The 144179-nt window shown below is 37.9% G+C and overlaps 5 long non-coding RNA genes across 8 annotated transcripts; 3 read left to right on the forward strand and 2 right to left on the reverse strand.

The window, feature by feature from the left end:
- Window positions 1-6982: 6982 nt before the first annotated feature.
- Window positions 6983-16681, reverse strand: LOC121075453. The gene is made up of 4 exons (XR_005822975.1): window positions 16442-16681; window positions 13877-13939; window positions 8119-8221; window positions 6983-7266 (listed from the first exon to the last, which is right to left on the reverse strand). It is a non-coding gene; the product is annotated as an uncharacterized LOC121075453 (long non-coding RNA).
- Window positions 16682-23442: 6761 nt separating this feature from the next.
- LOC121070487 lies at window positions 23443-81407 on the forward strand. Of its 2 annotated transcripts, XR_005820113.1 has the most exons (5): window positions 23443-23904; window positions 79885-80034; window positions 80120-80221; window positions 80585-80704; window positions 81377-81407. It is a non-coding gene; the product is annotated as an uncharacterized LOC121070487 (long non-coding RNA). The 2 variants fall into 2 exon arrangements; XR_005820116.1 differs by lacking the exon at window positions 80585-80704.
- On the reverse strand, window positions 36478-40427 carry LOC121070497. The gene is made up of 3 exons (XR_005820118.1): window positions 39983-40427; window positions 39777-39859; window positions 36478-38934 (listed from the first exon to the last, which is right to left on the reverse strand). It is a non-coding gene; the product is annotated as an uncharacterized LOC121070497 (long non-coding RNA).
- Window positions 81408-82071: 664 nt separating the features above from the next.
- Window positions 82072-108321, forward strand: LOC121070484. 3 transcript variants are annotated; one of them, XR_005820109.1, is made up of 4 exons: window positions 82072-82126; window positions 84519-84661; window positions 103650-103720; window positions 107027-108321. It is a non-coding gene; the product is annotated as an uncharacterized LOC121070484 (long non-coding RNA). The 3 variants fall into 3 exon arrangements; XR_005820111.1 differs by lacking the exon at window positions 107027-108321 and adding an exon at window positions 106103-106507; XR_005820108.1 differs by lacking the exons at window positions 103650-103720; window positions 107027-108321 and having other exon boundaries at window positions 84519-86710.
- Window positions 108322-135343: 27022 nt separating this feature from the next.
- LOC121076009 lies at window positions 135344-137396 on the forward strand. The gene is made up of 3 exons (XR_005823300.1): window positions 135344-135588; window positions 136264-136371; window positions 137201-137396. It is a non-coding gene; the product is annotated as an uncharacterized LOC121076009 (long non-coding RNA).
- The last annotated feature ends 6783 nt before the right edge of the window (window positions 137397-144179 follow it).

The raw sequence follows: 144179 nt of genomic DNA on the forward strand, positions 1-144179 counted from the left end.
TAAATAAACATCAATGGTGACTAGGAGATTTTTTTTTTTTTTCTGATTATTCCTGTTTTCAGAAATCTATTAACCAAAGAGGCAGGAGAAGCCTTTTGTAAACTACTGAAGGCCAAATTCACCAAGATTGTATTTCAGGATGGAATTCAGACCAGTTGTGTGTCTTCAGTAAACCAAATGTGTAAGGACACATGCTTGCATCTAGGTACATGTTTTATCTGATCCATAATTATGGGAAAATATACGAAACCACTAAATGGTCATGTGATCATTGAGGGTCTAAGTCAGGCCACCATATATGTCACTTCTCTTTGGGGTGATATTGCCAGACCCCCATCAAGTAAAGGCAAATGATATGGATCCTGACATCATCTGTTAGGTTGGGAACAAACTGCAGTCAGATGTTCACCTAACTGTATACTATTAAATAATCCCAGATATAAGATAAGTATGGTAGGTGAAAAGTCAGTGAGTCAGTGAATTCAGTCTGCTTCCTGGCCTAACATGTCTGTTGGAGGCATAAGCATATTTTGTGAATTTAGGACCAGACCTAATGAAGGATTTAAGCACCCAAAATTTGAGTTGGGTGACTAAATCCTTATGCAGTCCCAAACAATGACTTTGGATACCCCAGTTCCATTGCTCTGTAATCACAATGGTGCACAGTTGACAGATACATAGCTTTCCCTCAGCGTTGACTTAGATGAGAAGTTTAAAACGTCTGGGCATGACACTCTGCCATCTGCATATCTAGATGGATATGCCTTGGCAAGCATTCCCTTAGCACATACAAGCACACCCCAATTGGGACAAGAAGACAACAATTCTAATTGTTCCTACTATCTTCTCAAATGTAGTTCCTAGCCTCATTTTATTACTGTGGAATTGCTGGAATATTCGTAACAAATTGAGACACTTCTTTTTTGGAGTACAAAAGCACACGAGGGAAAGATTGTAACCATTGTACTACCTGCAGCCCCCTGTAAAAGGGAGTGGGTTTAGCTTGAAAGACATCTAGGAAGAAATACAGAGATTATTGGTCTGATTCTGATAAAATGAAATTATAGAGAAAAAAAAAAAAATCATTCTTCCCCTCTAGGTCCTTTACCATCTTTGTAGCCCTCCTCTGGACACTCTCCAATAGTTTCACATCCTTTTTGTACTGTGGTGCCCAAAACTGCACACAGTACTTGAGATGGGGCCGCACCAGCGCAGAGTAGAGCGGGACAATCACTTCCCTCCTTGACCGACTAGCAATGCCGTGTTTGATGCACCCCAGGATACAATTGGCTTTCCTGGCTGCCAGAGCACACTGCTGGCTCATATTCAGTTTGCTATCAACCAAAACCCCCAGATCCCTCTCTGGGGGGGCTGCTCTCCAGCTTCTCATCCCCCTGTCTGTACATATAGCCAGGGTTGCCCCTTCCCAGGTGCAGGACCTGGCACTTGTTCTTGTTAAACTTCATGCAGTTGGTGACTGCCCAGCTCTTTTTTAATCTTCATGTTCCACTTGTGTGCACTCTTTTGGGTCTTTCACATATGAGGCCTTGAATGTTGAATGCCGGGAAAGAAAGCAAACCTTTTTTTTTTACTTGATACAAACACTTGGTAGTCAAAAGTCACTGACAGCAATGAGCTTTTGATTCAGCTCTAGACACTACCTCTTCTCTGGCATATTTTCCATAGCACATGAAGCTTTTGGAAAGTGGTTAAGAGCAAACTTTAATGGAGAAAACCATGCTTGTTTCTCTCTTCTACAGTTATTCCTAAATCCCATTTTTGAAATACATTCTGCTTATTTTCAGCAATTCCCCCTACTAAGAGATTCAAATGGCTTGGCAGCTGCTCTGTGTACAGTACATTTCAAGAAGGAAGGGGACAGAAGCACAGGCATGTTTCCAAGAAAACAGATAAACTGCTTTGGTGTCACTGACTTAGAAAGTGGGTTAGTCATTCTCTAATCAGGTATCCCTGATTATTTTTACTTGTCCAAAAGAACATACATGTATGGCTAACCCACTTCTTAAAGTATAATTCAGTAGGTCTTACTCTCCTCTAGGAGTACAACAAAGAATTTAGAATAGGTTTGGGAGTTTACTATTTAAATGATTCAAAGTATTCCCCTGTTTTACAGCATGGTGTAAAGCTAATTTAGGGATTACTGTTATGTTGTTTCTCTTTCTTTAGATACACTATTTATCTATACATTTAAACCTTTATAACCTTTATCCCAGTGGAGAAAAGGCAGGCAGATTAGATTATAGTGAACTAACTTTTTTTTTACTGTACCAAGCAGAAAAAGCAGGATTAATTGGATGACAGATTAAGAGCAAGTTAGCAAGGTTGTGGCATGAAGATGGTAACTGGAAATTAAAAATTTGTTGGATTTATATATGATTAAAAAAATAATATTATATAATCAGAACAAAAGATGACAGGTTTACAAGATCATGATATGAAATGTGTATAGCTGTGTCTTACATAGAAAAGGAGGAACACAAATTGCAATATTTGATGGTACTGAGGAAAAAAAAAAAGTAGTATCCCCTTTTCAGTAATGATTTCAGTAATAACTGAACGTGCTCAGGACTTACTTAATGAAACCAAATAATTTCTTTGTCCAAAGAAACACAAGGAAGTAAACAAATAAATAAAAAATAAAGAATAACAAAATTTGATAAGATTTACTGTAATAATATCACATGCTTACTAAGCTAAGGTGTGTGTAATGATTCTATTTAACTTCACTTTTTCTCTCTCTTCCTCCCACTTCTGATGGAGATTGATTGGCACAAGCTTAAACTGAGAAATTAATTACTCAGGGAATTACAACACTGGGTCTTGAAGTCATCTCGCTTGCATTATTTTTATATTGTAACTGCGTCAACTTCAGTGAAGATATTTCTGTTTTACACCAGTGCAATGCAGTTGACATTTTGGTTAAGGAATCTCCCCATGTGAAAGGTGTATATTGAAATTTTAAATGCTTTAATCATCCTTGTTGAATAAACGTTGCTGCAATGAGGAAAATAGTATTACTGTTTGAGAATGCAAAAAGAAAGTCTAGTAAATTTGAAGAATAGACACAAGTAAAGGAAACCACTAGCAAACTTCCAATCAAATGAATAAAATAAGGCTTCTACTTCTTTCCTATGTCTAAGAGGTAGTTCACCCAGAATTAGTACGTGTTAAGCTCTACAGAAAGCTATGGCAGATAAGTCACTGAATGTGGAACATGAGTTATTACTCTGGAAAGTGTTAATGGATACCATAACATACCAAAACAGAGCTGTTAGAAACCAGTGGATATGTTAAATAAATGCCAAAGAATCAATAGCTGTATTCACACTGTCCTGCAAAAGTGCCTTAAGCTCGTCCCTCAAAGAAAAAAGCTCTTCCCTCATTCCTGAACATCCTGTGCTTTCTTTAACCACAGCAGTGAATGTTACAGTATGCCAAGTGATAAACTTATGAAGGACTGTAGGATTTTCTGCTTTGGTGAGCACTCTAAAAGATCCTAAGCTTGTGAGAGCCTTTGGTGAAAACATCCTTGCATCTGCTGCTGCAACATGAAACACCACATCCCTGTGCCACCCTGAAGAGTATTGTTCTGTAGGTTGGCCAACAAGCACAGGCTTTTGCAAGCTCCAACCCAGATAAACCAGTGGCCTCAGGAGAGTGCAGCCTTCCTGCACAGAGTTCAGTAGCAGCGGCACACTCCCCTTTCTGTCCAGTACCCAACACCAAAATTTTTGGAAAAAATATCTCACAACCACAATCTTGTTTTGTTTTGTTTTTTATTTCTGTTGCAATAACAGGATGATAGTGTCATAGCAGTCACCTTGTACCAGAACAAGCCTCTTTGCTTGCCTTGGCAGGATTGTTCACTTGACAGAGGCATCTAGCACCAATGAGCAGCACATTTGTCTACCTAGAAATTTAGTAGAAACCTTCCAGGGTATTCATCTAGCAATATTCTTAGGGATCTAAATGTCTCACTGATCTCTTCAAAGGAGAAGTGCTTACATCAGTTAAAGAGAAGAGCACTTGTGATTTTTTTTTATTATTATTATTATTTTTATTATTTATTTTTTTTTGTATGGCCTATTTATAAGGGGAAGGAGGAAAGTGAGGTGAATCACTTTACCAGGATGTAGAGCACACTTCTGAATCTCCAGTTATCTAAGGGGAGGTCACTGAAACAGTGCATTCCTAGAATTGCTCTTGGCCCTGGATTTTATCCATTTTTCTCCTTGTTTTGGTCCTGAGGTGAGTTATATGGAATGGCCTCCAGCACTACACACCCACCTTGGGTATGGAAGATGGTCTGGAAGGTCAAAATACGTCTGCTGAGCATCTTCTCATCTGTGCGGTTGACATGTGCCACTTGGAGGACAAAAGTGACTTCAGAAAAGAATGACAACTAAGCCATTGATTTTCAAAAATACAAGGCCTTACACCTGCATGCCATATTCTTACTCTAACAAATCAGTGAAAGAGGATCAAGAAATGCAGGCCCTACAAAGGTCCCTGCAGAAGGACACCTGGAACACAATCAGGATGAATGGGTACAGCTGCAATGTAGACATGTAATAACAAAACAGCATGAGAAGAAATATCAATGTATTCTTATCAGTAGTCCTTTAAGAAACAGCACTCCACCAAACAGCTTGTTGAACTTGATAAATCTATAAATCTATAAAAGATTTATCTTTTGTCTTTATCTTATAAAGATAAATCTATATGAAGGGAAGGATTTCACAGTTTGACGAGCTAGTTTCTTGGGTACTTTGAAATATGGAAATGAAAAGTGACCACCTCCTGGGGTCAACCTAACAGTGCATTTGGTCCTTCTGCATCAGCTGTAAGCACTCCTGGTAGATCACTTTGATCAATAGTAATGTGATAATAGGTGAAGGCTCCAATTTTTCTGTCCTTTGGCAAGGAAAACAAAGAAACAATTAAGGGAGAAGATGAGAGGGAAGAAAAAAAAACTCATCTTTGATTCACATTTATTTTAAAGTGCTTATTTTTGGACTAATAAGTATAAGGAAACAGTACCTGATGAAAGAAAACTACTCAACTCTTATGATTCTCTGTCCCTGAATGTGATCCATGAATGAAGATTGTGAATTCATGCAAGGTCTCATTAAAGCTCTATTAAGGAGATATTGGAGAGGTATAGCTGTTCAGGTTAGTGGATTATAAATGTAGCTATACTTATAATAATCTAAAACTAAAGTCATGTGTTTATTACTGTAATCTCTTATGCAAGTAGCAATGCCTGTGAGTAAAATCATAGTTTTACCAGCTTCTGGTTTCTTAGAAATACTTTATCTGTATATGATGAGCTTACTCTGTAAGGGAAAATACTGGTATGATTTTATGGCAACCAAGAAACAGTGCCTAATGCAAAAGTTGTTAGCAAAAGGACATAACTCTACATTCACTCGAAATGCCTGCTTTTGAGATACTCTGAAATTCTGTTTACTTCATTTAAAAACCTGGCACTATGTAGATTAAAGTCAGACATTGTACCTACTACTGTATTTACTTATTTACATTTCAAATTACAGAAATTTCAGCTCCTCTTGCATAATGGAGATATTAGCTGTTGATAAATGTCCTGATTAAGAGGGATTTTGATTTGTCTCTAAGTCAGCATTATTTTTTATGTTCCTTAAGGAATAGCAAATTTCATCTATATCTGCAAGTAGCAAAAAAATTTCTGAAGATAGTGGTTATTTTTAGCAGTAGTTAAATAGCTTGTGGCTTTGTTCACATTTTCTGCAAATTCTTACTGAGAGGCTTTGTTAAGCTAGAGAAAAAAAAAATATATAGCACTGTACCAGGAAATTTGTTTGAAGACTATTTTCAAATGGCTATTTGAACCTGTCGCGTATTTATGCTTTAAGAGCACATAACCCAATTTTCTTTTCTTTAACAGGTAACCTTTGTTTCTTTTTGATAAAGACATTGTGAAAGAGCTTTTGCTATTCTCCTCTAAAGGCTTTCATTCTCTGCTATTGTTAAACCATAAAAATATCTGTAATTTCATGTAAGTTCTGTGGAAAGATTCATTAATAAAGTTTTTGCCTACATTCACATTTGACTGATTAAAATTGAAAGGTAGAGAATAAAGGATGACATTATATCTTCATATACACTGTTTTCCAAGTATTTATGTGTATAAAGGTGTTAAAAAGAAACCATCACACAAGATATTTTTCATTGATACAAATAAAAATTATGCATACCTGTCTTAGATTAACTGACTTTTTTTTTTTTTTTTTTCCAGGGGGAAGGGGCTGGTTATGTTGTTTATTTATTTAGTTAGTTGAAACTCTAGAAAAAGACATATTCAGAAAGAAAACAGTTTTTTCATTATAGAAAAGTTAAGCACTGCTCATATTCCCTGCCTTCCATAAACCTATTTTGTTAATATGAAACAAGAGAATGGGTCCCTTTTTTCATATAATTTTTCAGGCCTCTTCTATGCATTGTAAAGAAAGAAAAAAATTAGACCCCCTTATCTTCAGTCTCTTTGTAGACAGCCTTTACAAATTTAAACTAGATTTAACATTTTTGCACTGTATTTCACAGTATTTTGTTATAGTGATTTACTTTCTTAATAATTTCAAATAAAGTGTGGAACATGGATTATCTTTATCACTTATTTCATGCACGTCCTCCTGGAGAAGAGGAGGCTGAGGGGGGACCTCATCGCAGTCTACAACTTCCTCATCACGGGGAGTGGAGAGGCAGGTGGCCTATTCTTCGTCATCACCAGTGACAGGACCCACAGGAACGGTGTTAAGCTGAGGCAGGGGAAGTTTAGGCTGGACATCAGGAAGAGGTTCTTCACCGAGAGGGTGGTTGCACACTGGAACAGGCTCCCCAGTGAAGTAGTCACTGCACCAAGCCTGTCTGAATTTAAGAAGCGATTGGACTATGCACTTAGTCACATGGTCTAAACTTTTGGGTAGACCTGTGCGGTGCCAGGAGTTAGACTTGATGATCTTTACGGGTCCCTTCCAACTCGGGATATTCTATGATTCTAATGATGGTTTTATGGTGCGTGTAAAATGGTAAACTGATTTTCACAACCACAAGCTAGATTGCATCTCTTGGGTATGAGAGACGGTAACAGGCAACCTGAGCTTCACTGTCCCCTGTGAATTTGAAGAAGCAAGTCTTCCCTGGGAGATAAATACAGTCATAAAGGGAAGCCTGTTGAATCAGTCCATCCAGTTTACATCAACTGCTCTGCAAGAGGGTATCAGTGAAAGAAGTTTTGAAATCAGTTCATAATATATATAAAAAGAAATTAGCAGGACCAGGTGATATTTGCCTAAGGGGTCCAAAAAAAACAAACTGCTGAACTATACATTTCATGGGTTCTTTAACCATGATCTACAGTAATGCCATCCACTGTCAGAGGGGAGGGAACAAATATAACATCAACTGGGGTAAACAAACAAAAACCAGCACTTCAAATAGGAATAAAAAGATCACAAGCCAGTGACTGTGGCTTTCAGTTCAGGCCTATTAGTAGAAACTCTATTAAAGAATAGCTTTAGTAATTGAATACATAAATGCAATATAATTGAGAAGATTTATTACTTGAAAAGCAAATTAATGCCTCCCAAATCTAAGTTTTTTGAAGGAGTCAGCAATTATTTGGAGAAGGTTTTCCTTCTAACATTGTATTCTTGGATTTCCAAAAGCTCTAATGATGGTCTCTAAAGAAACTAAGCTGTCATGTGGGGAAGTAGGAAGTCTTTTAAAAATCAGTACATGGTTGAAGAATATGTAGCAAATTATAAGAATAAATGGTAATTCACAAGAAAAAGAGTGGATTGTCAGGGGAGTCACATATGAAACTGTCTTAGGGACAGTTCCATATTCCTAAACATTCTGAAAAACAAACCAAACAATGAGATGAAAAAGCATGTAAACAATACAAAATAAACCTCAGTGGTTAAAACTAAAATTGTCCACAGTGGTCCGCAAAAGCATATTGTAATGCTGAGTAGCAGAGTGATAAAATGGAAAATAAAATTTGTTGCCAATAATATGCATAATGCATATAGCAAAAACAACCCCAACAATACTTACAAATGATGAACTGTGAATGAGCTTCCATCACTGAAGGAAAAGATGTCTATGAAACACATTCATGAAATGCAGCCTCTGTAAGACTCATGGCAAAGTTTGCACCCTGTGGAAAATCTCTCTCTGCGTTTTTCTTTCCTTATCCTCTTTCCTAAACTATCCTGATAACAGGTGACAGAGAAAAGATACAAGGCTGAACCTGTTCACTCACACTTACAGAGAAGGAACAGTATGCCGAGAAGTATACAGAGAAGGAACCACTTGCCGAGGCGACCGGCTCCGGGGCAGACGCGTGCTGCAGCGGAGCGCGGGATCGGGACAGGCAGGGCTATTTTTCGGGCATCGAGCCTACGTGAGGGAGCCGCCAGGCACCGGCAGCCCTCGTGAGGGAGGCTGACGAGGCGTAGGCGGAGCCAGCAGCGTCAGCGACAGCTCCTCCCCCCGGCCGTTCAAAGGCAGCCCTTAGGGAGCGCGAGCGACCAGGAGCGCGGCGAACAGGGCGGGCAAACAGGGCGTGACGCGGCAGCTAGCGAGGCAGGGCGGGCAGGAAGGGCGGAGCGCTCACACCCGCCCATAGGGACACCTCCTCTAAGGGCGCTCTCCCGTCAGCTGGGCTACAATGATCTCCACCAGGCACGGTGCTTTCTCTAGGAAGTCAGTACACACCCAGACCGACTGCCCGTCCAAACATGCAGCAGTTCAGGTCTCCGGATGCGGGGAGTGTCTGAGCCTCTTGCTGCCATCGGCGGGAGGCAGGGGGACTGCTTGCGTGAGGTGCGAGCAGGTGGACGACCTGGTCCGCATGGTGGCGGAACTCAAGGAGGAGGTGCAGAGGTTGAGGGATATCAGGGAGTGCGAGCGGGAGATAGACTGGTGGAGTGACTCCCTGCAGGACCGGAGGGAGAGGGACCAGGGTGAGATGCCCCAAAGGGGGGTGGACCCCCTGCCCTGTTGCCATCGGGCAGAGGGAGGGGACCTGCGAGTTGAGGAGGAATGGAGACAGGTCCCTTCTCGACCTCGCAGGAGATGCCCTCCCCTTCCGGCGCTGCCTTCCCAGGTGCCCTTGAACAATAGGTTTGAGGCCCTGGAGCTTGAGAGACCGGTGGGTGAGGACGAGGTAGGAAGCCTACCCAGGAGGATGCCTGAGGTGAAGAAGTTGGCTCCACACCTCAGGACTGCCTCCACCAAGAAAGAGAGAAGGGTGATTGTTGTGGGCGACTCCCTCCTCAGGGGAACGGAGGGCCCTATTTGTCGGCCTGACCCCACGCATAGGGAAGTCTGCTGCCTCCCTGGGGCCAGGGTCAGAGACGTTACCAGGAAGCTTCCAAACCTGGTTCGCCCCTCTGACTATTACCCGCTTTTGATAGTCCAGGCTGGCAGTGATGATCTTGAAAAGAGAAGCCTGAAGGCTATCAAACAGGACTATAGGGGGCTGGGACGATTGGTGGAGGGAGCGGGAGTGCAGGTGGTGTTTTCGTCTATCCCTACGGGGGAAGGGAGAGGCACGGAGAGGACATGGAAAGCTCACGTGGTTAATAGGTGGCTCAGAGGCTGGTGCCAGCACAGAAATTTTGGTTTTTTTCACCATGGGGAGCTTTACTCGGCACCTGGCCTGATGGCCCCAGACGGGTCCCTATCTCCAAGGGGAAAACGGATCCTAGGCCAGGAGCTGGCGGGGCTCATAGAGAGAGCTTTAAACTAGGCAAGAAGGGGGACGGGGCTCAAAGAAGGCTTGTTGGAGCTGTGCCGGGGGAAACAATGGCTAGGCTGGGGAAGAAGGCGATGGCCCAGCTGAAGTGCATCTACACTAATGCATGCAGCATGGGTAACAAACAGGAGGAGCTGGAAGCCATCGTGCAGCAGGAGGGCTACGACTTGGTTGCCATCACGGAGACGTGGTGGGACCGCTCCCACGACTGGAGTGCTGCAATGCCTGGCTATCGGCTCTTCAGGAGGGACAGGCAGCACAGAAGGGGTGGTGGCGTGGCTCTCTACATTAGAGAATCTTTTGATGTTGTGGAACTCCAGGCTGGGAATGATAAGGTTGAATCCCTGTGGGTTAGGATCCGCGGGAAGGCCGGCAAGGCTAGCGTCCTGGTCGGGGTCTGTTATAGACCGCCGAACCAGGATGAGGAGACGGATGAGGAGTTTTATAGGCAACTGACAGAAGCTGCAAAATCGTCGGCGCTTGTCCTCGTGGGGGACTTCAACTTCCCGGATATATCCTGGAAACACAACACGGCACAGAGAAAGCAGTCTAGGAGGTTTCTGGAGAGTGTGGGAGATAGCTTCCTGATGCAGCTGGTCAGTGAACCTACCAGGGGTGGTGCCCCACTAGACCTTCTCTTCACAAACAGAGAAGGACTGGTGGGAGATGTGGTGGTCGGAAACCATCTTGGACAGAGTGACCACGAAATGGTAGAGTTCTCTATTGTTGGCGAGGCCAGGAAGGGGACCAGTAAAACTGCTGTATTGGACTTCTGGAGGGCTGACTTTGAGCTGCTCAGGACGCTGGTTGGCCGAGTCCCTTGGGAGGCGGTTCTGAAGGGCAGAGGAGTCCAGGAAGGCTGGGCGCTCCTCAAGAAGGAAATCTTAACGGCACAGGAGCGGTCCGTCCCCACGTGCCCAAAGACGAGTCGGCGTGGAAGAAGACCGGCCTGGCTCAACAGAGAGTTGCGGCTTGTGCTTAGCAGGAAAAAGAGGGTTTATAATCTTTGGAAAAAAGGGCAGGCCACTGAGGAGGACTACAAGGATGTAGCGAGGCTGTGCAGGGAGAAAATTAGAAAGGCCAAAGCTCATCTGGAGCTCAACCTGGCTACTGCCATTAAAGACAACAAAAAATCCTTTTACAAATATATCAATGCGAAACGGAGGACTAAGGAGAATCTCCATCCTTTACTGGATGCGAGGGGAAACCTGGTTACTAAGGATGAGGAAAAGGCTGAGGTGCTTAATGCCGCCTTTGCCTCAGTCTTTAGCGGCAATACCGGTTGTTCTCTGGATACCCAGTGCCCTGAGCTGGCGGAAGGGGATGGGGAGCAGGATGTGGCCTTCGCTATTCATGAGGAAATGGTTGGCGACCTGCTAAGGAGCTTGGATGTGCGCAAGTCGATGGGGCCCGATGGGATGCACCCGAGGGTACTGAAAGAACTGGCAGAGGAGCTGGCCGAGCCGCTTTCCATCATTTATCGGCAGTCCTGGCTATCGGGGGAGGTCCCAGTTGACTGGCGGCTAGCCAATGTGACACCCATCTATAAGAAGGGCCGGAGGGCAGACCCGGGGAACTATAGGCCTGTCAGTTTGACCTCAGTGCCAGGAAAGCTCATGGAGCAGATTATCTTGAGGGTCATCACGCGGCACTTGCAGGGCAAGCAGGCGATCAGGCCCAGTCAGCATGGGTTTATGAAAGGCAGGTCCTGCTTGACGAACCTGATCTCCTTCTATGACAAAGTGACGCGCTTGGTGGATGAGGGAAGGGCTGTGGATGTGGTTTACCTTGACCTCAGTAAGGCTTTTGACACCGTTCCCCACAACATTCTCCTCAAGAAACTGGCTGCGCGGGGCTTGGACTGGCGTACGCTTCGCTGGGTTAGAAACTGGCTGGATAGCCGGGCCCAGAGAGTTGTGGTGAATGGAGTCAAATCTGGTTGGAGGCTGGTCACAAGTGGTGTCCCCCAGGGCTCGGTACTGGGGCCGGTCCTCTTTAATATCTTTATCGATGATCTGGACGAGGGCGTCCAGTGCACCCTCAGTAAGTTTGCAGATGACACCAAGCTAAGTGCGTGTGTCGATCTGCCCGAGGGAAGGAAGGCTCTGCAGGAGGATCTGGATAGGCTGGACCGATGGGCTGAGGTCAACTGTATGAAGTTCAACAAGGCCAAGTGCCGGGTCTTGCACCTGGGGTGCAGCAACCCCAAGCAGAGTTACAGGCTGGGAGATGAGTGGTTGGAAAGCTGCCTGGCCGAGAAGGACCTGGGAGTATTGGTTGATAGTCGGCTGAATATGAGCCAGCAGTGTGCTCAGGTGGCCAAGAAGGCCAACAGCATCCTGGCCTGTATAAGAAGCAGTGTGGCCAGCAGGTCTAGGGAAGTGATTGTCCCCCTGTACTCGGCTCTGGTGAGGCCGCACCTCGAGTACTGTGTTCAGTTTTGGGCCCCTCGCTACAGGAAGGACATGGACGTGCTCGAGCGAGTCCAGAGAAGGGCGACCAAGCTGGTGAGGGGTCTGGAGAACAAGTCTTACGAGGAGCGGCTGAGGGAGCTGGGCTTGTTCAGCCTGGAGAAGAGGAGGCTCAGGGGCGACCTTATCGCTCTCTACAGTTACCTTAAAGGAGGCTGTAGTGAGGTGGGGATTGGTCTGTTCTCCCACGTGCCTGGTGACAGGACGAGGGGGAATGGGCGAAAGTTGCGACAGGGGAGTTTTAGGTTGGATGTTAGGAAGTACTTCTTTACCGAAAGGGTTATTAAGCATTGGAACGGGCTGCCCAGGGAGGTGGTGGAGTCACCATCCCTGGAGGTCTTTAAAAGACGTTTAGATGTAGAGCTTAGCGATATGGTTTAGTGGAGTGCTTAGTGTTAGGTCGGAGGTTGGACTCGATGATCTTGAGGTCTCTTCCAACCTAGAAAATCTGTGTGTGTGTGTCTGTGTGTGTATGTTAATCTCCGTGTTTTAGCTCCTCTGGAGCCATCATTGCCCTAAGGGCATACATAAGAATGGAGACACTCTTCCTTCTTTGTAATAAGCATGGTAAAACAGAGCTGCCTGAATTTTCCTCTGTAAACTATACAACATTCAAGGTCAGTCCAAACCTGTAAATTCTCCCTGATAGGATTTAATGAGAATAAAATTCACCGTATTAAACATTGAGAGCATTTGGCAATATTTCTGGTGCCACAGGTCTTACATTTATGACTACTGATCTACACAGTAGATACATAAATATTCACAAGAACACCATGCAGAAAGTTCTCAGCCTTTCAGAAGGTCATACCAACAGCTAATTTAAGATCAAGTCTGGGTTTGTTGGCAATTTATTTGACTTCAGAAATGCCTTTAGAGACCTGTGATGTAACACTACACAGAGCTCTTTCTATTCTCTTCTTTTTTTCTTTTTTTTTTCTTGAATTTAACCATTTGTTGAAAGTAAGTACTGTACTTTGCTCTTGTAAGGAGGATGTCATTGTCAAGTGATAGGGGTCAGCTTTAACCATTAATACAAGTTTCAAACTCTCATTATCAAGAAATAGTTCTATAGACAGAATTATGACAGAACTGGGTTTTTAACAAAACTTGGCTATGAATTTTGCAGATTTGTTTTAGAACACATCCTAAATATAAGAAGCATGAGGCAGAATCTTTGAAGATTTGGAGAATTTTACGTGAGTGTGTTCATCTGATAGCTTTTATATCACAGTTTAAAAATCACATCAGAGCAATAGGCAGTGGAGAAAAAAAAAATCACTGTACAACAAGACCAAGATACAGGAAGGGAGAATGATGCAATGATACAGGAATTCTAACTGCAGATATTTGACGGTACCAGTAAAAATACTATCTCTTCATAATGCATCTGACTACTCACCTAAATGTTATTGGCAATGTTATATACTAATGCACCTGCTAAGACAGTATCTGCACTAATAAATGATATAAAGCAACTGGGAAGGCAGATGGTATGTCAATAGCTGCAGCCCTTACCAGTGAGTTAGAATTGATTCTTTCAGCTCCTCTGAGCTCTACAGATATTAGTCCAATGTCTTACCTGTGGCTGCAAAAAGCAATACTGTCTTCGAAAACTAGGCAGAAATGGTCTATAGATTTCTGTCTGAAAGAAGAACTTGTATTTTAGATATGATGGACATGCACAACTTTCCAGTTTAAATTTTCATTATTAAATGAGGTTATCGCCCACTGCTGACATTTAAAAGAGCAGAATTCTGAGGATTTCCACATCTGAGGATGGAATCTGGAGACGTGTGAGAACCAGATAGACATTTACCTATCTAAGAGCAGTCATTTTTATGCCTCTGATGAAAACTGGTTCCAGTGAAACCATCACTTTTGGCTTAGGGAGACTATGATTTTTCAGAGAAATAAAAAGTCCTTGGGTCCTGAGGTAGATCATCTCTCAGCAGGCACTATTTAAACTTTTTTTTTCACATGTTCATTCTCACTTTTGAAAAATGTTTATTTCTTATTTTAAACCATTTTAAAATTTGATCATACTGAGGCAAGTAAACTGTAGTTGAATAACAATGCAGAAGGGCACTTGCATGTTTACAGACACACTGATCATCTCCTTGGTGCATTAACAGATTGATCTGAAGTTGAAGGAAGAGAATATATTTTCACATACGACTTTTCATGCATGTGTCTGTAGCATTGTTCTAGTCTATGCCAGTAGATATTCTCCTGGACATCACAGGTTTTTTTTGTTTGTTTGTTTTTCCATACCTAAATCCAGATATCTCAAAGTTGTTATTTATTCTTAGTTAAACATGTAAGTAAAAGTAACCTTCCGGAATATAACGTATAATAGTAATGTTTAAGGCTTATATACCAGTCCTCTAAAAGCTGCTGCAAATGGCATTTCATACAACTGACCATTATTTCTGAGTCAGCACAGTAGAACTTTAAAAGTGTTTAAGAATAAATTACATAGCATACATTTTTTACAAACAAAATTACCTGTGGTGATGATTTCAGTGAATCAAAGGATAGTGGCTTTCTTACAAAAAAATAAGAAGTCTAAAGCTTTCTGAAGTTGGAAACAGGTATTAAAACTTATAAGGCCAAAAATATATTGCAAAAGCTCCTTTGAAAATGCTATGGAGTATCCTAAAAGTGCATGATAGAGAATTTACAGTAAAGCCTCTACAAAGTGGGTGCAACTATTTTTTACTTCAGTGGTAAGTTGTCTTTCACTTAGAGAAAAATATCAATTTTGTAATTTTATCTGTACCTTTTTAGTTGCAATATTAAATAAAATTATGTTTTGCCATCTCAATATTATTCCTATTTAACTGTTAGTTTCATCTCCTATACAAATAGTGGAACTAAGAATATAATTTATTGGTAGAAAACATGATGTGAACAAATAGGAGTACAAAAACATTATAATTCTGTTAAAAAAAATATATTTACAATTAATTCTATTTTTTTTTTGTTAATGTTATGAACCTAAATCATCCAGGCCTGAGTTCAAGACTAATTTAAAAATCTAGGGATTTTAGGTTTCTTGTAAAGCAGGACTAAAAATCTCAGAGACATGAGGTACTGAAAAATCTTTGATATAAAAAAAAAAAAAAGACAAAAAAAACAGTGGAAAACAAAAAAAATGTGGAAATGAAATAAGTTTGGCTGCATTTTTACTGTTCTAAAGAGACAATTGTTGCTGGAATACAACAGTTTCAAGAAAATGAGTGGAGAATGACACCCATCATTCAGTGTTCTCAAAAATCTGGTCTCTTAGGTCCTTGAAGTTAGAATCTTCTTTCACAGAAAAAGGTCAGAAATGCAGGTTTTCCAATTTCTGGGCAAATACCAGATATCGGACAAAAGGGAAAAAAAAGGGGGGGGGAGGGAGGGAGAGAAAAAAGAAATACCTTTTAACAATCATTTAGGAATTAAAGTGGTAATAACTGTGGTCTTTGATCTGAAATAAACCCTGCCAGTGTCTCTTGTGCAATGACAATGTCTACGGGATCTGTCCCCTGTGAAATTTAGGTGGGACAGTTTCTAGTCCCCTGGCACAGTGAAGTCTAGGGCTTTGTCCCAGATGAAGGGAAGGTTCCTACCACAGAGAAAAAGTGGCAACTAAACAGTGTCTTTGAAGAGTCCTTAATGCTCTCTGGGGTGTCACAGGACTGTAAGCTGTCCTGTGCAGGCACTGCAGCCAGTCCCTGCCTGTGCAGTAAACCCACTTCTCTGGGGGTGCCTAAAACTTACTTGCTTAATGTGGAGAAATAAATATAATAGAGCCGGAAAACGTTCCCAACCTCTGAAACATGAACATTTATACTGTCAAATCGTTAGACTAGTCTCATGTGCAATTTTTGCTTTTGCCAACTAGAGTTCTCCCATATAATTTCTAGGTACAATTCAGAAGTAAGCCTTCCCAATTTATTGTTTATAGGAGGCACCCTGAGCTGGAGAAGGAGAGAGTTTAAGAGCAGGGATAAGGACATTTCCCTTCATCCAGAAGCAGCCACTGCACAGCACGTCACTAATCCACCTGAAGCTTCCCTGTAGCAGAGGGCTCAGAGAGGAGAAGAAATGCAGAGTGGCTCTGACCAGACAGCTGCATGTCCAGAAATCCCAACCATACCTCCAGCAGGGGAGCACATCTGAGACCTTTGGTCACACAGCTGCTGGGTGGGACGCATCAAAGCTGCCAGTACCTCAAGAGGTCTTGAAATTCCAGCCATGTTCTTCAAAATTCCCCTGATCAGAGTTTCTGCTAGAAAGAGATTCTGTTAAAAATTTAGGTCTACAGCAGCCCCATTTTTTTTCAATCTACATTAATGACTTACATATTTAAGTCCACCTTTGTCCTGCTTAAACACTTCAGTCAGTATTTAGCTCTGGCCTCTTGCTGCTCTGCTTGGATGTGTTGGCTCAGCAGCATTAACAGGAGTAGAAAGCAATAAAAGTTTGTTTTTGTTTTAAACAGTGTAAGCCAATCTGCCCCAGAATACACACAGAGAGTTGCTACGCTGTTTAACAAGGTGCCATTTTTACATGGTCACTTTCTTAATAATAACTACATTATGCTGATAGATGTGCCAACTAACATAAGTTTTCTTTCTTCCAACTAAAGATCACACTGAAGATTTTCTCTGCCAGAAAATGGGATTATTTATATCTAGTAAGAACTTCTATGAACTAGTTAGTGTTGCCAAGTGCTTACTCTTTTGCTACAGATGGCTCTGTTAGGGCAGAGTTACTCTTTTTAAAGTTACTTCTATACTTGAAAATATACGTTGACAAGATAATGCAAATTAGAAATAAGCCACAAATATACTTCCAATGCTGTGGTCACCCAATTCATGTGGGAAATATAAGGGCATATTAAGACTTGCATGAGTAATTCTGCAAAAGAATTAGAGTGCTCAATTTATTAAAATAATACAGACACACACGCACAAATGAAGACTACTAATTAAGGGATCAACCTTTTTAAAACAGTGAGATCTAAGACTAATGTTAAATGACTTGCAGTTTATTAAGTATCCTTCTGCTGCTGGTACTGACTGATTCCCTGCTCAGATATTTGGAGAAAATTACATTCCTCTTTAAACTGGCAGAAAGAAACATAGAATTACCATTGACAAATGTGCTCCAACTGTAAGTAAGAGACAGCACAGATATTCAGTGTATATGCATGCACCAGATTTATCCAAATCTGTTTAATCTGGGAGGGCAGAAAAAAGAAGGGTTTGAACAGCAATTTAGAATGTGATGATAGAAGAACATACCCAGTACTAGCACTCAAATACCACTTCTCCAAGGGCAGAGGAAACTTGCATGGCTTGGGAATACCAGCATCTGTAGGTAGCCAACAGCACATAAGGCAAACATTATATCCAGCTGCTTTCAATTCCCTTGCTCAAACGACCAAAACCTCATTCATAACAGGCGAAGGCTGTAGCAGGAATCCAGGGTAAGGTGTAATCTCAGACTTCTAGTTTTGCGTGCAGCAATAAGCTTTTTATACTCTGCTCTGGTTAGCATCATGGTTGTAAGGACTAGATACTGTATTTGTCATAGTGTGTGGTGGTAAAAGGGAACAAATTAGTGATGGACATTTCTGAAAGAGAATTACTGAGGTTCAAGCCGGACGCCAGGGAAAAACTGTCCTGGGAGGGCAGCATGGCATTGGCAATCACAGAGATATCCATCCTTAAAAGGTTCTTGAAAATCTTTAGGGATTTCCAAAACTCAGCTAGACAAAGTCAAGGTTGACCTGATCTAGTTTAGACAAAAGCCCTGCATTAATTAAGCTGTTGTGACATACTTTATCTGAAGACTTTAATAACTGAATAGCTAATAAATGTAATATTTGTTTTATGCATATTTTTTTCGGAGACCCAGGAGCATAGAATAAGTCCTTAGAATAGGTCTCAGCAAATAAGTGTTTATGGGAGCTGATCTCTCTGCAAGTGAGTAACAGCAACAGTTCCCTCATGTTCTTGGCTGTTCATGGTAAGTGCTCAGCACACTGAGTACAGCCTGTAGAGACTATTAAACTGTGTTTTGAAAAACAAAAATATATTGTCTCCCTGTTGGTTTTGTTTTGTTTCAGTTTATAATCACTTTATCTATTTGACTGTTTTCTGTGGCTTGTCCAACTCAGCTGATCTTTTACACGCAGTACAGTATCATTTCCTCTTTGAATCCCTTGATCAGCTCCATTTATACTTTGACATCACATTCCAGTGGCTTATACCTACCTTTTCCTATGTTGTACTATTCATACCGATCTCTAATTTCTTCCCTTTCTTTTCAGTGCTCTTCGCAATCCCAAAGTTATTTCATTCTCTCCCTCCTACTGCATCTATCAGTTAAAAATCATCAGAGACATTTATTTTTTATTTTATGCTTCTGCCTTCTTCCTCACTCTGTTTTTATTTCACCCCTCTTTTTTTTGTTTGTTTGTTTGTTTGTTTTCCTCTCATTGTGTATGTAAATTATTTAGGGAAGGAATTACTTTGAAAAAATGGCTTGTTCTATCTGTGACTCAGGGTTAATACAGTTGCACCTATAAGGACAGGAATAAATATTAGGTGCCTCCTTATCTGTTTGTGGTTTTCACTAAAGTATGTTCCATTTCTCACCAGTATCTAGAACTTTTCCATATAACTGTGTTCCAGATATATCTCCCCTAAATATATTTTATGTAAATTTGAAATTTCATGACATTTGTGTTTGCCTTAACAACAAATGTTTAGTCTACTGTGTTCACATCTGAATGTTATATTAAAAAAAAAAAAAAAAAAAAAAAAAAAAAAAGTACTATTTGGATATTTCACTTTAATCATTGTATTTGATGTAAATGTAACTTCTCATTTCAGGCATTATGTATTTTGGTGAATGCATTGTTCTTCCATATCTTTTAGACAAATATCACACTGGTGATATTCCATGCATTTTAGAAATTATTTCAGCTTTGTTAGCACCTGTCTTTCAATTTTGTCTACTCTTGAATTTGGAGGGAGAGAAGCACACAGTACACTTAGACTGCTGTGGAGCCATGCTTAAAAAAATATAAGCATTTAAGAACAAAATCCACCTCAGTTTCAGCAGCATTCCTAAACCTGCCAACTGTTTTCTGATTGCTTGAATCACACCCAAATTCTTCAATCAGTCCTCTTTCAGCTTGAAGCTTTCCTTTTTCTAAAGGCCACCATTGTACTGAGAATAATAAACTTTCTGATCAGCTGTCAGACATCAGTTTATTGCATGGTAGAAGAAGGCTAAAGAGTCTAGTTTTTGCTTTAGGCAGTTTTATGCCTCTGGAATGATGGGTAACTCCAGCAGGTCTTTCTTCCTCTAAACTCAGGCTCGTCTCTACTGTAGGAGGCATTTTTTTTCTGGGACTTCCCAGGTATACAGTCAATATTTCTTGAACCATAAATATTATTTCTCTTGTATCTCCAATTACTTTCATCTGGATAGAGTTTCTCCACCGCTAGAGTCACCTATGTTTTGTAGATAATTTTCTGACTATTCACTCAATTTTATTAATAGAGAACTCGTTGAAGGTAAGCACAAGCTTTACTGCTCATCTAAGCAGAAGGTTTTCTCTTGAACAAAGCAAAATCTGATCTGAGGTCATGGTGCAGTATCAGAAGAACTTAACCATCTTTTCCCACTTTCCTTTCACTATGCATACCAAGGAATCCAAATCCTTTCTGCATCTTTACTAAACACTAAGTGGGAAAAAAACATTCAGAGACAGATGGGCTTCTCCATCAACGTGGACTTTTTGTCTCATCTCAGCTGCAAGCTGTTCACGCCACTTTCCAGTAAGACCATTAGACCTCTCAGCTGGCACTATTTTCACTTATCTTCTACATCCTCTACTCCTGTTCCAGTGTCTCTGGTCTATTATTTAATTTGGCAGACAAACACACTCAACTGGCCCAAATACGTTTTCTAGCCTCCCAAGCTTTGTTGGCTGCCAGAATGTGAGTATATCCCTCAGCAACGGAAATAAGAAGGACTTGCTGTGTTAATGTATCTCATTTATTAATCTGCTGAGGAAAGTTTTCTTGTTTCTTTCTGAAATAGTGAGTTGTGACTCACTGACATATTGGGACGTGTCCTAAAATAACACTCATTTCTTCTTTTAAAAATCTGACCTAAGAGATTATGGCATACGGCTTGGCAGCACTTTTAGGAAGTGGCAGCTCCCAGGAAAAAGAAGGCATTTCTAGAATACGGAAGCAAGAAGTTTATCATCAATTCCCAGAACGGAGTGTTACAACACTTTTGCTGTGCTATGAGTTTTGACTACATGGTACTTTGCAACCATACAATGGCCAAAATGTCTTTTCCTGCATTTCCTACAGGCTTCCATAGAAAGTTGGTCAAACCTGACTATCTCTTAGGTAAAGGAGAGAATTTAGTTGAAAACCTTTCACTGAAAAGTGAACTCAAACAATATCGTTTCAGTCAGGCCAAACGATAAGCGATGCTAAACTGTATCAGAACTACTTGAACTACAGAACTACAAGTTTAAGGAGATACCTAATGTAAATATTAATTTTCTTTAAAAGGTTTCAATAATTGTAAATGCTGTACTCACTACAAAATAGTAACAGATATGCATACATTAATTCATGCATGACATTTTGCACTTGTAGTGGCGCTTCATGTGGAAACTTCACACATACATATTTGCCTTATATTTTTAACATTGGGAATTATTTAAAAAATCAGTTGAGCAGACTGCTTAATGTGCAGTGATTATTAAATTGTTTATCTTTGCATACAGCTGTCTTGTGTAAAACCAATGTTTTACAAACATGGCTAAGGCAGTTTAAAAATGGCAGATTGTTATTTGAGCAGAGCTAGATATCTTTACCAAGTGCTAATAGCATGGTACCTGAATATGGAACTATATATTTATGAGACATACTTCTTTTGACTCTGAATTGTGTGTCACTAGTATCCAGCACACTGCTAAATATGTACTTAAATATTGCATAGGAGAAGAATGTATGGCAATGTCTGATAAAATCAAAGAGAAGAGAATCTCATTTAGGCTACTCTGCCCAGGCAATATAAAAATCTGTTGTGAAGTTTCTAAGGATAATAATAAGAGGTACATTGTGGTATAAAAGAATACCTCACATGGGTTTCTGGAACAAAGGAACTATCATCAACAAAGTAGCACAAATAACAAGTTGATTTGGAAGAAAAAAAAAAAATTAAAGCTACTGCTAACTTCTTAATTACCAACCATCCTTGTTACAAACCATAATTAGAGATTTTCATCAGGTCAGCAACCTATCCTCATTATCCTGATGCATTTCACTCTCCAATCTTCCCACTTTCATATATGAAGATGAAATCAATTTTCCCTTATTTAACAGCCATTTAATGTGAATATTTTCCCTACAAACTCATTTGCCACTAGATGCCACTAAAGGTCAGACAGGCTGCTGAGGAGATTGAGAGCCACCCATAGACACTGTTGTGCTAATGGTCACTCCCCTTGGTGTCCAGAAGATGCAAGTCTCTGAAGCTGAGGGAAGGCAAAAAGCAGCCACATTTCTGTTGTACTTGACTACTAAATCGATGCAGCTGACCACATCATCAAATGCCTAATAAGAAATGCCACAGTATCTGGAGTTGATTTAGTGAATTAACAAATTCCTCTAAGCTATACAAAAATGAATTAAGAGAAATGCATCAGGGAATTCTTGTGGGATCACAGCCTCTGAAGAAAACTGTTCTGCTGGGATGGAAACTAGCACAAGTAGGATGTAATTGAGATGGCAGCTAACTTCTGTAGCCTGTTTCAGGCCACAGAAGAGTAAAAATGTATGTGAAAGATGAGTATGCAAAAATTCCCATCAAAATAAGGTCATGAACAGTTACAAGGAGATGCTTTAAAGTCATGACATGGGTTCCTAACTGGGATGGTAAAAAATTCTGGCTATGAACCCAGAGAGAAATGGCAGGAGACAAGAAGGGAATTACTTTGCATGTTAGGTTTTCTTTGTTCCCCAGAGCTCTTTATATAGGTTTTCTATGTCTTCATCGCTCTTTATTTTGATGGAAATCATTTATACTGTCTTAAAACTGGATTGCACATAATACTCTTAACCCTCATGCAGAGAGTGGTTTCAAACTGCTGGCTTCATAGGACTTTATGTTCAGGAGCTATAATCTGATCAGCAAAAGTTCCTTTGAATAAGCTGTGACATTCTTCAGAAATACATGGCTAGTTCCTCCTGGTATATCTAAGGCACCACAAAGAGCTTTGTTTGGGTATGGTTATATGTCCATTCCCCAGGGACAGTTTGATCCACTCTCAGTGAAAGGAATCTTCGGTCAGTGTTTTTTTCTGTGCCCAAGTTTTCAGTTTTCCTTGACCAATGCATGAAGTATTCTTGTGGGAATTTATTTTTTTGCTGGAATTTGGGATTAAGGAAGGGCATTAATTTCATGGTCTAATCTAGCTCAAAGGCTGATACAATGAATATTAATTCTGTCAGGGATCTTTTATGTTTTCAAACTTGTGAATAACTTGGGGTGATTTGTACACGCAGGTACTAGGCAGAAATTGGAAATCTGGCAAATGTTTATCAAATATTAGAAAGTGTCACCATTTTGAACCAAGCTAAGAATGTCTGTGTTCCGTGAAATCTTCTCAACTGAGCTGACTTAATGAGAAGGGCGTTTTGAGGATGTATTATTTATGAGGTACAGAACTTTGTGTTTGCTAATGATTCTCTGTATGGACAATGAAGCACTGCAAAGCAGTATTCAGTATTACTAGCTTTTACTTTTCTTTTTGGCTCACATTTCTGCATAAAAGACTTACCATCATAAAAAATGTAGTGATTGGTGTCAGTTGTCATGCCTTGTGGGTGTTGTCTTGGCAAATAGTTTAAATATGGAGCAAACCAGCCAATTCATTTTAGCAATGTGGAAAAAGGGATTCATAGGGATATACTTTGTGTCATTTGTGTCAAGTGCAAATATGCAGGTTATTTCCTCAATTTCGTGGGTAAATGTGTAGTTGTTTTATGACATGCTTGAATAACCTCTCTGTATAACTCAGAGAAGCAACTGGTCAAATATAAATGTGTCTGTAGTTTACAGCAGTGGCAGTTAAGACTTTCTTTTATAGGCTGGCATAAGTTACAGCACTATGGCAATGCACCGCTCTCCTGTAAACTTCCTGTCTGCAAGTTGATTCATGCAGACCATGCTGCCTCCCTGCCCTTTAGGTGATGAAATTACACCCTGGAATTACTGGTCAAGCAGAGCACATGAAAACTTTGCTTTGTGGTCTGACAAGACCAGTGGTTGTGATTTCAAATGAAGAGATGGGAATGCACTTCTCAAGAAGGCACCCAAATCATCACTCACCTTTCAGCACATGTATGAAGATTTAGGTACAAGAGGTATCTGAGTAGTGGTACTAATCACACAGGCTGAAGAAAGGAAAGAAAGATTCAACACATTCAGAATTAGAAAGTGAGCTGCAGAAGAGAACATCTGCAAGAACCAAATGTTTCAAAGAAAAGCTGCCCTCTTTGCCATTTTGTAAAGGTAAGAGACACTGATAATCCAAAAGTGAACTGTATTTGTATATATTTCAGGTGAACACGGCAGTGCAATATGTGAGGAAAATACCTTGGGAAAATAAAATTAAAAAGAAGGCAACTCAGATTTAGGCACTTTGATTAAGATAAGATTTTTTTTTTCTTTTGTGTTGTTTCCTTTCTTCCTTTAAGTTTGTTGGTTTTTGTTTGTTTTTTTGTTTGTTTGTTTATTTTTTTAAGATAGCAAAATTTGTAAACTATACCTATCTCTAAAACATTCTAGTTTGGGGGGGGGGGGGGGGGGGGGGGGGGGGGAAGGAGAGACCATTTCCTTCTGTCCAAACATGACTAAAGACAAAAATTGTCTCCATGAACAGATCAGTCTTTTATTACAGTGCTTTGACACAGCACATTAAGTATAATAAAGATTATTTGGAGCTTTTACGGCATTTGACCTTGTTCCATGTTGCACAGATATCAAGAACGCACCTGTTGTTTATGTCTGTTCAACAAATTACTTGGCTGTGGCAAAGAGTAAATACAGCTAAACAAATTTCATATTCAGATTCAGCACCTAATAGATGTATTTTTCAACTTAGTGGAGGAAAAAGTGTGTATACTGCTGTTGCTTCTCCTCATGGTTCTTCTGTTAAGAGACATGAGCATGGCAACGTACAGCTAAGACAAGGATCCTGGCATGTCTAGCCAGTTTTATTAAGCATTCCTGCAAAGGCTGCCACTGCAGATCCATATGCTATCTATGTCTGTGCCATTTCCATGGTACACTGCAGTTGCATGTGATCACTATTAGGATTTCTTCAGCGGAAGAACTTGTGTTGCTTTTTGCTTTTTGATTCTCTCTGCTCCAACCAGTGACATACCACAGAGCTAAATCAGGTGGACACCCTGTTGCTGTTTGTATCTGCATTACTAATACAGCATAGTGTATGCAGTGATTTGAGGCCACATTCAAAACTTGTGCTTGCTATACAAAATCAGAGTTAGATATGAGGGGGAGACTGTCTATGCTAGCAGCATGAATAGCAGAGTGGAAAAATCTCTGCTGTGTTGCAGTCTCTGCAGATTCCCCCTCTTGGCGCATCACAGTTTTCTCAATTTGATGGGCTGACATCATCAATCAGTCAACTAAAAGTGACTTAAAGAGCACCGACTCATGGAATTATTAAATTTGTAGGGAACCTGCCAGAGCCCTCCAACACCAGATCAAGCAAAAAAGGGTTCTCACAACCTCAGAAATGTATCACTATTTCCTACATTGATCTTTTCATACACAGAGAAATAAATTTCCTACATGTAAAATAATATAAATTAGATATCAGTATCTATTACTAGACTAAGGGACGTTGTGTGCTTTTTGTTTTCCAGTATAATAGGAATTGTGTGAGGAAAGACAGTCTAACCATCTCACATATTTTCAAGAAATTGTCAAAGAAGAACATAAACTATATTCCCTGTTCACTGAGAACAAAACTAGATTATAAGAATAAACTGTTACAATGAAGATTTATATTGGACATTACAAAAAAAGCAGTATCAACTGTCTGATGGCTATTAATTAGAATAGCTTGTCCTGGGATTGTGGAATTGCTATCATCATTTGGTTTTAGTAACCAGTAAGATGGTCATCTTTCAGGAAGTGTTCAGATACAGCTGATGTTGTCTTTGGGTAGCGAGATAAACTACACGACTTGCAATGTCATGTCTAGCCTTACTTTTTATAATTCTCCACTTGACCTGGTCAGAAGCTGCAGAAGCTGGCATAACATGTCCTGTCAGAAGCTGGCACAGTATGTGTGCTAACATAGTGTATCCTATGTAGGATAGCAAGCATATATTTGGTAAGTGCTTCTGGCTCTGTATATGTCAGCTCTCATATATATTACAACATGAATTTAATATTTAATTAATTTACAGAAATGTTCCAGAGAGAGAAGAGAAACTCTAAGAGGGCAGACAAAGGTCTAACTGAAAACTTGGGGTCCTACCTACTAGCATTATTTTGTACTGGGGAAACATTGACAGAGTTGATTATTTGGAGTACCCTGACAGGAGAAGGGAGTAGGTTTTTCAGATGAGGCGTTTGTTCTGTGTGAAGAAAAGTTTCCATTGCTTCACATGTAGGAGTGGTAAGGGTTAATACGGGACAGCCATTGGCCCTTTGTCCTGTCCAGCAGCCTCCTCAGTGACCACGTTCAGTATTAGAAACAATCATACCCCCCATATCCGGAGTGGAGAACTGGAGTGAATTTTAGCTAAAGGTTCAGTTGGGATGCTGGGACTTGCTTGAGCAGCCCTCTGTAACTACAATATCACAACAGATGCTTCTACCATTTCAAAAGAGCCTTTTCAAATGATTTTGCTACAGGGGTGTGTAACCCAGCCTCAGTGTGTGATTGTCTTGATGACGCTAACAGTATCACTTTCCATACCTTGACAGAGACAGTTGTTTAAGTATGCACTTGTGCGTATTCAACAAATTAACTCTGTTTCTAATCAGGTATGTATTTAGTTATAAACAACTAGAGTAATGCAATAAAAATCATTAGATTCATATTTAATTTTTTATCCATGCTTGATCACCATCTTGTATTTCATGCCCACAAAGTAGAGACAGAAGTCTCTGTGTCAACAAAAGTTGGAGGTGTAGCAGTACCAGTGCTTCCCAGAGGGAAGAAGGTTCAGCTTCTGCTGTTAGAGACATTTGGGAAAGCAACTGACAGATATATCCCATCTTCTCCCTGCTCTGTTTTGTTATACAAAAGGCTTACCTGAGTCATAAACTTCAAATCAGTGTTCTTTAAACAACACAAAAGAACATCACAAATGCCATTCAAATGTATACTTAATCAGTGCGTACTGATCATATGTACTTTCATAACAACCAGGTTATTTGGTCATAACTGGAGAATCTAATTTTCTTATGATATATATATTTTTTTATATGTGTGTATATAGAGATACATACAAATATATATATAAACAGAAAAATAGTGTATGACAATCAATTTTTTCTAGTTATGATCAATACTTAACTATACATATAACTATATATATACATCTGTGAATTTATAAACTATATATAATATACAAACATATTAAAATATGAAAGCTGACACCTATCTCAATATCGTGTTTCTCCTAGATTGCTGTCAATTCCTAAAATTGTTCAACGGAATCAGCCTTGAAAAGGCTTCACATGAGGATGGTGAGGCCCTGGAAAAGGTTGCCCAAGAAGTTGTGTATGCCCCATCCAGGATGAGGCATCCAGAGAACTAGGTGATTTTTATTGTCCCTTCCAAGCCAAAACTTTGTATGATTCTATGATTTCATGAGACCACTCACGGCAGTATGCTCCCTGGCTTTTTGAAATACTAGTCTGTATAAAAATCTGTTCTGCTTTCTGTCCTCTCTGGGGTCCTCTACAGTGCTACAAAAATGAGCTTTACCTTCAGTCTAAATATTAGACTCTGGTGGCCTTCCATGATAGCGTAGCTGCATCAGTCGACAAAGGAAGACTGACCTATGTCATCTACCTGGACTTCAGTAAAGCCTTTGGTACAGTACCACATGACATCCTAATCTCTAAATTGGAAAGATATGGATTTGAGGGGTGGACAATCCAGTGGATAAGGAATTGGCTTGATGGCCACACCCAGAGAGTGGTGGCCAATGGCTCTATGTCCAGGTGGGAACTGGTGACAAGAGGTGTCCCTCAGGGGTCTGTCTTAGGACCAGTGCTTTTCAATATCTTCATCAATGACATAGATGATGGGATTGAGTGTACCCTCAGCCAGTTTGCAGATCACACCAAACTGAGTGGTGCAGTTGATACCAAAGAAGAAAGGGATGCCATCCAAAGGGACATGGACAGGCTGGAGAAGTGGGCCCAAGTGAACCTAATGAGGTTCAACAAGTCCAAGTGCAAGGTGCAGCACCTGGGTCAGGACAATCCCAGAGAGTACAGACTGGGAGAAGAATGCATTGAAAGCAGCCCTGCAGAGAAGGACTTGGGGGTTCTGGTGGATGAAAAGCTCGACATGAGCCAGAAGTGCACACTTGCAACCCAGAATGCCAGCTGCAGCCTGGGCTGCATCAACAGAGGAGTGGCCAGCAGGCAGGATCCCTGACCTGGAGCATAATCTGTGCATCCAGCACAAATGCTGTGTGAGAAGACACTACCAGAGTCTCTATCTCCCACATGTTCCCTTGCTATCAGTGATTGTCTCCAAGGCTCCTTATTTCCTTCTAAGGAGATTTTTGGCATTGTCTCATGCAGAAGAAAATGGGATCTGCAGGCAGGATAAGCTCGATGTGCATGCTGACTGCTTAAGAGGACAGTATGACTAGCCAAGGTGATTTTTGTCTGCCCAAATGGAGACATCTGTAATGTAAATGTATACATCTAAGCTGTTCATTCTAGACTTCCATTAAAACCAATGGAGATAAATAGGCACATCCAGAGTGCAGTTCACCTCATTTATCTCATGCTTCAGTATGTGTCCAAAATAATCAGATTAATTCATCCTATCTAATATTGTTTCTCCCTGTTGATTACAAAGGGCATCTAGGTGACTAGCATGATATAGATATCTTGTTGTTGTTGTTGTTGTTTAAAGCTGGGGAGATGACTCCTACCTCACTTCCAATCTCTAGACTAATCTGTGGGGTTCCAGCAGCCCTGGGAATGATCTGACCAAGCGTCATTTAGACATCCACTTGTTAAGAGACTCTCCTAAACACTAGGCTCAAAACACCAGACACAGAAAGGCTGGGGGGAAAAAAATCTCAAATTTTCATGTTGATACTCTTACTTCTCAAACGGTGATTTAAACTCCAAAGGGTTTGTTTTCATGTGCTGCACTTGGCCAGCCATATGGTCCCAAATAATGTTAAGTTTATCAAGCTATATCAGGGACAATGGTGGATGCTGCTTCTAACTTAATTCTGTCCTGGGTTAACAAGAAATGGGATTTGATCTGCTCATAGACCACTACTTTGTGATATAGATGCTATGTTCAAGTACTCTTCCTCTGTTACGCATCTAATATAGTAAAATGGAGCCATAAATGTTATGTAGTTTAAGTCCCATCCAGGAAAGTAAACGGGATATAAAACAGCCTTGATATGCTTAAGCTACTTGCAATGTAAATATATATGTAGTGCAAAGTGAAGGGGGCTTGGTACACTTCAGGTGAAAACCTGTACATTATTTACCTGAGGAAACAAGTATGGTCTCAAATCAGAGGCATAAGAGTTTTGTGGGAGGCTAATCAGAGGGTTTGATCCAACAAATAGAATAGAGCCATCTGGAAAAGGGACCACTGTGAAACTGGATTCAGAACATTCAGAATAGCAAGTTGGTAACGGCTTGGTAAAACAGGTAAAACTGTCAGCCTTTAAAGAAAAAGTTCTCAGACAAGTACCAAAGCCATGTAGGGAAAAAAAAAAAAAAAAAAAAAAAACCACTTATCATAATATTTTGTATTTAAATGATCTTGTTACAGAATACCAGAGAATTCTATTTTAACTCAGACAATCTGGCTATTCTTCTTTTTTTTTTTCTTTTTTCCTTTTTTTTTTTTTTTTTATCCCAATTTGATTCTTTGTAGGATTTGGGCTTTTTTCTTGTTTCCATGGTATTTATTATCCAGCCATTTGCTTTCTATTCTGAGTTGAGCACAGAATGAAAAGCTTGAGTGCTGGGACAGATTACTACTTGCTGTAAATCAGTACAGTAGTATCAACTTCAGTGAAGTCATTGCTTATTTATATCAACTGACCTTTGAAATTTTATGATGTAGAACATTATGAAGAAACCCTGGAAAAGAAGTCCATCGGATTGTTAGGCATTTTAATGTTTATTTGTATTGACTTTCAAAATAATTGGATACTGTGGGGCAAAAAATGTACTCCCAGAATTCAGTCACTTAACATATTATAAAGGAGAAGGGAAAAGTGAATGGGCTTGACAGCTCCAGGCTCTGAACAAATGCAAGAATGTGATGATGTTTTCAATTTCACAGATTTTACAGATATTTTCAACATTTTTACACCTTTTCACTGAAACGTTTAGGTCGTACCGTTTAGGTGATACAGCTCTCATCACAGGCAAGCATGCATCTTGCATCTGCACAGGCATGCACATTCAGTGATTTACACTATTGCAGTCTATATCAACGTGCTGTTTTGTGTTTGTTTTTTTGTTTGTTTGTTTTGTTTTGTTTGTTTGTTTGTTTTTTAACTTCCATCCCATCAAGAAAATAGTCTTATATAGTCTTAGAGACTGCTGCTTTGAGACATGCTTAAATGGACAACTTGCCCACCAGTGTGCTTATTTACCACTATGTGAACTGCTTCCAATTTGTGATGTTATAACATCCCTATGGCAACTGCAGCACTTGCTTACATGGGAAAGTAATTTTAGGAAAGTATTGAATTTATTTTTAGCTTCTTTTAGTGAAATCTAGCAGCTGGAAATGAAGTGAGCCAGCACCACATTACTAGCCAAGGTTTTGCAGAAGAAAGGACTACTGGTTCCAATCATACTATTTTCATTATTACTTAATTATTTCTTTACCATCTTTACCATGCAGAATATTTGAGTCCTCTCTCTACCTTTCTTTAGACATTAATATCATAGTTTATTTTCTAAGTGCTGACTAAAAATAAAATTGGAATTTAAAATTTCATGATACCACCATCATCATCATTTTTATTATGATATTTATTACTGACCTTAATTTCAAAATGCTTAATCATAGCAAAAAATGGCATGTTTGCTCTTGTTAACAATGAATAATTGTGAAAAAGATATAAGAATAGGGGGAAAAAAATCATCTTGTGAAAATAAATATCTTCAACTTGGGTCTGTCTCACAGACTTATATGGTTAGGATCAACAGCAAATAAGAAAAAATTCTCCTGCTTGCAGCCCCCCCAAAAATATGAAGCTATGCTCGCTCTTCAAGATATAACATGTTAAAGGGACAGGTGGTGAAGAAAGTTAACTATAAACTTCTCACCCCATCAAAAGCAAAAAGTGTTATTCTCAGAAATTCAGACTTTAATAATGGCGGATGAAGAGGAATTCCCATTTGGTCTTGCTGTAATCTGAGACTATACTACTATTAAAATGACCAACTTGCAAATCACATCTTCTAGTTGGTACTCTCTCCTGTCACCTGGATTCATAATGTCAAGGTAGGAGCTGAAGACATCATGCTGCAGTCAGAGGAAGGTTAGGCTCCTGCATCAGGAATCACAAGTGATGTGAGCGCTGAGATGCTTTAGCAAGTCCAAAACAAGGAATAAGGAGAACGTCTGAAATATTTTTTCACAAATGAACATGAAAAATCTCCTATGACAGCAAGTTCCAAAAGTTTGATAATTGCTGTGTAAAGAAGTACTTTCTTCTAGCAATTTTAAACTCACCTCCTACTAGTGTTATTGAGTGCCCTCTGGTTCCAGTATTGTGGTATTTAGTAAACAACATTTCTGCCTTAATCATAACCTCTGCCTTCGTGAATTTTAAACCTCAATCTGTCTGTCCTCAGCCTCCTCCACTCTGAAGTCCCAGGCTTTTACTCTCTTCTCAGAAAGTGGCATATCCATCTCTAGCCCCAACCATCATGCCTTATCACTAGCCTTTTTTTTCCCAGGTTTGCACTGTGCAGACACACATCCACACACACACACCAGGTCCCTGAATCCTGATTTTTTTTTTTTAGCATTCAGTGAACTAACTTCAAGAGGAAAGCTAAAGAACTCATGATCTAACACCCAGAACCTGGTGGTTAGAGTACTGTTTTGGAAACTGTGGGCTGAGAAAGCTTCCTAAGGGCATCCAGCTTTCTCATGAATGTTCTCATTTGAAAGCCACATTACAGCCCAATTTTCATCTTTTTCAAGGCAGACCCCAGAAAGTCTTCTCCGTGTATCTCAGTCATCTTCATCAGGAGTTGTCTGAGTTGGCTTGGCAGTAGGCAGGAGTGTTATTAAGCCATGTCCAGCAGTATATGGCGGTTTTGTGTCATTTGGATGTTAGTTTGCCTCCAGCAGTCAAGTTAAATAGGGCTTTTTTGAACCTTTCTCCTGAATTTAAGAACATTCTCCTTAAACAACACAAATGCTTTGTTGAATGCTTGCCAGAATGCTCATAACCTTGCCTATTGTGCATAAAATAACCAGAATGATTTGATATACTTGAATCCTAAGAATAAACTTCCCTAAGCCCCCTCTATGTATAGATTTAGTGTGTTTCATAATACTCACAGCTTTTCCTTGGCAGCTGTGCTCCAGAACATTTTTGGCATGAACATTTACTTCTTGGCAGTAATACAAACTTTTATTAGACTATACATATTATTTCTTTTCAATTGTTCTGGTTTACTATATAAATGTGTGTGTCCGTCCCAGTTGTCTTTCAATGGATTATAGTCATAATGCTGAACTTCTTGCATTAACAGGAGAGGAATTTCCACACACTTACTTTACTTGCATTGAGAGATCTACACGCTTATGTACTCCAAGTGCATTTGCTCGTAAAGCTTAAGACATCCTTGAGAACAGACTTTCCTTTCTCAACTAAATTAGCCCAGTAAACTTTCTCTCTCTCTGTCTTTGCCAACATTCTCTACCTTTTTCTGGAGGTGTATGTTATGGTGATAAAAAGTGGTCTGATTTCCACTAATTTATTTAGATAATCAGAAAGATGTCCTAAGGTGTCAATTTTACTGACTGTGTTGGGGAGTAGATTTGTAAATATTGGAAAATAACAAAAGCATTAATTCAGATACATAAATACATCGTGATTTTTTTTTTTATTATTTGTGTCAATATGCTGTATTGTCCAAGGGCAGATGTATTTATCTTTTTTAACACTACATATTATATTTGTTCTGTAGCAGATTGAATAAATTAGTTGTGCTTCTAATTAAAAGAGTCAAATTAAAAAGAAAAAAAAATGCAAATCAGTAGTTACTCATCTTACTGTTAAATTCTATCTGCTTATAAATCCTGTTTAGCTGACTCCGTATAATTTTCCCAGATCCCCATTTTAAAAGAAAAAAATGGTGGTTCTGTTTACCTCTTCCCAGTCTTCAGGACCACCAGCCATGTTCCATTAAATGTTGATCTTTATATGTTTTATATACCTTTATTATCCCAGATTTCTTGCATTTTATTATATTTGTTAATAGACGTTAATATCATATCAATTTTGTATACAAATTATGCATGTGTACTCTATTATAAACAGTGAATAGTGCCAAATAAATTATACTGATGATCAAATAATAAGACTTCCAGATCCAGCTATTTGTACCCCATATTTTTGCACTGATTTTTAGGTATCTAGCACAATCAACAAACTGAGATTCTTTTTTTTTTTTTTTTTTTTTGTCATGTCTAGAACTAGATTCCTTTATTTTTTTCCTTTTTGCTCAAATCTGAACCACAATAAATTTATACTAACTACTAGTTTTATTTGTCCAGTAATAGTAATTTCAGTAATTAGTAGACATTTTCAGTAATAGTAGACTTTTTTTTTTATACCTAGTTAACAACCCTATATTCAAAGCTGAATTAAAATCACCCCCTTTATGAGACAGAGTCACTTTTCAACAATCTTGAGCACCAGCCCAATAATAACAATGTGAAGCCAGTGGTAATACAGAAAAGTGGTGTTTTCAACAACGTTTAAAGAAAAGTTAATAGATGATATTATCAGAGGCAGAATTTGACTCATGACAAATTAGTCATTTTTTTTTCTTTTTTTTTTTTTAGGAATTGAAAATATTATTGCAAACAATGTTATGAAATAAGTGTGGGATCTCATAAGGGGAAAAGTCAGGGGATGAAACTACAATGGAATATATATTAGGAGGAATAATCTTAACCTTTTAAAAATAATTATGTCATCTAATTTAGCTGTGTAAATTCCTCTGATAGTCATCATAGAAAAATAATCACCTCTACAGATGATATCCTCCCATCCTGAGATATGTAAGCATCATGAATCAGGCTCTGAAATTCCCTATCTTTTTTTTCTTAACCTTAGAATTAAAAAGTAGGATGAACAGCTCAGGCTGCATGCCTAGCTTTTAGACAGCTAAAATTAGGTGGGATTAGTCTGGCCTAGTTAACAGCAGCTTGGAGCAAAGGAAAACAGAAGAGAAGGCTCAGGTGTTTTGCAGCAGGAGAAAAGATAAGTAAAGAAAGAAACTGGAGGCCATAAAAAAATACGTTAAATGAAGCAGTGTGATAAAAATACTGCTTACCACAAGGAAAAAAAAAATACAGGTTCTGTGTCAGATGAAGAAATTCAAGTGGAAATTCAAGAGCCAGAGACTGGAGAGGCCAAGATAGTTTGGACATGCTTGAAATGACGTAAGGACATAACAGGAAAATTTGAGTCATTGATATGTGTTGAAGCATGACAGTGGTAGGCTGGAGGTGGTAACAGAGTTTTGTATGCAAAGGTGGGAAGCATTGAAAGGAAAACAGTGTGTAAGGGGATGGGAGACCATCTATGAGGAGAACAGAAATTGGTTTGTTTTTAGAGAAGGGATAGAAAGCATAGAAGAGATAGGAAGGAGTGATAGGAAAACAATAGTTAGAAACTGCAGAACGAAGAGCTTTAAAAGGCTTGGAAAATGAAACTTATAGGAGGACTGAGGGTAGAAAAGAGCAAGATGTAAGATAGGAGGTGGCATGAAGTAGCTGCAGGATTTGGATAGATGGACAAGCAGACGGTTTAGATGGTCCATACAGAAGGACTGAAAAACACTGTGAGAGCACAGCCTGTGGCGTAGGTGCTAATGGACATGCTTTAGTGGGTAATTTTGGTGATAGGGGGATGGTTGGACCACATGATCTTGGAGGTCTTTTCCAACCTTGATGATTCTATGATTCTATAAATCTATAGACAGAGCCATTATGACCTTGGGCAACTGAGAAATATTGTGCTAGGGAAGAAAAGATGTCCAGACTGCAATATCAAGAGAAAAAATTAATAGTTGAAGCCATGAGATAAGAACTGCCTCCCTTTAAAGGAAAATTACTCCTGAACAATTGCTTGTCCTTCAGATGAAAACTGTGCTTTAACAAAGCTAACAAAATTTTCTCAGTTCTCAAAAAATGACCACAAATTACATTATATTTTCATTATAAAAACAATTTATATAGATTTACTTTTCAAAAATAATAATAAATAGATTGACTCATCTATTCACATATCTTTACCCTTCTAAGAGTACAGTATCAATTAATATTATTTCCTTCCCCCACCTCTCCTTTTTCTAAAGTGGTAAAATAACCATGTCTTGATAGTCATGTTTATACCCTGATTTCTGTTGTATTAAGAATGTTTTAAGATGTGCTATGACAGTTAGAAAAAAAAATGATAGGAACCTAAAATACATGGACATCAGTGATAAAGATATTACTTTTATATTTTAAAAGAGGAAATACAGCAAATGGAACATGGAGCTTTTCATTTTCCTGTTTGAATACAGTGTAGGAGTTCTGCAGCATAATAGCCAAAACAGAATCTGAGTCCTTTTTCTTTCTATCACTTGGCTAGTGGGTTATTCTATTGAATATTCATTCTGAAGATAATTGTTAGGGAGTGCATTTTTCAAAGGTACAAACTATACACTGCATGCCCTAGGTTCTATTAATACTTACAGATCCTTTATTGAGTACAAAACCAGTCTCTTTACTTTTAAAGTCTTTGCAGTTTCTGCATCTCTGTGTATGTCTGTATACAAATAAATATATATATTTATATGGTTAAAATCTGCTATCTTCAAGTTACTATGGGAAAATCAGTATCTCAGTTGATCAGGAAAATTATTGTTGTAAATAAAGTAGAATAGAAGAATCACATTTTTCCTTTGACCTTGAGTTAAGGTAGTATGGATCTAAAGCAAGAACAAGGACATTTTGAGCCATAAATTTCAAAGACTTAATTAATAATAATACAAGTAATAGGTGAATGACTGCCATCTATCATGAGCAGATCTAGTTTGCTCCCCAGATCATATCCTTTTGGAAAGCAAACAGAATCATTTTAGGTTATGAGAAATTTAGCCAGACAACTACTTGTATAACTTATTTGGCATGTGTTGTCTATGTAATTTTGTATATATTGAGATTGGATTTTCAGTACTTCTAGGCAATATGCCATTTAATTATCTATATAATAACCCTTGATACCTGGAAAGGAAATGGAAAGAGATTATTTATTTATTTATTTACTTTTCTAGCTAGTATAGTGTTTTTTCTGGGCAGTTTCCGAAGATCTGTCAGGGAAATTGCTCCTATTCAGGGGGACAGGACGTAAGGATATTTCCTCTCAAATTCAGCATGTAAGAGCTCTTAATTGACATTTCTGTCTTGTGTCAAATAAATATCTTTTTTTCCACCTAGCTAGTGGCATCTGTTTTAGCTATTTGGAGATCCAGAGTTGTGATTTCATAAATAGTGCATTTTAAGTGCATTTTACTCTTTAAATTATAATATGAAACTTCTACATGAAGACATGATACTGTCTACTTCTGAGTATTTAATAAGGACCAAATAAAAACAAATGGGTGCTGGAACTGGGAAGCACAGGTTCAGATTGTGTAGCATAAGTTACTTTATAGGTCCCTCTGACATTGATCTCTTCAAAATGTACCAAGAGCTCATTCCTGAAAAGAAAAATGTTTCTATTGTCTGGTGTCCTACTTTTTACACAGCCTAATTGAACAAAACAGACTAAAATGGAAACCAACTATTCTTAGAGAGCAGAGGGGAAGCATACTAGATTGCCACCAGGCAATGATTTTAATGACCTTTTAAAGAACTTTTAATGTCATTAATAGTGGTATGGTTGCAATTAAATATTCCACACCCAGCGTCCCCTCCCATAGACTGTCAGATTTACAGATAAGTGATGAGTTCTATTTCCTGAAAAACTAGTTATTTCTTACCTTTTATTGCTTACCTTTTATTGCTAGGACTTACATAAGAAAGACAAGGTTTAAGTTGGGTGAATTCAATGAGTTATTTACACACACACATATATATGTATATATATAAAATGAGATTTCCGTGTTTTTGGACTGACAGATTTCTGTGCTGCTCACTTTTGACCTTGTTATGTGCTTCATTCCAGAGAACCTTGAGAGATTTATTTCCATCATAGACAAGAAGGATTAATTTGAACTGTTCGTGTTGTTAAATAAACCTTTGCTGAAGTTACTCAGACATGAACATATTCTAATTCAAACGATCTTCTGTGATGGTATCAGAACATAAATTAATGAAGTAATTGCAATGGACCTTTCACCAGAATGACAACAGGTTTCACTCAATTAATATTTTAAGCTGTTTAGAATATTCCTGTCCAAGTGACATAAACCATTTGGGGTTAAAGTGCCTAGATATACGGGCTTTTTGCTCATGATGATCGTCAATAATTTGTTCATAAATACAGAAGGTTGGTATGACCAAGGTGGCATTGAGTAATCCCTACTTTAAAAATAATCTTTAATATTGACATATTTGTGAACTAACATGAAATGTCAAGGTTTCTCTTCTTAGGAGACTAAGTTAGACATCTGAGACTCTAAAAGTCATGAATTTGCTTCATCTTTATCAATCCTATTTCAACCAATTATATGAACAAAGAATTAGAGAATGGGGGTTGTGAGGACTGGAATTTTCTCTAACTTTGGAGGGCTCAGATTCAAGACACAGTCACAAGCTTTTTTGGTTGTTCACAAAAGGCTAGTGACATAAAAATGCCCAATGCAAGGTGTATTGCCTATGTCAGGACTCCACGTGCCCAAAGGAGGTCTGCAGTCTCCTTCGGCTCTGAGCGGTCAGGCTGCTGGATCATGGGTAGCACTGAGAGGGTGCCTCTGAGCAGCCCTGTGCTGGCTCCAGGGAAGAAGCCGTGTCAGGACCGGCAGCTGCCTGTTCCACAGCCCTGCCAAACAGCCAACTCTTGCCCAGCTGCTCCTGGCAGCTTAGGGATAGCTTAAAAAACAAACAAACAAACAAAACAGAACAAAACAAAAAAAAAACGCAGTCTTCAAGAAGAGCTTAGCATACAAATATATCAGTCTGACTATCTATTTATCTATAAATAAAGCCTTACCACTCAGAACTGCCTGCAGGATAAGCACTGTATAATAAGACAGTTTTTCAATACTTCTGTGGAATAGTTTCTCTTTGAAATCTGTGTATTTATTAAAATACATTTCCACATACCCTAACATATCGGCATAAATCTTTGCTAGTTTTTTTGTTGTTGTTTGGTTGGTCTTATATTATTTTTTTTCTCTTCAATGTTAGTTTTCAAATTCATGTTCATGTCTGCTGCTAGTATTCCTTTTTGTTGTGTTATTACATGCTTAATGTACTGTAATGATGGATATGCAAAAATTTATCAGCCAGTCAGCATGTAACACATAAAATACATTTAAATTCCCTTTAAAAATAAGTTCTTTTCACTAACAGAAAAACATAAAGTGCTTTCTACCAATTTATAGACTAAATTGTTAAAACAAGTTATAACAACTACATTTGTTATAATAAGGATCTCTGTGGGAAGCTAATTCAGAGAGAGAATTATGAATTATAATTTAATTTATGGAGAAACAAAAAGATATATTATGAGATGAAAAAGTGGGATGAACAAGGCTGCTCACAATTGCCATTTTAATCCAAATCCATAAACTGCGGAGTAGTGGAATTTGCTAGAGGACCTTTCTAGTTTACAAAAAATGAAACTCAATGGCTACTTTAAAACCTCATGTTCCAGAAGTAAGAACGTTAAGTAACTTTTTCAGTTGGTGTTTAGAACAAAAGACTAGTCAAACACTTAAAATGTGTATCTATGTATGTGTGATATTTATAAAATGCTTATCTAGAGACGCAATTCCAAGACAGGAACTTGTTTTCATCCCTCCTGCTGACACTCCTTTATCACTTCCACATGAAGTTTCAGTTCTGCTATTTCTCTTTATCTGCAGAAACAAAAGTAAGCTCTGTCAGGCATTGAATTCTTACTTCGTTTTTTAAAACAACATTGATTGGCAAAATCCTTTTGAACCTACCATATTACTTTTGTTGCAAAGTATTTGTTAAGCACAGAAGACCATGCTTGTTTCTGTACAGAATAAGCAGACATACACACTAAAGATAAGGAATATGTAGACTAAAAACTTTTTCTGGCTCTTAACCAGTTTCTATTCTCCTTATAATTCCATTTGTACTTACTCAAATTTCATCATGACTGCAACAGTTAGATTAAGTTATTATTTTTCAGGTCAGCCGTTCTTGAACTTCTCTTCCAAAACTTTAGCTATGTCCGTGCTTATGGATATTTTGATATTTCCCTTGCTCATTCATTAAATTAATCAGAACAAGAACTATTTGATTTTTTTTTCACTCTTTCATTTTCCCTCAATGGGAAAAACAAATAATAACACAAAGTCTGTGTTGCATCTCTTCAAGCACAGCAGCTGGCTGGAAAGGGGTGTGAAAACCAAATTTCAGGTAGCCTTCTCTCCAGCTGCAGTTTTGACCTTCCTGATTACTTTCTTTCCCCTGAAGAAGCTGTGCAATTAATTGGTTAGAAAAAGGAGGGTTGGAGGTATGGGGAGGAATGCTTGAGGGGGTATCTCTTGCATTTTTGCCTAGAAGCTGATTTTATTTCCTTCAGATTTCCATACTACTTTCTGCAGAATGTATGTTGCTTTATATTGCCCACTTTCATCAGCTTTCAGCCTCTATCTGACTTTGTCAATTCCTTCTTCTTGAGCACACATTTATTCTGCTCTTCTTTGAATGTTTCACTTACACTTACTTGTAGATTACCCTTGAGGGTTAAATCCTCTTCTCTGACCAGTCTCCCCCAAGGCCTAGAGGAACAATTTCCATGAGATAAGCCTGCCAACAATTAGGAAATCTTTATTGTTTGCAAAATTCTATATGAAAACAAGTTTCTCAGCACTATTGCTTGTACTGCTCCTTGCTTTCTGATAAACAAACTGTCACCACTTACACTCTTACCTTTTGAGGTTACAGAATTCAAAGAGTTTCTCCACTTTCCTCAGCTCAGGCTTCTATTTCTGTTCATTATCTCATTTCCTATCGTATGAGTCACCTATTTAGCCTCTTAGTACTTCTTTGTTTTCCTGTTAACCACATTCACTTGTTTTGTTGTGATTCTTGCTAGACCTCTTTCTTGCCACCATGTTTCATAGATGCTGGATAGTAACACGAAAGAGATTCATACTTCTCAAAAAAAAATGATCTCTTTATTACTTATTTACAAGGATATTCTAACTACAAGAACTCTGAGAAAACAGACTGAGGCTCCCTCCAGGTGCTTCATCTAAACGTTCTTCTACAAGTTCCTTCCAAAGTGTTACAAACTGTCTTCACTAACCTAAAAGGGTGCTTTGGAGTTTGCTATACATACATGGCTACACCAAAAGTTATTATGAGATAAGCAATTGTTTTTTTCTGCAGAGGTGGTATAGTCAGAGAAGGAAAGAGACAACAATTACTATCATAAAGCAAGGAACACGTGGTAAATTTCACCATCTGTACTCCAGTTAAGGACTGCCAAAAATGATTAAACGGTTCTAAATTATATACAGTTCTAAATTAAAAATTATTATATTAAATAACATTATAATAGTATTTAAGTATATATAAAACATTTAATATATATAAAATAAATTGTATGAATATTTTTAAGAACTTACAATCTTTATATATATATATATATAACCAAATCTGATATTTTTTTCTAATATTAGTAAATATTGCATGGCCATCTAATTAAAAATAGGCAAAACTCACTTGTATCAATTTTCTTCATGTCCTTCTCAGCTCAGTTGTAAACTTCTGACTCATTTTTACTCTAATTCACAGGAAACATAGTTCTTACAGAATTTTGGTTTTAGGTTTCTAGTATAACTTACTAGATTTTTATATAGTAAGTAAAATTAGGCTAAATATACTTTAAAAAAAAAACATTTTTAAATTTTACTTATTTGTTGAGCTAGGGGTGAATCAAGAAGTAGAAATGAATTCTAATGTTGGTATTGTCATACATTGTCTACAAAAGTCTGTATTCATTCAGTTTGAATTAAACAACGATTTTGCCTCTTGAACTTTTAGAGGACAATACTCCTCAGCTCCAATTTTGGACATTTTACCCCCTGGCAATTCTACTTCAGCCCTCCTTTTCTTTCGTGTACATTAAAGAAGCATTAATCTTCACTGCCAATGCACACAAGTGCTAGCTGGCTCACAACACAGGTGCCAAGGTCATTTAAATTATCTTCCTGAATTTGCACATAACCAGGTGGATAGCTGGTCTTTGCTTAGTAGATAAAAAGTTAAGGATCTAGGAGTAATTGCCATCTGTAGTCTTCTGCAGGCAGAAAAGAATGGAGTTCTTTCCATATTCTATACTAATGACTTTCATGACACAGCTAAGACCACTTTTAACTTCTAAATTCATAAAGCCAGAAAAGATTGTCAAATAACTGAGGCAGGCTGGTATCATATCTTGAGCCTTTACATTTGACCATGTGTGGAATCCATTGGAACCTTGTGAAGGTTAAAGAGACTTTAAAGCTTGTCACATTCAATTTCAGCATTTCTAACACAACTTTAGTTAAGAAAAAGAATTTTGCTGGGTTTTGTTTGTTTGTTGTTGTTTTATTTTTTATTTATTTATTTTTTTTTCAAGCAAGAATTCATAAACATCACTGACTTTGATCAAAAGAGGTATTTGAATCTGAAACTGTGTGAAATCAGTGACAGTTCAAAGTCAGAAACCATACAGGGTCTTCAGCCAGGGTAGTTGAATGTTTACCCTGACTTTACTGCTTTTATATCGAGATATAAGCACATACAGACTTGTGTATACAAAGAAATGGTTCCATATGCACTGGGTCTAATCAAATGTTTGTCTTCTCAGATCTCACCACCATCATCATGAATTGAATCTGATATCAAAAAGGGGCAAAATTTGGCTGAATACTTCCATGCATCAAAGAACTTTCAGTGGCTCTTTCCCTATTTAATTCTATGGCACCTAATCAGATGTAAGTTCATATTGTAATTTTCCCTCATTAGGACGCATATTCTTCTGCCCAGATAGATTTTAATGATGTACCAAAGAATTATTTCTGAAAAGTTTACCTCTGTGTCAAATTAGTTTGAAATCAGTTGACAGGTCCAAAAGTTATTAGAAGGTCAAGGACAGATGTGGCAGACATCTTATTATGAGACAGAACAAATCTTTAAAGAAACACACATTTAAAAGATAACACAGAGCATTTAGTCATTTTATTAAATTCTTGAATAAAGTTCTATTTTGATTTATAAATCAATAATGTTGGCTTACCAGTACTGAATAATTTTTCTTATTATTACTGTAATCCAAAACTAACCTAATAACACTACTGACTGAAGTATTTCAGATTCTGAGGAAGACCTATTACTAGGGTAAGTACATGGTGTTATGTCACGTTCTATACTGAAAAAATAATTAATTAGAGTGCATTTTGAGGTATGTGGTTAGATTTGATTCATTCTCTTATGTGACCTAAAATCTTAATGAAATTTAGTGCCAATAACTAATATTTCTGGACTTTATTTTTTACTGTTCTTGTGTAATGTTACAACTGATTCCTAGGATGATGTGCGAAAAATTTTAATTTTGAATCAATCATAGAAGGATAAGAAAATACAGGAAAATTGAGGTAAGACATCTCTGTTAATAAATTATTAAATTTATTGCCAGTTACAGAGAAATGTGCTGTCTTATCGATGTCAAAACAAGAACACACCTCTGAGAATTTAACATATGTAATAAAGAAACTTTGTTTTGTCAATCACTCTTGTGTTCATTAAGTTTTATTTGCCTTGAAAAAGAGCCAAACTGCATGAACCACATTATCACCAGGTATATGTATAGCTTTTATTTACTGTTGGATATTTCCTAAAGACTAAAGCATTCAGGAACAATATAAATATTTATCTATCAACAAGGGGAGAAGAACAATTGGCATGACCAGAGGTCTCTTCAGAACTGAACTCCAAAGATCTATACAAGTTTAATGTATCTAATCCTCAGATCTTAGGTGGTTTGCTAATGTTCATACAGATAAATTGCTGTCAAATTTGGGAAGTAAATTCAGATTTTCTATGTGTAAATATATTCTGTCAACCACTCTAATGCTCCTGTGGCAGACAAAAAGGAAGACCAAGAAACAAAAATAGGGAATCTAAGATAGGAAATGGAGTTTGCAGAGAACTACTTTTGCTCTCCTACATGGCTCATATCTACTCAGATGTTCATCAGTATTGTCCCTTTAACTAATAGAAGTTTAACAGTTTGACTAAAAGAGGAAACTTATCTGGAAAATACATAAAATTGTAAAGGTAGTGGATATGCTCATCTGTCTTGCAGAAGAGCTACAAGTACTTTCCCACGTTGCAGATTTATTCAGGGTCTAAACAGGCATTTGAAAGGGTAATAAATTCAATAGAAATTTAATCCATGATATTTTTTCAGGCAGACCAAGTCTTAAGCCTATGTTTATATTCTCTTGATTCCCTCTTCAGTTAGAGTTAAGGTAAGATCTCACTCATGATGACTTTATATCTTTATTTCTTTAATGAAAACTTTTTATATAATGAAAGTAGTTTTTTTTTTTTTATCTTTCATATAAGTCATCACATAGGTTTCTCAACAATATCTGAAGGCTTTCATTCCTTTTAGATGAAGCATTATAAATTTCAATTCCATTTTCCTCACTGCTGTGTTGGAAAGTGGTCTTTCTAATGGTAATAACCTTGATAAAGTAGAAGAAGGAGCTGACATTCTCATCTGTTTTATATTTCCCTCCATTTTTGTTTGGTTTTGTTTGTCTAGATAATAGCTTTCTGCCAATCCACACTTCCCAGCCAAATATATTTTTCTGCCCAGTCCCCCATTAGGGTGATTTTCAGGTAAAATGCCAAGAAAAACAGATAAAACAGAAGCACTAGGAAAACTAAATGTACTTGCATCAATTATTAAAGCCCTATAAAACAGATGATCTGATTTTTTTTTTTTACTCTTCTAAAGGCAAAAGAAACGATGGGGAAGTGGGGGATTACTGTTTTTCCATCATCTAACTGAATTTAGACTTCTTTTTAAGATGCCAATGTTGTATTAAATGCAGTGAGATGTCAAAGAGAAGAGCTTTATAACACAACCATGCTATTCTATTAACTTAATTTTAGGCAGCTAAAAATTAGACACATAATTAAACCTAGTGATCTGGGCTCCCTCAAAAGGCAATAGAAAAAAAAAAATGTCATTTGTAGAAGGCAATTTATCCCACTTGTTTTAGATACTTATTTTAGGATGAACTGAATCACCTTTGGAGACACAGTTAAGTTTCATATTTCAAGTTTTAAGAAACAGCTCAAACAGATCAAGGCCAGAATAATTACTCTGAGATCTATTCAGCTCACCCAAACCTCTGCAAACAATCCGGTATGCTTAAGGTGAACCAGTATCTGCCAGGTAGTCAGTGATGCACAACAGGGTGACAAGGCAGTCACCTTTCCAGCTGCCCTGAGTTACCTAATCCAGATTATCCCTTTTCCACATTGGATCACTTGAGGACAGCTCTCATTACTGCCCTCACTACAAGACAAGTGTCTCAGACCTGAGCTTTTGGATTCACAGCAAGAAGATATATCCACTTTGCCAGCTGCTTCCCATTGAGAGCTGCCTAGATTTCTTCTGTAACATCATTTCCTTATCAAACTATCACAGCCCAGTTAATGAGAAGATGCTTCAAATGTCTGCAATAGACACCATGGAAAAACTGAGGGCAAAAGATGAATACTACAGTAATTAGAATAGATGATGCAGATGTTAAAGTTGGTTGTCTCATTTCTTCACAGAACACAATGGCAAACTGCAGAAACTCACCAAAGTTTCCTCAGTACAGTTAGACAATTTATCTCTTTGGAGACCACACTAGAGAAATGTCTACCTGGTAATTTGACTACATATTCCATATACTATTTGATAAATACATGTATAGGTATTCCTACTGAATAATTCCATAATGATCTTTGAAAACATTACTTCTCGGTTAATAGTAACTAGCTTAGGAAAACTATTCATATAGTGTTTTTGTTTGGCTAATTTGATTTGTTTTTTGTGTTTTGTTTTTGGTTTGGGTTTGTTTGTTCGTTTTTTCATTTGTTTATTTTTGTGGGTTTTAGTTGGTTGGCTGGTTGATTAGTTTGATTTGGTTTTCCTTTAAGGAAGATGCTTGGCAACCACAAATTTCTGAATATTATAACATAAGACACTTAGTGTTCAATACCGTACATCAACAATAATAAGGTACATACTATAATTGAAGAAATGAGCCATTAGCAGAGTGAGAATTAGCCTGTGCGAATAGCAAGAGGCAATGAAATGAGGAATAGTTCTTACTGGTTTTATTAAATTGAATAGTCAAACCTTGGCATTTTGAATTCTTGTATAATTCTTTTTAAAGATAAGCTAGCAGTATTTGATTTTCATTCTTTAAATTTGCATAGTTTTCCTAGTGCCACAGTTTTATTTTGTGGTATAAAAATATGTTACAAACTCCATGGCTTTCTTATATGTGTGTTCCCAGCTCCTGTAATTTATTTGGGACCTTTCTTTCTTTAATGCTTTTTCTTAAACCTCAACTCTTGGAAATAAAACACAATTGCAGTTTATAGTTTACATTTTTTCAAAAGTACTCTTGGCTGAAAAGAATGATTTGAAAGTGTTATATGAGCCTACACAGAGCCTAAAATACCAAGAGGAAAATAAAAATTATTATGTCGATATTTTTTAATCTGGGGGGGAGGAAGGGTGATAGATGTAGCCCATGATTTCTGTGTGTCTCTGATTGTGAAAGACTGGCATTATCTGACTTATATCAGAGGAGACGTCCCAACAACTGTGGTTGATCCATTCAACTATACTGCCAATCTTTGAGATGAATCTTTTTTTGTCTCTGTCATTCAATTTCTATAGTTTTTAAAAAGCAATGTAAGATACAAAAGAGAGAATTAGTATGTCCTTGAATGTAAAGTTGTTATTTGTATGTCATGTATCAGTGCCCACCAGTTTATGCAGGGAAGAGCAATGAGAATAACCAAGGCAGCTATTTTGAGTATCGGTATGAAAGCAAACATAGATGAACTTATACAATAATAGACAAGAAAAGGTAGGATAACTACTCTCAAATATATGTAAATATATCAGAAAAGTCACAACATTTTAGTGACCTGACTTGGAATATGCTCTTTGGTTTCTTTTAATAATTATCTCACATCATCTTCAGACGACGGAAAGACACATCAAGGACAGTGTAGCATATTTTTTAAGTGCTTGATTTTAATGCTTTTTTTCTTTTTTCTTTTTTTTTTTTTTTAATAGTGCTTTTGAAAAGAACGTTCCCTTCTACAGCAGATAGGATTGCTCTATTGTCACCTTGCCAGCTGATGTAAAAACATTTCTAAAAAATACACAAAATTAGAAACTGGAGAGGAGTTGCTTGTAGATAGGTGTAGAAGAACAGAAGAAAAGGCCTTCAAGACCACAAGAAAAAAAAATATTTAAAGAATTAAAAGCAAAATGCACAAAATATATTATGAATGGGCATTCTGCTATCTTATCCAATGGCTGCAAAAGTCAATGTAATGATAAAAAGAAGTGGTGAGAAGCTTGTTAATGGGAAAGTAAATGAAAAGTCCTTATGCGCTCTGCTGCCATGATTTGCTATGGACAAGGTCATAAACTAAGCAGTTTTTCATCTGTGCTGTTTTCATCTTTAGTAACAACAACTTTTAATTTAAAAGCCAGTAACTGCTTTAAACCTGTGGGAAATGAGAACAGCTGTCTTCAGGTCATTGAACCAGGTGCCTTGGTTCACTTCAACTCACTTCGTTTTGCTGAAGAAGCTGGTGATTCTCTGTGTTCAGAGTTAGCACTTCATGGCTGCCTCTACATGAGTCACTGTTAAACCCCATCAGACCACTTATGTCCACCATTATGCCTCATTACACCATTTCTGTCCACCAATGAGTATTGTTTTACCTCTTTGCAACAGGGCACTCTGTTATGCTGCTCTTCTGGCTACTCAGTCATATGAGCCATATACTGTTAGGCAAAAAGGAAAGTTTAAGTGAATGGCAACAGATATTCTCACATATATTTTCCTTTCTCATTTTGTTTTTGGAGTACTTCCTATAAGCTATTTGCAATCTTTCTCCCATCATTTGCTGTTCATTCTCCTTGGCCCTCTACCTTTGACTTGAATATATCTAAGACTAAATAACATTTCCAAAACATCATTGTATGATCAGTCCTTTTGTTACAGAGATCCTCTTTGGCTCTGTCTTTCTGAAGTCTAACTCCAATAATGTGATTTTTTTTTTTTCCTCGCCTTTCTTTCTTTCAAAAGTACAAGCTGTCATGTTCAAATGCCTTATTGCATGATCAACTCCTATATGTTCTCTCCAGCAAGACTGTTGTCACTAAAGATTACCAAAGAATTCAGGTGGACTTAGCATTTTCTAGGGAAGAAGAAATATAAAGGATGCTATCTACCCCAACTTCTTTCTCCTCTGGGTTTAATGCACACAGGAGGTGAAAAGCCAGGAAAGGAGGTGAAAAGCCAGGAAATCTTTTACTGTTTTCTGATAGAAACAGACTTTTTGTAAATGTCATGTATTATTTCCCCAAGTTTCCAAGCTGAGACTTTTTTAGTCATGTGCAAAAATTCAGTCACTGTAAGGTTCATATGATAATCTCTCTCTCTTTTGTAGAAGAATAAAATGAAAAAAAAAAAAAAAAAAAAAGGGTATATCAACACAAGTTTGTAATTTTAAAAAGTCTCTGGATCAAATGCTTAATAGACTATACCAAGATTTTAAATATCTTTGCTATCCCAGAAAGCATGAACATATGAATGGAATGGATATACCTAACTTATTTATACCCCAATATCCAAGAAGCACTGGTGGAGGCAATACCAAATTAACAATGATATATTTGTTTTTCTACTTGCCTTTCCTGATGAGTCTTTTCTGCACAGGTGGCAATTTTGCTACAGACTGTACATTAATGTAATCACATCCAAAAAAAAGACTGACATTTTAAATAAAGAAAATCATGCTGTTGTTTTCTTTTTCATAAATATAATATTCTTGACGGAAAAAAAAATATTAATTACCAATTTAAAATCGGTTTCGACTCTGAGCCAAGATAATTATATCTAGTCCCACTTTTTTGCTGTCAGTTGTATACATTTGTTACAATAATCTTTTTTGTTTCACAAGATATTGAAGACCTAGTGTCTACTATTTTTTTTGGAGAAGAGATGAACCGTTGAGGTTTTTAAATATTTATTTGTAATGCTTATTAAAAATACCTACACTATTCTGAAGATATTATTCAAACATCAAACAAATATTTCAATTTTGCCCCCCGTTTAAGCAGAAAACTCAGAAAGAGCATTTCAGATGGCTATGTTTTGAAGTTCTGAGATCTTATGAGGGTGACATTTGTTCTAGCATTCATTTTCCACATAAGACAAAATGTCTACATAAAAATAGCTAACTTAGATGGGTAGGATTCACCACATTAATTTAAATGATCTAAAATGTCCATCCAGTCTATGTTAGTCATGTACTGTCCTCTGTGTTACATACAGAATTTGGGGCACCTGCAGAGAGAGACTGCTCTGGTCCTGGTAGGATGTGTAAGATAGGAGGCAATGGCTGTCCAGAAAAGATCAATGGCCGTGGAGGGAAATTATGATTCTCAATCTAGGAAAAAAAAATATACATATATATATATATATATATAAGTTCAGATATTAATAAAAGGCAATATCAATCTTAAAGCAATACTACTTTCATCTTCACAGCCTGCAGCTAATATCATTCATACTATGGGAGCTGCACAGACATACGACTGGATTTGTTTCCTTTTAAAACGGTATATTTCATACACATGCAAATAAATGTGTGAGGGTGCAAGTCTGCATCTAAATATCCAGTTTGAAGTAACATTTTAAAGTAGTATTTAACCACCCATTCAATTTTTTTTTGTTATAAGTAAAATAAAATGAAGTTTGATTGGATTGCAAAAATAGTCTGTAATTTCCCCATTTTCTACTCAATTGCTTTGATAATTGCTTACTTTGGGAATTTGCTAGAATAAAGGAGCTATAACTGAAGGACCTCTTCAGTGTAACAAGTGTAAGAATGACATGATGAGACTTCAAGCAAGTTGGTATAACTTACCTCTTCCTTATGCCTTAATCTGAACTATACTCTTAGTAAAGATCCTGTTCACTTGGATCTATCTACCTTTGCCCTCCCAACACACCCTCAATGTATGAGATTTTTTTAAGGTCAAATCAGCTAGAGTCAAGATGTTGTAACTCTGTCTATTATTGCATTTGATGCTCTAGCTTGTCTATAAGTATCTTAAACAATTGCTGAAGGATGGTTGAGGTTATGAGTTTGCCAGAGAAGTACCGTTAAGGGAGAGTAACTCTTCCATTTAAAAAAAAAAAAAAAAAAAAAGGTGAATCATGTGAACAAAAGGAAAACAATAGTAATCATCATCAGATATTTTCATATCAAAGTTATTGGGAAGTGTACAGACAAAATACCCACATGGCTTTGAAGATCAGAATTTCTGCTGGATTCGATAGAATTGCTTCTATTTACATTACTTTTAATTTTAGTGACTGTTGCTATTGCTTTACATATTTACAGGCTTTTGAAATGTCTGCTTTTCAGTCAGTAGTGCTTATATTGCTTATATTATATTTTTAATACAGTTTTTTATGGTCTCATTTTTAGAGGTGCTGAGCCATTAAACGGTTCCTTCTGAGTGACAGCTCTGAGTACTTGGCACTATTAAAGATTAGATTGTATGAGTAACTAAATATGTTTTTATACATCTAAGTTCTGTTGTCCATACCTGAAAATCATGACCTAGTGTTCCCACATCAGAATGGGATTTCTAATAAAAGATTCTTTCAGTCATTAGTGAATACAGGCAACTCATTACAATAATAGTTAAGAATTTGTTTTGCTTAGTGCCTTGCATCAACAGAATCTGATACACACAGAGATGTTAGCTGACAGGTTTTCAAAAGACTTTTTTTTTAGTTTTCTGGAGGGAAAAAAAAAAAAAAAAAGAGCACAAAGTCCAAAGTGCAATAATTTTCTCTTATATTTGCATCTGATACAAACCAAAACGCCTGTCATATATACAAATAAAAGACCGTGGTCCATCATTGAAATGCCACTCTTTCAAGTCATTACAGCTGCTTAATGATACATAGCATTTCTATAGAAATAAACACTAAGCAGAAGATTCACATGGTTGAAATTACAGTGAAAGTAAGTGGATCGGAAGTAATGATTCAAATGTGGATTTGTTAAAAACGGTAGAAAGAATTCTTAGAGTTTTGATTTAAATATTTTCCTCTTCATAATGTGACTGCATTTTATATCCAGTGGTGTTCTCAAACAAGAACAATTTTGTAGAAGTGTTTATCAAATTAACAATTAACATTAAAAATTAATGTTAAAATCATTTTCATCAGAATGTACTATTTTGATAAAATTAGGTGCATAAGGATGAGTCAGTTCAGATATATTCAGAAAAGAAAATAGTACAAGGGTGGGCTTATTCTTTTCCTTAATTCAAGTCAAACAAGGACTGATTTCCCATAATTTCTCACTTTTATCCTTCCTTTTCCCCCCGGTTTGCTCTGTTGTCCTGGAATATCCCATTTTCCAAAAGGACAACTTCCCTCCTTTACTGTTTCTATTGTCCAAATCCTCAGAGGGGAGAGTGGGAGTGAAATGTAGATTTTTTTTCTACTTAGGAAACAGTGCAAAGAATTAGAACTATTTTGTTCTCTTCAGGAGATTGATAGTTTACCTGGTTATTCAGTCCTCTTTCCCTCATTGTTGCTTTATTTCACATGATGTTATATTGTAGTGAAATGTAATAGAAGTAGATTCTGTTATCTAATTTATTCTGTTTTATTCTTCATTGCAATTAATATCAGAGTTCATTGCAGGTTAAGAAATTTTGAGTTTATATTGTGTTGATATAAGCTTTGTGTGAATTCATGTGAAATTCATCTCAATAAATTTTATTCATCTAAAAGTTAGACAGAGCAACAAATCTAGGTTGGTCTTGTAGGCTCTACCTGCATTTAATTGGGTATCTCCAGAGAACTATTCATCCCACCAGCTCAAAACAATTATATCGAGATGGTACAGAATGTTTCAGCTACAAAAGGATCCTGCTTTTTTAGCTTAGATTATGTTTGCATGTTTTATAAGTAAAATCTGGTGAAATGAGTCCCACACCATATCAAAGTCTTGAGTTTTTCCTACATAAGAAATGATGCAGTGTGTCACACATTAAGAATTATAAAAATGTTCAATCTAATGTGCAACAAGAAATAAAAACAAGAAAGAAAAAGAATTTTAAAATAATATTTTTAGTGTGTCACTCCTTTGTTCTGGTTCAAATAAGAGTTTAGTATATGATTTTTTTTTTGGTCTTCCCTGTGGGAAATATTTGTTTTAATTAATAGTTTTCAGAATGACAAACATATACCACAACAGGGATATTTCTCCTAGTCTACCTGAAAAGCTACCTTTCAATTTATTATTCAGTGACAATATCAAAGCCATTTTCACTGGTGTTATTTAAAATAAATTTCAGGGACCAATATGCCATTAAACTAATTAACCAATAACATGAAAAAAAAAAAAAAAAACTTCATGGGAATATATACTAGTTACTTGTGTCTTAAGGATGCATGTTTAACATTTCTAAGTGAGGCTTCAATGTTAATAGTTTTTTACCAAGTAGGGTTCATAAACAGAATCCTGCTAGCAGTGGGAAATTGTATACTGTATGGTACACTAGCCAAGAAGCAAAAGGAACAATTTATAAGGCATCATGATATTATATGAAAAAAAAAAAAAAAAAAAAGAGTATATCCAGAGTTATATTTCATACAGGTAATGGCAGTGTTCAAAGTGTGGGTGTCAGCCCTCTTGTCTCAGTTCTTATAGTGGTTTCTGCAGTTTTTCAACCTATCTTCCTATCTTCTCTCACCACTACAGCCTGACTCAGTAAACCAGTACAACAAAAAAGAGTGAAGGAAGTAAGGTAATTTGTGCTATGTCCTCATTTGGAGTCATGAAAAATATTTGTTACCTCACACTAGAGCCTAATGCATTGTTGGTCATAATCTAACTTGTTGGTCGTAATCTAACTTCTACCCTCTGGCCTTGGAACAGTAATGCTGTCTTGCCTGTCATCCTGACATTAAATATTTGACATACCTCTAAAGATACAGCCCACAGGTTTCAATACATACTAACCACAGACTCTAGAAATGGATGTTTAAATGTGAAAATAAATATAGAAGTGTGATAAAAAGTCTAAAGTGTCCTGTCATACAACCTATAAAGTGTAGAGAGAAAAAAAAATAAAAAAAAAATATAAGTAAGTAATCCACTTAATGAATTTCTCTATGAAGTGATTTCAATGAGGTAAGAGAGTAGACATGACTCTACACTTCTGCATGTGAAGTGGTTTATACAAAGTGGTCACGGTAGTAACTGAAGCAAAATGAATAAATTTTACCTTTGCTGTGCAATGACTAGATAAGCCATCAAAATATACAGCACACGCTTTGCTTTTTTTCCTATGTGGAACATAGTGGAACTTACCACTGCATACATACATACAAACATTTCACATTTGTTGGGAAATTACCACTGCATACATCAACAAGAACAACAAAATAAAATGTGCTAATAAGCTCTGTGGGGAAAGAGCCACGCAAAATAATTTCCAATCAGAAGCAAGCAAAGACCATTTTTTCCAGAACTGGAAATATCATTTATTGCCTGATTTATTCAGAATTCAGAGAGCCATGGTACTGATTTTTTTTTTTCTACAAATAGTGCTTATTTAGAGTAAAGGAAGCAAACGCTAGCTGTGAGCTATCACAGGAATGTCTTCAAAGGAAAAAAAAAATCTTGTCAAGTCTTGTCTAGGTAACAGCTGAGAATTGTACTGTTTGTTTCATATTTTTCTCTTCAAGGAAACAGTTCAAGGCCCTGCAGCATGTCCAGAGAAGGACTACGAAACTGGTGAAAGGTCTGGAACATAAGTCCTATGAGGAGTGGCTGAGGGAACTGGGGTTGTTTAGTCTGGAGAAGAGGAGGCTCAGGGAAGACCTTATTGCTCTCTACAACTACCTGAGAGGAAGGTGTGGGGAGCTGGGCATCGGCCTCTTCTCGTAGATAACTAGCGATAAGACTAGAGGGAATGGGCTGAAGTTCCACCAGAGGCGGTTTAGGTTGGAAATTAGGAGAAATTTCCTCTCAGAAAGAGCAGTCAGGCATTGGAATGGGTTACCCAGGGAGATGGTGGAGTCACCTGGGGGTTAAGTACAGAGTCCTTCAGTATGTATCTTCATATATATCAGTATATATCTTCAGGGGATACTACAGGTGTGTGTAGAGAAGCATGCACTGCAATTGTCTACATTTCACCAGGTTCAGTCTTCTGATGTAAATAAAAAAATTTCTATTTTATGGTTAGTGTATTCTGGGTATATTTTAAATACATATTTCACCTGAATAATAGATGTGGGGGAAATAAAAGAGAAAAAAAAAAAAAAGTTGAAACATGACTCATGATGATGAGGTAGGTTTAAGAGAATGCCAATTTAATGCATCTAGAACTGGTGGTGGGTGAGATAGTGGGCAGAGGAAAGAGAGAGAGAGATTTCTTTCTCTCTGCCGCCAAACATTTCAAACTAATGACCTATAGTTAGTTTTATGGTTTTACGTATTTACCCACCTGAAGCATCTGTGACTTCTGCAAGTTACTATATAGGTGCAGCAGTCCTTTTATGTGTACCAGATTGCAACTAAACCACTCAGAAACAGCAGCAGAAAATGTGCAAATGAATATGTAACGCCCGCTTAAAGCTTATGTTAACTCAACTGCTGCTTTGATGAATTAGCAATGGGTAGTATGTGCTCTGTCTTGTTAAACAGCAAGTTCTACAATACAGTTGTTTGAAAGCCCTACAAAATGAAGAAATACCTAACATGCATATTGTGCAGTAGACTATAATGTTAATAATAGAAGGAACATATTATGAAACATAAGTATCAATGAATTAAATTCTAGAGAAAAATTATACTTTCAGTAGAAGGAAGGGAGCTGTTGGGATTTTCTACAGAAAAAAAAAAAAAGCATCATTTCACAAACTTCTTTGGCACTGTAATCTGAACAGATGTGCGTTTCAGCTCTGTTTCCTTGGCCTTCTCTGAAGTTCATTTATTCCAGACAGGTAATCAACTGCTGCTAAAATAATTTTGCCCTTGAATGAGCCAAATGGATGTTTACGGATAGCAACGAGTCTATCCCATTCCCAGCTCACAGTTTAGGTCAAGGATTATAAGCACAGCAGTGTACAGCCCATACTGAACATGTGTCCAGATGATGTTGATATTCAAAGGCTGTTATCTTCCCACAAAAAAAAAAAAAAAAAAAAATCTGAAATTCACAGGAGCAAATGAGAAATGCCATGGTAACTGGGTTATTGACATTAGACACTGGATAGTTGCCTATTTCTGCACTGTTCTATAGTGCAGACAACTCACAGGTACAATCCATGCATTTTCCTGAATGAATTAGAGAAAACATGCACAACAAGAAAGTAATTCAAGATAGAAGGTAAGCCAGGCCTTTTGCTTTCTAGGCAAAGATGCTACATCAAGCTAAAGCAGCTGTGTTACCTTGGGTGACCTTCTGGTAATGCTCATTATCAGCTCTCCTGTTTCAAGCAGCAGGAAAATCTTGGTTTACTTTACTGAGGGTTGTAGTACTTCTCAGTAGAATGAGATAACCCCTTTCTTTCAGATACAAACATTAGGAATAAAAACAAAATGGATTTAAGATAAGATCCAGCTTGCAGCTCAAGTTTCCTATGGAAATTTCTGTCCCAGCAATGTGCTTGTATATGACTGCCTATATTTATGTACTACAATATTAATCCCAATTTACAGCTTTAGGAATCTGGTAACAAGATCAACCGAAAGGGAGAGCCATAGTCTATCATCTATATATGAGAACACAGTGTTCTTCTGAGCTCCATTTTTTTAAGTCCTGATTCTTGAACTAAGAATGGATGGGAATTAATCAAAATAATGAATGGGCTTTGTAAACTGAAAAATAAATAAATAAATAAATAAATAAAACACTTTATAAAAACAGTTCCAGATGTTGCAACTTTCACAGTATTTTCAAAGCTAATTAACATTTATAGTTTGAAGGCAAAAGTGACAATATTATTAGGAGAGTCATGACATGTTTCCCAGGCACTCTATCTGCACACTTTTATGAAACTGGCAAAACATACTGCTTTGGATATTTGGGCAAGAAAAAAAAAAAAAAAAAAGACATAAAAGTATATTTAGGCATTTTATCAAAGGTTTTTAAGACAGTATGAGGTTTTGGACAGCAAGGTCTGAGATTGGAGTCTGAAACTAACATACTTTGTATGTACTCATTTAAATATTGAGGTAAACACTGAGCATATATCTCTCTTTTAGCATAATCAGTTGCCTGAATATAAGGAGATGTGTCTTAACATTTTCATCTAATTTATATTATTTTATTCAAAGTGAAATCGTTTAATCAAAAGCGACCAAGACTCTCCTCCCTCCCACTCCCAGACTGCTGAAGCGTAGTGATTAGGGTAGTCCTTAGGGACATAAACAATTGCTGCTCAAGTCCCCTCAGGCAGAAGATAATTCTGCATTTTGTGGAAAAGTGTTTACTTAATAAGTAACTCAAGGAAAGTTCCATCAAATACCTTAACTACTTTATTTCTCTTTTACAGAAAACCTGACAATTAATGTATGCAAAATCAGTGGTCCTTTTCAAAATTATTGGCTTGAGTCACATCCTCAGATAGCAGTTAGAAATGAAGCCCCTCCTCATTTGCAATTAGGATTTATATATATATAATATATATATACACACATACATATATACAGTACTTAGAAATTAGGCCCCCACATAGGTTTCAGGGAAGAAAGACAAAAGGAACCTTAGCACGTATTTGGAACTGAACTTACACTGAACCCTTCATGAGCAAAAGTACTTTGGCACTTCTAATTTCCACCAGGGACTTGAGCTGGAAATGACTGTGCTCTAACAGAAAGGCTTTTCTTCTGGTATTTCCAGCTGAGATGCCAAGTGGAAATGCTGGAATCTGATAAGACAGCTTACTTTCATAGATGTTTATCCAATTTTGACCTGAACTGTAAAATTTTAGAGATCTGGCTATCTCTGTAAACTGACATTCAAGTCAGTTAGCAGAACAATCTTCATTAATTATATTCAAGCATACATTTGTTGTTTTTATAGAAAACTTCTGTCTTTTCATAGAAGCCAAAACAGCTGAAATATCACTAGTATAGGTTAATACAATGGTGAAAGAAGGTACCTGATTAGATGGTGTTAGAAAATAGTCACTGATTGGCCTTCCAATCAAAAGAAATACATTTGAAATGTTCTTAAATTGAAGTGAGAAAAAATTTTACATTCAAGCCCTGGTGTAAAATGCAGTGAAATCACTAAAAAATCTACTGTTAGATTTGGTAGTCTTTGGAACAGTCCTGTAAAGTTTGACTTCATTTATATTGCCCTTAACTCTGTTAAGTTCTTAAGAAGTATTTTAACTTAAATTGTTACAGGAAGTGAGATCTTGTCCAGTTTCTTAATGGAAAAACGCTTTTCCATTCCTCATCCTGCTCTAGCAACACCAGACTATGATAGTCTGTATAAACTGATAAACTGTGATGCCTATTCTCTGAATGCATTTCTAAAACATTTATTATTAATATGTGTTCAGTTCAAGAAAACTAATACAAACATTATAGAATCATAGATTATCCTGAGTTGGAAAGGACCAACAAGGATCATCAGGTCCAATTCCTGAATCCACACAAGAACACTCCAAAAAATCAGCTAATAATGTACCCTTAACGGCAAACTAAAAAGAAAAGCACTCTCTGACCTGGTAAAACAGCTGTGTATCATTGAAGGACTGAACCCACTAAATTATTATTGCTAACTGCTTGTGTTTGCATCAGTTTGTGAAACAGTTTCATTCCCCTGTGCTGGGGAATAAAGTATTATTTTCTTCTCTAATGGCTCCAATGGTTAAAATGAGACCTTCATATGACTATGCCTGATAATCCACAATCATGCCATGCTTTCCGCACCAGCCATTATATGGATATTTTCCAGTAAACTCTTGCTTTTAACATCCACTAAAATTATGCAATTTTTACAATCACTTGATCAGTTTATACAACACACCTGTCACAAATGTTCTGGATGAATGTATACTTTATATAAAAATTCACTCTGCAAATAGAACTATACTGATACAACTATAAATAAATACCTTCCATCAACAAAAATGAAGATTACAACTAGGCATTTTTCCTTTTAATAAAATCTTAAGTTATTATAGCTTGTATCAGAAAATCAGCACACTAGACCAAGAACGAAAGAAAATAGCAGGGCAGAAGTTCATCCATTCAGAGCTTTCAAAGTAAGGGCCACAAGCTTATGCTAATCAGGTCTTCTTATCTGTTGCCTTGTAAGAGACTGTCTCTTTCAGATGCAATGAATTAGAAAGCCAGTAATTAATGTGCAAACAGAATGGAATTTGAAGCCAGTATAGCTATTAAGCAGCAATGCAGAAAAAGACATGGAGTAGAAAATAAATCATATGCTATTCTTACTCAAGTTTCAAATGACTTTAAAACCTCCACTCAATAACTGTAACTGGTTACTACTGCTTCCAGGATATCAAGGTTCAGTTAAAGTTCCTACAATATACTCTCAGTTCACTAACTTGGCTGAAAGGAAAGAAATTGCTCCTTTAGTCTCAGCAAGTACCTTCCTCAGACAGTCTGTCATCTTTTTTCAGATGTTCTTCAGGTAATTACCTCTCACCCAAGCAATGATCTCGGCATAGTATGCAGAAAGCTGAGGAACTCTGTCATCTGGGCAATACAAAGCCAAAGATGTGGAGAAGAATGGCATCACTGTATTTTATAGTTGCACAGCCGAAGATGTCATACTGTTCCCTTTAGTGACTACATACATGATTTTAAATAAGATGGATGACATAAAAGTCTGCCATGACAAAGTATTTGGTTTCTTGGGTAAAAGAATCATTCTGAGGTTAATCTTCACATAGGGTAAAGAATGGCACTCTTGGTCATGTCTATGCCCACTTTTGCCAGGAACCATAAATGTCACATAAATGATGCGCCATGTGAAAAGTCACTTGTGACAGTTCTGAAAGAATCTGCTTGGACGTAAAATGTATTTACCAGTATCTTACCCAGCCAAAAGATATTGATTCAAAGATCAAGAAAGGCAGATGCAGTGTTGCTGACATTTTTTTTAAAGGGTCATATGCAAAATATGTCTCTGAGGGGCTCAGAGAGAGTTTCTAAAACGATTTTCTGATTACTATCTTCCCTACAAGTGGTATATATATTTTCTACTGCCTCATTTACTTACACTGTATACCTGAACTCTCAGAAAGTCTGCTTTAAACCAAACCTGTTTTGGTTGGTTTATATTGAAGAGCTCTTGGGTTTCCCAAGAGTGCCATTCCAAACAGACAAAGAGAGAGAGCCTTGAGCATGAGAGGATACTCAGTGACTACTTTTCCTTCTCTTTTGAAGTAGTGTAAGCACATAGTAGCTTTGATGAATGTACATAGGTATAAACTGTGTATAAAAGACATTTCTAGACTTCAATAACTAGGTTTGAAGTTAGAGCACCTACTAATTTGTTCCAGAGGGCAACTGCTTTTGAACCAGAGAATGCATTTATATCATGTCTACTATGAAGTGATAAGCTGTGTAATTCAAAGTACAGTGGAAAGTCTTAACTTTATCCATGCTTAATAGTACACAGCTCTTGCATAAATGCTTTGGGAAATACTGGTGACATTGTAAAAAATCAGAGGAAAAAAAAAAAAAAGAAAGAAGTTTGAGAAAAATTCTAACTCTGGGACTGTATATGCCTATTGTTATTCTTCATGAATGCTTACTGAATTGCTGTGTGCCATATTCTCTCAGCCTGGTAAGAAGTCCAGTAGCTTTTCATATTTTATTATTCAGTGAACAAAGACATAGCAGGTTTAAAAAAATCACTATATTGGTAACCATCTATTACTAGGAATTAAATTACATTCCAAGTTAGCCTGAAGGTTCTCCAGGAGATGAATTAGCTATCACATTCTCTGTAGCTAAAAAGCCAAGAGTAACAAAACTAAGATAGGTAAGTTTACTGTCCACACTGTCAGAAGTGTAAACTGACATGAACAGTTGTCTATAATTTCTTTTATTCCAGCTTCTTGAAAACAAGAGGCTAAAGCTAGATATGTTATATTCCCTGCCTTCAGGTTTACATGGTGAATGTTATGAAGCACTGCAATGAAATGGACAGAACAGCAACTACTTTGTAATTCTCTTTAAGGAATATAATTAAGGAATAATTAAGGAATATTTAAGGAATAATGAAGTTTAATAGCGGGTGAAGGGGGTTGCAAACAATACTTCTATGTCCAGCTAGTAAATATGGTTAAGGTCTGTGCTTAAAGTCAATATGGATGCAGTTTACACCACCAAAAATATCAACCAAATAAACAAACAAACAAAAAAAGAGTAGTACATACCAGCACTTATTTCAGTCAAATACCAGATTCTTGCCTGACACAGTTCAAAGGTAGCTACACTCACATTAAGAGGGTTATACTGATTTATACCTGCTCACAGTCTGGACTTAGATATGATGCATGGTGGTGCAGTCATGATAGTTGCAACTGAGAGTCTGAGGAATAAAGAAAAGGCAAAATGGTAAACCAACAGGAATGGTTTGGGACCTACCATACACTTATTCAGTATTTCACTGCCAGAATGAAATTTATTTATACAGATGCATATTTTTAAAAGTAAACCCAGCCTGAGTTTAGATTGGAAGATTGGAAGAAAAAGAAATGGCAAGTGCTATGCTGATTCACCGTTTACTGAAATAAAATATAATAATATATCACGATTATAATAATATATCACTATTGTTACATTCATATTTTTAAGTATTCTGTAACCAATCAGGCTAGATATTTAACTTTGTATTACCAACGACTTTCATGAGGTTTTCAATTCTTTGCATTGAATTTGCACTCCATATCTTACATGGAGTATTTTCTATATTTCTCTGATGGTATTCTTTCTTATTTATGATTCTTGCATGCAAACAGCTTTTTAAGTGTTCATCAGCTGGCTATTTTCCACTTGATGTCAATAATTCTTTATTCAGCCATTTATTATAATTATTTTCACTGCATCCAATGGGTGATGTCACTAAGACAAGAGTTATAATTTCAGGTGGGAGATGTAAAGGAGATCAAAAAGCTTTCAAGTAACAAAAATTCTCTATTTATGCAAGGGTTCTAAGAAACAAAGAAGGCAATAAGAAACAAGCAGACAACAAAATAGGATTCAAATAGGAGCAAAATTATGTCTAAACATACGAATCTTCAAAGTTTAACATGGATTGTCAGCAGTTCTTTCAGAAAATCACATTCCTGAAATTGCAACTGTAGAACCATTCACCAGCTATACATGAATAAATATTTCTCTTTATCAAATAAGATTTATGGGATATTTTGCATTCTGACAGATTATAATATATTTGCATATAATAGTTCTAATTTAGAATGCTTGAGTTATAAATAGATGGGAAATGCGGCATAAATTAACACTGTTATGAAAGACTGATATGTTTTCCTTATAAGCTGTAGATTGCTTCCATGTCTAAGAGAAACCAAGCTACTACACAGTTGAGGTTCTCTGAGGTAAGGATGCATTTGTTTTTTAAGGCAGTCACAGTGCTCTTGAATTGTGAGATGTGCTATCCAAATTCCTCTCCATGTTAACTGTTACTGACCTTCAGCTGCAGAAAGCAACAAGTAGGGTGACTTAATTTGGCACCTGTTCTGGGGATTTCTATATAACCGAAGCCAAAAGCAATCCGTATTTAGGTGGCCTGGCCTGTTCTCAGCACATACTGTATTTTATGTTGGATTTCCTTAGGAGATTGTAAGGGCAATGCTCTACTGGAATTCTTAAGTGTTACCTTTCACTTTTTCAAATGCCAAATGTGAGGTTGTTTTTACCTACATCTTTTCTGTCATAAGAGTGGCATCCATAGAAGAGATTCCTCTAGTGCAGTAATTGCCATGCATTTTACAAAAAACAAAACAAAAAAAATCCTTGTAGGAATACACATTACTTGGGAACTAGAAAGGAAGGAAAACTATTCATCAAGTGAAACTAGTCTTGAAGTGCAGATCTGACACTATCGGGTATGCATGTTCTATGGAATTTTCTTCCCATTTATTGAGGATAATCACAGGAAAAGAGCGTGGGTGGGTTGGCTCACATATAAAAAGGCATCTCTCAGCTAAAGGAAAAACAACATTTTAAAGCATAGGGTTTTGAAACAACCCATAAAACACAGGACAAAGCCAGAGTCTGTTCTCACACTAGTTTGTGTTGAAATTATTCCTCCAGTCTCAGTGACCAAGATAAATACTTTTTCAATTTCAGATTCTGGAGTTCTAGTACCCTACGTATTTTATTTTACCTTTTTTTTTTTCCTAATAATTAAGAAATAATGACTATACATACATGTAATGGTTTTTAATTGTCCAGAATTAAAAAATAGCAATGAAGAGCTAAACAAAATTTACTTCACTCATTATAAGATAAAATAAAAAGTGACATTCCAAAGCTTCAGATACAATTCTTATATCAGTAGTGTTTTACCAAGGTGCATCAAATTTTTTCATGAAGATACAATCTACTAGCTTTAGTGACTATAATATATAACAGTAGAGGTGATGAAAACACCTTTATTTCTTTTCAGTTTCGCAGCTGTATGCAGCCTATAACAATCTGCATAAAAGAAAAGGTAGGCATGATCTTCAGAGAAATGAAAGGGCATAGTTTTGAAGCTTATTCCCCTACCTTACTCCCATAGCATTTTTACATTAGAGTGAAATATTCTTGAGCCAGCTGGTTGTTTTGTTCACATTGGCTTTCATTGCCTAATCTAGTGAATTCATTATAGCTCCCTGCCTGAGGGCTCAATTTTCAGCTGTGCTGAGCATGACCTATATCAGCTGTGGGAAAAACGAGGCAAAGGTCCTCCTGTACTGGCTTCACACTTTCCTGCATCCACAGGAAGCTGTGGGGACTGAGTCTCAGTACAAGCTGAGGCAGACATGGCTGTGTTACGTTGCCTTGCATAGGTTTCAGGGTTTGCACTGTTAGTGTGAAGTTTGCATGCCCTAACACAAATCTTGTGATGGAGTGTTTGTTGCGCAGTGGAAGTTTCCTGAAAGTGACATTGGCTTTACATCTGGGTAGGACTCTTCCAGACCAGGGAATCCTTAATGTATTCTTGCTGGGAAATGCTGCAGGTCTGCTCTTGCAGCCTAGAGACTTTTCTAGAATCAGAATTTGGAGCTAGATACATTGTTTCTGAGGTAACCAGTCTCTGATGTGTCTGCAACAAGTATTATAATTTTGTTCCTTGGTTACATGCTAGAGATATGCTATTACAGAGAAGCTCTGTGGCAAATGGATTTTATTTGCTCATGTGCTACAAAAGGACAAACAGTTCTGTGTTTTTAAAGCTTTTTGGATGAGACTAAGTGGTTGTGGAGACTGAGCTGTGTCCATTTTGTCCTCGCTAGCAAGTGGGTGGTTGCCTCCCACACTCACGTCACTGCCACATTTGGCAGCAATAACACTTTGGCAGCAATAATTTATCTAAGAGGTCCTAACACTGCAGTCTCACTTCTCCCTTTAAAAAAAAAAAATAAAAATAAAAAAAAAAAATGTCTGCTGGTAGTTTATCTCTTTGCTTTCAGTTCACTGAGCAATGGTCTATGGTCAGTACTCACACACGTGCACAAACACACACACGTGCCCATCTCCTATGCACTGCAAGAAAACTAGCTAAAACTTACAAATCAACCAGATTGAATGGTCCCAGACAAGTAAGAACAAGCAAGATGAAAACATCATAAAGACCCCATGCTGGCACAGCACACTCTGACTCATACTTTCCAGTTATAAATGTCATCCATTAGGTTAAAAAAAATAATAATAAAAATCAGTCTCCATTCTGGGTTGTGTTTTTTTTATTGCTTGCTTTAATAGCTCTGCTCTTCATCAGCTCCAGTGTTCGGCAGCTGATCCCTCTTGCCTTGGCTAAGGACATGTGATAGTTTTGCTGAATAGCTGCAAACAGGCACTCTGCTGGGTACTAATAGCTGGCACATTAGGCTGTTTGGCGAACTGTGGCAGCCAAACAGAAATGCTTTCAACAGACTGATTTCAGTAAAGAAGTGGAGTGTTGGCTTTTGTGGTGGTGGTGGTGGTGGTTTTTATTTTATTTTGTTTTATTTTGTTTTATTTTGTTTTATTTTATTTTATTTTTTCTCCCCACACTGCTTGGTGCCAGAGTTCTTAAAATAGTTCCCTCAGAGTTTTCTTGTTACCCATTTTGGAGCCCAGATGTAGGAAGCAAGCCAGCACAGCTGGTAGAGTCTGACTGTCTCACAGATAGGGAAGGTTTACATGGCTTTCACTTTATCCCTATTATTATTGTTATTGATGTTATTATTATTGGATGCCAAGAAATAAAGTCTAGGCTTGCAAATATGAAAGGTCTACCAGATGAAGACCTTTCCCTCCTGCCTTCATCAATAGGCCACTGCACTTTGTTATCTTCAGCACTTTCCTCATTCTTTCCCTTCATCAGGAATGTGGATTTAATCAGTTGTTCCATTCTGAGCTCACACTGATACCTGTGCTGAGTTACTGGAAGTGGTGCACAGTGATGCTGTGATGTGAGCTCATTCCCACAGCAGGCTGGGTATAAAACCAGCAGACTCCTTGTACTTAGGAGTATATGTTAGATTTCTAATATATTTCTGCAAATAAAAGAATATATGGAGTGGTATCATACTTCCTCTCAGCAAACTCAATTGTACACAACAAACTGAAAAGACATGATATGTCACCCAGTAGAGTTTCCTTATTGTCATCTGGTAAATGCTGGTCTGACCAGCCATGGATACACAGTAACTTTCTTCCCCTAAGGAAGCAAAGCCGACCTCTGAAAGCCTATTCATTTCTGATTTTTTTTTCCCTGTTAGAGATTCACTGTCACCTCAGTACCATAGCATGAGGATGTTTCCTCATGCAACATGTGATAACTCCTACCAGCTTTGAGATACTTATAATTGCACAGTTCCTACAGGGTGGTTTTTGAAAAAAGCCCAGTCTGGGGTATTACTGTTATAGACTGCAGAACTCCATGTTCCTAGTACATCTGTGAAAGCATTTGGGGGAACAGTGATATGGGTGGAAGCAACTCTGATTCATTCTGTCTTCATATGAAAACAGAGGGAACAGTTGGCCTCTCCAAACTGGAATGATACAGATACAGAGATCTGAATATACAAAAATAGCATAGCAATTTCTAGGAGAAAACTAAACATGTCTCGGAAATGTATTGGAAAACAGTGCATTAAGATCCGCAGGGAAACTTCTGAAAGGTGTAAAGGGCAACCAGGCAGTCAAATTACAGTAAAAGCCAGTAAGAGTCAGGTATTTAATCCCTGTTTATGCCTCTGGACATCTGCTGTCTTCAACAACTTGCTCTAGCAGGAAGTGTGTCCCTTACCATAAGCAACCTCTGACTACAGTATTTGTGAAGGAATGTCAGAGACTTTTGAAGGAGATGAACAATCAAATTCTGCATTGACTTAGGGCTTTGACAAAGTATCTCTGGCAGATGTTCCCTCATGGGAACATCAGCGTTCAGCATCTTAGCTGATAGCAGTAAAAGTGGTCTTGCATGAAGATGCAGGTCTGTGAGTGGAAGCTGCTGACACATACATGTTCTTTTTTACCAGCACAGTTACAGGAACAGTAGCCTCCAGTAAGCGAACAGCTGAGAAAGTATTTCATTAAACAGTTTCTGCTGTTTGCACAGAGAATATGAATACAAGTCCTTATACTCTGTACTAATTCTTGCCTGTTACCATGTTCAAGCTTATGCCTATCTCTCTTCTCTCTCATTGTGTCAGCAGCTAGCTGCTAATGTTGGTTCTGAAGTTCACAGTAATTATATATAAGCAACACATGACTATAGAGCTTTAGATTAGCTCAGGCTTTTTTACATGCAGAGTTTTGTTACCGCATATCTCCTTTTCTAGGGAAGGATTAGCACCTGAGACTGGAGTTTTGCAGGTGCCTGCTGAGTCCTGGTGCCAGCTTCACCAGTTGCTTGCAGGAGGTATATGTTTCTATCTCCTCGAAGGGCTCCTTGGAGGCTTTAACCTATTCAGGGTTGGAGATTTTGTTGTATTCCTAAAGTGATATTTATGGTATCCAGCATCAGTCACTTAGAATTGTCTCACCTAAGCTTCTCTTTAGGCTCTCTATAATAAATGGAGAGGGATAAAAACCTTCACATGTCACTTCTTCACATCATAAGGCTGAAGTATAAGATAGCAGATGATATTCCATGCAACATTAATAGAGAGGGCTCTGGTGGCTGTCTAAAATTGAACGTTAGAGCTCACATGCCTAAATCTATATGAGGTAAACCTTATTTCTTCTGTAATTCTTCTGTCATGAGTGAGCCCACCAGAGCTACTACAATGAAGCCTCTATATACCTTCTTCCCTAATGATTTTCTGCAAAGATCAAGATTAGCTCAATTACCCATAAATCTACCCATAAGAAAAAAGATCTCATAATAGATAACAGATGCACTTAAGAGTTGCATCTTGTGATGAATGAACACAAAATCCCAGCTTCATTAGAGCCAGCCCACACAGTCACATTTTTTATTGCTCATATGTAATGATCAACAATTATTTGGAAAAAAAAAAAAAAAAAGTAAATTATTGCCACAATTTTAACATAATCTTATAAAGCAAAACAAAACAAATAAGATAAAATAAAATAAATAAAGCAAAATAAAATATAAAATAAAATAAAATAAAATAAAAAATCAACATGATTTACAATGTCTGAAACACCTGGGAGAAGTGGTCTGGATTATCCCTATCTACTTGCAGATTTCTATACTTTTGATGTTCTCAATCAGACCTCTTGTGTTTTCATCTTCCACTTTATTGCCTCTGCTATACCTGCTCCAAATGCCACACATCAGCCTTACTAGTCTAGTCTAAGTTTTACTTTCACAATATCTTTAAATAGAATGGGCCTGTTTTTCACTCATGAAATTTAGTTTCCAGTTTACTCCTAAGTTTAGGTAAAAGCTCTGTGATAGCCCTTGGGCTCATATGATATTTCTGTTCTGTCTGTTTAAATGTGCTCATTTTTATGGCACAAGTTTCTCTTCCTGTTGGCAAGTTACCGTTAAATATTTGTAATTGTTCTATAAATCCTTATGTGCCTTTTGTATAATGATCCTCTCTTGTCCCCAAATGGCATTTCCTGTACAATCACATTTACTTAAGCAGTGAAACTCCTCCACTACCAGCATTTCACTTGCCCCACTGTTTGCAAGTGAAAAAAATTAGGACACATCTACACATATAGGTACAGACAATTACGTATCCATTTCACCCAAACACCAAACTGAATACCATGTAGTTCAAGCTGTTTTGTCCTATTAAGATTAAAATGTTTTCTGGACTGGGAGTGGACTGAGTGTGCAACTGTCTGGATCCATTCAACTGATCACGGTATTTGCGTAGCCAAAATCAGAAGTGAACTGTGGTTTATGCAGAAGTATTCACAAATATTTTGTATACAATATTCATCATAATGAATAAACAGAATAATTCTGAAGATTTGTAGGATTTTTTTTTCTGGTCCTCTGACTCATTTTGCAAGTGCTGAAGTTATCTAAAGTGAATTCTTCCTCTATGAGGAAGCCCATAGCTTGTGAGACTTGAACGAAGCACTCTGTCAGTCCAATTGTAATATTTCGGTGCAAAGCACCAGGTTGCTTGCTTGCAGAGATAACCTACAATCACTGTAAATTATTCTCAGCCAGGTGATGGGAAAGAAAAATTTATGTAGTTTTACTCAGTCTCACAAAGAACAGTAATAAAAGACAATAATAAGTACTTCACAGTACTCATTTGATCAGATAAATTGGCAAAACATCTTCATGGTACGATCTGTTAACTTCCCGTAATGTTAAAAGTTATCTAAGTGTAAAGACATTGCATTATAATAAAGTCCATCTCCCTCTCTCTCTTTTTTTTTTTTTTTTTTTTTTTTTTTCCTTCTTCTATTCTTCCATTTCAGCTATATTTCTTGCAGTTTTTATATCTTGGTATCAAAAGCATTTGCTGAGACTGGTCAAGTCATACTTACAAGATGTCAAATTTTGATGCTAATTATAAGAGACTTTTAGCTTTCACCCTTCCCAGAGATAGCATTCCACAGCAGAAACAGGTGCTTAAGTTAACCATGTGACTGACAAAGGTCTACTTCATTTTCACTGGTTAAGAGCAGCAATTTAAAAGCCACGTGAAAATTAAGAAGCAATAGTGGCGATTGTGGAGCATCAAGGCAATGCTCTTTGCAGTTCATTGAGAAGGGCCAGTTATATGTTGCACAAGCACATTTCCCAGAATATCTTGGCAGACTGTTCCCATGCAGCACGTTATGTTAGATTAATTTAAAGATAGAAAAAGCATGGCTAACTTTAACAAGATCTGCATCCAACAATGTGACAAGAAATACGATTCCAGAGAATGGTAAAGTGAAAAATGTCCAGAAGATGAGGCACTTGGCTGCAATGGCTACTTACTTAATTAGCAATATCCCTGAACTAATAAAATCACCATACTATGAATCATCTTGCCCCAGTTCATTCAACAGAGGTGTCAATTATTCAATCAGTTGACATTTGTACATTTTTTTCCTCTACTCATGTGGTTTCTTTGTTGTTGTTTTTCTGTTGTTGTTGTTTTGTTTTGTTTGGGGATGTTTGGTGTTTTTGTTGTTGTTTTTGTTGCTGGTTTTTGGTTTTTGGCCTGGGCAGCCACAGCTCTCAGTCAAATCTTTGTCTCACATGAAATAAAATACGGGATCTTCTTGGCTCCCAGTCAGCTGCATTGTTTTGATTTAATAAAAAACATCAGTGGAAAAATTCACCACTACACAAAAGCAAATAACTTGAAGCACTTTAATAATTGTGTATTAGTGCTGGCATGCTTCAAAAATAACTGCTGAACATTGCTGAGAGGACTGCAGGACTATATAATTATTTATGACAAGCTTTCAGCTTTTTTTCTAATCCTAAGTAATCAGTGTTAGTTGAAGGCCAAACTAATACTGTGAAAATAAAGGAAGAAAAGCAATAGGATATTTTTATAAGACTACTGTCCTCCATCTTCATTGACCCATGAGTGACAATGCTAAGCATCTACTGTGGGAGAACCACTGTTCAAAGGTGGTTGGACTTCAGATTTCATAATCTGAAATCCATGGCTGTAAATAGAAAGAATGAAGAACCATGAATAGAAATGAGTAGGAAACAGTTTATTCCCATTCCAGGAATACGTTCAAGTTGAGAAACAGTTTTCCATTCCATATTGGGATGAAATTGAGACCTTTCAACTTTTTCAAGAAAAAATAGAGCAAGCGAAAGCTGCAGCTTCCCCCCTCCTCCTGTTGCTCCCCTTCTGATCCTCCAAAAGAGCCAAGAAATTCGGTTGCCAGTCTCCAAGGAAAAGAAAGCAGTTCAGAAGCCTGATTTCACCAGTCTGATCCATTCACATGACTGTTCTCAGTACTTGACAATCCTGTCATGCATTGCAGAAAAGTGTCCCAACCTGCAGGCTAATTCTGAGGTCAGATAAAACTTATTATTTATACTTAAAATGGCCCACGCTAGAGCACAGATGCATTTCCAACAATCTTTTTTTCTGATGTTGACGTATTCCCACTAAATATCTCAGAGCACATTGACTCAATTTCGGTACTCACCCCCAGCCTCTCTCTGCTGCAGGGTTGAGGAGAACTCACTGATTGTTTCAGCAGCCACTGCCACTAATAGGACCCTGATACACTTCCACATCTCACAGAAATGTGCATTGTACCTTTACTGTAGGAATTCTTCCACAAAACTGAATGAAAAATGTGCAGATAACCTGGAGTAATACTCATACAAAGACAGCTTTCTGGAGTACACCTAGGAAACTTGTTCTTACACTAGGAGTGTCCTCATTAACAGTATCCACAAGTAGTAATTCAAAGAGTAGTGTCCTGCTTGTTCCTCTATCAAAATATAGGCATTATATTTTGCTTGTATATTACTATCTTTGCTCAATTTCACTGGACTATGTGCATGTCTAAAATTCAGCTTCTCCATAACTATTTGCAATGCTGTGGCTGTTGTTTGTCATGTCTTATTCATGCTGGAATATCAGGAAGCATGTAGAAATTGAAGTTTTTAATAATGTGCTAGCCCTTGTATTTTGTGATCAATAATAATAAAAAGATTCTTTGGAAGCATTTGAAAGATAGTCACCCTACATAATCATTGCCATTCTGTCACTTGCTGGGTCTTTTGTGACACAAAAATTAACACCAAAGTTATCAGATACTGTCACCCTGAATGTCAGGGAAAGTGAAGGTTGGAATAAAATTCCATCCCACATTTTTAATTTCCCAGACTGAACGAAGGGATCAATACACCTGTGGCTTTGGTATACAGGTTTATAAGGATCTTCATTTTACAAGAAGACACCAGTAAGAATTTGAGGAAAATAACAAAAGCTGGTAATGGCACACTTTCAGTTGCATTTGTACATGTTTGGGTGTTGCTGGAAGAAGTTAAACTATTGCAATGCTCAGTGAAATATGCTGTGAACACAACTGGGTGAATCATTACTTTATCCCTGTTGTGTTTCTGGTGAAGCTTCTGAAACATTTCAGCCCAGGCAGTAAAAACAGCATGAATCTGAATTAATAAATTATTTTGTTTTGTTTGGAAAGCTGTATATGTGACTGAAGTAAACTGGAGCATCTGCTATATCTACAAAGTTGGACAAAAGAAACCTCTTCCACTTCCTCCATGCCTTGCAGACAGAGAAGAAATGGGACAAATACAAGATGAAGTTCAGTACTTGAAAAAGGTTTCAGGTGCCCATAGATCCTTATCCAACAAGATTGCTAGACGTGCTTTGCTGCTTAATTCCTATTGACTTTTCATTGAGTGTCCTTAAATTCTGCTCCATTAGCATAGAATTTCATATTTTGCAGAAAGGCAGAGCCTGCCCTGAGGAAAGCATTTTTATAGCTCATATTGCCTGATGTTAGATTTGCTATAAGCTATGTTTCAGAGGAGGCTGGGAGTGGGAGGAATGCACTGTAAATATGAGGGTCCTGCAGTCAGCTGCAATGAGTTTTGTCTCTGGGGAAGTAAAGTCAGAAATGTTGAGTAGCCCTTCCTATTTAGAGAATGAATCATAGAATGTTTTGGGTTGGAAGGGACCTTAAATATCATCTAACTCCAGCCCCTGCCATAAGGGGTGAAGTGCAGTTAGTTGTTTATACTTCACTTGGTAGTTGCCAGGGAGATAGGAAAAGAATCCTGATCAAAAACCTGTTAAGTTCTTGGTGTCTGATGGCATGTGGATGATAGGAGCCAGGCATCTGTGTGGCTGTAACAATGATATAAGACATGATGACCAAGGATAGGTCTGCCACTAAGAAACATGCTTGAAACCCTTTCTCCCCGTTTATATTAAAATGCAGATACAAGTAGTCATAATAGCAATCTGGAATGGAGGAGCTGCCAAAAGCCTTACAAGCCTCTTAAGACTTGCAGCAGATTTCTACAGAGAACAGGAATGGTTCTTATTGAGGTCATCAGTTTTGCTAGGCTGTTTCTATATCTGGTCAGACCAGAAGATGAAACAGGAATGCACAAAGGAACATTATACTGCTGTGTCTTCCAAGAGATCTGAACTGCAGAGGATTGTGCCTAGCAAAGACATCATTGGTGACAGCTTCTAGGAATTGAGAGCTTCCAGCTTCTCTCCTGGGCTTTCTCACACTATGACAACTAGTGGAAGAGCTGTCAGAGGACACACAGACATTTGAGTAGTCTCCTAGGACATGTAATCCCAAGATGCTTCAGGTTCTACATTAAGTGCTAAAACTTTTGGAAATCAAGATTGTTATGCTTATAGTACAATGACACTGTTAAGGCAGTAAATATAGACTGGAACTGAAAACTATCTGTCCACAGCCATATTAAGGACATCTGTGTTATTAATTCTTCAGCTAGTTTTTGTTCCAGAGAAGGTTTAGGGCAACAGCCACTTCTCTATACTGTCACACACCTTGCCAGACTGTTTCCATATTTTCACTTACTTTCTAGAGTAGGGACAAACTGTGATAACTCAGCTCAGGTCAAATCAGACTGACTCTGACTCCTGATGTCTCGTTGTGGTGACTCTGTGTGCATAAGTACCTGTGCTCTCACCTTTTCTGTCCCTGCACAGTAACAGAGCAATGCAAGATGGTGTTGTTGTTTCCAGCTATTCTGCACAGTAGAGGGCAAAAAGAGAGCATGGGCTTCACTTGATTCTCTCTGCACTAGGAAGCCCAGATGGCCAGCTGGGTATGCAGATAACACCTTATTTCATAAAGAAGCATCTCAGCTACAGTTGTTTGCATGCTGGAGCACTTAGAGATGAATCCTTCCCAGATTCTTTCCTGGGAAAAGAGGTCTCAACACTGTTTCCCATCTGGGCCTCTGACCGACTTCCACAATAGTCCAGTGTGATTAATCAGTATTGCTCTGGCGGCTAGGGGGGAACACGCATTATACTCTTTCCAAACAATATCAAATATTGTATTAATTGTGTAAATGGTAGTTTCCATTCTTGAGCGTGTTTGAAGAGCAACAGCTTTTTTGTTGTTGTTTCTTTTTTTTTTTTTTTTTTAAATTCAGATTGATTTAAGTAGAATCTGAATTTTGTTTTATTGTTTTGTTTTGTTTTGTTTTTCTCCAAGGTACAGCAGCTGTGTAAGAGAACATTTCACCATAAAGATCAGGATGATTCACTGCATTTCTCCTGAGTACAGATTGTTGACTTCTCCCACACAGTCTTCATAAATTATGAAAGAAATTTGAAAAGCTCTACAATATATGTTTTTGATTGTTCCTGGTTTACAAAAGTTAAGTTAGACCTCAAGTCTTTATTTATAATACAACAGTTTAAAATGCATCAGATAAATAAAAGCTACACTCTTAGGTATCTCAAAGTAACAGTGGAGCCATGGCATGATTTAAACAGGAGAGGCAATGAGTTCAGCCTCAGAAACTCACCTTCCCTTTGTGAGGCCTGAGACTACTGAGTACCTTTGGGTCTTGGGACCTGTTCCTCAGCTCTTACACAAAGAAAAGAAAAGTGGGATTGTGCTAAATTTCCATGTTCAAGTGAACTAAAAACTAATCTCCTTTAACTCACTACACCAACTATTCTCAAACAAGAGTTTAACTGTGAAAATGAAAACAGTTATCTACAAAAACATCAAGCGTCATGTATGTAATTACTAATCTATGAGAACAACAAAGAGAAGCAGAAGGCTAGGCGTCTATACCAGCAGTAGGACTTGTTTTTCTCTTCCCAACATTTGCTTTTTCTACACAATGTATATTTAGTACAAGAAACCAGCTAGTAAAACTTGCCTGAAACAAGATTTGGTTCCATGTTTCAGACTACAAGTGAAATGTCAGAAGTAATTCGTTCAGGAGGTGGCAGGATCCCTCCAGGATGGTTCAGCCCTCAGTTAGAATAATAAATAAATAATCCCAGAAGCCTTTTTTTTTTTTTTAAAAAAAAAAAAAAAAAAAAAAAAAAAAAAAACACTACAGGCAACATGAGAAGGTTACCAGAATGCAGAATGTTGTAGACTTAAAGTGCATCCTTCTGTGGTTACTGTAGTAAACTGCAATATATTACACTGTAATTCTGTCAACAATTATTTTCAATCATTCCTTGAGACTTGTAGGCATTCAAGCCTAATTCTTCCCTATAACAAAATAAAGATAGCTTAAGAAAAACATAAATTCAAAACAAAATCTAACTTAATTAATCATGTATGGTGGGAAGGTGGTCTGCATTTGAGTGATCTACAGGCTCCTAGCATTCAGCTGCAGTGAGTTTTTACTAGGGAACAATTGAAATATCATTATCTTTTCAACTTGCAATGTCACACTTGTTAGAGCAGGTGCTGAAATACCTTGGACCAGCAAATGCTGAGGCAACTTCACAAACATAATCTTTGAAATCAAGGCTTTTGAGATGAAATTCCTGAGCTGTTTAACAAAGAAGAAAGTTCAAGGTCTCATCTCATAAAAATGCAAAGATCCTAATGATCAGTTCTTCAGCAGCAATAGAGTTTCAAAATATTTTGAACAAATGGCAGAATAAGCTGAGACAGGAACTTGTAGCAAGGAAAATATATGTCCTGTTCATCTCTGGTTCTGCCGTGGACTGGGGACACATGGACTGTACATTTTCTGTTTAGATAATAAGAGAAACTGAGATTTGGGATTGCAGGGTTCAGTCCCAACTGACAGAGAGGCATGTGGAATAATATTTACAAACTTCCTTTCCTTTCCTTTCCTTTCCTTTCCTTTCCTTTCCTTTCCTTTCCTTTCCTTTCCTTTCCTTTCCTTTCCTTTCCTTTCCTTTCCTTTCCTTTCCTTTCCTTTCCTTTCCTTTCCTTTCCTTTCCTTTCCTTTCCTTTCCTTTCCTTTCCTTTCCGCCCCGCCCCCTCCCTTCCCTTCCCGCCCCGTCCCTTCTCGCCCCTTCCCTTCCCGCCCCTGACCCTGACCCTGACCCTGCCCCTGCCTTGCCTTTCCCTGCCTTGCCTTTCCTTGCCTTGCCTTTCCTTGCCTTGCCTTGCCTTGCCTGGCCTGGCCTTGCCTTGCCTCGCCTTGCCTTGCCTCACCTTTGCCTCGCCTCGCCTCGCCTTTCTTCCATATTGCCAGTTCTTCCAGTCCTGCTCCCTGCTCTCTTTTCTTTAATTCTTCTCTTCTTACTTGATCCAGAGAACTTTTCTTGCTTTAATCTGGGTAGGAGGATTGGCAGCGAGAGGAGCATTGGAAACACAGTCTCTTGGTTTGCAGTTTTAGTGCCAGGGAAAGAACTTTAAAGAATTGTTTCAAGGAAGAATACGTGCTTATTGCTCTATGAAAGAAGTTCAGTTAGGGTGGGAGCTCATGGAGAACAGTCATTATAGGCAATATCCAGAGGGCACAAATGTCAAATCCTAGTAATTTTTTGCTGAAATTAGCTATTGACCACATGCTCCTCAATGATGCAATACCTTCCTACACAGGCGCATTATAGATGATATTAAGTTTGCTTTTACTCTTTCTCTTTGTTGTACCTCTGCCACAGTAAGCACTCAAAACTTATGGCATCCCAGTAATGATGCAGCTCTTCAACAATTTTCATCTTAACCATCTTTTTGTTTTGCATGGAAAAAACATTAGCAACTCTAAAGACTGGCACTTCCTCTCCTAACTTTAACTTAGAAGTTGAGAATCCAATCTAGTTAGGTGTCTTTTATTTAATTAATAACATAATTTTAATGTTGAGTATAAATGAACAATGAATACTTCAGAAGCATAAAGTGGAAAAATTAACTTTGACCTCAGGAAAAGTATTTTTAAATATATTTTGCACTGCCGATTGGGAAATCTTTTAGAAAATGGGCTGCCTTGTTCAATGGAATCATAACTTAATAGTACAGTTATTTCTCCTATTCTTCACTCTGGCTTTCACCCTGAAGTTGATGTTTTGCCTTAGGTGTAGAATCTACCCCCAGCCTCTCTTATCATACAACAATTGAGGTTGAGAGGGATGTCTGGTAGTCTTCTAGTCCAATCTAGTCCATCTAGACCACTTCTTGAAGTGGTCCATTTAAAACAGGTTGGTCAGAGACACTCTGAGTTTTCAGTATCCCCAAGGATGGAGATTCTCTGAGCAACTTCTTCCAATATTTGACCATGATCACAGGGGAAAAGAATGTTCCTTTTATGGAATTCGTGGTCAAATATACATATATGTAGCAGCAAATGAACAGAAAACCCTGATTTTCACTTATGTTATAGTTTCTTCCTTTATTACACAAGCATCTTGCCTGGCGAAACTAATAAAGGAAAAGATTTTATAGCTCACAAATATCTCCTCCATTGAAGCACCCATTTCAGTATGTCTGTGCTTTTCCCAATATAATATGAGATTCTGCAATTGCCTTCGGAGGTATTTCTGTACTGTGAAATCAAAGTTACTTCTTGTTATGATGGAAAGAACTTATTATTTTAACATTTAACATGTCCAAACAAATATTAGCATCACAATCTACTCTACTAGTCCAGGATAACCTGTTCATATGTCTATATCATCAACGGAGTAAGCTGAGTACATACACAGCTTTGCAGAGCAAAAAGAATAAGTTTTCATTCACTTCTTCATTGTCCCTTTCCCTTAAAGTAGTATGGGATCTTTTTTAACCCTTTCTTAAGCCTCCTGTAAACCCTTTGTCAGATTAGATAGCCCTCTCTGGAATGTTAAGTCAAATTTGATTTTTTTTTTTTTTCTGTCTTGTTCATACATGTAAAGTACTTTCTACTGCACTTAGATTTGATATATACTGCTTTGACAAAAGGAGACATAATTATTACTTTCGAAAATTCTGTGCCTGGAATAATTTATGTGTTAACAATCTCTGAGAGAAAAAGGTGTTGGGTTTTTGGTGTTTTGTTGTTATTGTTGTTGTCATTGCTGTTGTTGTGGGATTTATTTATTTTTTTTTGGTTGGTTGGTTGTCTTATTAGTGGGTCAATCTGTAAAACTTCTCAGTAAAGTACTCCATGTGTTATACTACATTTGTTTTTCAGATAAAAAACTTTTCTGAATGAATTTCAGTAGCAAATAAGACAGATATTTAATATAAATTTTAATGCAGTTCCGTACTTCTTTTTTTCACATAATTTACTGTTTGTATTTAGGACTGAAAGAGTTAGCTCGTTACAGATCTAGTTTATTTGTAGCCTCTTCTACAGAATACTTCACTCTATGGGATCTGATCACCTGTCAGGAATCATGAGTATATTTGAGGTGATGAAATGGTTACAGAGTTTATCCCTCATTAAGACTTCTTTTTTTTTTTGTATCTAAGTTCAGACCTAAAGATGTATTTTTATCACTACTTTCTGTAACATATTTCTGAGAAGAGATGAGAGTGCTTTTCAGAGCCTGACCACAGCAGAATCACTACAAATTATGTCCAAAATGAACTCTGATTTCTGGTAGTGTTGAATGTCTGCAGCTTCCATTAGCTTCAGCTGGTGATGAGGATAATTTGCACCTGAACATTGTGTTTTAAAACTGGAATTCCTCCTTGTATTCCACATGAATATTTGTAAGCTGGATATTTATGATCAGTGAAGGCCCATCTCATACAAAGCATGTTAATCTCACACTGTCGTGATTGTGTCTGTGTGACCTCAGGGATAGTCTGGGGTAACCATCTGTTATTGGCATCTCCACTAGAGTGCTTGAAAGTTAGATTAGATTAACTTAATTCTCAATTCTCTGTCCCAATTTAGCACTGAAAAAAAAAAAAAAAAAAAAAAAAGAAAAAAAAAAGAAAAGAAAAAAAGAAAACCTACAGCTTTGGTGCCCATTTCAACGGCCCACAGGCTGTTGGAAGTGTATGGAAGGGTCAGAATCCATCTCTCCTGATTTTTTTGTCCAGTCACAGGGAGCAAATTGTCCATTCTTCCACCTCATTTGTTACATGAAGCCTCCAGTTTGAATTCATCCCTCATCCATGATTGCTGACTTCTGTTACCCTTTCATAGATATATCATGTCTACCATCACTGAAGGCACTGATCTGTATTGTCCTACGTGGCAATAAAAGGTCTTTTCAAGGTCAAACTGACAAGATTCACAGCCGTTAGTTATCAGAGACCAAAAATAAAGATGAGCTGAATATAGCAAATAGGATTTATTTGGGTATCAACTATCACCTCAAAATAGCAGAAGACATGGTTGCTGAGAGAAAGAGATACAAATATAGTTTAGACACCTTATATAGTTTTATAAATAACAAGATAAATTTATATACAGACAGCTATTAAATAGGTTTGCCACTATAAGGATCTCTGTCTGGTTCTCTCCATATAGAGAGTCACATACTTGTGAGACAGCAAACTAGTATGGGGTAGTCAGAAAATGTGACTGGCCTACATCTGAAACACTGTTATTGCTCATTAGCGTCCTGGGCATTAGTGATTTAAGTGGCCCAAATATGACAATTAAGTTCTCCAAGTTTTCTCTATCACAATGTAGTTAAGGAACACCTCCAACATAGTATGTGTAGCCTGCAGCAACAATATAAATTGTCTTTACTTAGTAGGTCTGCAAAGTCTGACAGGTATACCCATTTTTCAAAAACGTGGACTTTTGTTATTTCTACAAATAAAATTAATTTTCTCTTTCTAGGTCAATGTTTTTTAAATGTAGAATACAACTACAGAAACTATACTAGGGACAACTAGTAGGATATAGTGATAGACTTGGAACTGTATAGTTGGCATCAATGATAATTTATATTAGTGAGTAATGCAGACCAAAGGAACAAATGGAAGGTAAAAAATTAAAAGATTATATAGCAAACTATTTAAACAAAGCATCTCCATGGGAGTTATATGGTATCTGACTTTTTCAGACTTTTAAAAAAGGTTACACTTTGCCATGACTTTTGTTTCCTCACTGTGTTTGAGTAATGGCCATTATTTGCATTGAAATAAGTATGCTCCCACACCACAGTATTTGTAAGTTAATAAAAATATCTTGGCCAACCAAGTTGAATTCTGAAAACTGTTTAAACTCTCTAAAGCCAATTAAAAAGTACACACTTTAAAATTCCTTATTTGGCACACTAGAGAAAGGAACAAAAACAATAGACTATGAGCCTGAAGACCAATTATAAAATGCAAATATAGAGAATGAAAAGTGATACATTTTATATTGAAGAAGAAAAGAAGAAGAAGAAGAAGAAGAAGAAGAAGAAGAAGAAGAAGAAGAAGAAGAAGAAGAAGAAGAAGAAGAAGAAGAAGAAGAAGAAGAAGAAGAAGAAGAAGAAGAAAGAAGAAAGAAGAAAGAAAAAAAAATCACCGGAGAACAATAAACAAATAGAATCATAGAATCATAGAATCATAGAATATCCTGAGTTGGAAGGGACCCATAAGGATCATCAAGTCCAACTCCTGGCACCGCACAGGTCTACCCAAAAGTTTAGACCATGTGGCTAAGTGCACAGTCCAATCTCTTCTTAAATTCAGACAGGCTTGGTGCAGTGACTACTTCACTGGGGAGCCTGTTCCAGTGTGCGACCACACTCTCGGTGAAGAACCTCTTCTTGATGTCTAGCCTAAACTTCCCCTGCCTCAGCTTAACACCGTGCCCGCGGGTCCTGTCACTGGTGATAACAGAGAATAGGTCACCTGCTTCTCCACTCCCCCTCACAAGGAAGCTGTAGACTGTGGTGAGGTCCCCCCTCAGCCTCCTCTTCTCAAGGCTGAACAGGCCAAGTGACCTCAGCCGCTCCTGATACGTCTTCCCCTCTAGGCCCTTCACCATCTTCGTCGCCCTCCTCTGGACACTCTCCAACAGTTTAATGTCCTTTTTGTACTGTGGTGCCCAGAACTGCACACAGTACTCGAGGTGAGGCTGCACCAGTGCAGAGTAGAGCGGGACAATCACTTCCCTCGACCGACTAGCAATGCCGTGCTTGATGCACCCCAGGATACGCTTGGCCCTCCTGGCTGCCAGGGCACGCTGCTGGCTCATATTCAACTTGCTGTCAACCACAACCCCTAGATCCCTCTCTGTGGGGCTGCTCTCCAGCGTCTCGTCGCCCAGTCTGTACATACAGCCAGGGTTGCCCTGTCCCAGGTGCAGAACCCGGCACTTGCTTTTGTTAAACTTCATGTGGTTGGTGATCGCCCGGCTCTCCAGTCTGTCCAGAATAAATAAAATCAAAAAATCAACTCAGAGACAAAGACTAAACCATCAAGTTCTATAATATGAAAACTACCACCTCTTTTACTGGATTTAAAACGTTTTCTATTAAGAGAAATATCACTTGGATGGAAGCTGAGACCAAGAAAGGATGTGACTATCAAATAAATTTAGTATCTCAGCAGTGTAGTTACAAGTCATATGATAAAAGTTATTATTGACTTGGTGGAAACTGACTCAATTTTGATAAATTTTAAGGAATAAACCTCTGGCCAGTACTGGTGCTTCTGGTTAAGGGTGTCTTCCTTTTTCAGTCTGACTCAGAGCAGACCTAAACACATTTTGAGCACACTAGGACAGACAATGTCTAACACTAATGTTTTCAATATTGCCAAAATTGGTGAAAATAAATAGTAGAAAATGTCCCAAGTGTAGCTTTAAGAAAAGTGGACTGTTCTGACAGGTAAGTGTTATTTTCCATAGTGTATATTTTTACCTATCTGTAGGTGGGAAGCTATAAACAATTAAGCATAAGGAGATCTGAGCTAGGCTTTATTTTGTATTCCTGTTCATTTGCATGTTACAGAAATAAAAAGATCAGAAATAGGAAGTGATAACCTGTGTCGGGACCTCTGTACATATTTCAAAGCAATCTTAAGTTGTTAATGTCAAAGTAGAACCAAACACCAACAAAACAGGACTTCAATTAAGACCGAACTCCAACACATAAACAGAGGTAAGAAAAGACAAATATGGAAATGATTTTTTTTTTTTTTAGTCAAAGTGTAGTGAACTGTTTTCAAACGCAATTATTGTTTCAGATAATTCAGTTCAGACTATCCCAGAGGAAAAGCAGATTCATAGAAAGGAGCAGACATCCTAGAAAGTCACCAACCTGGAGATACCTTTCAGACTGACTCTAAGTACTACCTGTTCTCTTTTCTAGAATATGGTTAAATAATAGCCCTGAAACATTTGCGTGGGGTGATATTTCTACACAATGAAAGAAAACTTGAGATGTCTACTTGGAACAAATTATTAATTTGAAAGTCTCTAGTTGTGTTTGTTGCTAGTGGTGGGGGTGGGGGTGTGTACGTGTGTGTGCATGGGCAAATGTAGAGATGATGTCATTGATGATAGTGCAACCAACGCTGCCATCCCAGCTGACTGGATGGGATCTTGTAGAAAAGGTGGTTTAACACTGTTTGTTTCACTTTATGAACTGTTACATACTGTTTTTGCAGTTCATATCTGTATCTGAATATGTGTTCGCTCTCTTGTTCCAGGAAACATTTTGAAATTACCATGCAATTTCTTCACCATTGCTGTAGAAAGAAAATCTGTGTGTGGCCTTCAAGGCAAATGGAAAGAAGGGGACAGGGAAATGTGGCTTCAGAATCTTACAGGTTTCTTGCTGTTGCCTGCACTGGTAACATCCCATCTTTCTGAAACAGGATGTAAGACTATACGGGAACGCTGAAATTTTCAGACCTGAGTCCCTATAATCACTGGAAACCATAGTGTAGATATCTGATCCAAAGAACTTCTACCCACCCTCCTGGCACCACATGCTATCAATCACTTCCCAATGCCCTGTAATAAAGCCTTTATCAGAAGAATAAATGCCACAATTTAATGTCTCTCTAGCAGAGTTCAAGGAAGTGAGACCACCACCAGTCATATAAAACCCCCGAAATAATCCAGGTTTTATTAAATATGACTCCAGATGAACCAAGAAAGAAGACCTCACATAAGAGCAAAAAAAAATACGTCTGCCTTACTGGTCTGGACTGTCTGTAAGGACTGGGGCAGAGTATTTTGTAAGTTTAAATTAATTGAGCTATCTTTGCGCTTTTGAGCAAGACATGTTAACCAGACATGAGGGAATGTAATACCACTCAGAATGGGTGCATTACATCCTTTCTCCAGATTAAATTTCCCATCCATAAGTGGATGAGGTGGGAGTGGAGTATGTGATTTCCTGAATACCACAGACAAGAGCAGAATTCCTAGAGTGGGGAGTAATGCATTCATTGAAAATACAGCCCAGGTAACCTGTGATTCATGTTGTTTTCTAGTTCCTTCAGAGAGATCAGTTGGTATCTAAAGGTTCGTATTACACATCTGATTTCTTATTCCATGCATTACTTAATTATACAAAACCTTCACTTTTCAGCTGTAAATCTTTTCCTTTGCATTAATTGAGGAAAAAAAAATTAAATAAATCAGGATTTCCTGACATTTTCAAATCTTAAAATATACTTTCATTTCACTTCCAAAGAGTTATGAAGTATTTCCATGTGCAGCATACGCTTTTTAAAAGTGGGGCCACAGTCTAAAAATCAAAGGAATATTATTATGTGAAGCCTTACAGATAATTTGCTTAGCAAATCTCCATACCTAGAACATTACTCATGTCTCATCTTTTACCTCTAGAAAAAGAACAGATTATAAATATAGCGAATTAGAACTTGATAACATCCACAGTATATGATAAAAGGAAATTCAAGAGAGAAATAAGTGGATAAATGTTCTCTCCTGGTAATTTATATATTATTCTTTCTACAGTTTACTTATATGGCACAGGATCATGTTAAATATTCCATAAACATTCTATGACATACTTTCTTAGAGAAGAATATAACTCCTTTCATTGAACACCATCAAAAATATTCAGAGTTCTGCTGTGAATAGCCACTGAAAAAGCTTGAGCTCAAGGTTGATTTAAGAATGTTTATTATTACTTATTTATTTTTGGGTCACCTGTTTTCCAAAAAAAACCTGCAGAAACATCCGATATCTGATGCTTCGAAAACTATGTCACTAAGGTAAGTTGCCTCAAAAATTTCCAATATCTCTAATACGGTCCTAAGTTTTGTTTTTGTTTGTTTGTTTGCTTGTTTGTTTGTTTTTATGCAATGATTATTTTTTCTCTCCTTCTAGAAAAGGAAAGAAATGTTTTATTTAAATCTTTTTATTTCCAGGCTTCTGGAAACTGATGTGATTCTGTTAAGTCACTCTAGGGAGGATATGATCTCAGTTATGTAATATTTCTTTCTTGTCTCACAGGACATGGATCTCAGATTTGGAAGCATAGATGGTATATATGAGGGAAACCTGCCACTTCTCTCACACAGTAGTGAGACAACAGAAATAAAAGGGAATTCCTTTTGTTAAACAGTTGTAGCACTGTCTGATTTGTCAAGATATTTGTTCCCATATTTAGCTTTCTCCAGAAAGATAAGGCACAACCTTTGGGGGGTTTCCATCCTATGTTTTACTGATTACAATGCTCTTGCATTATATGTGACAGGAAATACCTGGCATTAGCTTTATACTAGCTAATTCAGGTACAAATGACAGGGAAAATGTTGGGTTCAGTGACAGATTAAAAGCTGAAAAAGCAAAGTATATAAGTGGTTAGTTTGTGCTGAGCCTCATACTGCTACCATCCTACTGACTACAGGCTGTATAGCCTAAAATTAGTTTTTCAATATCTGTAATATATACACATTATAACATAATGGAATATAGATGACTGCTGTTTAGAATTAAAATCTGGATCAAGGAAGAGTACATTCATTCTTTTAACAGGGAAAATAATATCACCATATGTTCAGATCAAAGATAATACAGACCACCACAAACATATTCCTTGTCAAGGCAAGAATGAGAAACTGTAATGGATTTTTGTTCAGAGCTGATTTTATGACCTATCACATTTAATGGCATCACATTCACATGACCTGACTTTATGTAACAGATTTATCATAGCACAACTGAGTGAACACATAACCTGCATTTTGCAGTAACAGTCAATGTTTAGACCAACTCAACATTAACTACTCTGTGCAGATTTTAATTTTTCCTGTTTCATTGAAATTGAATGTAGACTTCTTCACATTAAAAGGATCTGATTGCTTAGTATGTATATGCTACACACCAAAGTGAGCCTTTAATTAAGGTCATGCCGAAAATGGCACCTGGAACATAGTTATAATTCTATTTTTAACTGGGATTTTTTTATTATTTCTTTTTAGCAAATAAGGTCTTTGAATTCATCTATCAGTACCAGCTAATAATTGCCTAATTAGTTAGACAGTTGCAAGATGACAAAAAGAAAAGGTCTGAAAGATATCATGTTCCTGTAAGTTTTCTAAAAACTGATGTCTAGAGAAGAGAGAGAGACTCAGACTGGTACCAGTGAGGGTGAAACATGGACTCAGCCACAGGCAATAAACTTTCCCTGCTGAAGCACCTATCGGCTCTTCTTCACTAGATAGTCAGCCAGTTTGCAGGTAGGTCTAAACCCACCACAGCAAGCAGTGCTCTTGCCTAATATGACAGATAAACAACATGTCAAGAAATTGTTATGGCTAGGATATTATTTCTCAGCTAGTTTTAATTCAAGGTTTGCCTAGCCATTTCAGAAAATATCTTGTGCAGGACTGCTAAAGATCATTTTTCATTCATCATCAAGCTGAAACTGGGATCAGCTCTAAATTTCAATTAACTGCTTCTGTTTTGCCAGCTTTCTATGACTGTTTGCATGTAAGAGTCTTTGGGGATTTTTTTTTTCTTTATTGACAAACATCTGGATTTCTGTGGACTGCCAGTAGCCCCCTAGGATCAGCAGTTCCAAAACACTCATTCAGGAACCCTGGGACAGGGAAGGAGGAGAGCTATCAGAAAAGAGGCTTGCAGATGTGGAGAAATATCATAGAATCATAGAAGCATAAAATTATCTATGTCAGAAAAAGTTTTCAAGATTATCAAGTCCAGCCATCAACCTGACCTACCAAGTCCCATCCCTAAACCATATCCCCTAGTGCCATTTCCACACATCTAAGTACCCCTAGGGTCAAGGACTCCACTACTTCCCTAAACAGCCTGTTCTAATGCTTGATCACATGCACACACAAACACACCATGAAGAAACTCTTCCCAATAGCCAATCTAATCCTCACCTGATGCAACTTGGGATTGTATCCTCACATCTTATCTCTTGTCAGCTGAGAAAAGAGACTGACACCCTCCTCACTGCAACCTCCTTTCCGGTAGCTATAGACAGTGATGGGGTCTCCCCTCAGCCTATTCTTCTCCAGACTAAGCAGCCCCTGTTCCCTCAGTCATTCCTCATAAGTCTAGGTTTCTAGTCCCTTTACCAGCTTTGTTGCTCTACTCTGCACACACTCAAGCAACTCAATATCCTTCTTGCAGTAAGAAGCCCGAAACCGAACACAATATTCAAGGTGCAGTCTCACCAGTGCCACATACAAGAGGACAACCACTTCCCTCGTCCTGCTGGCCACACTACTTCTGATGCAGGCCAGGATGCCGTTGGCCTTCTGGGCCAAATGCTGGTGAGTAGGGTATGAAGATCAGAGAACACAGATCAATGGGAAACCAGACTTCATCCATCCTGCTGGAGTTCCTGAGTTTTCTGCCATTGTTTTTCAGACTCAGTTTCAGTTTAGGGAGAAATAGGGAGAAATAGATACTATTCTGTTAAAAATATCTCTTTTTTTTTTTTTTTTTCCTGAAATTTCTTATGGGATTTTGAAGTGGCTGTAGCTCAGCAGACTTTGCTGCCACTGATGTGTTGCAGAATGTCTCTTGATGACCACAGAATCTGCACTAGCTCAACTTTGCATACTTTTCTTGTGCTCATTGTTCTTTTACAGTTCTGCGGCCAAAAATGCTGTACCACTCTGCACATGTTTATTCTGATAACATAGTAAGCACATACATGTGAGTATTTAAAACTAGTAAAGCACTTTTGTTTCTCATGGATGGTCTTGTATTAACATCTGCTACCAGTAATAAACACACCTAAAGCCTTGGAAAGAGCTCCAGACCAGAGAAAGGACTGCATTCATGTATATTGGACATAATTCTCCCCATTGTTTAAAAAAACCTACTAGACAACAAATTAAAATAAAATAATAAAATAAAATAAAATAAAATAAAATAAAATACTTAAATAAAAAGAAGAAGGACATTGTAAGAGCTGGTCAGGCCACTTGATATTGCATATTACGTTTTCTTTCTTTTCTGGCCATGCTTGAATAATCTTATGAATTTGAAGTTTAGGTATCACAAGTTGTCCAACAAAAGTACAGTTAGTCATGCATAATTTGGATTCCAATGTGTACATGAAGAAAATGGCTTAACACAAGGCTTTTTGTATTAAAGCCATCTGTGACTCACAGTATCATCATGCATGATATGGGGTCATTGTGTGAAAGCAGTAGAGCATGAAGGACAATGGAAACGGCATATGAAAAGCCACTTCAGGATGCCATGCACAGTTCCTGGAAATGGTAATGATATGGTGTTTGAGGAACAGTAATGTGTTTACAAATCCTGCTGATGCTGGAATCATCTATCTTTTCCATATATCCTAGAGTTGTACATGAGGCTTTGGTGCAGTGTAATGGTGTTATTAGCGTGAGTTTTTTACTTGGGTATGAGAAAGATGTGAGTCATCCAGCTTCTCCAAAAGAGAGCAGATAAAATGTTTTTGCTACACTTATGTGTACTCTGTGTATGTGACATGTATCCCAGAAAGAAAAGCTGATCTGAAGTATGTTAGACTGCCCTTAAGTATTACGTTGTACAGTTTTTCTCAGTGATGTCTACCCATCAGTTTTTGTAGATGAATTCTGTAGCCCATTAAAATCAAATACAAATCTTAATTATTTCAGCAGCTCCAAATTTTATCCTGTAAGTTCTCAAGCACTGCAAAGAGGAGAGATATAAACACATCTGAAATCTGAAATAGATTTTCTACACAAAAAGAATAATTTGCATATAAATAAATATTGTCTTCTTCTTCCATAGCCTTTTACACATGAATTTAAAGAATCCTGTGAGTCTGCATAAATATATTCATGAAAGTTTGACTGCAGGTTATATAAAGATTCCTCCATTTTGACATAAATCAAATTAATCCTCTTTGAATCTTCACTGAAATGATGATGCTAGGCTAAATAAATCTCTTTGAATTCTCATTAACTGTTAGTACAGCTGATTCTTTGACTGGTTCATTAGCATGCTTGGTGGCGTATGCTCAAAAAGAAAAAAAAAAAAAAAAAGAACCCTACAATTTAATGCAAAATAGAACAAAGCTGTAGATTCTGCCTTTATCTTGTACACACTGCAAGGTACATGGAGCAACAATCTAACTTAAGCAGTGCATGAAGTTCTTCTGAATTGCTATTCAAAGTGTTTCCTAACTTTGACAAAGTATAAATTAATTAGTCAGCTGTATGTAGATTTTCAACAAACACAGTTAAGACTACAGAGTAAGAAAAGCTTTAAAATATCCACTGTATAACATTAACAAATAGATATCAGAAAATAAATTCACTATTTTGTAATGGTAAAACTTGCTAATTAAGCTTTAATGATTCTTAGAAAGAAAAAAAAAAAAAAAGAAAAAAAAATCAGGCTTTTATTTCATGAACATCTCGGTGAGATAATTTTACATTACATCTTCCAAGAACTGGAGATTCTTATCCAATTCCCTGTCAGTCATACAGATAGGCTAAAGCTATTATCTACTAAAGAAAATACATGGTCTGTATAAAACACTACTATGTTTAATAGCCAGTTATCCAGTGAGAAACTATAAAACTTGGATGAAATGTTACTGAGTTTAATAGAAATCAGAAGGAATAAATGCATAAGATTTCAAAGGAAACTGACCAATCAACAGCCTTTTTCCTTGCTATGCGTCAACATCAGAGCTGCACAAAGCTTTTTTCATTCAGTTTCCATGATCTAATGGTGCTCCACAGAACAAGTTCAGTTCCTTGTCTTGTGGCAAGTGTGGGTGGGATTTCTGAGTGGTCCCTGTTTACATAAAGGCCATGCACAGCCTAGCTTAGTACTCGTGGTTGCATGTGATGGGGTGCACCACATTAGGTACAGCAACAAGCAACACACTGCCTGACTGGTGTTTCACAAGAGGGTACTGTATTGTTTAATCCACCATTAATATGTTCCATGCTAAGCATAATGCCTGCTGTCATGTTTCTTGAACTTCACAAACTAATCAAAGTAGCTGCTTCTTCTTACATAACTATTACAATGCGATCTTAGAGGCTACTTGAGGATGTCTCTTACAACTTCCTCTTAGTTACGTAACATTCCAGAAAATCACTCCAAAGACATGTCTAGAGTTAAGGGAAGATTTATCAGCTTTATGACTCCCAGTCCAAATGGAGAAAAACTTCTTGTAGTATGTGTATCTTCACTGAAAAGCCAAATCATTAAAATCCACATGGCAGATAAACTTATGTTATTCCTCTTTGTATCTTGGAAAACTGTTACTGCTTATGTTATTTTCCTTTTGTGATAACCAGAAGACTCCTTGTACTCCCTGTTCACAGAATGACGTTGCAAGTTATCTACTTTGATAGGGATGGCGTCCAGCTCCACTTCCTTCTGGGTATCCATGTTCTTCTCCTGCTCTCTCTGTCCACTCAGAGCAGTGCTCTTACTTCAAACACTTTTCATGTTAGTTACACTGCAAGGTTCAAAGAAAAGCCCAGAATAACTGTATAAAAGCTGTATTTCACAAACTGTTTTGATCCCTATAGAATCTGAAAGTTATCTATAGAGGAATTCACTTTCTTCTTCTCTTTTCGTTTTTTATCCTTACATCGGGGAAATGTGAGGAACAGCGGCCACACCTAAGGGAAGCGCGAGCAGTGTATCAAGCTGTGTGGAAACAGAAAGGAAGCAGTAGATCATCTCAGTGAGAGCGGTATGTCTTGGCATCTTTCCCTGACACCACCCCCGCTATCCCAGCCTCCTCTGCCCCTCCCACACTCACACATCTAAAAAGCAGATGGAAAGTATTCTGCCAGAAGACGTTGAAACACAGTGTTAGAAAGTTACTCTTTTAAGGCTGGAGAAAGTGATAGAGAACTCTGGCAGGCAAATTAAGTTATTCATAGTCAGTGGCATTTTGGAAGAAAAAGCAGGAAGGAAATAAAATTCTGAAAGTTATAGGGATTGTACAAGAACCATCTGGGACACTGGAAGCACATGCACTTCAGCTTGCTACACTTCAGAGAGAGACCCGTGTGGCTAACACTGGGTTAAGGAAGCGTTACAGGTCTTCCCAGTTTCTTGTCAGAACTGAGCATACTCTAATGCTGCTATGACATTATGGATATAGCAGAGCCAACACTGCCAAATCTGGTTTCCATAAACAGATTTTAGTTTCCCCAGTGGCAATGATGCTCAGATCCTGAAGGTCCTTATTTTGTCCAATTTCATGTTTCCTTGTAAATCTCTGAAAGACTATGAGACACAACCTCACAAGAACTAAGCTACCCCACAATCAAAATGAAATCTGTCTTTTCTTTATGTGACTCATTAAGAAAACTGCATTGCATATTATAAAATCATAGGACCACATAATATCCTTATTTGGAAGGGACCCACAAGGGTCATCAAGTCCAGCTCCTGGCTCCACACAGGACCACTCAAAACCAAGCCATAAGTCTGAGACTGTTGTTCAAATGCTCCTTGAACTCCGGCAGGCTCGGTGTTGTGACTATTTCCCTGGGGAGCCTGTTCCAGTGCCCAACACACTTTTGGTGAAGAACCTTTTCCTAACACTCAGCCTGACCCTCCCCTGTCACAGCTCCAAGCTGTTCCCTTGGGTCCTGTTGCTTGGATCCAGAGCAAAGAGATCAGTGCTGGCCCCTCCGCTCCCTCTCATGAGGAGGCTGTAAATCATGATGAGGTTGCCCCTCAGTCTCCTCTTCAAGTTGAACAAACCAAATATCCCCAGCCACTCTATAATAATATTTAGAAATGAATCCAGTTCCATCTCCTAAGTCTTGCACAGGAAAAGAAGGGAGAGTTAAAAAGAACTGTGTGTGAGAAAGAACAGGCACAGCAATTAATGTTCTTGTGAACATATTGAGATACCATGGTGATGGGCACAGGAGGTCAGCCTGGAAAGTATATTTTCCTTTCTGTTATATCTTCTAAGTTTTAGACATAAGATGTGGGCAAATATCTATTGCCTTTTCCATTAATAGATCTATTCCACCATGTATTCTACGTGCGTATATATATGTGTGGAGTACATAGATCTCTATGCACATACAGATATTAGAAAACAGAAATCTGGTGAAAGCATTTCTTCTTTTCATTCTATCACCAATATTTTGAGTTTGACTCCATTAACAGTGATATTATTAACTTCCAGAATTACATTAGGCTAACACTGTATTTAGAATATACATAACATCAACTCTATATCAAATTCTTCAGAAGCATTTTTTCCTCTTTTCTCAAAACCAGTACATTCTTCTATGGGTTCTTCACTTTCTTGTCCAACCCATGGAAATAAAGTAGCTGACGTATGTTGCAGAAATATTCCAAGCATTATAATTTTCCCATCATCATAATCTCATATTGCAGGAAACTATTTTTTGTTGGAATTTGCAGATAAAACAGCACCTGCCACAGTAATCTAATGACCTGAAGGAATTGTTACACAATGAATCATTTTGGGTTTTATTGTAGAAATCAGTGAAGTACATCAGTATCCTGTGGCGCATTAGTCTAATCAGCATGCAAATTGTTTAGGACAGGGATCATGATTTTGGTTATAAATCACTTAGTAAATGTAGGATAAAAATAGAAAAAATATAATGAAAACAACTATAACCAACATGAAGAACCAGAAAAGAAAGGAGTCAGTAGGGAAAAGATAAATGTATGTCAGTAGGAATGTGGGGCATGTGTGCCTGTGTGTAGATAAACAGTGACCAGATTGCTTGTTTCAACTTTTTTTTTACATTTTTTTTAAGTTTTTGCTTGAGGCACACCATTTTTTTCTTAAGACTGATTGTAATGAAGGTATTTGACACGCATGTATGTGCTACATGGGGTAGCATAGGAAAGCCATCCAAATAATCATTCAAATATAGTGTTACATTAAAATAAAATATTAAATAGCTTTTTTTGTTTTCTGCAGCTAGTTTGTAAAAATATTTGCCAAAAGATATAAGCAGACTCTTTAAAAGCAAAACTGCAGAAAAATATCTCATTTAGATATAAATTTCCTTTTCTTAATTCTAAAGGATATTTTTTGAGGGAAAAAATGCATTTAACACACAAAAATTACTAAGTACCATAAAGATTTCAAGTCAGAACAATTTTGTGATGTGAATGCAATTGGAAAGTAATACGGACTAAGCACCCTAATAGTCTTTTTGGATGAGTGTTTAAGAAATAAAAAAATAGATTTTTCTTAATTTATTACCAAGATTTGAAATGCTTGCTTGTCCATTCTATTAAAACAGTTTTAGCACGTATAAACTGACGTGAACATGAGTCAACAGTGTTCCTGGCAGCCAAAAGGTCCAACCATACCCTGGGTGCATCAAGCACAATATTGCTAGCTGGTCATGGGAAGGGATTTTCCTGCTCTCCTCTGTACTGTGTGCAGTTTGGGACGCTGCACTATAAGGACATAAAGCTATTAGAGAGTGTCCAAAGGAAGGCTATGAGGAAGTGAAGGGTCTAGAGGGCAAGACATATGAGAAGCAGCTGAGAATACTTGGTTTGTTCAGCTTAGACAAGGGGAGACTGAGCGGAGACCTCATTGCAGCTTTCAGCTTGGTTTGATTTTTGGGTGGTCCTGTGTGGAGCCAGGAGTTAGACTCAATGATCCTTGTGGGTCCCTTTCAACTCAGTATATTCTGGGATTCTATGACTATATCCACAAGGCATGTGAGCAACCTCACTGGGCAGAGCAGCCTCATGTCCTGCATATAGTGTAGTTTCATCAGTGTAGCATTATGGGCAAGCCTCTGCTGGCTTTTTCTGCCAAAACAAGAATTCTGGAGCAGCCCTGGAAATCCTCACTTTGTTGTGAACACATATGCTAGAGTAGATCTCTAGCATACAGAAGAGTGACCATGTCAGGTCAGTCTGAAGGCCAGACTGTGCCTCAGGGGAAACATTTTACCAAGTTTAAATCAGAGGGATTGATTCTTCTTCAGTCAAAATGTGCCCTTTGAGGAAAGAGCTGGCAGATGAAACGGAACTGAGACCACAGCAGGGCCTGATACTAGATGCAGAATCATGTTGTTACTGCTTCTTTTGTTAAAGTTATGGATATCCTGCACAATCTTTTCTTTTGTTGTTTGGATGATGCTGTTGTTATTGTGGCTTAGTGCCAGCAGCAGGGTTTGGGCTTCCCCTATCTGGGCACACAGGGTGAAATCATGGCCTTGGTGAAGCTGGTAGGGATTTCTGTCATCAAAATGTGTTGGACTCAGCAGCTAGCTGTCAAGAGACTATAAATCATCTGTAGCTAAGGCTAACACTGGCAAGCAGAAAGTAATCATATGGAGACAATGCTGAAGGCAAGGATCTTGAATCCCAGAACACCGTTGCAAAAATGAATCTAAAAACACTTCTGTCATGTGTAGTGCTGAGATTCACAGGGGTACAACATTCAAATACCATCTCTTTACTTCTCCAGGTTATTGCATATAAATTTGTAATTTGATGTAGTTATGTAGTTGAATTTCTTAGATAGATATATAGATAGATAGATAGACAGACAGACAGACAGATAGATCTTTAAATAGTTCCTCTTGCATATCATGAAAAAAATATTGAGTTCTCATCTTGGATTTGGTTAGGCACTAATGCCTAAACTTAGCAGTGCTTAACGCCCTCTATGGATAAAATTCAGAATCACAAAATAATCCAGGCTGGAAGGGACCTCAGAAGGTCTCTAGTGCAACCCCTTGCTTAGAGCAGCGTCACCTCCGGGTCACACCAAGCTGTTCAGGGCTTCATTCAGGTTGTTGTTGAAACCTCCCATGAATGCAGAGCTGCTCTGGGCCCTTGTGCCGCTACTTGACCGTCCTCCTCGGGAAACAGCTCCTCCTTAATATCACACCTGAAGCTCTCCCATTCGGGTTACTCCCCTTGTACTTCTGCTATGCATCACTGTGAAGAGTCTGGCTCTTTGATGGCCTCCTTGTAGGCACCAGGGGGATGGTGTCTTGCCACTCTTGGTGCACTCTTCTCCAGGCTAACCAAACCCCATTCCCTCAGCTTTCCTTCTGCTGTTTGTTGTTGGTGTTATTTGTTATTAGTGTTGTTATTTTGTTTTGTTTTGTTTGTTTTTGAGTGAACTAACATTTTTGAGACTTCTACTGTCTTGTAAATGGGGCTGAAAATAACCAAAGTGCTCAGAAGTCATTAAAGGGAACTGATGAACAAACAGATGATGAACACAGACAGACCTTTTCATCTAATTTGGAGGTGAAAAGAGGGAATAAAATCGATCTTCTCTGGCTAACATTGAAAAGCTGTTCAAAATGGATGAATCACATCAGATCTGAAGCTTCTAAAAATTCTGGGCAGTGCTTAAGCGGTACTGTGCAGAGAGAAATAAAGCAAAACAGCATGTCAAAATGCAGCTATAGGAATTTAATCTGCTCAACCCTGAAGCAGTCATTTTGATAAAAGTCCAACTAAAAGAGTTTTCATGGAAGCTAACTTTAGCCCAGTGAGGCTAATCACCTCTGCAGCCAGTGGAAAGAAACAGAATCCTGTGATGCTCCTGCATGCCCTACTGCCTCTGCCCTGGCTATAGAGACAGTCTGGAGACATGAGCCTGAGTGGGCTAAGTCAGCCTTTATGAATGCCCTACAAAAACCTGACTACACAGTCATTATATTAGGTAAGCAACATCCACTAACGGCAGTTCTTCCTGGCAGTCCAGTGGGCTGAAAATCATCCACAGCAGAAGTTTAGCTTCAGCACAGCTAATTCCTTTCACAAGTTGAAGATGAGTTAGGATGCCTGCAACTGCCCCACTTTTTCCCATCTCAAACATATGTGAGGTGGATTGCGGGTAGAAGAAGCTGTACTGCAGGTATCTCCTCCCACATGCAGCTATTTGGAGGAAACTGTGGAGAGAGAACAGGCACCATTTTGAGATGGTTAAGGGAGCCAAGGGAGCTAAAAGCAGATTGCCCAAACCTGCTGTACTGAAAGCCAGGCAACAGTATAGGCAAATGAGGCAGTGTCCGTGTAGCACCTGAGAAATCCCTGGTTCCTTTTCAGATCTACTCTTTTTTCATGGTATTCTACTTCATATACAGGCTTTGACAGCACAAGCAAAGTAACATGATGTCAAATAAAACCTAAATGGACTTGCAGCAGCACCAGCAGCAGGTCTTTCATCATTGTCAGTGTACAAAACCTACTTTAATGAGTTCAGACATGCCTTGGCTTTGCTACAGCAATATTGACTGAGCCTCTCTTTTAATTAAATAAATGCAATACACAGAGAGAATTAGCTTCATGTAAACCCTTGAACAAACATGAAAAAATCCTCCTACCTTAACCCCTGTAATCACACTGATAAACTCGCAGTTCCTTTCTTATAAAACAAATAGTGCATATTCATTCTTTATTTAATGGCAAAAAAAAATCACATGCCACCTTTACCTTAATGCTAATAATACAGTTGGCACACTTTACTCACAGGCTTTGACATTTAGTTCCATTTTCCTAGCTGTATTTGGAAGACCTGTGGATATTCATAACTAGGTAGGCAGGTACATAAGTAGAGAGTTATTAACAGCAGAAGAGGTGAGGCAGAGGATTTCCATTATTTACAGTGGAAAGGAACATTAACCATCACAAAAGTAGATACACCATTCACACATGTACATCTGAGAATGAATGGAGCACAGTAGATTTGATTCAGACACCTTTCTGTTCTTTAAGTGTTTCCTTTCATATGGGTCTCTTACTACTGGTTATATACCTAAAACACTCATTTGCTATTTACCTATTTTCTTATCTTGAAGCTTGAAGCACATTTGGATTTTTGCATGGCAGCATTAGTGCAGCATCCATCAGTTGAATCAGTCCATAGCCGTGTAGGTCTTTGCTGGTTCACTTATGTACCCTGCTCTTCCTGAGTTGCTTAGTTGTGTGACGTCAACTCCCTGGAGGCTAGCAATGTCATTATCATTACCAGACAAGGACAGTTAGATAATTTTGTCTGATGGGAGTGCAGATATTGACCTGAACTAATGTATTCTTATTTCCCAGAGAGATGCTGATTGTAGCAATATGACATAGTAGGGTTTGCTAATATTCATCTAAAGGCTGTGTTCTTTTTTAGCAGAGAAAAGCTTTTACATTCACATTTGATTTCATCACTTGACATGTCTCTACTCTACTTGCTAGACTTGAGACTCTTTGGCTTTTTAAAGACAAGTACAAGGTCTTAGTCTGTGTGTGCGCCAGTGAAATATTTTTGGCAACCTCTAATTTGCACATTTTCTGACCCTGCAGAGAAAATTACCAAGACTATTCAATAGGCTTTCTTTCTTCAGGACATTCAATGAAGAAATTCCTTCAGGGAAAGGAGACTTGTAACAATGATCACATTTGATGTACCTTGTGACCACAAGCTATATGTATCTTGCTGTGTTTTTTCATTGCTGACTGCTAGCAATGCTTTTGGAGTGAAAAGTCATTGCCTTAAAGAGATTATAATTTGCACATTTTATTGCAATATCCTTGAAAAGCAGATATATGCTGTACATATAGTAAGTGTTACATAAAGAGATTGTGGAAACATACCAGTTTCATAGCCCTTCTGGAACATTCTGTAATTATTATAACAAATATATATGTATGCCAGAAGTACAACTCCAACTTATGAATACATGAAAAACTTGTTTTCAGTAGAAAACTGGTTAATAAATACTGTAGTGTAACTGTTTAATGATACAGTCTGGGATTTTATGTAATATCCTCAAATCTAAACTTTGGTACATAAATACAAATCACTACACGCAAACTGCAATAAATCTGATTTATGCAGAAGTCAGAATCATATAACACTCCCTCCAGATGTTAAGAAAGCAAAGCTAGCCAGCCCTGAAAAGGCAATCGGGCTTCACTGAGACGTGTAGCTTAGACAGTGCTATCATACTCTACTAGCTGTGGTGGAAAAATAACTATGGAGGCTACTCAGCTGAGAAATCCAGACAAGCAGCCATTGCCATCAGTGGAAAACACAAGTTTCCAAACACCGATAAACTTGTTATGATTCCATGACAGCCTTCCATAGCAAAACCTTTTAGTTGTAATATCATGCTCTCTATTTGCAGTGGGAAACCCTAAAAAAGAGGAGTTTCTTTTAAGAAAGCTCAAACCATTTTATTCCTATTTCAGCCAATACCAAGCTGTATAAGCATATAGAGGATGTAGTCTGAAAGTAAGCAATACAGGCAGAAGACAATTAAAAATAAAGTATCTGTAAGTAACATATTGCCTCAAGTCATCAAGCTCTCTTTCTTTTGTTGAAATATTGTTTCATGAAAGGTACATGTAAAGTACATTTTCAAAGGAAAGGATACTGGTTTTGTTTTCCTTTGTCTAGAAAACTGCAGAAGTAAAGCTGTAAATCAGTGGATGACCTAATACTTACAGGATACTCAACCTCAAATGTTTTTTCACCCTAAGCAATAAAAATCATGAAACCATGTCCACTTGTGGCTTCATCTGAATGTTTTTTTTCTGCCCAAAAGCAACAAGAAGACATATTTGCAAACCCTGTCTTAAAGAAAATGCAGATGGACAACCACTACCTTACTAAATAAAGCCAATTTGCCATTGCTGTTGTACTTGCACTTCAGAGACCCAATCTCATTTTTTCACACAAGGTTTCTTAATAAAAAGGTATAATTTCTTCTTCATTGTTCTTCTCAAGGGATTTGAAGATTTTATTTATTTATTTATTTATCAAGCTGCTTTCTTCAACTTAACAAAAAGGCTCTTTTATGTAGCAAAGGATACTGTTTTTAAAACTGTTAAAGTAATGCCTGATGCAATAGGTACATACAAGTTATATTAGGTTCACATCGCCAAATTAGTGTATTCAAATCAAGTGGACTGGTATGTTCAGTAATCAAACCTGTGATCAGAATATTACTCCATTTTTAGATGACTTTTTTTTTTTTTTTTTTTTTTTACAGGATTTACAGGCATGATATTTCATGTAATCTGCATTTTGTATAAATCCAGCTTCTTGAACAATTGTCTTAGAATACTTCTGTTAAGTTTAGTACAGCATTTCATGTTACTATATTTCACAGCCTTTCCCCTTACATTTTCCCAGCTATAACAACTGTACTTATTGTAACAAACAATGATGACTATGTAGCCATCATGACAACAGCACTGAATCTTCAGTCTATTTATCAGTCTCATGAAGGTTTAACTTGACATTTGGAACTAGGAAAGGTTTTACCAAGTGCCCTTTTTTTTTCCCCTTTGTAGTTAATACAGAAACCATAATTAATGATTATGTAGCTGAGCCTCTGTAGCATCTTACAATTGATCCTCTGTTACACTGGCAAAATAAGAGGATAATGTCGCCAGCATTTACAGGCTTGGCAGTAAAATACTTGGCACTTCATCCCACTTGGGCTTCATTTGACAGAATTTGCTAAAATGGCCTTGTTTAGGGCATAAGCTGGTAGAGTGATTTGGTTCAATTAAAACAAATTCACACTCTTTTCCTTGTTTTTTAATATAGTTAAATATAATTATATTGCTTCTTTTCTGTTGCTCCCATATTTTAGGAAATTCCACAGGCTAATATGTTTATACACCTAAAGAAACATGCAGCAATGTAATATATGATGTAGCTAGGATCCCCGTCCTAGTAACCAGTAGGAGTAAATTGTCATTGAGCAAAAAAGAAACTCTTTTCTTGCTATGAAACTGGTACACATGTCAGGTTTTTCTTGAAGTAGAATAATAAAAGAAGATGTCAGTATTTCACTGTTTCTCTAAGGGTAGTTTTTCAATAATTTTCAACCTAAGATTAATAAATATATGTATGTATATATGTATATATGTATGTATGTATATACTGACACAATAAACCCTGCTAGTTGACTATTTATGCAGAATTGCAGTCTCCCTAAACATACTGTGACTCAAGTTAAACCACCATAAATCATGTAATAAAAAGTGAAGCTACTGTTAACTTGCACTTTTGAAATCTATGCATGCTAATGCAGATGTCACTTTGCTTCCCTGAAGATGGAAATCATCACCAAAATCTGTAGTTTGGGAGTTGCAAAACTTATAAGTGTTCTGTTGGAGTGGCAGAGCCTTTCTTGAGGAGTTGGTTCATCTTACCTATATCCATTATGTCTCAGCACCCTTCAGATCTGTGGACCCCAGCTGAAAACAACAGTTTGAGGTGCACAAACTTAGCTGAATGTAGCTGTATGATATAAGGATTTACAGAAACATTTTTGCAGGGCTGGCGCTATGATATGAGGAAACAGGGATATAGCTACAGGATCTTTTTACAGCCCGTAGATTACTGTCCAGGTGCTGGCTGGATGTGAACCAGCTGTTTTCCAAAAGCAATGTCTGTGCTTTCTGCTGGAATCAAGGAGGCCAACTCGTTTGTGGGAAGTTTTGGTGCTCTGTGGACACTGCTACCTGCTGTGTGGGCTTTCCTTTAGGGCTGGCTGTAAGTTTGATCCACGGGGATGACCAGGACTCTTGTGGCATGTGCTGTGCTCTGTATGCTACGTTAAAAGGGGAGAGCAAGGCTGTTGTGCTGCAGAAGACAGTTAGTAGAAAGGCAGAGAGTGTGCAGCTAATGGCAAATTGACCGGGGACATTGGATGTAACCTGTGAACTGGCTGGGAAAAATGGTCCTTGGTTTGCAGTTCTTGGAGAAGCTGAGTGGTCCAAGTGCAGGGAAAGCAGAGGCTTTGCTGTTCAGGACAACTCACATGGAGGTTGTGCCTCAGCAAGGGAAATGTTGTGACCCTATTTAGATGTGGACATGTGCTTTTCTTCCTACCAGAGCAAGTACTAACAAGTATTTTATGGGCTGTGTGTCTCACAGTGTGAGGAGCAAAGCTGTGGCTGTGTTAGCAAGCAGACTGGCACTCCTAATTGCCTCAAGACTTTTATGTGCACTTTCTGGAAGGGTATGAACAATCCCTCCGCAAGTCAGTGCCAATGAAGCCTTGGGGCACTTAATTTCCTCTTATTTATAAACAAAACATTTTTGACACGTACCATTTATCCATCTCTGCTGCTTCTGGTTCCCTACTCATGTTTTCAACATGAAATCTGAGCTAATACTTTGTGTATTAGCTCAGATCTACTCACTGACCACCTCTGCACAGCTTCCAGCTGCTTCTGCTGCATTCCTTTCTCCATCTGTGCCCTTGACAGATGAACAAACATCAACATGGCAGCTACAAATAAAAAAGCAGGAGCAGAGGAAGCAACACCAGAAGAATGGCAACGGAAATCTTTTATAAGGGTGGAAGGAATACAGTGAGCAAGTCTGGGGAATCATGAAAGAAAGTGGGGGCCTCTGATACAGAATTGGGAAAACCGTAACCAAACAAAGGTAGATTTACATTAGTTATTAGGAAGAAATTCTTTACTATAAGAGTAGTGAGGCACTGGGACAGGTTGCCCAGAGGAGCTGTGGATGTCTCCTTCCTGGATGTGTTCAAGGCCAGGCTGGATGGGGCTTTGAGCAGCCTGATCTAGTGGAATATGTCCTTGTCTATGGCAGGGGGGCAGTGGATCTAAGTGATCTTCAAGGTTGCTTTCAACCATTCTATGATTATATGATTCTAATTTCCTAACTTATACTATCAACTATGTGGGGAAAAGGGACTTGGAATGGCTTGTTTCATTTCATTATATATGTTTAAGGACAGTTGTCAATTCTTAGATCATTTTTAATTATTGGTTTGCTGCAAAAAGCTGATATAGAAGATTGGTGGATTTTGCCAAGGCTGTGAGAACCAGCTGAACAGAAGGAGTTTAGCAAATTTTGAATGTGAACCACTGAATTTGGCATTTCAGCTCTGTCTTAAAATATTGCTAAAGAATCACACAGGAATCCAAAGGCAAGGGGTCAGGTAACCTCACTGTTTGGAATAAGCATTTCTATTTGATGTTGAAATGGCAACTATTTCTGCTAGACTTTAGCATGCAGGCTAGATTGTTTTTCCTTTAGGGTATAAAATTATGTACTGGGAAAGTCAATACCCACTCTGAGTAAATCAACCACAATATTTAGAACTGTGTAACACTTTGACCAGCTCTAATTTAGACACATGAAATTTTCAGTTAGTGAATCTGATTTCTGTATTATTGTGTTGGCTTTGGTACACTATGATGTTGTCAACTGAAGTTATAAATGAGTTATAAAAGAGTATCTGCTTCCTAGGAAACTCATATTTTCAATATTGGATCATAACCTACAAGAAAGAATGCAAACAATTTCAAATTGTCTTCAAAGAATCATTTATTCTTTTTCCTTGGTTTATGATTAATCATAATATTTTGTCTCACAACAGATTTTTTTTCGGCAATTTTTACAGCATAATCTGGTCTGAGTATAATGTAGACACTATTTTGAGCAGGAAAATGGGTTAAGTTCCCTCCAATTTCATCTTTTGTATGATTCTATACTTTTTGTTACATTCAATAGCTATTTTGTACTGAAAAAAAAAAAAAAAATGAAATATCACAGATCTGGAAAGAGAATATTTTGAAGGTATAAAATGTTTTTCCTACAAATGTTTTTCCTCCCTTCCCCCCAGGTTTTAGTGAAATCAGCAAATTCATCCAACCATTTTTGTTTTCATTAAAATTGTATTTACCAATAGGAAGATAAATCCATGAACAAACACATATACTTTTAACCATAGCATTTCTAATTTATCCCAGCGTAAGTAATCTGAGAAGCTAGAACCATCGCCTCTCACGGCTCAGGAATTGCAATTCTTCATAAAATTTATGCTATCTTTTCATATTCATATCTCTTAGCGATTTTTCCTGCCCTTAGCACATCTGGCAGGTAAGGCAGCTGCATGTGTGTGCAGCAACTAACACTCATGAATAAATCCTCATTTCAGGACTTCTGCATCTACTGACTTCACTAGAAGCAAAATCAGATGCTTCTGTTAGCATTTCATACAAAATGTCAGCTTCATATCATGTATGCATAGTTTGATCTAAATGTAACTCCCATGGGATTTACCTCACTAGAATAGAGGTTAACTAAGAGCTAGCAATACAATAAATCATTGTGTGAAAAATAGTATCAAAAGCTATGAACCAGATTTGTAAATATATTTATATATATTGTTAAGCACCTTGTTAAAAAACAGGAACCAACACAAACAAGGATGGAGAAACTCCAAAAATTAGAAGCTTATGCTAATCTAAAAATCAGTTGAGTGTGTCATATAAATGATTTTGTAAATATCTCATTCTGGTTTTCTTGCCACATTTGTGCAAAATAGAGATTTAGTATTTATAAAGACTATTTTCTTAACACTGAGATTAATTTGGTTCCTGTTTGGGTGAAAGTTCAGCTCAGTGTTTATCTTACTCGAAATGCCTCATGCGTATCCTGATAAACAAATTAAAATGATTGTGCATGAAACAAATCTCTGCTGCAAGGAAAAAATAATAAAAAAGAGAGATATTGACCAGCATTTGCAGAATCTCTAAGCTTATAATTTATCTGAATGACACAGAGAGTGAGCTGAAGATTAGCAAATTCATGACAGATTCAAAAGAAAGCTGAATGTGTTTCAGTGTATGGTTGATGTGTACATTGCTGATGAGGATACCTCAGGTCAAATTGATCTACAACACGTACTTGTTCCCTGACAAATCTTAAATGGAAGACTGGGAAAGAAATTATCTCTCTGAAGAGATTCAACTAAAGTGTCCAATGAATTAAATAAATAATAATTAAAATAAAAATAAAAAAAATAAAAAATAAAATTAAAAAAAAGGAAAGGAAAAACTAATATTGAAGATTAAGTGATAAACCCACATTGACTTTCAATTTCTAGTGCATATAAGCTTGCAATCAGTTTAATGGAAGGATATTCTGGCAGGCATGGAATTATGCCAGAATGGGGTCTGTGACATTATGTGAAATATCTGTGCTGAAATTTTCCTTTGTCTTATTTTATCAGAACTAAACCAAACTAAAATTACCCTACATCTGAATCACCAGCACTCTTTTTCAATGTCATGTTGATGTACAGATTTACAAACATGTCAGACTGGACTGCCACAACACTAAATGAAGCCTTGGGACTCCACAAATGTAATATCCACATCACTGCTGATCAAGGTACAAGTAAAGGGAAAGCTTCTTCTTACTCATTTAGGGTTCAGAGAGCAGAAGCACTCCAGAGTTAATTTTTTCAAGGTATTTAGGTTTCAAAGAATAAGATAAGATACTCTCCATTAAAAATTTAGTAACCAGAAGAATTGAAAGCTCCAATCCCAAATTAGATGGCCGCATTCCTTGTTCCCCTCCTCCTATCACTTAAACTTTAAAGTATGTAAACTTCATTGGATACATCCTTAGTAAGATTTAATTTAGGTACCTATGCCTTCTGCATAAGCCCCTTGTGTGTATGCGAATGACTAGCATGCAACCTACAACTGCTGAAGATCCCACTCCAGCAGAGGTTCTCAACACAATCCCAAAGCAATGAGGGCATACTTTTCTTTGCAGTTGCAGGCAGGAGAAGTGAGTGTTTTTCAGTGTCATAACAGTTGAGAAACTCAGCCCTAAATTCTGCTGGCTCTGCAACTTGAGTCCAATCAACATCCAAGAGACTAGCATAACCATGACAGGATGAGCAGCCTAGGGACATGGTGCCCTTCCTTTCCCTCATGTCAAAAAACTTGAAAAACATTGCTTACAGAAGAGAATATCCAGAACCAGATTTCAGTGATCAGTGTTTTTTGGGAATCCTGGGCAGTGATTCTCAATACTCACACTCTTATTAATCAATGGTCTAAAAACTCCTGTCTTCACAGCATGAGCTGGTACTATAAATGTGCTTTTCAAGTTGAATACCTTATCCTCAGCACCCAAAACTGTTTTCTCACATACTCATCCTCTCTTGGTTGCAATATCTTGTATTTATTTGTACAGAATGTACAATTTGTGAAGCTTAGCTTCACTACAGCTTAAGGTCCAGCCTTGCCCAAGCTTCTTGTAGGATGATGCTCATGGCATTGTATAAGGAGAAGAAAGCTGAAGCTGAAAAAAAATGAGTGACTGGGCACATTAACCAAGCCAGTACAAGGAGTCTGTTACCAGGTACAACTTTGACAGTGAGCTTTGCTTAGGTCTTTAAAGGTAAAGCTGGATAAATCCATTTTCATGGGAAAAATAAAATTAAAAATAATCTTGGCTGTGGATTTGGAGTTCAATATTTCAGATATTTCCCTTAAACTTTGATAAGTTAATTCTAGACACCTATAGATTATTTGCTGCAAAGCAAATAGAAGTGCCTAAGTCTCCCATGAAGTCTGCAGAGACTTCATCAAGGCTGAGGATCCTTTTAAGGCAATACTAGGGCCAACACTTGAAATAAAGGCGATATCCTAACTCACTGTTAGGCATCTGTGTCATCTAGTGAATCTCTTTCAGGATTTCTGTCAAAAGATTTGAAATACAGTGCTTACATTCCTCGGGTGTTTTGCAGTCCCCACTAGGCACATCTTTCAGTGCCAAAGACATCTTTTTAACTCTGATCACTGATCTGTATCAGAGAACGAAAACTTTGTTCATGTCCAGACCTAGTGAAATAGCTTGAAGATTGAAATAGCTCTTATTAAGTTCCAGTTAGATTCACTAAACAAGATTCACCTGTGTTTGCTATTTTTATCATGCTAAAAACACAAAGCATCTCATCAGCCAGAAAAAAAAAAAAAAAAAGAAAAAAAAAGAAAAAAAAAGAAAAAAAAAAGAAAAAAAAAGTAAGAATAACCATTTAAATAAGCATAGCATCTGGTAATGCTGACTTTCTGCTGTGCTTTTATACCACCCTGCAGCTAGCATTAGCTTGGAAAGGATGGATGCCTGGGACTCTCTTTCCAGAAATCTCTGCTCAGCTGTTGCATCTGCCCACTAGCAGTTATCTTAATTTAAAGAAGCCTTCAAGGTTTTGAGATTGTCCTATTTTTCCCTTCAAACATAGCAGCTTCCTGAAAGAAGACCAAAGGCATTATAAGAGGGACAAATGACATAAATTCAATGCAGCAGCTTGCATTATGTGGGCAATGCAGTATTCTCTCAGGGTACCTATAGTTTAAATTGATGGCTACTTCATGCCATAAGGTGGCATAAAGAGGAAGAGATGGATCCCCCAGGAGCTGTAAACACTTATGCCTGTGAGTTTGAAGAGTCTGAACTGTCTGTCAATATTTGTGTCAATAAAACAGGTCTCTGAAAAATCTACACAAAGTGAACTTCAAGGAGATGGGAACAGGACCACATAAACATTTAAATGAAGGTAACCATAAATATCTTATGCTTCTTTTCTCACCTCTTTACATCAAAACTTTCTTTAACTGAAAAGGGAAATTTATCCCAAGTCAGTGAAAATACAGAGGTACATGACTCTGACCTTATTTTACCTATGCTAGCTCTAGAATCTTGTGTTTTACCCAGCTGGTCTCTAGCAGAGCTTTGAGTTTGGTTGGTTATGGGTTTTTGTTTGTTTGCTTGTTTTTCTTTAATGACAAGTTTTACCTCTTAGCCTTCTTCTCTATCACCTGTCGGTTTGCTGTTTCAATAATTTCTCTCCTTTTGAAGGTTGCAGGTTCATCAGTGCAGGACTGATGTCATAAAATTTAAGGATGCTAGTTCACCTGCTTAACTGGAGCATGAATTTTAGAGAAAGAATAAAGTTAGCACAGATATTTAAGAGCTGAATAATAAAAAATGTCCTTTCATCTGTGTACTTAATTAGCTGCTTTCCTCATGATTACAAAGATCAGTACCCAGGAAGAGAGGATCGTTTAGGTCTCAGAAGGCTAACTCCACACTGGAGGATTAGACGGGACGCAAACTGTGATGCTTAGTGTTCTCATTTCCAGGACAGTGATGACATCCAGGACTCACCTCCTATGCTTAGCAGCGAGGTGAAACATTCATGGCACTGAAAGCTCTGAGTTAATCGAGTTAATCCCCCACCAAAAAAAAAAAAAAAAAAAAAAAAAAAAATTCATTCTGGATAGATTTCGGCAGGTTGCTGATGAAAAATATATATATATATGAATATGATAAATTCTTTCTTTCTTTCTTCCTCCTGTATTATCAGTGGTGAGTATATTTCTTTGTCATACAACTGCCACAAAGACTAATCCTCCACACTTGCAAAATCTTCTTATTCTAACTGCCACGGCCCTGCTGAAGCCAGGGCTCATGTCCCTAAATATAGGAGCAGGATTACTTAGGTTGCAGTCCACTGAAGTAGTTTAAAAGGTTTTCAGACGTGGAGTGACGAGAGAAAAAAATGTTATTCTAAACTCTCAGAGCCCAAAATTACCATTTTAATCAACTTTAATTAAAGGCTTCATACGTTGCCAGTACAAACACTTCCAGCATGAATGAATGCATACACCCTTATGAAAATGAAATAGCCAATAAGGCACTTATTAAATTCCTTACCTCACACATTTCCATCTGTCTCACAACTTCCTAGCTTTAGTCTATTGAATTGAATTCAACATTACAGCAGCTCAATAGGGACTTTAAGGAGGATTTAGGCACTTGCAGCCATAATTCCAATCCTGACAATCGCTACTCAACTATGGCTTAACCCAGGGCCTTTTGGGAAAAATCAGGCCATGGTGAACCCAAGTGCAACCAAAGCTAAAGGTTCACCTTCCTTCTAGGCAGGTAGTCAGGAATTTGGATCTCTGAGGAATTTAGAAGGAAAATAATAAATAACAAACGGGCAGAAGTGAGACCAAAGTTTCAATAGAAGGTATCTATACATGAAAACAGAGCAATAAAGCCCAGACAGTGTTTTCTAGCACTTGGAAATATTTCAGAAGTCAAGAGATGTTGCTGAGCATAACTCAACCTTGAGAAATAAGGAAGGAAGAGAACAAAATCTGTGCAAGTCTAGGACACCCTCAGTCTTGACACATCTCTGAAACTCATGTCTAAGCCCTGTAGGTTCAGAAACTGGTCCTTCTTTGACTTAAGGCCCGTCCTCTATTTAATATTCCTCTACATAATACAAAATCTATACTGGGAGGCTTGGTTGGAGCATTTCTCGAACAATTTAATGGGAACCACCTACTTCAAAAACAACATGGGAGGTGTTCTTTCCTGCACAAAATGCAGGACAGCAAATATCTCTTTGTCTAAAACCATCATATTTGGAGATTTTCACTTAGGAAGTAAGACCACTGATTCAATGTAATTCTTTTTGTTGTTGTTGTTGTTGTTTTCTTTTTATTCCATCACATTCTTACCCCTTAAGCCACAGCATGAGTCGCACTATTTGAAAAATATCCCAGTGTGAAATAACGTGACCTCTTTTATGTTTGGCAGTTGATTCAGGGCTCTTGAGGGCCTCAGGATGAAGAATAAGAGAAAAAAATGAGTAGTACTTCTCAGTCTTCTTTTCTGTTTCCCTTGGTCAAACATCAGTGTAGACTTTGTCCAAGAGAAGACTTTGGTGGCAGACTGTATTAGATGGGGATACCTGTACTGAGTGAAGAGATGAAAGTAGGTTTGTTCAGGGAAATTTTTCCACTGGCTGAGAAGTGTGAAGGCACTGTGCTCTAACCATAACCTGGAGTTCTATTGTTCTTTGCAAATGTGTTCTGTCAACTGAAGTAGTTGCTAAACCTGATCTCCCTTTGATGATTCCCTCCAGCGTGATGAACCCCAGCTCTTCCACGGCCAGTGTGCCCACCTTCGTGTTCACTGTGCTGTTTTTCAACCATGTTTGCATGGTCTGACTCCCACCATAACTGACAGAGCAACTGGGGAAGTCTCAGTCACAGTGGACTGGAAAATATAACCCATGGATTGGCAACCAGGCAGGAATTCTCAAGTGAGAGCCCAGTAGGCATCGAGATATAAATAGTGCCATGCTTCTGTCCAGATCAGGTCCGCTTTGGGAACCCTATACTTGAACAGTTGAACAAACACATAGATTTGATTTCTACAACTTTCTGTGCCTGGTTACTGCCAGGAGCGCTGCCATAGTGAACTCATATGTAGTGTACCAGAGATGAAGATAACATGTCTACAGAAGTGATATAAGGCAATGCTGAAAATAGCAAATGTTAATTATAATAGAAAAAATAATTAAATAAATAAAGGTACATAATTTAACTAATTCCAGCAACTTTCTTCATTCAAGTAGATATTTATAATCATTATAATCATTATTAATTTCCTTATTAGATAACAGTAAAGAACCAGTGCCAAATTCTAATAAATTAATATCATACGATCAAAAATATAAGCCTTCATAAGCCTTCATATTTGGTTAAATATACACATTTATATATACACATTTAACGACAAAAACATTTTAAGCAAGTAGCAATTGAAAAGAAAAACATACTCCTATTACATTTTTATTGAGGAAACATATTTTCAGCACAACTAAAAACTCTGTAAGATGTAGAAAATAGATGTCTTCTTTTTATTTCTTTTTCATTTTGTCCATAAACTTAGCGTATATTTTAGATTTTACTGTTTAGTTGTCTTGTTGTCTTTTTGTTTGTTTGTTTGTTTGTTTTTTTATTGCTGAGTAGAAGAGACATACTTCATCTATTTCCTATTCCAGATATCTCACATGGATTTCTTCCTGTCTTCACCAAGAAGGTTATGTTGATTTGACTACATACAAAAATCCTTGACTAATAATATTTATGACACATTTTGTTACTACAGGAAGTACCTTACGCCTTGTCACTTTCTCCATGTGGTCTTTTATTTTTATCATTTAATATTGTTCCCAATTCTGTCATCCAAGATAAATCTTCTGGGATCTGTTGATATCCTGGTAATTTATGACATTGCAGAATGACAAATCATGATTTTAAATGCAATGGCTGGGTGCCCACAATTTAAGCTTAGTTTTTCACTTCAAAAATTACCTTCAAGGATGTGATAGCAGATTGGTGTTTTCTTCTGGACAAACCTCCCAAGCTGGAGATGAAGTTCTTTCAATATTCTGCCTGGACTACCTAGAGACCATACTTAAGGCATTTGGTACAGAAATCTCCCTTTTATCTACTAAGCCATCACCAGAATTTTCTTCTGTCTAGTAGCCTTCTACTTCAATTGCTCACTTTTTTCTCATCAGCAAACTATATTGTTTCTACAATTCTGACAAAGGTACTAAATAACCTTTCATTGCATAAACAGTAGCACAGTTCCAGATACATGCAAAAGGGTACATACACAAACATACAAATGTACATCCACTTTCAGAGACTCTAAAGTGCTTTATAAATAGAGGTCATGGACCTGCCATTGGATCCCTTCAGGTGATCTCTGACAGCTTTAAGATATGATTGTAAAATTACTTATACTTTTCTTAAAGTTATACTTTAATTTACTTTTTAAGCGCTTATAATTAACATGATCATAAATCCCAATGAATGGAGATTATACTTCTATGTAAGTGTCTTTAGCAGAGATGGGCTCTTATCTGACACATGCTATAGATTTCCTGTGTAATTTTGTACTGATCCATCTCTGCATCAGTTTGTAAAAATTTCAAAAAATAAAAAATAAAAATCAGAAAGATTTCCTTTTTTTTTTTTTTTTTTTCCTGATTAGATTTCCCACTCTGTGAGAAATGTATTGCTTCTGAGTGTTGCAGGTATGCATTTCAAAAGGCCAAAACTCCTTTGGAGTCTCTCAGTGCTGCTGCAGTACAGACAGTAATTTCTAATGGGTACACAGGATGTTGAACTTGTAAAACCATACAGAATTCTCAGTGTTAACAGGCTGTCAGAAAAGGGGGTGAAAAACAAGTGCTCTAACAAATTCTCCAGCTGCTTCTGATTATTATTTTTCTTTCTCTTCTAAAAGCTTAGCACTATGGTAAATACTATGTGGCTTTTTGCCTCCTCAAACTACTGGCAAGAATGGCAAAAAATATGTTTCTGAATGCTTAAAATGTCTTTCATCCCACCCCAAACAAATGGTTAAAATGTGTTCTTTCACTAGTTTTTAATCTCTGTGAGATATCTCAAGCTACATGCTGGGATAAAGAGTTCTTTCTTAAACTCTCAGATGATAGAATGTCTTATGTTCTCCATCTATTCATCATATTCCCCATAAGGGTTTATTCAACATCCACCTATAAATATCTTGACTTTATCTTTTTTTAACACCCCCTGCCATTCTGCTGAGTAGTCACTGTCTGGTCAATAAGGTCAATCTACAGCCTGATTCAGAATCCCCATGTGCCAAAAATCAAGTTATATGCTCTTTTTCAGGAAACGTGATCTAATCATGGGATTGGAAGGGATGCTAGGGGCTATCTAATTCAACAAAATGTCCAAAAGCAGCATTAATGGTGCTCTGAATAGATGTTTGTCTAGCAAGTTCTAAGAGATCTCCAATGATGGAGCTGCTACAATATTGCCAAGAAATGTCTCCTGATGTTCTACTGGATACCTACTTTAAAAAAAAAAAAAAAAAAAAAAAAGAAATTCTAAACCTGATGACCTAAGAATGATTAGGTTGTCAGGGAGATGTATACAAATTCCAGCCCTCCCTGAAATCATGAAAACATACATGTCTTTCTCAACAGGTGTGCAGGCCCACAGCACAACAAAACTGAAGATAGAGAGGCCATGCATATATGTTTGACAGAAATTTAGATGAAATATTCACAATAAAGAGCTTTCTTTAAAAATAAAAAAATAAAAAAAATAAAATAAAATAAATAAAATAAAATAAAATAATTAAAATAAAATAATTAAAATAAAATAAAATAAAATAAAGGTTATTCTCTTTCACTAGTTTAAATAATAGAATACTCATCAAAGTGGTTTTAAAGAGATAGGTCATCCTGTGGACCAATAATAGCTATGCAAAGAAAAAAAGGTAGGAATTTATCCTTTCATCTTTTTTTACAATACCAAAGTATCTATTTGAGCTAAAGACCACACACAACACACCAACTCTTTTGTTTTGCTTTGTCTGAAATAACTTTAAACCTGAAAGAAGAAGAAACTAAGCAAAGAAAGAAATCATACAGTGATCACATGATATTCTTACTATTTTGTCAGTGGTTTAAAAATAATGTAACATCTGTTAGACAGTTCCATGAGCATCTCTTTTTCCAGAACAGAAATCATGATAAAGCACATAGAAAAGACCAGGAAATACAAATTCTTCTCTGAGGTTTGATCAATTCTTCATCTATAGCTCCTGTCTTCAATACACCCATGCATTTTGATGTGTATTGATGAGCATCAACATGTCTTCACAGTCACAATGCTGTGCAATAGAAGCTTAACAGACTTTGGTGAGCTATGCAATTTGGCATTTAAAGTTTTATGGTCTGCAAACTGTTCTCAAGCCTAACTAGCATATGTCAGTAAGGCTGCAAAATACATGAGTGACTTATGAATGCAATTCAAGAATAAATACTTAAATATAAAAGTTTTTCCTACTCATACAATAATTTAACTTGTCCAGTAAGGCTATTTTTATTTTATTACTCTAATGTGTTCAGAAATTTTTAATTTTTTCCTCTCTAATTATTTGCACTTTATTTGAAATATGAGATATCTTCAGATCTAAAGTCATAAAATTGAAGATAGTACTTGCACAGCTAAGCACTTTTTTATAGTAAGATCTATCTGCCTTCTCTCATCTTTAAGTGAGCTTGACTTTACACAGTCCTCTGGAAAGCATGCATATGTTCTGAAATAACAATTCTGTCTAAAACTCATCTAGTGGACTGTTTTTGAATTTGAAAAACAGTTTTAGGATACTTGTATGGGCAGAAGTTCTGTAGAAAGCAATAAAAATACCAAACTGATTTAAGAAATATGCTTAGAAAGCTGAAAAGTAAGACTGATAAAGAAAGAGTAGATCCAGTTTTAGAAAGAAAAGTACAGTGTTCTTTTATGATAAAAATGTAAATTACTTAAGACTTTTGAGAGCAGTAAGTGCTAAAAATAGGAGAGTTAAGATACACAGGACAGATAGGATAGCAGCTGCTTCTAATAACCACTATTTTGTATGTGTAACCCAAATACAAGGAACAATATACTCAATGAAGAGCAAACCGGATATTTCTGGTGCATTTAATAGTTTAGTGTATTTCTTCTTACTTTTAAGTTATGGTTTGGTGGCAATAATTTAGTTGTCATCAGCTCTTTAAACTTTCCTTTGGTAAAAATCTTGTTGTGGTTTATTGTAAACCACAGTTTATAAATCCTGAACACTGTCAAATTATTCTAGTGATCTGATAAAAGTTTAAATGTTTTGGATATTACAGAAAGAAAAAGAGTTTAAAATTGGAAGACTTGGCCAATTTTTGGCCAAAAAATCAACTCATTCCTTTTCTCTCTATAGATAGCTAGAAGTCTCTGGTTACTGTTCTTAATCCACTCTCTTCCTTCTCTTGTGCTGATATAGTGGTAGAGTTTGATCCATATACATTTTTAGAAATCATTGCCCAGATATATTCTTGCCAATTCTCCTGATTTTTATTATTTTTAATTTTTTTTAGAATTCCTTTCTCTTGTAACTGTCTACAGACAAGAACCTCAACAGATCAAGGGTAAAATCAGAATGTTTTTAAAGTAACTTATAGAAGATGTTTTCTATGCCTTCCCTCTTACTGCAGAGCATCTCCAGATCACATTTAACTCTCTTTATTCTTATCTAATGCTTGACAATGTCTTATGGGGTGACTAAAATATTGTAGATATCCTTATCTTTTTGAACTCTTCCCATCCTCATCCGCACCCTCTAGCCTTGAGCCAGGAATAGACTCCAGGGCTCATCAAGGCTTGAATGGTTGATGAGTATGCAGTTGTGTAAGACATTGCAGCTGTGTGAGTCAAATCCTTCTCCAGGGGCTGAACTGTGCAGGGATGTGCTGCAGTCAATTTGGCAGGGCTCAGTAGGCCTTTTTGTTTAAAACACCTCCAGTGCATAACCACACTATTTATGTTCTGTTTGGAGTGTGGGTGTTTCTTCCTACTACTCTTTCTCTCATCCTTTGCTTTTAAGTTCACATCAAGAGGTCTTGCTCTGTCCCCGTGTTTCAAACCTCAAACCTAATCTGAACATTCAAGGGCAACACATAGCTAGAGTTGTGGATGGGCTGAAGACGACACCTGTATTCAAAGCTTTCTGTCACTGTGTTTAAGGGTCTAAGTCTCCAGAATTCAAGAATCAAAAAAAATGAAAGACTAGTTGAAATATTTCCCCAGGGGAAAAAAAAAAAAAAAAAAAAAAAAAAAAAAAAAAAAAAAGCATATTCTGTTTTCTGCCGGAATACGCAATTCTGTCAAAATGTTTGAATAAAATGAGGCAGCCTAAGAGGTACCTAAATTTAATTTTTAGATACTTAGTTCCTTTGAAAAGGTAAACTTAAACAGAATATTTTCCCCAGAATTCAAGATATATTATTTTTCCTGACCGTTGAAGTTTACACTCTATTTCTAATCTAGAGGGAGGACTGGTATGGTGATTCATACTGGGAGAATAACTCTTTAAAGTACATTTTGTCCTCAAAAGAATTAAGATAACCTTTAATTTATAGTATGAGTCACCAAAGACATATTGCACAGTTAATGCATCATACTTCTACTGCGTGATCCACTGGACTGGAGGTATGTCCTGTGCCTGCCCCTGTCAGTAGCTCTGCATCTACAGCAACATGCTGTGATTACAGCACTCACGCCAATATGTGCCTGAACTCCTCCTCTCACCTGAGCACTGACAAAGCTGCTGCCACCACCGCCACCATGGTGGAGGAAGCTGGAGACCTTGCTCCAGGGCACCCAAAGGGGAAGAAAGCTGCATGGGTGCCTTCTGTCTTGAAGTTGTTCCAGTTTGTACAGCACAATAAAATTTCTGCTTGGGCAAAGACCAAAGGAGGAGCATTCCGCTGGTTCACCAGGGAGAAGAAAATTGTGGTCCGGTTCTTGTGATGATGGGACACTCAGCTTCCTCTTCCTCCCCATGTCTGAGGCTTGTAGGGTCTTTAAACACCTCCAGAGATAGGTGACAACTGAAACTAAAAGGGTATGAGGATCACAGATTCACAAGCTGGCCCCTAAAAGCTGGAGTTAGTGGAGATTTCACTCTCTTGTGGATCTAACCCTGAGGGATCACTGAACAGCACACCTGTTACAACAGCTGCTCTTGCCTATATCCGGTTTCCAGAAGTCCTTGAAAGCCTCTGGAGTGTTTTGAGAAGTGAGCAATGACATGGGCTCCTTCGGGGAAGTCCCCTCCAGCTGGCAGATTATGTCATCACCAGGCCTGACTTTGCACAGTGACTTGTCACACCAGCCCTGTACTTAAAGGACCCCTTAAGGGGCATCTCATTTTACCAGACAGTCAGGGAATGGAGGATCCTTATTCCTATATTGGGTTAGCACACATTTCAATCTCCAAATGTGTATGAATGTATGAATTATTATTTTTTCTACTATACCTTTCCTTGGGATCGTTCTCCAACATGCAGAAGGTATCCCTTCTGCGCCTTGCTCTTTCAATGTATGGTTACAGCACTCCTGGGTACCAGCACCAGTCCTTATTCTTATCTAGCATTTTCTGTGGTATGTGCTGGATTTTTATACAAATGACATCACCAAACAGATTATTCACACTTGTAAATTGAAATAAAATATATTAGATACTGAAAGAACTTAATAAACAATATTTTGGTTTCATTACGTAATCTGCTCATTGCTATGCATCTTATCCTTCCCTTCAGCAGCAGACAAAAGCTGAACAGACATTCTGATTTATAAGGACATGAAATACCGCAGCGCTCTCAGCTAGCTTTAATGCACTCACACTTGTACTTGCTAGTCCTGTAGCTTTAGCCTACTTGCCTAGCAGCTGCACCACGTTCATCAAAGTCTTGGATGACAGTGGTGGAAAAAAAAAGCTTGAATCATGAGTTTTCCAAATTTTTAATCTGTAAGAACTTCATTTACTGCAGTATGAAGGGAGAAGACAGGAGAATTTTGCCGCGTCACTGATATATTTATGCATCTTCTATTACTTAAGTGTGGCCACGCTGTTTTAAGGCAATTGTAAATATCTATCCATTTCATATACTTTTTTGCTCTCAAAACCACTAAGCAATCAACCTTCAACATTTCCAAAATTCTGCCTTTCCCACACAGCACAGAGATAGCATGGCCACAGCATCTCCTGCCATACAGTTCAAAGTAAGACAAACTCCACAGTTATCAAAGCCACAGCAAACCAGTTAAGGGGTTCCTTTCCCTCTTCACAGTAGCTAGAATAATACACTGCAGAGATAACTGCTCTCTACAAGCCTTTGGGAAGTCATTCTTCAGGTACAGTAAGTTAGAAATACACAAAAATGTAAATGAAATTGTTTTTTTATTGCCAGTACTCTAACATAAAGGAAGTTTAACAGCACCAAGGACTGGTGTTAACAGCACTACCTGCTGTTATCTGAAATTTCAGCCCAAAGATTAACACTATCAGAACAGAGAAATAATTGACCTAAATCTTCCATGAGTCCTGTATTCTCTCCCAATAAGATCCTTCTATCTGGCCATTTAGGTTTCCAGATAAAGTTTTGTGGTTTTTGTTCCTGGTGATAGTGTGTAACACTTCTAACAGAACAGCTGCATACTTGGTTCAAAATTGTTTCAGTGATGTCTGTTTGCAATAATACAGCTGCAGGAGGAGCGAATGTATTCAAGGTGATGCACGAATCTGAAAGAATTGGAAAGGAAAGAAAACACTGCATGAATCAACAGCTAGAGTATGGTCAACATCTACTTTTGATACAACTTTAGGACTGGTAAATTCAGCTTTTCTAAAGAGTATACATGCAAGAATCTGCATAGAAGAATTGTTATCATAAATTCTGCCCTTTGTACAAGTTTATAAATTATCTTAAACTATTGCACAAGCTTGGTCTGTTCCATTTCTTGGTAAAATATCCAATGGTTATTTCTGAACAAGTCTACAAAAGGGGGAATTAAACATCTGGGGACCAAAATGATATTCCTACTATAAACCCAAATACAATTCTGATATCACGCAGAATGATAGAATGGCTTGGGTTAGAAAGGACTTTCAAGATCATCCAGTTCCAAGCCCCCTGCCATGGGCAGGGATGACACCCACTAGATCAGGTTACCCAGGGCCTCATCCAGCCTGGCCTTGAACGCCTCCAGGGATGGGGCATCCACTACCTCTCTGGGCAACCTGTTCCAGTGCCTCACCACCCTCTGAGTGAAGAACTTCCTCCTAATCTCTAATCTAAATCTCTTCTCTTTTAGTTTAAAACCATTCCCCCTTGTCCTGACATTATCAGACTGAGCAAACAGTTGCTCTTCATCTTCTTTATAAGCCCTCTTTAAGTACTGAAAAGTTGAAATACGGCACCCTGGAGCATCCTCTTCTTTAGGCTGAACATCCCCAGCTCTCTCAGCCTCTCTTCATAGGAGAGGTGTTTCCGCCCTCTGATCATCTTCATGGCACTCCCCTGGACCCGTTCTAATAGATCAACATCCTCCTTGTGCTGGGGCCCCAGACCTGGACACAGTACTTCAAGTGGGGCCTCACAGGGGTAGAGCAGAGGGGGACAATCACCTCCCTTGACATGCTGTCCACTCCTCTATTGATGCAACCCAGGATGCAGTTGGCCTTCTGGGCTTCAAGTGCACAGTGCTGGATCACATCAAGTTTTTCACCCACCAAAACCCCCAAGCCCTTCTCTGCAGGGCTGCTCTCAATGAGTTTTTCTCCCAGTCTGTACTCCTCTCTGGGATTGCCCCCAGCCAGGTGCAGCACCTTGCACTTAGACTTGTTGAACCTCATTAGCTTCACTTGGGCCCAATTCTCAAGTTTGTCCAGGTCCGTTTGGATGGCGTCCCCTCCTTCTGTTGTATCAATTCAGCTTGGTGTCATCTGAAAATTTGCTGAGGGTGCACTTGATCCCGCTGTCTATGTCATTAAGATATTAAACTGTACCAGTCCCAAGACAGACCCCTGAGGGTCACCACTTGTCACTGACCTCCACCTGGACATAGAGCCATTGACCACCACTCTCTGGGTGTGACCTTCAAGCCAAAGAAAGTAGCATTCAGTTGTGTCAACATGACAACATTTCCCTTGAATACATTACAGAAACAAGAATTAATGATAGCTGAGGTTTCCAGTTCTCTGTCAGCCATGCCAGGATGACTTAGACTGGCCAGCTGGAGCATCACTGCCAAATGGGGAGTTCATTGCAAGAGGGAACCTTACCTGTAGACTTTGAGTTACACAAAGATAGCATTTAGCACCCTAAGAACCTGTGTCATGTCACCAAGAAATGCAGTAAGGCACCTAAGGATTCATGTGCCCTTAGGAAGATGTTTAATACCACATGAAACACTCAAGGGTATCCTGCCTGTCTCCAGCAGTGCAGAGATCTCCTGCAGGTCCTGTTATAACGGTCAGCTCCCAACAGATAATCCAGGGAATTACAAATAGTAATAAGTGCCAAAGTGTGAGCAGCAAAACTGAGCCTAAAAGACAATCACAGTTGTATAGAAAGAGACACCAGAATTAAGAAATTACAGTATTAATTAAAGGTTGTCTCATCAACTTTAATTCAGTTCTTCATGTATATACTTTGAGATGTAGTCTTAAATTATATCCCCTGTTTCTGCTCCTTTTCCTCCTTGTCTGTACTCCATATTCCTTTCTATGTGCCAAGTCCTGCAGTTTCCTTTCCTTCCCTCTCTTTCTTCTTCCTTATGGCCAGCATCCCACTGAGCTGTGGTAGGCAGATGCAATACCTGCATTTACACAGGGGGCATAATTTTCTGGCAGTTCAGTGGATTTCTAGCTTGTTGCTGCAGATGGCATGGGGGAGGAATGGGGCTTGTTCATTAAAGTCTCTGTAGTCTCTACTGAACAAACAGAAATTTTTCTGAAGCCTTCCAGCTTGGCAAAGATCACAGACAGCTGAAAGTATATTCTTCTTACAAAGGTTTCCTGCTGCAACATAGCTTGTCCTTGCCTCAAAGATAAGAAGCTTAATGCTACTGAGGAAAAACCTTTCTGAGACAGTCGAAACAATGTGATTTCCTACTGATGAATCCCTTTTTCAAACTTCTGAATAGAAAAACAAACAAACAAACAAACAAAAAACGAGAGGCAGAAAAAACAGCACATGGCAGTTTTGAACATGAAAAAAATGACATCCCTAGTGATTATCCTGAGATGAGTATCAAAAACTGGACCTTTCTGGAAGCATCACATACGCTTTAACTGTAGTTGTCCTTCTAGAGAAGTCTTTAAGTATGCAAGTGAATATTATACAGTAAAACCACATGACTAAGCTATTTAATATATTCATATGCCCCATTTGAATAAATTCTACATTGAGTGACCTGAATATTAAAATTCCTTTCCTTTCCTTCCCTGTCTGACACAGGTGGACAGTATTTTGTGGGGAACTGACCACATTATCCATACTATCCGTGTTATAACAATGAAGATGTATAGCTTAGAGGGCTGATCTTCAAGGAAATGATAATGTAGCTAATGGACATCTTGCATCTGATTCTCTGAGAGCAAGGGAAAAATTGAAGCAAGGTAAAGACCAGTAGAAGATAAATAGGAAGGTCCCTGATCTGGCTACAGCAAGGCTATATTTTGTTATTAATAAAAATGAGAGCACATCAACAGTTACTCAAAAGTAAGGTATGGCTCTTCATATCTAGGACATAATGATATATTTTTCTTGCCAGATTGTGAAATATTTTAAATAATGAAGAGGTTTGTATGTATTCATATGCTGACAAAGGACAGTCAGTATTGCTGTTCTCTCCCCACATCCCAAAGCCTCACTCCAATGTTCCTCTTCCAGCAGCAAATGCTTGTCTCTCAGATCAATAATCCAGGCATATTTTTCAGCTCAGACTTATCTTCATCTGAACAAAAAGGTCATATCTTTGCTACTGGATCATCTGTCAGCTATGATGTTTTGGTCCAATTGCACACCTACAGCTCTCATCCATATCTTCATCCTCTCAGGTCTCAATTACTACCACCATCTTCTTTCTTGCTAGTCTTTTTCCACAGGTATATTTTCCTGAATCCCTTTTGATCAGCCACAGCTAATACCACTTGTCAGTATTCACTGCTAGAGTCCCAGGCATCTTATGCTACCTTACCTATCATTGTTCACTCATTAGCAGGACAACATCTACTGCCTTCAGCCAGCCCAGCTTCCAGCTTCTTAGGTGGTAACGGTGAGAACAGTGACATGCAGTATAACACCAGAGTGTGCCAAGGAACAAGGCAAAGGAAAAATAAAGAACATAAGGAAAAAAAAAAAAAGAGAAGGAGAAAAAAAGCACTTACCATTCCTTATGCTTTCAAAATAGAATCCTTATGCTACTCCCTACTATAGATTTTTAATGAATATAGTTGTTTTTTAACTACCTGTTTTCCAGCAGTGAAAATAAGGAAGCTATCAGCCAGAGCTTTGAGCTCTCCAAGATCTTCCTGATGACTTTCCAGCATTTATCCTACAGACTGGAGCAGTCTGAACAAAAGGTATACCTTAAAAATAACATTTGCAGTAATTAGTAAATTTAGCCAACAAGTGTAAAAGATAGTTCTAAAGCGGTTGGTGCTTTCAAAATGTATAAAATGATATTTATTTAAAGACTTTTGTCAATCTTTAAAAGATACAGTAGTGCTTAGCATTGCTCTGACACTTGATTTTAAGGAGCCACTCCAAGCTCCTTATGAACTTGGCTAATCTTTGTCTTTGGAGAGCTGTATGAATAAATAATCATGTTCCTCACTTTAATTTTTGTAGTCTTCCTTCTCTGGGACATGCTTACTGAAATGCTGAGCTAGGTTCTCAGCAGATGTAAATGAACATTGCTTTACTAGCTTCCATGGCACAAGACTAATTTCAACAAGATGAGGATATGGGGCTTGGTTTTTAATTTTATCCCATTATGGGAAAAATATATATCAACTTTTCATTGCTTAATACTTCATAGGCCACAATAATGAGAATTTCTACATTTCAGCTTCATCAGATTACCACAAGATATTATTAGCATATAAATGTTAATTATCTGTGCAAACAGGAAGATACCTGTTTACAGAGTACATCCAACTATCACTGAAATACTTCCTAGGCCTGGATTTTTCCCTCTGAACCAGATGCAATTCCTTTTCAGTGATTTAATTGCTTCCTTTCCATTTAATTACTTTGAGGATTAACTGCAGGCAAGTGTATTCCAATAATAGGCTCATCTACAAAGAACAGGAAGCTTTCCCTGTGGTCCAGGGAATTCACCACTTCCGACTGCAGCTCAGCTATATAGCTATCAGGTTTCCCTTTGCCCCTGGGCTTTATGTGTCACCTTGTCTGTTTGAGTGTAAGGAAATGTCATGAGATGAACTGCTTGTGCCTGGATTCCCATACAGAGCAGGAAATAACAAAATCCTTCCTCTAACCAGAGAAAAAAGATAGAAATAATCCAGCCCTAAATATTAGATTCTTAATTATATATAACTAGTATTCATTATATTTGGGATAGTTTCCATCAGTACATTTCTGGAAGAAAAATAAAATAAAATAAAATAAAATAAAATAAAATAAAATAAAATAAAATAAAATAAAACTGGGCAGTTTTTTATTTGCTTATGACATTGTTTGGGCAAAGATCCTTTTTCAGTCATAATATGCATACTGAAAAGCAGTTGATCTAATCTGTATTTCATTGGAATTACTTTGCTTGGAAGCTGGAGCTGAGATTATTGCTTTATGTATGTAAAAATGACACATCATGGGAATTTGCTTTCACTTTCTTAGGTGAAGGCCAAGCAATATTTTGCTTGGTCCTTCAGGGATTAAGGGATTAATGAGAAATTTCTTTTGACTTCAGATTGCACTAAACTCCATCAGAAAATTGTTTGTTGGTACAAATGTCCAGAAGCCTGTCAGCTCAACTCACCTGTCTCTGAACCCTGGTTTATGGGCCAAGACAGGTACAGTGACAGAGTTCTAAAGCTAATGCTAAACCAAATTATAATAGCTTGGGTTATTTTATTTTTTAGCTAATGCTTGAGATATATTTTTAGTCAGGAGTGCTTTTATTGCCGAAGTAGCTATGCACAGAATATTTTTCTGTCCCTCAAATTCTAAGAACATTTCTGTTTATAAATGAAAGGCTTATGACTCATTAAACAATAGACATCAGGTGAACAATATATAAAACATGTTTTGTTTTGTTTTTCTTTCTTCTTTTTTTTTTCTTTTTTTTTTTTCTTTTTCTTATAATTGAAGCTTCACCAAAGAACTTCATTCTTTCGTTTGTTCTCATTGGTAGAAAAATATACATCCTAAATTTGGTAAGACTGGTACTGAACCTTTGGATGTTTCCAAGTAATCAAAACTAATTATTTTGAAGGTGATTTTTGATACCTCCTTTAAACTCAGACTGTGAGTTTTCATTTGCATTTCCAGTTTGTGTTATGTGAAAGGAGATTTCTCCTTGTCCTACCTAGCCTATTTTATTAAGATATGCAGCTGTAGAGACACGGCAAATACATATATGTGTGGGGAATAAGAAGGATTTTTATTAGGTTCTTTGTTCGGTCTGAGGGAGGAGGATGTCTTTCTTCCAGCTCCACCCAAATTTTCTCTGCCCCTAACCAGATTTTAAAATTATATCCACAGATGTGGCTATGATCACAGTCGGTATTCACGGCTGGTGGGCCAGCTCTGTGTCACAGATCCTTATCAAAGAGGTAGTGTGCATTTACCTAGGCATGAGAAGCACTAGGCTGACCATTTCACAAGCACGTGAGTCTGGACTAGGTGAGCAGCTATTATCTCTTGGCCAGCCTCCAGGCTAAACAAACATAGGTAGGGAATACAGGAAGGAACGAGGACTATTATGACGGAAAATAGATGAAAAGAGAAAGAACTGAGGTTAATCAGTACAGGAACAGAAGTGAGATGCACAGTGCCATTTGTGAGGATGGTATAAACTTTTTGGGGGAAACTAAGGCTGTTGTAATGCTGGGAAGTCTGCAACCTGATAATAGTATAAGGAAGTCCATAATGCATTCTGATACAGAATCACAGAATGTCTTGGACTGGAAGGGACCTTAAAGATCATCTAGTTCCAACAGCCAAATATATATTTGACTTGCATGCCCTGTACTGTAAGTTTCAAGACAGAAATAAACAAAAGAACTGATTGAGTGGAGTTTTGATAACACAATGCTGAGGGAAAAGCTGCAACGTTTGCCCTGTGTTAGACATGGGAGGACCCAAATGAGGGAAAACTTTCTGCACATCCCAGCTTCAGGAAAGCCTCAGCTGGAAAATGTGCCCTATGGGGATCTTGAGAACCTCTTTTTTTTTGTCAGGGTCATCTTCCAGGTTAAACAGCCTGAAATTCCACTGCAGTGTTAGTCCTAATTTGGTTAAAAAGGCAACCAACCACAAGACACAAGTCCCTGGTTTCATTAGTTATGGACCCTATGGATCAAGACTGTTACAGGAAGATGTATTTCGTACCTGCAGTATAAAGCGGGATTATAATGCTGGTTATGCAGATTTATCTATGTCAGAAACATAACTCTAAAGTCATCAAAGTCACAAATGCTCATTCAAGTCTAATGGAGACAGAATTCTTACCAATTCTATCAATTCTTAAAAATTTTTAGCTTATATCTTTGCAGTTACACATAGTAATAAACACTGGTGTTCATAAGATTACATTTCTTTTTAAATTATTCCAGTTCTTTGGACATATCTGGATGCTGCATAACTAGAATAAAATTAAAATACAATAGACTATACACAGCACTACACACCACTGCTAACAGCTATACTTACGCAAAATTAATTCTAAGTAAGGAGTCAAGAACTAGGAGTGATGGACAGTTGCTGCTGCTGAGCTAAAATATAATGTACAACTTCACTTTTGACACAATAGGAAAGCAAAGGCAGAATTCCTGTAGACAAATAAAACATAAAAATAACTGTCCAGCCTTGCCAAAATGGTGCACTAATGTCCAATGCTGGCTTGCTGGATAAGTAACATACAGATTTACAGTAACGCACCTAAAAAAAAAAAAAAAAAAACATCCTAATTTTACATACTGTGCTGTGGACCCCCAGCAGACCCAGGAATGCAAACCAGTTTGATCCATCCCATTGCTCTAAAGAGTTTTAGCAATATCAATGTCATTTCTGAAAGATGTATGACTGACTTTCATTAAAGACTGACAGAGACAATGTCCAGTCTTCCTAATCTATGTGTTCCCTGCTCAATCAGCTTTAGGAAAAGAAAATATTTTTAATAACTTTAATCCTTCTAGTGTCAATTGAAACGTCTTGTCCTCATTCATGGTGGATACAGAGAACAGTATTTTTCCCTTTTAAAACAACAGGAAAGGTTAAGATTATCAACCATTCTTGCCACTAGCATCCTTCCCTGTCTTTTTGATTTTAGTCCTGATAACATCAATTCTTTATATCTTACCTCCTAGCTCGAATTTTCTACAATCTCTGATCATAGTGTGCATCTTTTGGGTCATATTTCTGTTTGTATACCATGAGCAAGTGACTTGTCTTTTCACAAGAATGTAACATGGTTAACTCAGAAACAATTTGTGATCCACTATAATCTTAAAATCTTTCTGGAGAACCTCTTCCTAATGTTTCCTATCCAGGATTTGTATCATTATTTTTTCCTTTAATATCCTGCCCTTGTCTTCTAACCTTGCCCTAGTCCTTTGTCTAGGATGAGTTACATCCTATATTTCCAGTCCATTTCTCCATATTTTTATTTTTACTGCTGTCCTCCAACACATTTGGGGTTCTTCCTTGCACTGTGTCATATGCAAAACTAATGATCATTCTGACTATTCCACCATCTGTTTTGCTAATGAAAACCTTGAACAGAAACAGATCTAAAGCAGACCCTCCACAGAACCCTGAGTGTAATTAGACTTTATTAATTACTGTATGGTGTGGTTATCTAATCAGGTTTGTGCCCACAGAATAATGGCCATATTTTTCCTTGCTTTGGTATTAGAATATCAACCGAGTCTGTCAAAAGATTTACTTGAATAAAGCTATACAAATTCTGCTTCTCATCTATCTATAAGACCTGTTATCTGATCATTGGAGGAATCATCTTCATTTGCTCAGATTTGTTCTTGACAAATATGCATGTTGGATGCTTCTCATCTCCATTTTGTTTTCCAGGTGCTGCAGGTTATTCCAGATTTATTATGAGAACTGAAGTTAAACTGATAGATCTATAATTCCCTATCCTTTACTTTTTTGACTCTTGTTATGAATACATACTAACTTTCCCCTTCTCAGTAGAAACAGCAATAGATGCACTTTAAGGTCTTGAAAATTAAAATTAAAAAAAAAAAAAAAAAAAACACTTAACAGCAATTAGAAGTGTCTATCACAACAGTATTTGTTTATCACACTATCAGGTTTATCACAGATAACCTGAAAGAATTCAATGTCACTTAGTTAAGGAAGATTTAGAACTTATCATTTAATCTCAGTGACACCTTGAAAATGCTAAAAGAACGAAATAAAATATTTCGAGATGCATGGAAAGCTTTTGAGGTCACTGTTTATGGTGTTTCTATTGCAGAGGTTTTGACTCTGGTTTCGGATTATATTAAGTGTCTCAAAGATGATTTTACAAAAATATTTTATGGGTGTCAGGGGTCCAAGATTTTATAAAATCAATAAGGTTGGAAAAGACCTCCAAGATCATCTGGTCCTACCATACCCCTACCACCAATATCACCCACTAAACCATGTCCCTAAGCACCACGTCCAACCTTTCCTTAAACACCTCCAGGGACAGTGGGTCTACCACCTCCCTGGGCAACCCATTCCAATGCCTGGCTAGTCTTTCTGAGAAGAAATGTCTCCTAATATCCAACCTGAACCTCCCCTGGTGCAACTTGAGGCCATTCCCTCTAGTCCTATAGCTAGTTATCTGTGAGAAGAGGCCGACCCCCAGCTCCTTTCAGGTAGTTGTACAACTTCCTTTCAGGTAGTTTTAGAGAGCAATAACGTCTTCCCTGAGCCTCCTCTTCTCCAGACTAAACAACCCCAGTTCTCTCAGCCACTCTTCATAAGACCTGTGTTCTAGGCCCTTTACGAACTTCGTAGCCCTTCTCTGGACACACTCGATGTCTTTCTTGTACTGAGGAAGCCAAACCTGAACACAGTTCTCAAGGTGCAGCCTCACCAGAGCAGAGACCAGAGAACAGATCACCTCCCTGTTCCTGCTGGCTGCACTATTCTTGATACAAGCCAGGATGCCATTGGCCTTCTTGGCCACCTGGGCACACTGCCGGCTCATGTTCAGGCGAGCGTTGACCAACACCCCTGGATCCTTTTCCTCTGCACAGCTTTCCAGCCACTCTGCCCCAAGCCTGAAGCATTGCATGGGGTTGTGACCAAACTGCAGGACCCAGCACTTAGCCATGTTGAACCTCATTCCATTGGCCTCTGCCCATCAATCCAACTTGTCCAGATCCCTCTGAAGGGCCTTCCTACCCTTTGGCAGATCAACACTTACCTCCAGCTTGGTGTCTGCAAACTTACTGAGGGTGTACTCAATTCACTCATCCAAATCATCAATAAAGATATTAAAGAGGATAGGCCCCAACACCGACCCCTGGGGTACACCACTGGTGACCATTGGTGACCCAGCTGGATTTCACTCCATTCACCACCACTCTTCAGGCCTGGCCATCCAGCCTGTTTTTAACCCAGCAAAGAGTTTACCTGTCTAAGCCATAGGCTGCCAGCTTCTCCAAGAGAATACTATGTGAAATAATGTCAAAGGCCTTTCTGAAGTCTAGGTAGACTACGCCAACAGCCTTTCCCTCACCCACCAGATGGGTTACCCAGTCATAAAAGGAGATGAGGTTGGTCAGGCAGGACTTGCCTTTCATGAACCCATGCTGACTGGGCCTGATCCCCTGGTTGTCCCGCATATGCTGCATGATTGCATTCAAGATGACCTGTTCCATCACCTTACCTGGCACTGAGGTCAGGCTGACAGGCCTGTAGTTCCCCGGGTCCTCCTTACAACCCTTCTTATAAATGGCTGTCACATTAGCAAGTCTCCAGTCATCCAGGATCTCTCTGGATGACCATGACTGCTGATAGATGATGGAAAGCAGCCCAGCAAACACATCCACCAGCTCCCTCAGCACCCTCGGGTGGATCCCATCTGGCCCCATGGACTTGTGACAGTCCAGGTGGAGCAGCAGGTCTGTGTTTCCACCTGAACTGTGGGGTTTTCTTCTGTTCCCCACTCCAGACTTCCAGGATGGGAGGCTGAGTACCCCGAGGATCAGTGACTTGTCTGACTAGTAAAGATAGATGTAAATAAGGCATTAAGAACCTCAGCCTTTTCCTTATCCCCAGTAGTCATGTTCCCCGCTGCATCCAGTAAAAGATGGAGATTCTCCTCTTACCGTTAATATATTTGTAAAAACATTTTTTAATATTCTTAACTATAGTGGCCAGATTGAGCTCGTGCTGTGCTTTAACCTTCCCGATATTTTCTCTGTATATGCTGGCAAATTCCTTGTACTCTCCCCAAGTTGCCTTCTACCGGACATAGACTCTCTTTTTTCTCCCAGATACTCAGCAAAACATTTTCAGATGTTCAATTGTATTGGGTTTACATGGCAAGTGTTTGGCAGCCGGGGGGCAGCAGGGGTGGCCTCTGTGAGCAGAGCCCAGCAGTTGCCCCATGTCAGATCAGAGCCAGCTCCAAATGGCCTCAAAAGGGACCTGCTGCTGGCCAGAGCTGAACAAGTGAGCAACATTAGTTGGGTCTGTGTGAGAAAAGATTTAAGAAAGAGGAGAAAAAAATGCTGTGCAATAGCTGCTGGGAGAGTGAGGAGTGAGAAATGTGAGAGAACCAGCCCTGCAGGCCCCACAGTCAATGCAGAAGAGGGGCAGGAGGTGCTCCAGACGCTGGAGCAGAAGTTCCCCTATGGCCTGTGGAGAGGCCCCTAGTGGAGCAGGCTGTCCCCCTGCAGCCCATGTGTACCACATGGAGCAGATCTCCACGCTGCAGCCCGTGGAGGAGCCCCCGGTGGAGCAGGTGGATGTGGCCTGGAGGAGGCTGCAGCCCATGGAGAGCCCCCTGCAGGAGCAGGCCCCAGGCCGGAGCTGCAGCCTGTGGAGAGGAGCCCACGCAGGAGCAGGGGGTCTGGGGGGAGCTGCTGCCCATGGGGGACCCATGCTGGAGCAGTTTGCTCCTGGAGGATGGACCCCGTGGTACGGAGCCATGTTGGAGCAGTTCTTGAAGAGCTGCTGCCTGTGGGAAGCCCATGCAGGATCAGATTGGGAAGGATGGCGGGGACCCCACGTGGAGCAGGGGCAGAGAGTGACCATGAAGGAGACGTAGAGACGAAGCATTAGGGACTGACTGTAGCCTCAGTTCCCCATTCCCCTGCGCCGCTAGTGGGAAGGAGGTAGAAGAGGGTGGATGGAGGGGAAGGTGTTTTTAGTTTGCATTTATTTTCTCACTGTTCTAGTAGGCAAAAAATTATATTAATCTCCCTATGCTGAGTCTGTTTTGCCCGTGATGATAATTACTGAGTGATCTCCCTGTCCTCATCTCAACCCTTAATCCACTGCGTCGTACTTTCTCCCCCTTTTTCTTCGAGGACAGGGAGTGAGGGAGTAGCTGTGGTGGAGGTTGGCTACCCAGCAGGGTAAAACGACTAAAGCTTTAAACTCCAAATTTCTAATTTTTTGTTCACAATAGTAACTGAAGATGAGACCCACACAGCCTAACTTTGGCAACATAAGATTTAGTTGCCCGGGCTACAGTAACTATGCAGGCTCTCTTTCTGGGCAATGGAGACAAATTGACACCTCCTTCCTAACAGTGGTACAAAACAGATGAGATGTTCTTTTCACTCTCTCTCAGCTGTACTTAGATGAATAGTGCAGATGGGTTGCACTAACTACTTCAGCGAGATGTTGCAGAACACAGCTGATGGCTCTCACTGCAAAAGCTGGTGTCTCTTCACTGGAGCTGCCGTTTTTATCTCAAGAGTGAATCTTCAAACTACATTGAAATCTCAACTGGATAACTCAAAAGTTGAGTGAACATGCCAGTAAAATGGACAGGCTCATGGTAGCTTCACCTATCAGAATTCAAGCACGATAAATGCATTTCTGTTGCTGTATGATATGTCAGTTCTGTATCTAGGTAAAAGATTTGAGTTGTCAAGACTGTTTATTGAGATGAATGAAATATTTCTGTCTTATAACGTCAGTACTGAAGAAGATAATATATTTCAGAAATAGGGAGCTTTAAAAAGGTATTTACAAGTATTGGTCATACAGATGGAATCATGTCACTGGTCAGGTTGGAAAGGACCTCAGGAGTTCTCCATAATATCCTGCTCAAAGTACTAGGTTTAAAAGAGAAAACACAAAGCAAGAGAGAATTTAAATGTTTCTGGAGATAAACCAATATCTGGAAAATATGAGCTAAAAAAAAAAAAGTCTCTCCATGGTCAGATAATTCTACAACTACTTTTTCGAGAATATCCATAAATATGGATAAAAACAAACAAATAAACAAAAAAGTCCCCATGGTTTGCACACAAAACTATTTGGAATGCTTTGCAGCTTTGGTATACAAATGGATGCATGTTTATTGAAGAGAACATTGTTTAATTGGTTTGAATTTTTAATTTTTAATTGTCTCAGAAATTCTTTTAGTTTAGGGAGTTGCCAAAGAACACTTCAAGCATTTTTATTTTTTTTTTTTTTAAAAAAAAGGTTAGTTATTTTTCATACAAAAAGGTTAAAAATCTGAAAACCAAACACAGCATTTGATTTTGCACAGTCTGAAATATTTCAAGAAAAATAAAATTTAATTATACTTGTTTATTCTTCTTCATTGCTTCTTTGTTCTACTTTGACTTTAGATGGCCTGAGTTTTTAACCCTTTATCTTTTTTGTGACTCAAGCATGAACCATAACTTCATCGAGTAGTCAGATCTAACTAGTGGTACCAGCTACTGTTGGACAACAATGAGATTAGTGCATAAATCAGGGTTCCAGTCCAAGTGGTGTCAGCTCATCATCAAATTTCACACTTCCAAAAACACTTGTTGACTGCTGGCATTTCTTTACTGGCTCCAGGATTTTTAGGAGAATTCACTTAGTCAAAGTCAATGATAAAGGAGCATTTTCCAGCAGAACACCCTTTTTCTTGAAAGAAGGAATTTCCTGCTCATAATGAGTAGTTATATTAAGTCAAATGAGAATCAATGTTTGTAGGTGTTTTTGCTTTTGTTTTGGTTGGTTGGTGTTTTTTGTTTGTTTGTTTTTGTTGTTGTTGTTTGTTTGCTTGCCAGAAATCGGCTGGATACATCCAAATCTTTATAATCATATTCCAACACCGAGAATTGCCTATGCATTTAACAAGTTCATTAAAACAAGTCCAGCTATGTCTGCATCATCAGTTCAGTTTTCAGCTCTTTATTGCACAAGGTTATAGTAAACTGTTTCTATATAATTCTACTTCTAAATTGTGTATATATATGCATATATATATATGCATAAAAAATATACATACATATTTTACATTTAAGCTGTTTTGCTTTGAACTGAAGACAGGCCTTTATGCTAACAGCATTAGCATGGTACTGCCTACCTGACTCATGCCCAGCAAAATTGGCACCTGTTAGTGGCACAATGCAACTTCTACCTTATAAGGTCAAGTAGCCACTAGGAGGAAAAGAACTTCTATTACATGGGAAGCATGTTGAACAAGTTCTGTTTTCACTGATGTGAATGTAAATTTAACATCTCTGAATAAGAATTACTCTCATTTTATGTTGCTTTGCGTAAGAATTGGATTTTCTTTGTTACTATTAATGCTATAGCACATCTTGTCATGATAGCATTGTGTATATTCTTTCAGAAAAACAAAACTACTAATGCAGTAGTCATCACAAGTAAAAGAAAACAGCAAAATCTTCCTGTCTTTCATCTTGCCTACCAAAAATGAAGTGGGAGAAAGTCATAACTACATTTACTTACAGAAAATAGGAATGTAAGTCATGATTACTCTGAGTAAACAGAAGTCATATATTAGATTAAGTTTCTGAGGATATTTTTTTCTTGGTTTGTATAACTTGGATGATATGCTAGATGGATTTTGTACTACAAAAGAGAAAATATGATTCCTTTCTTTTTAATCCTTTAGACCCGCAAAATGGTGATATAAATTTTCCAAGTTTCTAATTGCAATTTTGCTATTTTCAATAACTGGAAGGAGTCTAGAGAGATAAAATTTTGCTAGGGAAAAAAATATTTCATTTTTTAATTGCTTTTATTATTTTTTTGTTTTGTTTTTGTAATAAGTTCAAAATGAATGGAAAGGGACTTCCCATCTTTATATTAACAGATGTGCAACTTGCAGACTTGAAAGTGAAACACTAAGTCCTGTACATAGGACTGTTCCAACATTGTTTCATCCAGTGGACTTCATCCAGGATGATGTTGCAGGTGACTAATTTTATAAATAGCAACAAAATGACTGACTCCTTGATTTACACCAATAGGACCTCCTTGGTTGAAGTGAAACATTGTACTGTGCTCCATAGAGATTAATGGGGGCCTATTATGTTATCCAAGTAATTGATTTCAAGAGCAGAAGAAAAAATATCCAATAGGAATCAAATCATGAGAAAAATGTCTCAGCTGAATTGTATTCTATCTGCAATCAGAAAAAAAAAGGCAGAAGTATTCTAAGGTAAATGTGATTAATTTAAAAAACTACAAGGTCTACAACATTTTCTCATTAGTTATTCCATCATTAATAAAACTCGTAAGTATCTGCCAGCACCCAATTTGAGACAGTAGCTATCATGAGCAGTCCAAAGCTTGATAATAAAGCAGTTCTATCAAAGGCTAGAAAAAAGAGTCCATTTTGAGGTAACAGGGAAATCCATTAATTTCAAAATCTAATTACTTCCCATTGTTGTGAACTGTGTGTTGTTGACTCAGCAGAGAAAATTACTTATAAGTGAACATTTCCCACAGCTCCAAGGATGACCCAACATCACTTCAGAATTTCCCTTACAAAAAGAGAAGGGGTTGGTCACACTAGGTAGATGATCCAAGTACATCAAGGTCCCACCACAGGAGAGAAAGGCTGTGCCACTGGTACACCATCTCTTCCTGTTCTGCAGGCTCCATGAGAACATGAGGCCTCAGAAATTTTTAACAGGACCTTTTAAAAGAAGGATTTTTGATCAGTTACAGATTTGGGTGAGTTAACTTTCAGAGAGACAAAAAATAAAATAGGAAAATCTTTATACTTTATGGGAAAGTAATCAAAACTCATAACAACCAAAAGCAAAAATAGATAAAAAGCTGAGAATATCAGTTATTTTTTTCTTTCTGTTATCTGTCAGCTCTTATTCCTCATCTTGCTATCACGAATCAGAATAGAGGTTAGATTTATTATGATAGCACAAACAGGCAGAAAAGTATCAATACAGTGGCTGAAATAATGTAAATTTAAGATATTTTGAAGCTGTCCACCACATTTCAGCTACATCTCTTACAAGTTTAAGTCTTCTACCTGCTAGATCTGATTACAGTACTTTAACCTCGTTATCTATGTAGAAAATTTGATTTATCCCTATAAGCCTATCTAAAAAATATCTTTTTAAGGACTTTGTTGTTAAACATTAAGTCTTCCATGGGGATCTTTTGTGGGGTCTGGAATGTTAATGTTTTAATCATATCAAATTCAGCTGAACCCTGGAAAAGAATGAGAAACAAGAAGTAGACAAATCCCACAGAATTGGTTAAGAAAAATTGTACATATTCTGGGATAATGTCTTGCTCTTTCTGTGACATCTGAGTTCATCTGCAGGCTATGGAGAAAAGACCACAGTTCATGCTTTTAGACCTTCACTGAAGGAATATTCATAGCTAGTGTTTCACATTGAGTGTATGGGGAAGTATGTATTGAAGTTCCCAATAGACTTTAATGCATTAGCTTAAAAGAGAAGGGGAAGTAGTGAATAACCAGATATACACTCTAGAGATATATCTGAGCAAAGCAGAGCACATCTGCTTTGCCAGCACAGCATTTGGAGGGATCACCATGTCATAATACAAAACACAAGCTGTACATAAGAAAAGTTAGAAAAAAAAAAAAAAAGTCTTCATGCACTAGAGAGGGACAAGTTCATAAACTTGTTCAAACTCCACAAATCCTGTGAGCCCAGATGTTGGTTCTCAAGGCTTGCAATACTTTAAATTGCAGGAAATCCATCTGTTCCAACTGATAATAGGAATTCAACAAGTCCATATCTTTTTAACAAGTAGGTTACAGCTCTGATAAAACTGTTAATCCTTTATGGTCTTCACATAACCTTAGGAACACACCAGATACTGCTGTATATATTTCCTTTGACAGATACATATTTTTCCACCCTTTCAGCTTGCTCTCTTTAGAGGTGGGATAGTTCAAAATAGGTGGGATAGATAGTCAATGGCTCAGAGATCATCCTTGGAACATATCTGAATCCAAATTAAGTCAGCAGTGATTATAAAATATTATAATTGCTGTTTTAAGTGACCATGAACTCTTCTGAGATAGCTAAACTTGCAAGACTAGCCTCTCAGACTATATTGATTAGCAAAATATCACAGAACAATTATACATTGTGAAGGGTGTTGTGCTTTTGGCATTTGAACTACTTTATCCTTAGGATTTAGACTGAAGTTATTTTTAATTTGCCATCATGATAATAAAGTGGGTTATAATATTTTTTTGAGCTTCTTCATTATTAGGATTTACTGGAATTTCCAACACCAGAGAAAACAAAAGTTTTCAGACTAAAAAGCCAAACATCATTCCAATATTCAGGTAATAGAAATATGTTCACAATGTTACAGAATGCTTATTCTGCTTAATCTTCCAAAGATATTAACCACTCTATGCTACTGTTTTCATGTTACAAGTATAGATTTAAAACTATATGCTGCCGCAATTAAATGTTTTTGAGTATTCTTAAGATATTTTCTTACATTAAAATGTGTTTGTTTTCTTTTTGTTGTTTGTTTGCTTGTTTGTTTTATTTTAAATGGACACTAGAAAACCTAATGTATAAAATGACATGACTATGCTGCAACTGTTAGTTAAAGTATTTATCAGATCTAAATACATCTAAAATATTTTGTTTCACCTAAAAGTTTTAGATTATCATGTCAATACTGCAGTCATGCTAGAGTATGAGACTAGCTGACACAAAATTCTGAAATATTGCTAAATACAGATGAAGCAAAGAAGGATTAAAGCCAAATACAAGCAGATGTGTCAGGAATGAGTGTTGATTGCTGAGGAATGTCATGCTAGATGGCATTTTATTGAGCCTGAAAAGAAAGGCTGATACATGTGATACATATAGAGCAGGAGAAACAGACACAGAACTACACGGTCTTTTCATTTGTTGTTTAGTCTCTGAAAATGTGTCAGTGGGCAAACAAACTGAAACTGCATCACAGTGTCTTCCTCTCTCATGCAGACATGTTAAAGCTCTCTAACACATATCTAAGCACTGAGGGCCAAAAAGGAATTTAACTTATGCAACAGCTTGCAGGTCTGACACAACAGTAAATGATATGTCATTCTAGTGATGCTTCTAGATGATGATTTCCAAAAATGTCAGAAAGGCATTGTTTTACTGAAACATCTGAACATGATAAAAGAGAACAATATTTAACTTTTGAGTGAGATTTGATGTGTTGCTTTCATTCTGACCATTATGTTCTGTTTAGCAAAAGCAAAATAAATAAATAAATAAAAGCACTGCATTGCAGAGCTGGTGGATGCATGAGCCTGAAAAAAGCTGGGGATATAACAGTATATCATGGGTATAAGATACATGCAAACAGGTGGAGAGAATGACATGGATCTCCAGTTATGTTTTACTCGTTACTATCTCCAGGCGTGTTGCTCCAACATGAACTTGGCTATCAACCACTCAGTGTGGCAAGGTTATCACAGGATTGTACAGCAGTCAGGGTGGTAAATTGGAGGACAATCTTCACAATCACTTCAATGACCAAAACTAATGTATTAGTCCCCTCAATGAATAAAATGCCTACAGCACCTTGCATGCCACAGCTAGGTTGTCTTGCCCTGGTACATGCAGTGCTCCAGGGCCTGCAGCACTCTCCATAGTCAGGACAAGAACTTGGCACCTCCACACTCCTGAGGGTCCAACATGTTTAAGAAATTTGCTCCAATCAGCAAGAAAAAACATGGATACCTGTAGATGATGATCAGAATGAGATTTCATACCTTGCAAAATGACAAGTCCAGATACATTGGAAAGAAAATCCTACTCTTTTGCAGTTCCAGCCCACAGTGGTATAAATATATACTGGTAAGTGTACATTATATACAATGCATATAATTGCAATTCATATACATGCAAAAAATCTCACGCTATCTAGATAAGATGTTCCTTTTCAAAGGTAACCTGAAGACTAGATTGTGTCTTGTAGGCATGGACCTTCAATGGGGCAGCAGGCACCTTGCCAGCCAAGGAAGAACTTCCAATTTCTGTTAGTACAGGGGGAGCACAAGCCCTGGGTTGAAATGGTGCAGTACATTTCCCTTTTTACAGGCTGCCAATAAAATCTGGGGCTGAGGCCTCATCCTGCTGCTCTCCATTCTCCTCTGCCCCTTTTGAGGTAATAGATGGAGAACAATTCCTGTTCCACTTTTAGCTCAGAGCCTGCAATTCTGCCTGTCCTTCACACAAACCTGGCAAAATGATAAAAGCATATAGGACCCCTTGTTCTTGTCTCATTGCTAGAAAGACTCAGTCCACAAAGTAATTTCCTTTTGCCTATCTACAGAGCTTACATTAAAAAGCTTCTATAACACACATCAGAAACAGCTCTACTGTGTATTTACATTAGAACAGATGAGATCTAGAAAAGATATATGCATTTTCAAAAGCAAATGGTGTGGATGCTCTTTAATTCTCAGAAAAAAAAAAATCATTCTAGGATCACTTGAGGTTTTGGGGTCGTGGCAGAGCATGAAACTGAATCCAGATTTTCTGCAATAGATGAGGAATATAATCAATGGCGCTTTTCCCTCCATTGCCTGCTTTCAGAAGAATGAAACAAGTTTTCCAAGCCTCCCCTGAAAATCAGCACGTAATTTGCACAGAGGGCAAATTAAGCCTCCATCTTTCCTGTTTCTGCTAATGATTTTTTTTCATTGTATAAATGGACAGAACATGAATATAAGTTAGTTCTCTAAGCTTTCAAATATAAAGCAAGTCACTTTGGTTACCCACAGGGTGTTGGCACAGATATAGAACAAAGTTCTTCAGTAGCCCATCAGTTAGTTGTGGAAACTGATTCTTTTTCTCTTGTTAATGTGACATTGTGGCAGCAAAATACCAACGGTATCATCCCCCAGAGTAATACTAGCAAAAAGAGGAGGACTTGCTGAGGTTTTCTCAGGGTGTCTCTAATTGTGAAAGTTATTACCCCATGTATGCAGAACTTCCAGCAAAGGAACAAGGGAAAAATTGCCTTCAACACAATGGTATCACAGTGTTTGTTTGTGATGTAATGCTGGTACAGTTGAACTTCCAATTGTTATTTAATATAATAAAATGAGGCTCTGGAAAGTAGAAGTTTGAATTACAATTGTTTTAATTAATTACCAGAAAAAGAAATCGAAGAGTATTAAAGGTATTTTGCCATAAATGAGGGTGTGCACAGTTACGCCAGCTGAGGATCTCACTTGCATGAAACTTGGAATCACAATGGATTTTGTCGGGTTTTTATATATATTATTTTTTATTTTTTTTTTTATATAGCCTTTATATGGACATCCACTACCTCATACAGACAAATCATAGTGCTGTAAGAAGGTTTCATTTGCAAAAATCCCTCCTGCCTAAAGCAAACTTAGGCCACAAATATAACTGCTGAAATTCTCCCTTTGTTTTCTACCGTGTGTGTATCCATTTCATAAATTTATTGCAGTCTGCTACAAAAGCAGCAGCCTTCCTTAGAAGGGAAAAATACCAAAAGTCCCACAGAGAGCTGAGAACAAGAAAATTAAGTGATCAGATTTATGTTTTGTGCAGCAAAACTATGTCTAAAAGTTTACAGATATAACCTAAAAGAGCCACAATTTCACATTTACTGAGTTTCAAATCCATATCTAAAGTATAAAAAAATTAGAATGTTTCAATGGCCTAATTAAATTGTAATACAGTTAATTTTATATGCTTAAGGCAAATCTCTCATTAAAAGTGTTAAAATGCTTCAGCTGTCCAGAATTTGCTATAAAAGTCTTTCTAAACTACACACATTTTTTTCTAATAGAATAAATAGAAACACAGTAATAAATGACCAGACTCTTACATTGGGGAAAGTGATAAGTCTGGAGTCTTTTAAGTCAGATTACTTATATTCAGGTTTCACTCCTGTTTATCTTCCAAACAGAATCAAGAGAAGTTATCAAGGCTCTGCAAGCTATGATCTGACATGAGGAAAGGTCCACACAAACAAGAGTTGTGACAATATTTAGCCTATGTTTGAAAATAAGATCTTTTCACAGAAGATTTTCTTAGACGAAAAAAAAAAAAAACTGTGGGGAGGAAACCCTGGTCACAAAGATGGGTGCTGTGATGTCATTTCATTCTTTGTTGGTCTGAACATACAGTGGTGGTGAATGAGATACACTGGATGAGAAAAACATCATTCCTCAGGAATCCATTTTCCAAAACACATTACCCCATATCTTGGAACCACTGATGCTCACTGTCTGCATTGACTCAAGATTCTGAACAGGAAACAACTCTTAAAAACAAATTCTACATCATCCTTAAGAAAAAAAGCGCTTCCTTGCTCATCAGTCATATTGCCATAGCTCATCTCTTCATTTTAGCCTGCAATTAGAACTTTGCAGGGTTCAGGCCACAGAAATGAAGGTCAAGAAAGTGCAGAAAAGAAAGTGAATGAACTGACAGAGGAAAGATGATGTTTCTGGAGAAAAGAAGCATTTGCAGTTAGCAGAGGTAATGTTTCTTTCTCTTTTGGGAAGATTATTACTGTTCTCTGTTAGGTGACTTAAAATCTGGAAAATGTCTTCATTTTATTTATTTTATTATTTTTTTTCCTGTTAACAGCTTCTGAAGTACAGGAATGTTTTTTTCATTCATGTGAAATGCACTAGGAGAGAGTGCAAATTTTCCACCCCAGTAAGGATTTCACAATAATTTTCCATGGTTAAACAGTTGTTTTTCAGGGGGAGAAGGAGAGGAGTTGTTTCCCTTCAGCTTGAAATGTAGTATTGTACTTTACAAGCAGGAGGTCTGGAAAGGTTGTTCAGGAAGTGCAAAATATAATACCTTTTTCCTCAATAAGAGGTGGACCTCTACAGCTGCAATCCCTACATTGTGCTTATCACATGCAGAGCTCACTGTCTGATGCCAATGAGGGCAACCACATTTTGGGATCTGCCTCCCCTGAAATCAGTCTCTCCCAACAAATCAGACTGGCAGCTGAGTCAAGCTAGAGCAGATCTAAGAAGCCAGCCACAGTGTTCCTTTCTGAAACCTACTTTCTGCTGTGATCAGACAGAGTCACGGTGTCTTGAATGCCAGGATCAAGGCACATACTTTATCCAGTTCTTCTGACTGGGGAGAAGGACACGCACGGTGATCATGCTTTTCTCCTGAGGGATGGGTTAGGAGTTATTTTCAGATCCAGCTTTTCTCAAGTTGTCCTTTTATAACTTGAAACCACCCATGTCCAAAAATGATAAGAAGTGAATGATAAAGAGAAAAGAAAAGAAAAAGGTAAGGCGAGAAGGGAAGGGAAGGGAAGGGAAGGGAAGGGAAGGGAAGGGAAGGGAAGGGAAGGGAAGGGAAGGGAAGGGAAGGGAAGGGAAGGGAAGGGAAGGGAAGGGAAGGGAAGGGAAGGGAAGGGGAGGGGAGGGGAGGGGAGGGGAGGGGAGGGGAGGGGAGGGGAGGGAAGGGGAGGGAAGGGGAGGGAAGGGGAGGGAAGGGAAGGGAAGGGAAGGGAAGGGAAGGGAAGGGAAGGGAAGGGAAGGGAAGGGAAGGGAAGGGAAGGGAAGGGAAGGGAAGGGAAGGGAAGGGAAGGGAAGGGAAGGGAAGGGAAGGGAAGGGAAGGGAAGGGAAGGGAAGGGAAGGGGAGAGGAGAGGAGAGGAGAGGAGAGGAGAGGAGAGGAGAGGAGAGGAGAGGAGAGGAGAGGAGAGGAGAGGAGAGGAGAGGAGAGGAGAGGAGAGGAGAGGAGAGGAGAGGAGAGGAGAGGAAGGAAAGGAAAGGAAAGGAAAGGAAAGGAAAGGAAAGGAAAGGAAAGGAAAGGAAAGGAAAGGAAAGGAAAGGAAAGGAAAGGAAAGGAAGGAAAGGAAAGGAAGGAAAGGAAAGGAAGGGAAGGGAAAGGAAAGGAAAGGAAAAAGAAAAGAAAAAAAGAAGAAAAAAGAAAAAGAAGAAAAAAGAAAAAGAAGTAGATAGTAAATTTTGAACACTTCTTATTGGTCCAGTGAACTGAAGAATGAAATGTTAAAGAGAAAGCCTTCTGGGCTATTTCTATGTGTCCTGTCTTCAATGGTTATATCTGCCTTGGTAATGCACTGAAAGTTTTCCAACACTGTTTTTTTTAAGGGACACTGTGTGGTATGTAGGTCAGCCTCTCCAGTGACTTTTTTCTGTGACTTTCTCAGGAGATGATGGATGAAGTGTAGTTTTGTTTTGTTTTCCTTTCACTTTATATCTAAGAGCATGACATTCTACAGATTCATATTCTGAAAGATGTAGTGATTCACAAATAAACCAACAAAAATGAGAGTTAAAAAAAAAATGGTCTCTGAGTTTCAGATATAAAAGCAAGAGAAAAAGCTGGCTTGTCTTTGTTTTAGCAGCACACTGACTACTGTAATAAAAAGAAAAGAAATAATAGTGTCAGGAGGATAAAGAGGCTTTTATGGGACTTCAGGAAAATTAATTGTATCAATTTAGCAATGCTGAATACCTAATAATGGTGAGCAGCTGAGAGTGACTCAGTATTGCATCAAGTATGCCCATTCTCTCAGGAAGTGTTTCAATTCAACATGAGAACCAGACTGTAACTTTTTTTTGTGATTGACAATGACTAAGACACATGTAAGATGCTAGGGGATTGAGTCATTCTTCTTGTTTTTTCTCAAAGCGATAGAAGAAGAAATAATTCAAGAAAATAACCTACCCAGATTCTCAAACTGAACCCAATCATGCTTAAGACTTCAGGTGGTTTTCTAAGATACTATGCCCCTTTTGCTGCCCTTATAATCTCCAGAAGGCAATTAGGTGTTGCTGGCATCCATCTCCGGAGCTCATTCCACAGATCTGCAAGCTGTTGTTGGCTCCATTGCCTTCAGGAGAATTTGGCCTGGCACACTGTTTCTGTGCACAAGGTGGCCACGATTCCTTGAACTCTGCTAATTCCCAAGGGTTTGTGTTTGTCCTGACAGCTAATATAACCTCTGTGAAAAAGAAGGATGATTTTTTGACCATTTTGAAGCCCCTGCTGTAGCCAGGTGCTGCAGTCTTCCATTTACCAGGAATTGGTCTTGTCTACCGGTGAAACATTCAACAAAAGGAATGAAAAAGAAACAACATCCTGACTCAAAAATCATTGTCATCATCATCAGAAACCATGTTACAAGAAGAGAACAACTTCTGCTTCTCTACAAGCCTGCTCTGCCTGCTGAGTGAGAATCCTCCTGGCATAGTTGGTGGGACATTTCCACTCGAGGAAACTCAGCAATAATTTTTTTTAAAATCACAATTATCTGAGGAAATATTTACATGTACATGGCTCACAAAGAGAAATTGGGAGGGACACACCATTCCCTGCAATTTAATCTGTACCAATGCAGCTCTTGTCTGAAAAGGTTATCTTAATATTAAACATGTTGATAGGAGAGATCTGAGATCTGTTGATCTGAGAGCTGTATCCTCATGCAAAAATTAGGAGTGAACAACTGAATGGAACACACCTTATATTCTGCTTTCCAAAAAGAGCATCAATTAGTTATTGAAGTAAATTTAAGGGAAGAAATACATACCCACATACACAATTACTAGATCCAATACAGTCTTGTAACCATTTGAAGGATGGCACTGTATCATGGAGGAAAATTCATAAATGGGAGTCATTTGATTTAAAGTGATGACACAAATACTGCTGCCAACACATTCAGGCAGATTATAACTTAGAAGATATGTCGACACAAAACCACATAGAACTTAAAACTATTACTACTTATTTGTGTTATCTGTATTGAGCCTTGCAACTACTTTCTTCAAGCCAGATTTAGTAAGCATTTATCACTCTTTTAACCCCCTAGGAATACATATGCTCATCCATTTATATAGCACTCCTAAACAGTGTACAAGCTCAAGCCTTAAATTCAGCGTCAAAGTCACCATTCAAATTTGCATCTGTATTATTAGGGTCACAGGTCTCTGGTTTGCAGAGTCCAGCCTATCCTCTGGGTACACAGAGACTGCAGTGAGTTGAGGTTCAGGTGGCAACTCCTTCTCTGCTGCAAATTGCTCTGTTACAACCAATGCAACAAAACATATTAGGATATGTAGAACTTACCAAAATATTTCTAGATTTTCTTCCATGTCCCTCCAACCACTGAGATTTCTTTTTATGGGCCCTTCTCACTTCTAGGGAATTTTCATACTAGGTTTTGATACTCTGCAAAAGAGCAGTCTGTGTTTTTCTGTACCAATAAATTTTTAGATCCATAACAACCACGTTAGATATGTAAAAGAACATTAAAATGAGTATTTTATGATGTTTTTTCCTCTGCTTTTCTGTCTGTTTAGCCACATCTATTCTATATCCTGAATGTTCACATCATTATTATCTTTTCAGTATCGATACATTCTTTTTGTCAGTGATGTCCTGACTGTACTTTATCTGCTCTCCCACCTTCTGAAATACTAACTGCCACAGCACTAAGCTACAGAGATCTGGTTAGAAGGAAACGTAGATTCTTGGAGTCCTAAAATAATCCAGTGAAGAAAAACAAAAAGGATGGCAGAAGGCCAACAAGGACTATGTAATGTAACTCTGAGTGTCAGGGTTTTTTTAAGTATGTGTGGCTGCTGTATCTCATACTTGGAGAAGTTGTCACATGCTGTCAGCACCAGCTGATCTCCAGCTGGTGTTTCCAAGAGCAGCCCTTTCAAGTCAGTCCCAATGAACTCAGAGACATTTTCTGTAGTGGAGCTGCACACTCCGTTGTCATATGTTTCTTTCTGAAGAGGTAAACCAAGTAAAAACTGGTATCCTATACTTAACACCTTCAGACACACTGAATCCAAAAAGTCTCTTGAAGCACGAGTCACTGCCTAACAATGAAAGTGCTCTGCTACTGCTGCCTGTAAGCTCATTGACAAACAATTCTGATCCTCTTCTATGACGAACTGTTAGTCAGATCACGAATAATCATTCCTGAGCTGCGCTGAACCATATGAGTCATATCTCTGTCAGCAGGGCTACCCTCTAGCAGAGATTGGTGGCCATTCCTGATGCTGTGACTATCCATATTACAGTTGTTTTTCACAACTTTCTCCTGCACGCCTTAGATTTCATAAACCAAATGTCCAGTTTGGTGTTCCATTGGTGCAGCTCCAAGCTGTGACTCATAACGACTGTAGAAGGGCATTGTTCTATATGTACGCCTGTTTGTAGTCAGCAAACACAGGCAACAGGCTCTGTAGCCAGATAGCCAGTTCTTTTATCAAATAATTGGTTTAATCTAAATTTGTCATCTTCAAAAACCTTAACCTTTGTTAACCTATTTCTTCAGTTTTTCAGACTCCTGAGAGCATATAGTACGGATTCATCCAATCTCAATTTCCCTGTCATTTATGGTGATCAGTAAATATTGGGCAGCAATTATTTTATTGCACTGTTTACCTCTCAGCACTAGTCTTCACAGTAAAAAAAAAAAAAATTGTATCCTGAAGTTAATTGTGTTGCGATTTTCTAGCCCTCGGTGTCTGCGGATGTGGAGGACATCTCTCTGAAGCACTTCACAGGAATCCAAGATATATCGAGAGTGTCTCATTGCATCAGAAGCTTCCTATTTCCCTGCCACTGGGTCTGCAAATGATCTGATGTTTGTAATAACCATTTCCTCACTTTTGCTCATTTTGCTCATGTGTAACATTAGAATAAAACTGGACCTCTGCCACTCTGTTAGCCATTTCATTAATAATTCTTTCTTGAAGTGGAGCATCTCACATAAAGGAGTCACTCTCAGACTGGACAAAAATAGTGTATATCTTTGAAGGAGCACCACATTTCTACTTCCCTTTTTAACCCTACATAAAAACTGATCCAATTTAGTCTGACCTTTTCCTGCATCTGTAGGTTTTGAACCTTCTCCATTCAACTACTTGCCAGTTCATTTCTGGTTTCCTAGAGCAGTCACCTGTTTCTAGATTCAGCATGGCAGGATCTGTTAAAGTCAAGGCATATTTTGGGCCTATCAATAAACATTTGTATCAAAAGTTCTCTTGGTACATACAGAGGGCTGTACAGCAATTCCTCTTTGTACTAATGTTTTGCACCAAGAGGTGCCAGTCTGTTACAATCCTAGTAAGAAAGGCACTCAGACTCTCTAGAGTGTCATGCAAAATTCTTATTATAGCTAACACTATAAGAAAAGAATAGTATAGACAATCTTACAACCCTTTAGATGGTGGGAGCCCCAGATGATGCAGCACGAAACAGACTCTAGTCCATCCATGGTGACACAGGACAGAACCTACCCATAGGACAGATTCCATCCTTTAGTCATTCGAGCTATTACAGGCTTTTCCTACAAGAAAACATCCCTATTCATCATTTTTACTGTCAAACAGAAACAATGGTCTCATGAGAACTTCTTGCAGCACTGTCAGATAAAGGCAAGGCCATGCAAGAGGCATAATCACCGGCACTGAGTGGGAGCTGCCTGCAGCTCCTCCATGACAAGAAGCCACCTGAACTTGCCCTGCAGCCACCAGATTTGTGTAGCACAACACTGGCCTGAAGGCCACGCTGTGTTTGCAGCACAGGACAGGTCTGTGCCTACTCAGGAAGACTGTGTTGTGGATCAATCATGCCTTGACGTACAACGGCTTCCCTGTCGGAATCACTGCAGCTACCTTACCAGCATTACCTTTCATTTAGGATTTCAAAAGGGCAAGTTCCTTCTCACAGTAAGCCATATATATGGTTGTATGACTATGACTATATATGGTTGTACAACTGTGCACAAGAGACAAAAGGTACTCTGAAGATGCACAGATAAAAACTATCTAAAAAGACTGTTAGGTGATATTGGTTCTTTTTTCCCATGTACTCAACTGGAAATATTTGAATTATCCATGTCCCAGTTTCTGCTGCTTGATCACTAAATTTCTTTCAGAAGAAAAATAAATTATTTTTTTTAAAAGTGATTTTAAAACTTATGCAATAATGGCTAAAAAAAAAAATCAACTATTTTATTAAGTCTTTGGAAATAACTACTTCCAAAGACAGAAAGAACTTAATTTTCTTCTCCCTGCATCAAAGACAGTAATGTAATGAAGGATTTAACAATTAGGTAAGTTTACAATCTGTAATATCACATTTCACAAAGGTGTCACTCTTCATAGGCTCCAAATTAATTACAATGCATAGGCAATTTGCTAGCAAACTAGAGAAGATATCTGCTGGTGGTGGTTGCAAGCACAAGCAAAGCCATTCACATGGTCCTCACCCCAAACATGATGTTCTAAAGGCCAGCTGAAGGATTTGTATAACATATGGGCTAGAGTGAATCGGTAGAGGTTGAGATTAGTCAGATAAGTAATCACAGAAAACACATAGCTGAGTCTGGTCTTATGCAGTTGAAAGAGAAAAGAGAAACACATTTTAGAAACAAATTATGTCATTTGAGCAATGACAACACTCATACACAGTGGGAAACGCATACACGTGAGAAAATGTTCAGAAAGAGTTTAATCCAAGTCATTAAAGCCATAAGTAAACTTGAGTCAGCAGCAGCAGGAAGGCGCTGTGTAGTGCAGGGGTGAAATCAGTCACATTGCTGAGCAGCATCTGTAACATCATGTAAGAACAGGCACACCAGCAGAAACTGGCACCCACAGACTACTTGCAGAAAAATAATGAAATGTCCCACACAGTTTTTTCCATACCTACTAAAGATTGGGCAATATCATGGATTAACATCTACCCCCTTTACTGTAAAAAATAAAATATTTAAATAAAATAAAATAAAATAATAAAATAAGATAAAATAAAATAAAATAAAATAAAATAAAATAAAATAAAATAAAATAAAATAATAAATGAAATAATGCATTCACATTCCAAGTAGCAGTTAAAAAAAAAAATGCTAATTTCTGTTCACTGATGGATTTGTCAGTGCAAATGACGTTGGAAACCTGAAAAAAAAAAAAAATCATGACTACATGACATCCCTGTGACCCTTGGAGAAGCTCTGCAAAGAACTCAGTCAAGGCATACAAGAAGCACTCACCACAAGCTGACAGAAAGTCATTTGCAGGAACAAAATAAGCAGTTATGCCAAGGGCCTTCCCAGAGGCAATGAAACTGCCATAATTGGTAAGAAGAATGAGAAACAATTGAAATATAGTAATGTCTTTTTGATCGGAGATATTAGTAATTCACCCTTCTGTCCTGCCTCCCTATCTTTTTCAGAGAATGTCCCAAGCCACAGCACATCACGCTTTTCTTCTTCACCCATATCTCCCATGTTTTCTCATACTGACCTCACACCTTTCATTCTGACAGAGATACTTTTTGTCCTGCACTCAGTTACGTACACAAACGAAGCTCAGAGGTCGAAGGCTGTTCTAATGGAAGACTTGCTGGTGCCTCTCCCTAGGCATACCCCCACAGAAAGCAGGTGTATTGTTTAGTCTGACTTTAAAAATTACTTAAAAGCAATTTTGTTTTTCCACTCTCCTCAAATTCAAAGAAAGGAAAGGAAAGAGGAAAGAAAGGAAAGGGAAGGGAAGGGAAGGGAAGGGAAGGGAAGGGAAGGGAAGGGAAGGGAAGGGAAGGGAAGGGAAGGGAAGGGAAGGGAAGGGAAGGGAAGGGAAGGGAAGGGAAGGGAAGGGAAGGGAAGGGAAGGGAAGGGAAGGGAAGGGAAGGGAAGGGAAGGGAAGGGAAGGGAAGGGAAGGGAAGGGAAGGGAAGGGAAGGGAAGGGAAGGGAAGGGAAGGGAAGGGAAGGGAAGGGAGGGGAGGGGGGAGGGGAGGGGAGGGAAGGGAAGGGAAGGGAAGGGAAGGGAAGGGAAGGGAAGGGAAGGGAAGGGAAGGGAAGGGAAGGGAAGGGAAGGGAAGGGAAGGGAAGGGAGGGAAGGGAAGGGAAGGGAAGGGAAGGGAAGGGAAGGGAAGGGAAGGGAAGGGAAGGGAAGGGAAGGGAAGGGAAGGGAAGGGAAGGGAAGGGAAGGGAAGGGAAGGGAAGGGAAGGGAAGGGAAGGGAAGGGAAGGGAAGGGAGGGGAGGGGAAGGGAAGGGAAGGGAAGGGAAGGGAAGGGAAGGAAGGGAGGGAGGGAGGGAGAAAGG

Source organism: Cygnus olor, chromosome 1 (genome assembly GCF_009769625.2).
Source record: "Cygnus olor isolate bCygOlo1 chromosome 1, bCygOlo1.pri.v2, whole genome shotgun sequence".
Lineage (NCBI taxonomy): Eukaryota > Metazoa > Chordata > Aves > Anseriformes > Anatidae > Cygnus > Cygnus olor.